The sequence below is a fragment of the Ambystoma mexicanum genome, chromosome 3q (genome assembly GCF_040938575.1).
Source record: "Ambystoma mexicanum isolate Mex_15411 chromosome 3q, UKY_AmexF1_1, whole genome shotgun sequence".
Classification (NCBI taxonomy): domain Eukaryota; kingdom Metazoa; phylum Chordata; class Amphibia; order Caudata; family Ambystomatidae; genus Ambystoma; species Ambystoma mexicanum.
In genome coordinates, this window is record NC_090926.1 from 1,300,656,785 (window position 1) to 1,300,800,963 (window position 144,179).

Genomic DNA, 144,179 nt, shown 5'->3' on the forward strand with positions numbered 1-144,179 from the left:
CACTAGGTTCCTATTCCTGGCTCTGATTGGGGAGTATAGACTGCAAGCAGACCACCTGCACTAGGTCCCTATTCCTGGTCTTTGATTGGGGAGTATCCACTGCAAGCAGACCACCTGCACTAGGTCCTTATTCCTGGTCTTTGATTGGGGAGCATCCACTGCGAGTAGACCCCCGGCACTGGGTCCTTATTCCTGGTCTTTGATTGGGGAGTATAGACTGCAAGCAGACCCCCTGCACTAGGTCCCTATTCCTGGTCTTTGATTGGGGAGTATCCACTGGGAGCAGACCCCCGGCCTATTCCTGGTCTTTGATTAGGGAGCATCCACTGCGAGCAGACCCCCTGCACTAGGTTCCTATTCCTGGTCTATGATTGGGGAGTATAGTCTGCGTGCAGACTCCCTGGCACTGGGTCCCTATTCCTGGTCTTTGATTGGGGAGTATAGACTGCAAGCAGACCCCCTCTACTAGGTCCCTATTCCTGGTCTCTTGTTGGGGAGTATCCACTGCAGGCAGACCCCCCTGGCAGTGGGTCCCTATTTCTGGTCTTTGAGTGGGGAGTATAGCCTGCGAGCAGACCCCCTGCACTAGGTCCCTATTCCTGGTCTCTCATTGGGGAGCATCCACTGTGAGCTGACCCCCTGCACTAGGTCCTTATTCCTGGTCTTTGATTCGGGAGTATCCACTGCAAGTAGACCCTCCTGCATTAGGTCCTTATTTCTGGTCTTTTTATTTGGGGAGTATCCACTGCAAGCATACTCAAGGCACTAGGTCCCTATTCCTGGTCGTTGATTGAGGAGTATCGACTGTGAGCAGACCCCCTGAGCACTAGGTCCCTAATCCTGGTCTTTGATTGGGGAGTATCCACTGCGAGAAGACCCCTTGCACTAGGTCCCTAGTCCTTGTCTTTCACTGGGGAGTATCCACTGCGAGCAGACCTCCTGCACTAGTTCCCTATTCCTCTTCTTTCATTGAGGAGTATCCACTGCGAGCAGACCCCCTGCACTAGGTCCCTAGTCCTGGTCTTTGATTGGGGAGTATAGACTGCAAGCAGACCTCCTGCACTAGTTCCCTATACCTGGTCTTTGATTGGGAAGTATCCACTGCGAGCAGACCCCCCGCACTAGGTCCATATTCCTGGTCTTTGATTGGGGAGTATCCACTGCGAGCAGACCCCCGGCACCAGGTCCCTAGTCCTGGTCTTTGATTGGGGAGTATCCACTGCGAGCAGATCCCCCGCACCAGGTCCATATTCATGGTCTTTGATTGGGAAGTATCCAGTCTGAGCATACCCCCAGCACCAGGTCCATATACCTGGTCTTTGATTGGGGAGTATCCACTGCGGGCAGACCCCCTGCACCAGGTCCCTATTCGTGGTCTTTGATTGGGGAGTATCCACTGTGAGCAGACCCCCTGAGCACTAGGTCCCTAATCCTGGTCTTTGATTGGGGAGTATCCACTGCGAGAAGACCCCTTGCACTAGGTCCCTAGTCCTTGTCTTTCACTGGGGAGTATCCACTGCGAGCAGACCTCCTGCACTAGTTCCCTATTCCTCTTCTTTCATTGAGGAGTATCCACTGTGAGCAGACCCCCTGCACTAGGTCCCTAGTCCTGGTCTTTGATTGGGGAGTATAGACTGCAAGCAGACCTCCTGCACTAGTTCCCTATACCTGGTCTTTGATTGGGAAGTATCCACTGCGAGCAGACCCCCCGCACCAGGTCCATATTCCTGGTCTTTGATTGGGGAGTATCCACTGCGAGCAGACCCCCGGCACCAGGTCCCTAGTCCTGGTCTTTGATTGGGGAGTATCCACTGCGAGCAGATCCCCCGCACCAGGTCCATATTCATGGTCTTTGATTGGGAAGTATCCAGTCTGAGCATACCCCCAGCACCAGGTCCATATACCTGGTCTTTGATTGGGGAGTATCCACTGCGGGCAGACCCCCTGCACCAGGTCCCTATTCGTGGTCTTTGATTGGGGAGTATCCACTGCAAGCAGACCACCTGCAGTAGGTCCCTATTCCTGGTCTTTGATTGGGGAGTATGCACTGCAAGCAGACCACCTGCACTAGGTCCTTATTCCTGGTCTTTGATTGGGGAGTATCCACTGCGAGTAGACCCACGGCACTGGGTCCTTATTCCTGGTCTTTGATTGGGGAGTATAGACTGCAAGCAGACCCCCTGCACTAGGTCCCTATTCCTGGTCTTTGATTGGGGAGTATCCACTGGGAGCAGACCCCCGGCCTATTCCTGGTCTTTGATTAGGGAGCATCCACTGCGAGCAGACCCCCTGCACTAGGTTCCTATTCCTGGCTCTGATTGGGGAGTATAGACTGCAAGCAGACCACCTGCACTAGGTCCCTATTCCTGGTCTTTGATTGGGGAGTATCCACTGCAACCAGACCACCTGCATTAGGTCCTTATTCCTGGTCTTTGATTGGGGAGTATCCACTGAGAGTAGACCCCCAGCACTGGGTACTTATTCCTGGTCTTTGATTGGGGAGTATAGACTGCAAGGAGACCCCCTGCACTAGGTCCCTATACCTGGTCTTTGATTGGGGAGTATCCACTGCGGGCAGACGCCCTCCATTAGGTCCCTATGCCTGGTCTTTGATTGGGGAGTATAGACTGCGAGCAGACACCCCTGGCACTGGGTCCTTATTCATGGTCTTTGATTGGGGAGTATAGACTGCAAGCAGACCCCCTGCACTAGCTCCCTATACCTGGTCTTTGATTGGGGAGTATCCACTGCGGGCAGACGCCCTCCATTAGGTCCCTATACCTGGTCTTTGATTGGGGAGTATAGACTGCGAGCAGACCCCCTGGCACTGGGTCCCTATTCCTGGTCTTTGAGTGGGGAGTATAGACTGCGAGCAGACCCCCTGCACTGGGTCCATATTCCTGGTCTCTCTTTGGGGAGCATCCACTGTGAGCTCACCCCCTGCACTAGGTCCTTATTCCTAGTCTTTGATTGGGGAGAATCCACTGCAAGCAGACCCCCTGCACTAGGTCCTTATTCCTGGTCTTTGATTGAGGAGTATCCACTGCAAGCAGACTCCCGGCACTAGGTCCCTATTCATGGTCTTTGATTGGGGAGCATCCACAGTGAGCAGACCCCTACACTAGGTCCCTATTCCTTGTTGTTGATTGAGGAGTATCGACTGTGAGCAGACCCCCTGAGCACTAGGTCCCTATTCCTGGTCTTTGATTGGGGAGCATCCACTGCGAGCAGAGCCCCTGCACTAGGTCCCTATTCCCGGTCGTTTATTGAGGAGTATCGACTGTGAGCAGACTCCCTGAGAACTAGGTCCATATTCCTGGTCTTTGATTGGGTAGTATCCACTGCGAGAAGACCCCCTGCACTAGGTCCCTAGTCCTGGTCTTTCACTGGGGAGTATCCACTGCGAGCAGACCTCCTGCACTAGTTTCCTATTCCTCTTCTTTCATTGAGGAGTATCCACTGCCAGCAGACCCCCTGCACTAGGTCTCTAGTCCTGGTCTTTGATTGGGGAGTATAGACTGCAAGCCGACCTCCTGCACTAGGTCCCTGTACCTGGTCTTTGATTGGGGAGTATCCACTGCGAGCAGACCCCCCGCACCAGGTCCATATTCCTGGTCTTTGATTGGGGAGTATAGACTGCAAGCAGACCTCCTGCACTAGGTCCATATTCCTGGTCTTTGATTGGGGAGTATCCACTTCGAGCAGACCCATAGTACCAGGTACCTAGTCCTGGTCTTTGATTGGGGAGTATCCACTGAGTGCAGACCCCCCGCACCAGGTCCATATTCCTGGTCTTTGATTGGGGAGTATCCACTGCGAGCAGACCCCCTGCACTAGGTCACTAGTCCTGGTCTTTGATTGGGGAGTATAGACTGCGAGCAGACCTCCTGCACTAGTTCCCTATTCCTCTTCTTTCATTGAGGAGTATCCACTGCGAGCAGACCCCCTGCACTAGGTCCCTAGTCCTGGTCTTTGATTGGGGAGTATAGACTGCAAGCAGAGCTCCTGCACTAGGTCCCTATACCTGGTCTTTGATTGGGGAGTATCCACTGTGAGCAGACCCCCTGCACTAGGTCCCTATTCCTGGTCTTTCATTGGGGAGTATCCACTGGGAGCAGACCCCCGGCACCAGGTCCCTATTCCTGGTCTTTGATTGGGGAGTATCCACTGTGAGCAGACCCCTTGCACCAGGTCCATGTACCTGGTCTTTGATTGGGGAGTATCCACTACGGGCAGACCCCCGGCACAAGATCCCTATTCCTGGTCATTGATTGGGGAGTATCCACTGTGAGCAGACCCCTTGCACCAGGTCCATATTCCTGGTCTTTTATTGGGCAGTATCCACTGCGAGCAGACCTCCGGCACCAGGTCCATGTACCTGGTCTTTGATTGGGGAGTATCCACTACGGGCAGACCCCCGGCACAAGATCCCTATTCCTGGTCATTGATTGGGGAGTATCCACTGTGAGCAGACTCCCTGCACTAGGGCCCTATTCCTTGTCTTTGATTGGGGAGTATCCATTGGGAGCAGACCCCCGGCACCAGGTCCCTATTCCTGGTCTCTCATTGGGGAGCCTCCACTGCGAGCAGACCCCTTGCAGTGGATGCCTATTCTTGGTCTTTGATTGAGGAGTAGAGACTGTAAGAAGACCCCCCGCAGTTGGTCCTTATTCCTGGTATTTTAATGGGGAGTATCCACTGCTAGTTGACCCCCTGCACTAGGACCCTATTCCTGGTCTTTGATTGGGGAGTATCCACAGCTAGCAGACCCCCTGCACTAGGTCCCTATTCCTGGTCTTTGATTGGGGAGTATAGACTGCAAACAGACCCCCAGGACTAGGTCCCTAGACCTGGTCTTTGATTGGGGAATATCCACTACGAGCAGACCCAAAGCACTAGGACCCTATTCCTGGTCTTTGATTGGGGAGTATCCACAGCTAGCAGACCCCCTGCACTAGGTCCCTATTCCTGGTCTTTGAGTGGGGAGTATAGACTGCGAGCAGACCCCCTGCGCTAGGTCCCTATTCCTGGTCTATCATTGGGGAGCATCCACTGTGAGAAGACCCCCTGCACCAGGTCCATATTCCTGGTCTTTGATTGGGGAGTATCCACTGCGAGCAGACCCCCGGCACCAGGTCCCTATTCCTGGTCCTTGATTGGGGAGTATCCACTGCAAACAGACCCCTTGCACTGGGTCCCTATTCCAGGTCTTTGATTGGGGAGTATCCACTGCGAGCAAACCCCCTGCACTAGGTCCCTATCCTGGTATTTTAATGGGGAGTTACCACTGCGAGCAGACCCCCTGCACTAGGTCCTTATTCCTGGGCTTTGATTGGAGAGTATCCTCTGCGAGCAGGACCCCTGCACTAGGTCCCTATTCCTGGTCTATCATTGGGGAGCATCCACTGTGAGCTGAACCCCTGCACTAGGTCCTTATTCCTGGTCTTTGATTCGGGAGTATCCACTGCAAGTAGACCCCCTGCACTAGGTCCTTATTTCTGGTCTTTTTATTTGGGGAGTATCCACTGCAAGCAGACTCAAGGCACTAGGTCCCTATTCCTGGTCGTTGATTGAGGAGTATCGACTGTGAGTAGACCCCCTGAGCACTAGGTCCCTAATCCTGGTCTTTGATTGGGGAGTATCCACTGCGCGAAGACCCCTTGCACTAGGTCCCTAGTCCTTGTCTTTCACTGGGGAGTATCCACTGCGAGCAGACCTCCTGCACTAGTTCCCTATTCCTCTTCTTTCATTGAGGAGTATCCACTGCAAGCAGACCCCCTGCACTAGGTCCCTAGTCCTGGTCTTTGATTGGGGAGTATAGACTGCAAGCAGACCTCCTGCACTAGTTCCCTATACCTGGTCTTTGATTGGGAAGTATCCACTGCGAGCAGACCCCCCGCACCAGGTCCATATTCCTGGTCTTTGATTGGGGAGTATCCACTGCGAGCAGACCCCCGGCACCAGGTCCCTAGTCCTGGTCTTTGATTGGGGAGTATCCACTGCGAGCAGATCCCCCGCACCAGGTCCATATTCATGGTCTTTGATTGGGAAGTATCCAGTCTGAGCATACCCCCAGCACCAGGTCCATATACCTGGTCTTTGATTGGGGAGTATCCACTGCGGGCAGACCCCCTGCACCAGGTCCCTATTCGTGGTCTTTGATTGGGGAGTATCCACTGTGAGCAGACCCCCTGAGCACTAGGTCCCTAATCCTGGTCTTTGATTGGGGAGTATCCACTGCGAGAAGACCCCTTGCACTAGGTCCCTAGTCCTTGTCTTTCACTGGGGAGTATCCACTGCGAGCAGACCTCGTGCACTAGTTCCCTATTCCTCTTCTTTCATTGAGGAGTATCCACTGCGAGCAGACCCCCTGCACTAGGTCCCTAGTCCTGGTCTTTGATTGGGGAGTATAGACTGCAAGCAGACCTCCTGCACTAGTTCCCTATACCTGGTCTTTGATTGGGAAGTATCCACTGCGAGCAGACCCCCCGCACCAGGTCCATATTCCTGGTCTTTGATTGGGGAGTATCCACTGCGAGCAGACCCCCGGCACCAGGTCCCTAGTCCTGGTCTTTGATTGGGGAGTATCCACTGCGAGCAGATCCCCCGCACCAGGTCCATATTCATGGTCTTTGATTGGGAAGTATCCAGTCTGAGCATACCCCCAGCACCAGGTCCATATACCTGGTCTTTGATTGGGGAGTATCCACTGCGGGCAGACCCCCTGCACCAGGTCCCTATTCGTGGTCTTTGATTGGGGAGTATCCACTGCAAGCAGACCACCTGCAGTAGGTCCCTATTCCTGGTCTTTGATTGGGGAGTATCCACTGCAAGCAGACCACCTGCACTAGGTCCTTATTCCTGGTCTTTGATTGGGGAGTATCCACTGCGAGTAGACCCACGGCACTGGGTCCTTATTCCTGGTCTTTGATTGGGTAGTATAGACTGCAAGCAGACCCCCTGCACTAGGTCCCTATTCCTGGTCTTTGATTGGGGAGTATCCACTGGGAGCAGACCCCCGGCCTATTCCTGGTCTTTGATTAGGGAGCATCCACTGCGAGCAGACCCCCTGCACTAGGTTCCTATTCCTGGCTCTGATTGGGGAGTATAGACTGCAAGCAGACCACCTGCACTAGGTCCCTATTCCTGGTCTTTGATTGGGGAGTATCCACTGCAACCAGACCACCTGCACTAGGTCCTTATTCCTGGTCTTTGATTGGGGAGTATCCACTGAGAGTAGACCCCCAGCACTGGGTACTTATTCCTGGTCTTTGATTGGGGAGTATAGACTGCAAGCAGACCCCCTGCACTAGGTCCCTATACCTGGTCTTTGATTGGGGAGTATCCACTGCGGGCAGACGCCCTCCATTAGGTCCCTATGCCTGGTCTTTGATTGGGGAGTATAGACTGCGAGCAGACACCCCTGGCACTGGGTCCTTATTCATGGTCTTTGATTGGGGAGTATAGACTGCAAGCAGACCCCCTGCACTAGCTCCCTATACCTGGTCTTTGATTGGGGAGTATCCACTGCGGGCAGACGCCCTCCATTAGGTCCCTATACCTGGTCTTTGATTGGGGAATATAGACTGCGAGCAGACCCCCTGGCACTGGGTCCCTATTCCTGGTCTTTGAGTGGGGAGTATAGACTGCGAGCAGACACCCTGCACTGGGTCCATATTCCTGGTCTCTCTTTGGGGAGCATCCACTGTGAGCTCACCCCCTGCACTAGGTCCTTATTCCTAGTCTTTGATTGGGGAGTATCCACTGCAAGCAGACCCCCTGCACTAGGTCCTTATTCCTGGTCTTTGATTGAGGAGTATCCACTGCAAGCAGACTCCCGGCACTAGGTCCCTATTCATGGTCTTTGATTGGGGAGCATCCACAGTGAGCAGACCCCTACACTAGGTCCCTATTCCTTGTTGTTGATTGAGGAGTATCGACTGTGAGCAGACCCCCTGAGCACTAGGTCCCTATTCCTGGTCTTTGATTGGGGAGCATCCACTGCGAGCAGAGCCCCTGCACTAGGTCCCTATTCCCGGTCGTTTATTGAGGAGTATCGACTGTGAGCAGACTCCCTGAGAACTAGGTCCATATTCCTGGTCTTTGATTGGGTAGTATCCACTGCGAGAAGACCCCCTGCACTAGGTCCCTAGTCCTGGTCTTTCACTGGGGAGTATCCACTGCGAGCAGACCTCCTGCACTAGTTTCCTATTCCTCTTCTTTCATTGAGGAGTATCCACTGCCAGCAGACCCCCTGCACTAGGTCTCTAGTCCTGGTCTTTGATTGGGGAGTATAGACTGCAAGCCGACCTCCTGCACTAGGTCCCTGTACCTGGTCTTTGATTGGGGAGTATCCACTGCGAGCAGACCCCCCGCACCAGGTCCATATTCCTGGTCTTTGATTGGGGAGTATAGACTGCAAGCAGACCTCCTGCACTAGGTCCATATTCCTGGTCTTTGATTGGGGAGTATCCACTTCGAGCAGACCCATAGTACCAGGTACCTAGTCCTGGTCTTTGATTGGGGAGTATCCACTGAGTGCAGACCCCCCGCACCAGGACAATATTCCTGGTCTTTGATTGGGGAGTATCCACTGCGAGCAGACCCCCTGCACTAGGTCACTAGTCCTGGTCTTTGATTGGGGAGTATAGACTGTGAGCAGACCTCCTGCACTAGTTCCCTATTCCTCTTCTTTCATTGAGGAGTATCCACTGCGAGCAGACCCCCTGCACTAGGTCCCTAGTCCTGGTCTTTGATTGGGGAGTATAGACTGCAAGCAGAGCTCCTGCACTAGGTCCCTATACCTGGTCTTTGATTGGGGAGTATCCACTGTGAGCAGACCCCCTGCACTAGGTCCCTATTCCTGGTCTTGCATTGGGGAGTATCCACTGGGAGCAGACCCCCGGCACCAGGTCCATATTCCTGGTCTTTGATTGGGGAGTATCCACTGTGAGCAGACCCCTTGCACCAGGTCCATGTACCTGGTCTTTGATTGGGGAGTATCCACTACGGGCAGACCCCCGGCACAAGATCCCTATTCCTGGTCATTGATTGGGGAGTATCCACTGTGAGCAGACCCCTTGCACCAGGTCCATATTCCTGGTCTTTTATTGGGCAGTATCCACTGCGAGCAGACCTCCGGCACCAGGTCCATGTACCTGGTCTTTGATTGGGGAGTATCCACTACGGGCAGACCCCCGGCACAAGATCCCTATTCCTGGTCATTGATTGGGGAGTATCCACTGTGAGCAGACTCCCTGCACTAGGGCCCTATTCCTTGTCTTTGATTGGGGAGTATCCATTGGGAGCAGACCCCCGGCACCAGGTCCCTATTCCTGGTCTCTCATTGGGGAGCCTCCACTGCGAGCAGACCCCTTGCAGTGGGTGCCTATTCTTGGTCTTTGATTGAGGAGTAGAGACTGTAAGAAGACCCCCCGCAGTTGGTCCTTATTCCTGGTATTTTAATGGGGAGTATCCACTGCTAGCTGACCCCCTGCACTAGGACCCTATTCCTGGTCTTTGATTGGGGAGTATCCACAGCTAGCAGACCCCCTGCACTAGGTCCCTATTCCTGGTCTTTGATTGGGGAGTATAGACTGCAAACAGACCCCCAGGACTAGGTCCCTAGGCCTGGTCTTTGATTGGGGAATATCCACTACGAGCAGACCCAAAGCACTAGGACCCTATTCCTGGTCTTTGATTGGGGAGTATCCACAGCTAGCAGACCCCCTGCACTAGGTCCCTATTCCTGGTCTTTGAGTGGGGAGTATAGACTGCGAGCAGACCCCCTGCACTAGGTCCCTATTCCTGGTCTATCATTGGGGAGCATCCACTGTGAGAAGACCCCCTGCACCAGGTCCATATTCCTGGTCTTTGATTGGGGAGTATCCACTGCGAGCAGACCCCCGGCACCAGGTCCCTATTCCTGGTCTTTGATTGGGGAGTATCCACTGCAAACAGACCCCTTGCACTGGGTCCCTATTCCAGGTCTTTGATTGGGGAGTATCCACTGCGAGCAAACCCCCTGCACTAGGTCCCTATCCTGGTATTTTAATGGGGAGTTTCCACTGCGAGCAGACCCCCTGCACTAGGTCCTTATTCCTGGGCTTCGATTGGGGAGTATCCTCTGCGAGCAGGACCCCTGCACTAGGTCCCTATTCATGGTCTATCATTGGGGAGCATCCACTGTGAGCTGACCCCCTGCACTAGGTCCTTATTCCTGGTCTTTGATTCGGGAGTATCCACTGCAAGTAGACCCCCTGCACTAGGTCCTTATTTCTGGTCTTTTTATTTGGGGAGTATCCACTGCAAGCAGACTCAAGGCACTAGGTCCCTATTCCTGGTCGTTGATTGAGGAGTATCGACTGTGAGCAGACCCCCTGAGCACTAGGTCCCTAATCCTGGTCTTTGATTGGGGAGTATCCACTGCGAGAAGACCCCTTGCACTAGGTCCCTAGTCCTGGTCTTTCACTGGGGAGTATCCACTGCGAGCAGACCTCCTGCACTAGTTCCCTATTCCTCTTCTTTCATTGAGGAGTATCCACTGCGAGCAGACCCCCTGCACTAGGTCCCTAGTCCTGGTCTTTGATTGGGCAGTATAGACTGCAAGCAGACCTCCTGCACTAGTTCCCTATACCTGGTCTTTGATTGGGAAGTATCCACTGCGAGCAGACCCCCTGCACGAGGTCCATATTCCTGGTCTGTGATTGGGGAGTATCCACTGCGAGCAGACCCCCGGCACCAGGTCCCTAGTCCTGGTCTTTGATTGGGGAGTATCCACTGCGAGCAGATCCCCTGCACCAGGTCCATATACCTGGTCTTTGATTGGGGAGTATCCACTGCGGGCAGACCCCCTGCACCAGGTCCCTATTCGTGGTCTTTGATTGGGGAGTATCCACTGTGAGAAGACCCCCTGCACTAGATCCCTATTCCTGGTCTTTGATTGGGGAGTATCCACTGGGAGCAGACCCCCGGCCTATTCCTGGTCTTTGATTAGGGAGCATCCACTGCGAGCAGACCCCCTGCACTAGGTTCCTATTCCTGGCTCTGATTGGGGAGTATAGACTGCAAGCAGACCACCTGCAGTAGGTCCCTATGCCTGGTCTTTGATTGGGGAGTATCCCCTGCAAGCAGACCACCTGCACTAGGTCCTTTTTCCTGGTCTTTGATTGGGGAGTATCCACTGCGAGTAGACCCCCGGCACTGGGTCCTTATTCCTGGTCTTTGATTGGGGAGTATCCACTGCGAGTAGACCCCCGGCACTGGGTCCTTATTCCTGGTCTTTGATTGGGGAGTATAGTCTGCGAGCAGACCCCCTGGCACTGGGTCCCTATTCCTGGTCTTTGATTGGGGAGTATAGACTGCAAGCAGACCCCCTGCACTAGGTCCCTATACCTGGTCTTTGATTGGGGAGTATCCACTGCGGGCAGACGCCCTCCATTAGGTCCCTATGCCTGGTCTTTGATTGGGGAGTATAGACTGCGAGCAGACACCCCTGGCACTGGGTCCTTATTCCTGGTCTTTGATTGGCGAGTATAGACTGCAAGCAGACCCCCTGCACTAGCTCCCTATACCTGGTCTTTGATTGGGGAGTATCCACTGTGGGCAGATGCCCTCCATTAGGTCCCTATACCTGGTCTTTGATTGGGGAGTATAGACTGCGAGCAGACCCCCTGGCACTGGGTCCCTATTCCTGGTCTTTGAGTGGGGAGTATAGACTGCGAGCAGACCCTCTGCACTAGGTCCCTATTCCTGGTCTCTCATTGGGGAGCATCCACTGTGAGCTCACCCCCTGCACTAGGTCCTTATTCCTAGTCTTTGATTGGGGAGTATCCACTGCAAGCAGACCCCCTGCACTAGGTCCTTATTCCTGGTCTTTGATTGAGGAGTATCCACTGCAAGCAGACTCCCGGCACTAGGTCCCTATTCATGGTCTTTGATTGGGGAGCATCCACAGTGAGCAGACCCCTGCACTAGGTCCCTATTCCTTGTCGTTGATTGAGGAGTATCTACTGTGAGCAGACCCCCTGAGCACTAGGTCCCTATTCCTGGTCTTTGATTGGGGAGCATCCACTGCGAGCAGAGCCCCTGCACTAGTTCCCTATTCCTGGTCGTTTATTGAGGAGTATCGACTGTGAGCAGACTCCCTGAGCACTAGGTCCATATTCCTGGTCTTTGATTGGGTAGTATCCACTGCGAGAAGACCCCCTGCACTAGGTCCCTAGTCCTGGTCTTTCACTGGGGAGTATCCACTGCGAGCAGACCTCCTGCACTAGTTTCCAATTCATCTTCTTTCATTGAGGAGTATCCACTGCGAGCAGACCCCCTGCACTAGGTCTCTAGTCCTGGTCTTTGATTGGGGAGTATAGACTGCAAGCAGACCTCCTGCACTAGGTCCCTACACCTGGTCTTTGATTGGGGAGTATCCACTGCGAGCAGACCCCCCGCACCAGGTCCATATTCCTGGTCTTTGATTGGGGAGTATAGACTGCAAGCAGACCTCCTGCACTAGGTCCATATTCCTGGTCTTTGATTGGGGAGTATCCACTTCGAGCAGACCCACAGTACCAGGTACCTAGTCCTGGTCTTTGATTGGGGAGTTTCCACTGAGTGCAGACCCCCCGCACCAGGTCCATATTCCTGGTCTTTGATTGGGGAGTATCCACTGCGAGCAGACCCCCTGCACTAGGTCACTAGTCCTGGTCTTTGATTGGGGAGTATAGACTGCGAGCAGACCTCCTGCACTAGTTCCCTATTCCTCTTCTTTCATTGAGGAGTATCCACTGCGAGCAGACCCCCTGCACTAGGTCCCTAGTCCTGGTCTTTGATTGGGGAGTATAGACTGCAAGCAGAGCTCCTGCACTAGGTCCCTATACCTGGTCTTTGATTGGGGAGTATCCACTGTGAGCAGACCCCCTGCACTAGGTCCCTAGTCCTGGTCTTTGATTGGGGAGTATAGACTGCAAGCAGAGCTCCTGCACTAGGTCCCTATACCTGGTCTTTGATTGGGGAGTATCCACTGTGAGCAGACCCCCTGCACTAGGTCCCTATTCCTGGTCTTTGATTGGGGAGTATCCACTGTGAGCAGACCCCTTGCACCAGGTCCATATTCCTGGTCTTTTATTGGGGAGTATCCACTGGGAGCAGACCCCCGGCACCAGGTCCCTATTCCTGGTCTTTGATTGGAGAGTATCCACTGCGAGCAGACCTCCGGCACCAGGTCCATGTACCTGGTCTTTGATTGTGGAGTATCCACTACGGGCAGACCCCCGGCACAAGATCCCTATTCCTGGTCAATGATTGGGGAGTATCCACTGTGAGCAGACTCCCTGCACTAGGGCCCTATTCCTTGTCTTTGATTGGGGAGTATCCATTGGGAGCAGACCCCCGGCACCAGGTCCCTATTCCTGGTCTCTCATTGGGGAGCCTCCACTGCGAGCAGACCCCTTGCAGTGGGTGCCTATTCTTGGTCTTTGATTGAGGAGTATAGACTGTAAGAAGACCCCCCGCACTTGGTCCTTATTCCTGGTATTTTAATGGGGAGTATCCACTGCTAGCTGACCCCCTGCACTAGGACCCTATTCCTGGTCTTTGATTGGGGAGTATCCACAGCTAGCAGACCCCCTGCACTAGGTCCCTATTCCTGATCTTTGATTGGGGAGTATAGACTGCAAACAGACCCCCAGGACTAGGTCCCTAGACCTGGTCTTTGATTGGGGAATATCCACTACGCGCAGACCCAAAGCACTAGGACCCTATTCCTGGTCTTTGATTGGGGAGTATCCACAGCTAGCAGACCCCCTGCACTAGGTCCCTATTCCTGGTCTTTGAGTGGGGAGTATAGACTGCGAGCAGGCCCCCTGCACTAGGTCCCTATTCCTGGTCTATCATTGGGGAGCATCCACTGTGAGAAGACCCCCTCTACCAGGTCCATATTCCTGGTCTTTGATTGGGGAATATCCACTGCGAGCAGACCCCCGGCACCAGGTCCCTATTCCTGGTCTTTGATTGGGGAGTATCCACTGCAAACAGACCCCTTGCACTGGGTCCCTATTCCAGGTCTTTGATTGGGGAGTATCCACTGCGAGCAGACCCCCTGCACTAGGTCCCTATCCTGGTATTTTAATGGGGAGTTTCCACTGAGAGCAGACCCCTTGCACTAGGTCCTTATTCCTGGGCTTTGATTGGGGAGTATCCTCTGCGAGCAGGACCCCTGCACTAGGTCCCTATTCCTTCCTGGTCCTTGATTGGGGAGTGTCTACTGCGAGCAGACCCCCTGCACTAAGTCCCTATTCCTGTTCTTTGATTGGGGAGTATCCACTGTGAGCAGACCCCCTGCACTAGATCCCTATACCTGGTCTTTGATTGGGGAGTATCCACTGCGGGCAGACGCCTTCCATTAGGTCCCTATACGTGGTGTTTGATTGGGGAGTATCCACGGCGAGCAGACACCCTTGGCACTGTGTCCCTATTCCTGGTCTTTGAGTGGGGAGTATAGACTGCGAGCAGACCCCCTGCACTATGTCCCTATTCCTGGTCGTTGATTGAGGAGTATCGACTGTGAGCAGACCCCCTGAGCACTAGGTCCCTATTCCTGGTCTTTGATTACGGAGCATCCACTGTGAGCTCACCCCCTGCACTAGGTCCTTATTCCTGGTCTTTGATTGGAGAGTATCCACTGCAAGCAGACTCCCGGCACTAGGTCCCTATTCCTGGTCTTTGATTGGGGAGCATCCACTGTGAGCAGACCCCCTGCACTAGGTCCCTATTCCTGGTCGTTGATTGAGGAGTATCGACTGTGAGCAGACCCCCTGAGCACTAGGTCCCTATTCCGGGTCTTTGATTGGGGAGTATAGACTGCAAACAGACCCCCAGGACTAGGTCCCTAGACCTGGTTTGGGAAATATCCACTACGAGAAGACCCCCAGCACTAGGTCCCTATTCCTGGTCTTTGATTAGAGAGCATCCACTGTGAAAAGACCCCTGCACCAGGTCCATATTCCTGGTCTTTGATTGGGGAGCATCCACTGTGAGCAGACCCCCGGCACCAGGTCTCTATTCCTGGTCTTTGATTGGGGAGTATCCACTGCAAACAGACCCCTTGCACTGGGTCCCTATTCCAGGTCTTTGATTGGTGAGTATCCACTGCGAGCAGACCCCCTGCACTAGGTCCCTATCCTGGTATTTTAATGGGGAGTTCCACTGGGAGCAGACCCCTTGCACTTTGTCCCTATTCCCGGGCTTTGATTGGGGAGTATCCTCTGCGAGCAGGACCCCTGCACTAGGTCCCTATTCCTTCCTGGTCGTTGATTGGGGAGTATCCACTGCGAGCAGACCCTATGCGATAGGTCACTATTCCTGGTCTTCAATTGGGTAGTATCCACAGAGAGCAGACCCCCTGCACTAGGTCCCTATTCCTGGTCGTTGATTGGGGAGTATCTACTGCGAGCAGACCCCCTCCACTAAGTCCCTATTCCTGTTCTTTGATTAGGGAGCATCCACTGCGAGCAGACCCCCTGCACTAGGTCCCTATTCCTGTTCTTTGATTGGGGAGTATCCACTGTGAGCAGACCCTCTGCACTAGGTCCCTCTTCCTGGTCTTTGGGGAGTATCCACTGCGAGCCGACCCCCTTGAATAGGACCCTATTTTTGGTCTTTGATTGGGGAGTATCCACTGCGAGCAGACTGCCTGCACTAGCTCCTTCTTCCTGGTCTTTGATTTGGGAGTATCTACTTCTACAAGACCCCCTGCACTGGGTCCCTATTCCTGGTGAACTGGATGCTTGTCAACCAGCACAAACAGCCCTTTAAGATGAGTAGCAGTACCCTTGAGATAGATGGGGATGCAGATTCACACTCATACATCAATAATGAAGACAACTCAATAGTTTGGCAAAGTGAGTCTGTTTTAATGACAAGTTTATAAAACGGGGAGTACAACGAACATCAGCAGTTGCTCGATCTTCTCACTCTCATGACTATTAGAAAAAACATAACTTTTATAGCAAAGAAATCATCATCGACGTATAATCTGTGCTTGCTCTATCGTCATTCTACGTAGCAAACTTAAAACCTAACATGCGATTTGATTTGATCTTGGAAGGTAACTTAATATAGGGACTATATCTGTATATGGTAACAGGGAGAGGGAATTGGACAATCAATGTCAGGTGGGGCAACTAAGACCTCCCTTAAAAATGGCCACTATGAACATCACTAAAAGTACAACGTCCCTTTGGCTCTGCAACTATAGGACCTTAGATTACACGGTCCACTATGATTGGGTTGGCATCAACCCCACTCATACTTTTCCATCTACGTCTAGCAGCATGCAGAAAGAACAACCAGGTGCAGATAAGCTCGTCTGTGCACCCGCTTCCCACCAATTATGGTACAAGCAATCATCACCTCAGTGGTCATGTGGCAATTACTTCTTTGAAGTTGGCCTTGAGTCTGTACTTTTGCTCAGAGATCTTTTAAGGAGTATGGGTATGGCAGGCTCCCATGCGTAGGTGTGAAGTTTTCCTCCTACTAGCCTGCTACCATCACGTGACTAGACACCATGAAATCGAGCTTTTCTCTGTGTCTTTTCGTATATTTAATTTAATTCTGCTAGTCCTCTGACGTCTGTTTCTGAACAGGATCATCTGTTCTGTTCTCCTTAATTGTATCCAATGTCAGCTCATACCAGTCTGATAAGACCTTGGCTTCTTGGCACGGCCATGCTTAGCTGAGCCTCATTCTGTCTTGATTCTCGAATTATTTACTGCGACACACTCCATTGTGGCCTTTTGGGTTTGTTCATTTTCTGCTTAAATGTGTAGTGGAAACATACATTCACACCTAAAGTGCTCTTTGAGGTATATATTTGGAAACATTGGCGCTTGCCCCAATCTTATTCACTAATAAGCATAAGCTTGCTTCACAATTACTTTGCTGCTTGCAGTTACTTGCATCTGTACACGTTTAAACTAACTAAATATCTTCATCATGTCTGTGGCATAAGCTTCTTCATCTTGATATCAAGATGTCAATTATCCTTGGTATCTCCTCAGTATTTCGTCTCTTGTCAGCATTCTCTGGTCATTATATTTTCTATCTGGGCGTCAGTTCCATTCTTTATGACGTCACCATTCACCTTCTTTCATTATCTTCTTTGTCTCTTCGGGTATTTCATTCAAACGAACATCGTATTGTCTTGAATGTAGATACGGTTTCCTTAATGGATATCTCACTGTCCAGATTTTCTTAGGTGTCGGTATATTGATAGGCGCTGTCATTCTGATTGGTACTGGACAGAGCCCATATGCTGCTCTTTGCTGATTCAATTGTTCATCATACGTCACATAATTTGGTACAAAATCAATAGGTACTGGTAGAGGGGTAACTGCAGTAACTGCAATGGGGGCGGTACTTGACTCCTCCTCTTCACTCCCCCCTCTGGGTGATTCATCAACCACTGTTACTTTATTCTTTGTATACAGACATCCCTGTCCTCAGGGGGTACCTCCTGCCTCTCTCTCTGACCGTTGTTCCTTCACCTTGCCCTTCAAGGGTCGGGGACTCCACCGGAACGGGCAGTCCCCCTCCTTCGTCCGGCGCTTCTTCCAGGTCCATGTCCCCCATAGTCTCTGTTCTTTGCTCACCTAGTCTCTTAAAGAAGCTGGCATTCCTGGTGACAGATGCTGTTCCATCAGACGAGGTCACCATGGATCCCTTGACCGCCACCATGTCCAATGGAGCCGGCTCATAGGTGAGAGACAACTTGCCCTGCGGGTGGCCATTCCTCAATAGCACTTCATCGCCCGTGGCGATCCTTGGTGGTCTTAGACCTCTCCTGTTGTTCTCCATTTCTGTCTGTGCCCTTATCTCATCCTCCACATGGGCATTGTTGATGATGGCCGGTTCTCGCTCCCCCACCTCTGGTATCACGTCCCTTGGGCATACATGCCAAAATTCTGAGGCACCTGAAGGGAGATTTTGTCTGCGAAATCGGGGGACATAAAGTTTCCCATTGGAATGAATTGGGGCTGGAATTATTTTAGGCAGGAAAATGTGAAAAATAGCAACATTTTTCACATAAAAATCGGGAGTCTCCCACCTAAATCGGGAGGGTTGGCATGTATGCTTGGGCACTGCTGAAAGAGTGCCTCTGCTGGCGCCACTCCTGTGGATGAGTGTGGAGTGGCTCTGTACCCTCGCAGGAACACATATAGTGCCCTTTGTAGGCACTCGCCCCTTCCTTGTGTGATCCAGAACACCTTATTCAGCGGGCGCATCATCCGCTCCGCTTCACCGTTTGTGTCATGCATGCTGGACGCTACGCTCGTAGAACAGCTAGACCGTTCTACTCCAAATGGAGGCTATTCGATACGTTACCGGGAAAACGACGTTTACACTTTTCACGTCGCTAACTTCACGTGACTTTTGCTTCGTCACGTGAACTACGGTATCACGTATTTAAGCAGCGTAGAAACTCCACTCGCTGCTTCTGATCGTCTCTATTGGCGTCGTGTAGCTGAACCTCTGATCTACATCCTGGTATATTCCTTCAGCTACTTTTGGGTCTTCGATAGCGTGTGTTCCGCCACACGCTGATTCCTGGAGCTATCCCTTCGCGTGCTTTTCCACACGCGCTCTTCGTCTGCATACGCGGCTGGCCAAGGCTGCGTAAAACTTGCCCGCGTGTAACATCCACACGCGCTCTTCGTCTTCAAGTGCGGCCGGCCCAGGCTGCGTGAATCCTGCCCGCGTGTAAAGTCCACACGCGCTCTTTGTCTTCATACGCGGCTGGCCAAGGCTGCGTAAAACCTGCCCGCGTGTAACAGCCACACGCGCTCTTCGTCTTCAAGTGCGGCCGGCCCAGGCTGCGTGAATCCTGCCCGCGTGTAAAGTCCACACGCGCTCTTTGTCTTCATACGCGGCTGGCCAAGGCTGCGTAAATCCTGCCCGCGTGTAACATCCACACGCGCTCTTCGTCTTCAAGTGCGGCCGGCCCAGGCTGCGTGAATCCTGCCCGCGTGTAAAATCCACACGCGCTCTTCATCTTCAAGTGCGGCTGGCCAAGGCTGCGCGAACCCTGCCCGCGTGTAAATCCACACGCGCACGTTGTCTTCACACGCGGCTGGCCCAGGCTGCACGATTCCTGCCCGCGTGTAAATCCACACGCTCACGTTGTCTTCAAACACTATTTTTCTTCTAACTCCTGCATCTGTGGAATTAACAGAAGGATTGATCCCTAAGTGGGAAGGAAGCCTTTCAAGGATTATTGGAAGTGACTTTGAACTGAACTTTGGACGCTATCCTGTGGTGAATTCAACCCGTATCTAGCGTGAGCCTCGTTCCGTCCGGGATAAGTCTCCCTTACTAATTTTCCCTTCCCTGTCGTTTTGTTCTTCATTTCAAATCCATCAAGAGACTTCTGGATTGTTCTACCCAGAGATACAGGTCAGTGTGATCATTCCTGTCATTATCTAACTCATCATACTCAGGTTGGAGCAGTTATTCATGATACTTTAATTTGTCCTAGGCTGGATTACTATACCTTACCCACGCCCTTTCCAGTGATCCATCGCTCTGCCTGTTTTATCAGTCAGAGGGTTGTATCATTTGGAAGGTCTTTGTTGACTTCACGACTATCAAGTCGGGTGAACAGGGATCCGGAAGACCCTACCTCCTGTATCCTTTTGAATATTGTATCCTTTTCGGTTGATACTTTGGTGCATTCTGACAGAATCAGAAGCCATGGAGGGTACGGATCCTTTAACTGTTTTGACACAGTTGATCCACGATTTGAGAAACGAAATGGTTACTGCACAGGACATGTTACGGCACCGTATGGACGTTATGCAAGACGCCCTACATGGTAGTCCTCAGGGAACACAAGCGCCGATGGCTACCGCATCCGGATCTGGGACTACGGCACCCCCACAGGAGACTATTAACGTGGTTATGCCCACTCAGTTTCCCTTGGCCCCTCCAGAAAGGTTCACGGGTGATCCCAAAACCTACAGAACCTTTGTAAACCAGTGCCGACTCCATTTCCTTTGCCGTCCTACGTCTTTTCCTGACCTAACCACAAAAGCAGCCTTCGTGCTTTCCCATTTAGGGGGCACGGCTGCTGCTTGGGCTAACCCTTTGTTGGAAACTAATAGCCCTTTGTTGTACGATTGTGACGATCTCTTGACTGCTATGAGTAAAGTCTTTGACATGCGTTACTCTACTCAAGCCACAGATTTGGAGTTGCTTAACCTACAACAAGGCAGCCAACCCCTTATGTCTTACGTCGCCCGGTTTAATCAACTGACGGCGGAAACCCAATGGCCTGACAGCAAGAAAACGGCTGTTTTTTACAAGGGTCTTTCTGAAGAACTGAAAGACGCCTTATCTACTGTTCCTGTGGTTCCTACGGGTTTCCCAGAGCTGCTTGATTTGGTTCTACAAATCGACGCCCGAAGGAATGCTCGAAAGGGAGAGAAAAAGCCCTTCATGCCAGTCTCGGGGCGGTCAGAGACACCAGCAGTCATCTCTAACGACCCTGAACCCATGCAAATAGGCGCCGTGAGAGGCCGATTGTCCAATACAGAACGGGAGAACCGAAGAAAAAACCACTTATGTATGTATTGTGGTTCTTCCGAGCATTTATTGGCAACATGTCCTAAAAAACCCGTCAAGCGTGCGGGAAACGCCAAAACTCGACATTAGCAGGAGTCCCTATGTCGAGTGTTTCATCGGACTCCAGTACCATTCCTAAACATGCACCTGTAATAGTACAGGTGACGTTACATTGTGATGAGCGAGAAGTGGTTTCCAAGGCCATGGTTGATTCTGGCGCCACCAGCAATTATATAGACATCACCTATGCCAAGAACCGTTCCTTACCCCTAGTAAACAAAAAAAAACCTGAAACGGTGAATACCGTGGACGGATCTGTGTTAACTTCTGGTATGGTAACCCAGGAGACGGTACCTGTTCGGATGACGTTATCAAATAACCATTCAGAAGAAATCGTCTTCGATGTTATTGCTGCTCCGCAGTACGAGATCATACTTGGTCTTGCATGGTTAACCCTTCACAATCCTACTGTTGACTGGGTTTCGGGATCGCTCCAATATCCTTCGACTCATTGCAACGAACATTGCTTTACCAGTCAGGAGGTGTCAAATAAACAACACATATTGGCCTCTGTGGTGGAGGATTCTGCTATCAGCGTTGTACATCAATGCGACAATATCATACCATGCGAATACGCTGATTATGCTGATGTCTTTGATAAAGGCCAGGCAGAACAATTACCTCCTCATCGACAGTACGACTGTCCTATCGAACTGATTCCGGGTGCCAAAATTCCTACAGGCCGTGTTTATTCTTTAACACCTAAAGAAGATGTCGTGTTAAAGGAATACATTGACAAGGCGCTAGCCATGGGCTTTATACGACCCTCGCAATCTCCTGCTGCATCTCCTCTATTCTTTGTTCCTAAGAAAGAGGGAGACCTCAGACCCTGCATTGATTACAGGGCACTTAATGATATCACCATCAAAAACCAATACCCCTTACCGCTAATAAACGTGCTGTTGGATCAGTTAGGCACTTCCAGCTACTTCACCAAACTGGACTTGCGAGGTGCATACAATTTGGTTCGCATTCGTGAAGGCGACGAATGGAAGACCGCTTTTAAGACACGGTATGGTCTTTACGAATATTTGGTGATGCCTTTTGGTCTGTGCAATGCTCCCGCCACATTTCAATTCTTCATGAATGATATATTCAGAGACATCATGGACCGATTTGTGGTTGTCTATCTGGACGACATTTTGATTTACTCCTCATCTCTATCGGAACACGTCAGACATGTTTCTACAGTCCTACAAAGACTTAGGGAGAACCACCTCTATGTGAAAGCCGAAAAATGTGTCTTTCATTCGCAGGAAGTGGAATTCCTTGGTTACGACATTACCAATCTAGGTGCTCGAATGAGTCGTTCCAAGGTAAAGGCCGTCTTGAATTGGCCAGTTCCACATAACGTCAAATCGCTACAGTCTTTCTTGGGCTTTGCGAATTTCTATCGCAGATTCATCCATTCCTTTTCCAAAACAGTAGCTCCTTTGACGGCTTTAACTAGTTCCAAAGTACCTTTCTGTTGGAACCAACATGCCCAAGCAGCATTCGAAAAACTGAAGGAAGCATTTACCACTGCACCCGTGCTTCAACATCCGGATCCTGATCGCCAGTTTGTCGTTGAAGCGGATGCATCCAGTGTCGCTATTGGCGCAGTGCTCTCACAAGTCTGCACAGAAACCAAGGAGGAACACCCAGTGGCTTTCTTCTCTCGTAAACTCACCTCATATGAACGGAACTACACCGTTACTGAACGGGAACTACTGGCTATCAAAGATGCCTTCCGAGAATGGCGTCATCATCTTCTTGGGGCCAAACAACAGGTGTTGGTGTACTCTGACCATAGAAATCTCCAAGCATTCAAATCCATGAAATGCCTTACGGCCCGTTAGGCCAGATGGCATGTCTTTTTTGCCCAATACGATTTCCAGGTCACCTATCGTCCTGCCCGAGAACATGTTAAGTCGGACGCTTTGTCCCGTATGAGTAAAGAGGCGCAGGAAGAAAAACAAGTACAGATCCAGCTGTTGGCAGATCATGTGATTTGTGGTTGTTTGGTTCAACCATCCTTAAAAACCGAAATACAAGAGTGGGTAAAAAATAATCCACAAGTAGTCCAGGATATGAATCTAGACGTGCATAACGGTTTACCATTCACACAGGGGGTGCTTTATCTATCAACTCCTTCAATGCGGGATAAAGCCCTCAAATGGAATCATGATTCCTTGATTGCAGCCCATCCTGGACAGAAGAAAACACTGGACCTGCTCAAAAGGTGGTGCTGGTGGCCATCCATGGCAAAAGACGTTATAAACTACGTATCTTCTTGTTCTGTATGTATCCAATGTAAAAATACTCCTGGTAAACCAGTGGGCTTACTCCAATCCCTGCCTGTCCCTACCAAACCATGGGACATGATATCTATGGACTTTGTGGTGGAACTCCCCCCAAATCAAGGATATGATACCCTATGGGTCATAGTGGATTATTTCACTAAATTGGCCCTATTTATTCCTTGTATTGGTTTACCAACTGCTACTGTTCTGGCTGATCTATTCATCCAACATATATTCCGTTTCTTTGGTCTACCATCAGTAATCATTACTGACAGGGGCTCGCAGTTTGCGTCACGCTTTTGGAGAGCCTTAACATCTGCATTACTAATTGATGATAGAATGTCCAGCGCTTATCATCCTCAAACCGACGGACAGACCGAAAGGGTCAATTGTACTATGGAACAATATCTGCGGTGTCTGTGTTTGCAATACCAATCGGATTGGCTCACGGTACTGCCGGCGGCTGAATTCGCCTATAACAACTCTTATCATAGTGCCATAGGCACTTCACCGTTCTATGCTCTCTATGGACAACACCCCCGATCAATACCTCTAGACTCCGGTCTATCCCTGGACACGCCTGCCGCAGGCCGTACGCTTCGTGATCTGAAGAGATTACAAAGAAAGGTGAAGCAGCATTTGGAACAGGCCAAACGACGTGACAAGTTCTATGCCGATGCTCATAGGGTGTCCGCACCTGTCTATAAGGCTGGGATGAAAGTCTGGCTATCCACTAAGAACTTAAGAATTCCGGGCAAAAAGAAATTGTTGCCTAGATTCATCGGTCCGTATGTTGTGCTCCATGTTCTTAATCCTGCTGCTGTACGTCTGGCTTTGCCACAACGATGGCGGGTGCATCCTGTATTCCACGTCTCGCTCATCAAGCCTTTCTCTGACACTACTAGACTGCCGGTACGGCCTGTTGCTATTTCTGTGCGGGGGTCTGATGAATACGAGGTACAAGACATACTGGATATGAAACTCCGTTCTGGTAGACCATTTTATCTGGTGGACTGGAAGGGCTATGGACCCGAAGATAGGTCCTGGGAACCTCTTTCCAACATTCATGCTCCTGCTTTATTGAAGCGCTTCCACACAAGAAGGGGAGAGGTTGTCCCTTTGGGGGATGGCACTGTCATGCATGCTGGACGCTACGCTCGTAGAACAGCTAGACCGTTCTACTCCAAATGGAGGCTATTCGATACGTTACCGGGAAAACGACGTTTACACTTTTCACGTCGCTAACTTCACGTGACTTTTGCTTCGTCACGTGAACTACGGTATCACGTATTTAAGCAGCGTAGAAACTCCACTCGCTGCTTCTGATCGTCTCTATTGGCGTCGTGTAGCTGAACCTCTGATCTACATCCTGGTATATTCCTTCAGCTACTTTTGGGTCTTCGATAGCGTGTGTTCCGCCACACGCTGATTCCTGGAGCTATCCCTTCGCGTGCTTTTCCACACGCGCTCTTCGTCTGCATACGCGGCTGGCCAAGGCTGCGTAAAACTTGCCCGCGTGTAACATCCACACGCGCTCTTCGTCTTCAAGTGCGGCCGGCCCAGGCTGCGTGAATCCTGCCCGCGTGTAAAGTCCACACGCGCTCTTTGTCTTCATACGCGGCTGGCCAAGGCTGCGTAAAACCTGCCCGCGTGTAAAGTCCACACGCGCTCTTTGTCTTCATACGCGGCTGGCCAAGGCTGCGTAAATCCTGCCCGCGTGTAACATCCACACGCGCTCTTCGTCTTCAAGTGCGGCCGGCCCAGGCTGCGTGAATCCTGCCCGCGTGTAAAATCCACACGCGCTCTTCATCTTCAAGTGCGGCTGGCCAAGGCTGCGCGAACCCTGCCCGCGTGTAAATCCACACGCGCACGTTGTCTTCACACGCGGCTGGCCCAGGCTGCACGATTCCTGCCCGCGTGTAAATCCACACGCTCACGTTGTCTTCAAACACTATTTTTCTTCTAACTCCTGCATCTGTGGAATTAACAGAAGGATTGATCCCTAAGTGGGAAGGAAGCCTTTCAAGGATTATTGGAAGTGACTTTGAACTGAACTTTGGACGCTATCCTGTGGTGAATTCAACCCGTATCTAGCGTGAGCCTCGTTCCGTCCGGGATAAGTCTCCCTTACTAATTTTCCCTTCCCTGTCGTTTTGTTCTTCATTTCAAATCCATCAAGAGACTTCTGGATTGTTCTACCCAGAGATACAGGTCAGTGTGATCATTCCTGTCATTATCTAACTCATCATACTCAGGTTGGAGCAGTTATTCATGATACTTTAATTTGTCCTAGGCTGGATTACTATACCTTACCCACGCCCTTTCCAGTGATCCATCGCTCTGCCTGTTTTATCAGTCAGAGGGTTGTATCATTTGGAAGGTCTTTGTTGACTTCACGACTATCAAGTCGGGTGAACAGGGATCCGGAAGACCCTACCTCCTGTATCCTTTTGAATATTGTATCCTTTTCGGTTGATACTTTGGTGCATTCTGACAGTTTGCACGAGGCCACAGCAGAGTGACCTTCCTGTGGTGGATGCCATATTCCTTCATGAGGTCGGCGAAACTTTTGCCCTGGCACGGGGCCCTGTTTGTTTGTTTGTTTGTTTATTTTATTTCTATAGCGCTCCGGACCCAGGAGTATAGGGGCGCTTAATACAAGGTTGCAAGGCACAGAACAAGGTAATAAACAGTGATGCTAGAACAATTTAAAATAGCAGTTATATACAGGCAGTGGGGGTGATAGCACCCAATAGTGACATAGGTGAGGCATGGACAGATAGTGCAGTATATAGCTAGGTCTGGCTTCAAAGTTGACTATTTGTCAGAAGCCACCCAATGACAAGTTTCCTGAATGACTGAAAGGAATTGGATGATTTGATGCTCAGAGGCAGGGTGTTCCAGAGTTAGGGGGCGAGGACAGTAAAGCTCGAACCTCCGGCTCTTTTGGAATTAAATCTGGGTACTGTTAGGCATAAGGTGTTGGAGGATCTCGTGGTTCTCACAGAGGGTTTCATAGTGAGTTTGTTAGTCAGGTATGGGGGTGCTAAATTGTTGAGAGCTTTGTACGTCAGGCAGTGTTTTTAGGTCGATTTTATGTTGGATGGTGAGCCATCTGCATGTGGTTCTGGTGGCCGAGATGTGCTCACGTCTGGGGATATTTAGCGCTGCCCGTAGCGCATTATTTTGAAGGACTTGGAGCTTATTGATTATCGCTTGGTTGGCCCCTAAGTAGAGACTATTGCAATAATCTAGTTTGGATTGTATAAGGGCTCTGGCTAGTATGAGGCAACTGTTAGGGGAGAGAAATGGTCGACAGGCTCTAATAAGTTTTCCGGTTTATGCAGTGGCAGACGCGGTTGCGTTAATTTGTTTAGTGAAGTTAACATTGGCATCAAGATAGAAGCCGAGAGTTTTCACATTTTTGGCGACCGGGATGGTGTTGCCATCGATTATGATGTTAGAGTAATTTAGACTTAGTTTTTGTAGACTATTTGGTGAACCAACAATAAGCAGTTCGGTCTTCTCGTCATTGAGGGAGAGGCCATGTGTGGCCATCCATGCCTGAATGACGGAGAAGATTTCATTGATCCTGGCTACATCAATAACGTAATTGCCCGAGATAGTGAGGAGTATCTGGGTGTCATCCGCATAGTTTGTATAGGTGACACCCAGACGGTCCAATTTATCAAAGAGGGGCTTTGTAAAGATATTGTAAAGGGTGGGTGAAACACATGAACCTTGTGGGACCCCACAGGAAATAGGGATAGGGTCTGCTGCTGCCTCCAGAGAGAAGACCCTAATGGTTCTGTTGGCTAGGAAGGACTGTATCCACGTGACAGCAGAGGGGGAAAAGTGGGCGGCAGAGGAGAGGTGGTTACAGAGTAATTTATGGTCCACCAAGTCGAAGGCAGCTGAGAGATCTAAAAGTAGTAGGATGGCGGCCTTGCCCTTATCTTTAATTTCGTCAATCTGACTTTTGAGGTCAACAAGGGCAGTTTCTGTTCCATGCTGAGGCCGGAAGCCAGACTGACGTAATACGAGTAATTGGTTAGACTCTAGGTAATGCTGAATTTGCAGGTAAGCAACTCTATCAAGAATTTTTATCAGGAAGGGAACAGTAGTGATGGGCCTGTAATTTGTGGGGATGGAGGGGTCCAGATTCTGTTTTTTTAGTAGCGGGAGGACCCATGATTGTTTCAGGTTATTGGGTACCGAATTGGTGGAGAAGGAAGCGTTTATGAGCTTGGATAAGAAGGGGGCGAGGTCTCTTGCTGCATCTTTTATGATATGTGCAGGGCAGCTGTCCCCTTTACAGTTCGATGGTTTGAGGGATGTTATAATTTTTTGCACTTCTAGTGCGGTTACGTTTTTGAAGGTGAAACCCTGGTTGGTGTTAGGGGTGGTAGGTGGGCTGGGCATGAGGGGGCTAAGGGTGGGGCTACTATTGGAGAGTTGAAGTCTTTTGTTTTCAATTTTTGTTTGTAGGCCAGTAATTTTGTTTGCCAGAGCATCTTGGATACTTGTGCACCAAGATTGGTCCTTCACAGATGAGTCCATAGGTGGATTGGGGTTTTCTAATTCCTTCAGGATAGTGAATAGTTCTTTTGTATTGAAACTGGCATTACTTATTCTTGTGTTGTAGGCTTCCTTTTTTGTGCGAATAATTTCTTGTTTGTAGAGGGAGGATGCATTTATAAGATTGACTTTATGTTCCGCTGATGGATTCTTTTTCCAAAGGGTTTCCATTTTGGACTTATTTTTTCTTAATATTTTGAGTTCTGGAGTATACCAGGAATTGAGGTGTGCTTTGGATTTACTTTTACGTAATTTTAGTGGGGCAACACGGTCAATGGCATTGGTCATGGTGTTATTGTAGGTGTCTACTAGTAGGTTAGGGTCTGATGTGTTAGGGATCATGTTAAGGGTGGGTAGAACCAGTGGGATGAGGGCTTCAGCTGTGATGTTCCGTTTGTTTCTCGTCAGGCATGCTGGTGCAGGCGGGTGTTGTCTGTGGAGGGGGTTATTGGTACTGATGTCAAATGCAAGTAGAAAGTGGTCGGTCCATATCAGTGGTTGTGGGTCCCTACAGATGATGTTGCAGTTGTGTGCAGCGAGCCAGTCTAGGGTTCTGCCTTTTTGATGTGTGGGTAAGGTGTTAAGTTGAGTGTAGTTGTGTTCATCAAGTACATTGGCAAGGGAAAATGCTGGAGTGTCATGGGGGTCATTTTACCCCAAGTTAATGTCACCGAGAATGATATTCTGTGATAGAGGTTTAGATTTTTCGGCTATGAGGGAGGTTATGTCTTCCTCGAATGAATCTATGGGCCCAGGGGGTCTGTATAATAGATCCAGGGTGATGGAGTTCTTGGGGGAAGTTTGAATTTTAATGGATAGATGTTCGCAGGATTTTAAAGGAGGAGAGGTCACAGATCTAATGTCAAGCGAGGATTTGAAAATGAGAGCTACACCTCCTCCACGGGCAACTGGTCTGTCGGCCCTGAGGATGGAGTAGTTGTCTGGAACTGCAAGAGATAAAGAGGGGCCTGCTGCAGTATGGAGCCAGGTTTCAGTGGTGGCGAGGAAATTCAGGTCTGCTGAGCAAATGATGTCTGCGATTTCTGTAGGGTGGGCCACAAGGGATCTAACATTGAGTAAGGCTCCTTTAAGGCTCCTGTTGTCGGAGCATAGAACTCTGGCCAGTCCATGGGTGGCAAAGAACTTCTCCAGTGCTACCACCACTCTTTCAAACGCTACAGACTCCGCAAATTCTACCTCTGGGTATCGGGACCACTTGTCCACAACCACTAGGAAGTGGGTGCCTCTGGTCGTGGACCCAAAGTCTGCATGGACCACTTCCAACGGCCTTGTTCCTCTGGGCATGTTCTCGATGGGTGGTTCACGTTGTACCGGCGAGGCTGCCTGGCACTACACACAGGAGGCCACAAATTCCTCCACTCTTCTCTCTAGTTCAGGGAACCACACTTTTTGCCGGAGGCGATCCTTTGTTTTGGGTGCATCTTCACGACCCTCGCCCAAAACCCCCTCTGGCAAACCCATTGGCCAGGTGGAGTCAGGACTCGGGCCTCTAGAGCCTGGCATCCTCTTCAAAAGACCTCATGGGGCCAGTCCTGGCGCCTATGGCGCCAGGCTCATACACCATGAACAACAATGTGCTTGGGAACTACTTTATTGTATTGTCAGCCAACATGGAACCAAGCTATGCGGTCTAGTGTTTTGGGTGTGGCAGGCCTGGACTACTTTCCCTGGCACTATTTTCCCTGGGCTATATATAAACCACACCCTGACTGCAGAACATGCTTCGTGTTATTTTGCAGCTTGCAACGTGACGCTCACCGTGTCCAGCTATTCACTCGAACCTCGGAGAAGCAGAACCTGCAAGGAGACAAAAGGAACATCATTAGCAGCAGCATGTTACCTGCAGTCTTCATCTTTAAACACTTGCAGCTACTGAGAACAGCTTCTAGATTGTCTGAAAATTGAGGCTGGATGACTCACCGCTGCTTCGTGAGAAGCTGTGACCTCCCAGGGACTACTAATCAAAATGGCTGACACTCGCGTGGATCAGTCTCCTCTCTGCGGCATGCTCTGTGAAAATGCGCCTCATAATCAATCATTCACGCACTTCAGAAGGTTATCGCCTTGCCCGGATGATGATTCGCAGTTCGTTGACACTGTTACATACATGCCAACACATAGCTCCCAACTCACACGCTTTTGGCGTGTGTCACCCGCCTTGTAAACAGCGACTCACCCGCCAAACCTCATGCACGCCCATTCATTTCAATGGGCCTCTCACCCGCCAAAAGTAAAATCGGGTGTTTTCACCCGCTTTTGCGACATAAATGGTTGAGAGCTATGGCCAACATTCTGACACTCCTGGGAGGGAGATTTCTACAGAGAAATTGGGAGACAACAATTTCCCCATAGAAATATATTGGGGAAATAATTATTTTAGGCAGGAGAACGTGAAAAATTGCAGTATTTTTCACAAAAAAAATCGGGAGTCTCCCGCCTAAATCGGGAGGGTTGGCATGTATGCTGTTAGGAGTCTTGGAGAACCGCCGCCCCGTGAGCCCCCCACTCCCCAAACAGAGACACAGTACGCTGTGTTGGTAGTGCGGGCTCCCCGTTGGCAGTGATGGCGCTGGGAATGTTGTTTATTTATAGATGCACGTGATGGAAACGTCACTACGTCGTGTGCGCGCCCTTAAAGGGCCAGTGCCACACAGATCACACCGCGGCCTCAAGTCACACAGACACGCGATACTCTTGATTGGGTAAAAGGACATTAAACAAGGCACTATTGTGTTACATCCTCACAGTACAACAGAAATGTACATTTAATGCACCAGCAATTGTATGGCAAGGCCTTTCATGTTGTCATGCTAACCATGAACACTGCTTCTTTGAACCCTCCTTTACTGTAGCAATGGCATTGCTGACATTTTTGTTTACGCCTTCCAAACAAATCAGCTTTCCAGGGAAAACAGCCAACTTTTCCTCTTCTTGACTTGTGCTTTAATGTTTGCTAGCTTAACCGACTATAAAAGAAAGCTTTTATTTCCATTTAAAATGCTGCTAACTGGGGCAGTGTCTGCTTTGCGTGTAAAGTAAATGTAAGTGAAAGTGGTGACACGGGGGGGGCACTAACATGTGCACTTCCGCCCGCCTTTCATGGACAGCTTGAACTTCCCGCCGGAAAAGCTGTCACTTAGGGCGCTTTGCACCCGCCCCGTCTGCCGTCACTTCCGTGAGCGAGAGCCAATGGGAAGGCTCAGCCGCTGGACCAATGGGAGGCGGCGGGGAATCGAGGCTTCCCGGAAATGGCGCCCGGGCTCTCTCCTCTCTGGGCACGGCGCGCGGTTGGGCGCTATTTGGGCGTGATAGCAGGCGGCGCTGGGCTATGTGCACACTTCCGGTTCCAGTCCAGCGGCTCTGGGGAAGCTGCCAGGCATTGCGCCCCGTGGGATCCAGTGGCTCCCACACCGGTAAGAGGAGAGCCGGGATCTACTGGGGGCTGTCAGTCTCCGGGCGACGGGACTAGCGGCCTGCTTCTGAACGCAGAGGCGGAGGGCGCGACGCAGAGCAAACCCCCCCCTTCCCCACCGCACCCAAGGCCATGGAAGCGCCGGACCCCAGTCCCCCCCCCATGACACCCAGAACCCCGGGGAGAACGCCCTGCCCCCCAGCCACTGCACCACCGCCCTGCCCCCCCCAGCCACTGCACCACCGCCCTGCCCCCCCAGCCGTGCCCCCCCAGCCACTGCACCAACGCCCTGCCCCCCCCAGCCCTGCCCCCCCAGCCACTGCACCAACGCCCTGCCCCCCCCAGCCCTGCCCCCCAGCCACTGCACCACCGCCCTGCCCCCCAGCCCTGCAGCCCTGCCCCCCAACCACTGCACCACCGCCCTGCCCCCCCAGCCACTGCACCACCGCCCTGCCCCCCAGCCACTGCACCACCGCCCTGCCCCCCAGCCACTGCACCACCGCCCTGCCCCCCAGCCACTGCACCACCGCCCTGCCCCCCAGCCCTGCCCCCCCAGCCACTGCACCGCTGCCCTGCCCCCCCAGCCACTGCACCGCCGCCCTGCCCCCCCAGCCACTGCACCGCCGCCCTGCCCCCCCAGCCACAGGGCCGCCTGCTCCTCCTGCAATAAAGTGCCACCAGCCGCAGGCTTCCCGACTGAATCACCGCCCTGCCCCCCCAGCCACAGGGCCGCCTGCTCCTCCTGCAACAAAGTGCCACCAGCCGCAGGCTTCCCGACTGCACCACCGCCCTGCCCCCCCAGCCACTGCACCACCGCCCTGCCCCCCCAGCCACAGGGCCGCCTGCTCCTCTTGCAATAAAGTGCCACCAGCCGCAGGCTTCCCGACTGCACCACCGCCCTGCCCCCCAGCCACAGGGCCGCCTGCTCCTCCTGCAACAAAGTGCCACCAGCCGCAGGCTTCCCGACTGCACCACCGCCCTGCCCCCCCAGCCACTGCACCACCGCCCTGCCCCCCAGCCACAGGGCCGCCTGCTCCTCTTGCAATAAAGTGCCACCAGCCGCAGGCTTCCCAACTGCACCACCGCCCTGCCCCCCAGCCACAGGGCCGCCTGCTCCTCCTGCAACAAAGTGCCACCAGCCACAGGCTTCCCGACTGCACCACCGCCCTGCCCCCCCAGCCACTGCACCACCGCCCTGCCCCCCCAGCCACAGGGCCGCCTGCTCCTCCTGCAACAAAGTGCCACCAGCCGCAGGCTTCCCGACTGCACCACCGCCCTGCCCCCAGCCCTGCCCCCCCAGCCACAGGGCCGCCTGCTCCTGCAACAAAGTGCCACCAGCCGTAGGCTTCCCGACTGCACCACAGCCCTGCCCCCCCTGCCACAGGGCCGCCTGCTCCTCCTGCAATAAAGTGCCACCAGCCGCAGGCTTCCCGACTGCACCACCGCCCTGCCCCCCAGCCACAGGGTCGCCTGCTCCTCCTGCAACAAATTGCCACCAGCCGCAGCCTTCCCGACTGCACCACCGCCCTGCCCCCCAGCCCTGCCCACCCAGCCACAGGGCCGCCTGCTCCTGCAACAAAGTGCCACCAGCCGCAGGCTTCCCGACTGCACCACAGCCCTGCCCCCCCAGCCACAGGGCCGCCTGCTCCTCCTGCAATAAAGTGCCACCAGCCGCAAGCTTCCCAACTGCCCCACAGCCCTGCCCCCCCAGCCACAGGGCCGCCTGCTCCTCCTACAACAAAGTGCCACCAGCCGCAGGCTTCCCCACTGCACCACCGCCCTGCCCCCCCAGCCACTGCACCACCGCCCTACCCCCCAGCCACTGCACCACCGCCCTGCCCCCCCGCCACTGCTAAACCACCCTGCCCCCCAGCCCTCGACCCCCAGCCACTGCACCCCAGCCCTGCCCCCCCAGCCACTGCACCACCGCCCTGCCCCCCCCAGCCACAGGCTTCCCGACTGCACCGCCGCCCTGCCCCCCCAGCCACTGCACCGCCGCCCTGCCCCCCCAGCCACTGCACCGCATGCTCCTGCAACAAAGTGCCACCAGCCGCAGGCTTCCCGACTGCACCACCGCCCTGCCCCCCCCAGCCACAGGGCCGCCTGCTCCTGCAACAAAGTGCCACCAGCCGCAGGGTTCCCGACTGCACCACCGCCCTGCCCCCCAGCCACAGGGCCGCCTGCTCCTCCTGCAATAAAGTGCCACCAGCCGCAGGCTTCCCGACTGCACCACCGCCCTGCCCCCCCAGCCACAGGGCCGCCTGCAACAAAGTGCCACCAACCGCAGGCTTCCCGACTGCACCACCGCCCTGCCTCCCAGCCACAGGGCCGCCTGCTCCTGCAACAAAGTGCCACCAGCCGCAGGCTTCCTGACTGCACCACCACCCTGCCCCCCAGCCCTGCTCCCCCAGCCACAGGGCCCCCTACTCCTGCAATAAAGTGCCACCAGCCGCAGGCTTCCCGACTGCACCACAGCCCTGCCCCCCAGCCACAGGGCCGCCTGCTCCTCCTGCAACAAAGTGCCACCAGCCGCAGGCTTCCCGACTGCACCACCGCCCTGCCCCCCAGCCCTGCCCCCCCCCAGCCACAGGGCCACCTGCTCCTGCAATAAAGTGCCACCAGCCGCAGGCTGCCCCCTAGCCCTGCCCCCCCAGCCCTGCCCCCCCCCCAGCCACAGGGCCACCTGCTCCTGCAATAAAGTGCCGCCAGCCGCAGGCTGCCCCCCAGCCCTGCCCCCCCAGCCACAGGGCCGCCTGCTCCTGCAACAAAGTGCCACCAGCCGCAGGCTTCCCGACTGCACCACCGCCCTGCCCCCCCCAGCCACAGGGCCGCCTGCTCCTGCAACAAAGTGCCACCAGCCGCAGGCTTCCCGACTGCACCACCGCCCTGCCCCCAGCCCTGCCCCCCCAGCCACAGGGCCGCCTGCTCCTGCAACAAAGTGCCACCAGCCGTAGGCTTCCCGACTGCACCACAGCCCTGCCCCCCCTGCCACAGGGCCGCCTGCTCCTCCTGCAATAAAGTGCCACCAGCCGCAGGCTTCCCGACTGCACCACCGCCCTGCCCCCCAGCCACAGGGTCGCCTGCTCCTCCTGCAACAAATTGCCACCAGCCGCAGGCTTCCCGACTGCACCACCGCCCTGCCCACCCAGCCCTGCCCACCCAGCCACAGGGCCGCCTGCTCCTGCAACAAAGTGCCACCAGCCGCAGGCTTCCCGACTGCACCACAGCCCTGCCCCCCCAGCCACAGGGCCGCCTGCTCCTCCTGCAATAAAGTGCCACCAGCCGCAAGCTTCCCAACTGCCCCACAGCCCTGCCCCCCCAGCCACAGGGCCGCCTGCTCCTCCTACAACAAAGTGCCACCAGCCGCAGGCTTCCCCACTGCACCACCGCCCTGCCCCCCCAGCCACTGCACCACCGCCCTACCCCCCAGCCACTGCACCACCGCCCTGCCCCCCCGCCACTGCACCACCACCCTGCCCCCCAGCCCTCGACCCCCAGCCACTGCACCCCAGCCCTGCCCCCCCAGCCACTGCACCACCGCCCTGCCCCCCCAGCCACAGGCTTCCCGACTGCACCGCCGCCCTGCCCCCCAGCCACTGCACCGCCGCCCTGCCCCCCCAGCCACTGCACCACCGCCCTGCCCCCCCAGCCACTGCACCGCATGCTCCTGCAACAAAGTGCCACCAGCCGCAGGCTTCCCGACTGCACCACCGCCCTGCCCCCCCCAGCCACAGGGCCGCCTGCTCCTGCAACAAAGTGCCACCAGCCGCAGGGTTCCCGACTGCACCACCGCCCTGCCCCCCAGCCACAGGGCCGCCTGCTCCTCCTGCAATAAAGTGCCACCAGCCGCAGGCTTCCCGACTGCACCACCGCCCTGCCCCCCCAGCCACAGGGCCGCCTGCAACAAAGTGCCACCAGCCGCAGGCTTCCCGACTGCACCACCGCCCTGCCTCCCAGCCACAGGGCCGCCTGCTCCTGCAACAAAGTGCCACCAGCCGCAGGCTTCCTGACTGCACCACCACCCTGCCCCCCAGCCCTGCTCCCCCAGCCACAGGGCCCCCTACTCCTGCAATAAAGTGCCACCAGCCGCAGGCTTCCCGACTGCACCACCGCCCTGCCCCCCAGCCCTGCCCCCCCCCAGCCACAGGGCCACCTGCTCCTGCAATAAAGTGCCACCAGCCGCAGGCTGCCCCCTAGCCCTGCCCCCCAGCCCTGCCCCCCCCCAGCCACAGGGCCACCTGCTCCTGCAATAAAGTGCCGCCAGCCGCAGGCTGCCCCCCAGCCCTGCCCCCCCAGCCACAGGGCCGCCTGCTCCTGCAACAAAGTGCCACCAGCCGCAGGCTTCCCGACTGCACCACCGCCCTGCCCCCCCCAGCCACAGGGCCGCCTGCTCCTGCAACAAAGTGCCACCAGCCGCAGGCTTCCCGACTGCCCCCCCAGCCACAGGGCCGCCTGCTCCTGAAATAAAGTGCCACCAGCCGCAGGCTTCCCGACTGCACCACCGCCCTGCCCCCCAGCCACAGGGCTGCCTGCTCCTCCAACAAAGTGCCACCAGCCGCAGGCTTCCCGACTGCACCACAGACCTGCCCCCCCAGCCACAGGACCGCCTGCTCCTGCAATAAAGTGCCACCAGCCGCAGGCTTCCCGACTGCACCACCGACTTGCCCCCCAGCCCTGCCCTCCCAGCCACAGGGCCGCCTGCTCCTGCAATAAAGTGCCACCAGCCGCAGGCTTCCCGACTGCACCACCGCCCTGCCCCCCCAGCCACTGCACCACCGCCCTGCCCCCCAGCCACAGGGCCGCCTGCTCCTCTTGCAATAAAGTGCCACCAGCCGCAGGCTTCCCGACTGCACCACCGCCCTGCCCCCCCAGCCACAGGGCCGCCTGCTCCTCCTGCAACAAAGTGCCACCAGCCGCAGGCTTCCCGACTGCACCACCGCCCTGCCCCCAGCCCTGCCCCCCAGCCACAGGGCCGCCTGCTCCTGCAACAAAGTGCCACCAGCCGTAGGCTTCCCGACTGCACCACAGCCCTGCCCCCCCTGCCACAGGGCCGCCTGCTCCTCCTGCAATAAAGTGCCACCAGCCGCAGGCTTCCCGACTGCACCACCGCCCTGCCCCCCAGCCACAGGGTCGCCTGCTCCTCCTGCAACAAATTGCCACCAGCCGCAGGCTTCCCGACTGCACCACCGCCCTGCCCCCCAGCCCTGCCCACCCAGCCACAGGGCCGCCTGCTCCTGCAACAAAGTGCCACCAGCCGCAGGCTTCCCGACTGCACCACAGCCCTGCCCCCCAGCCACAGGGCCGCCTGCTCCTCCTGCAATAAAGTGCCACCAGCCGCAAGCTTCCCAACTGCCCCACAGCCCTGCCCCCCCAGCCACAGGGCCGCCTGCTCCTCCTACAACAAAGTGCCACCAGCCGCAGGCTTCCCCACTGCACCACCGCCCTGCACCACCGCCCTACCCCCCAGCCACTGCACCACCGCCCTGCCCCCCCGCCACTGCACCACCACCCTGCCCCCCAGCCCTCGACCCCCAGCCACTGCACCCCAGCCCTGCCCCCCCAGCCACTGCACCACCGCCCTGCCCCCCCAGCCACAGGCTTCCCGACTGCACCGCCGCCCTGCCCCCCCAGCCACTGCACCGCCGCCCTGCCCCCCCCAGCCACTGCACCACCGCCCTGCCCCCCCAGCCACTGCACCGCATGCTCCTGCAACAAAGTGCCACCAGCCGCAGGCTTCCCGACTGCACCACCGCCCTGCCCCCCCCAGCCACAGGGCCGCCTGCTCCTGCAACAAAGTGCCACCAGCCGCAGGGTTCCCGACTGCACCACCGCCCTGCCCCCCAGCCACAGGGCCGCCTGCTCCTCCTGCAATAAAGTGCCACCAGCCGCAGGCTTCCCGACTGCACCACCGCCCTGCCCCCCCAGCCACAGGGCCGCCTGCAACAAAGTGCCACCAGCCGCAGGCTTCCCGACTGCACCACCGCCCTGCCTCCCAGCCACAGGGCCGCCTGCTCCTGCAACAAAGTGCCACCAGCCGCAGGCTTCCTGACTGCACCACCACCCTGCCCCCCAGCCCTGCTCCCCCAGCCACAGGGCCCCCTACTCCTGCAATAAAGTGCCACCAGCCGCAGGCTTCCCGACTGCACCACAGCCCTGCCCCCCAGCCACAGGGCCGCCTGCTCCTCCTGCAACAAAGTGCCACCAGCCGCAGGCTTCCCGACTGCACCACCGCCCTGCCCCCCAGCCCTGCCCCCCCCAGCCACAGGGCCACCTGCTCCTGCAATAAAGTGCCACCAGCCGCAGGCTGCCCCCTAGCCCTGCCCCCCCAGCCCTGCCCCCCCCCCCAGCCACAGGGCCACCTGCTCCTGCAATAAAGTGCCGCCAGCCGCAGGCTGCCCCCCAGCCCTGCCCCCCAGCCACAGGGCCGCCTGCTCCTGCAACAAAGTGCCACCAGCCGCAGGCTTCCCGACTGCACCACCGCCCTGCCCCCCCCAGCCACAGGGCCGCCTGCTCCTGCAACAAAGTGCCACCAGCCGCAGGCTTCCCGACTGCCCCCCAGCCCTGCCCCCCCAGCCACAGGGCCGCCTGCTCCTGAAATAAAGTGCCACCAGCCGCAGGCTTCCCGACTGCACCACCGCCCTGCCCCCCAGCCACAGGGCTGCCTGCTCCTCCAACAAAGTGCCACCAGCCGCAGGCTTCCCGACTGCACCACAGACCTGCCCCCCCAGCCACAGGACCGCCTGCTCCTGCAATAAAGTGCCACCAGCCGCAGGCTTCCCGACTGCACCACCGACTTGCCCCCCAGCCCTGCCCTCCCAGCCACAGGGCCGCCTGCTCCTGCAATAAAGTGCCACCAGCCGCAGGCTTCCAGACTGCACCACAGCCCTGCCCCCTTCTCACGCTCTACATAGCGGGGCTCTTTAATCCACGGCTCTATGTTCTCATTCAGAAGCTACAGGTCAGGAATATGTTTCCCGTTAAACATTATCATTCCATGAGGTGAGCAACCTATGTCCTGCTGTGACCACTGGTGCCGGGGGGTGGTGGGGCAGCAGGGCCTGGGGCAAGCCAAGCAAAGGACCTCAACTTCAAGATAAACTTGTAGTGTGCTTACAACAAAGCTTCTATGCTTCCCACCTCCTTGTTACAGGCTCCCCCATGACCCCTCAGACTCCAGGGCGCCAATAATACACAGGAGAGCAGAAGAAGAGGGAGGTGGCATGTACTGCAGACAGACCAGCACGCAGGAGGGTTGCCCACTGCTGCTTCCTCCACCAGATGTGGCTCATCCTTATATACAAATAACAGAGTAGCTAAAACCATTCCCCGCCGTGAAACAGCACATATAATAACAAAAAAAGATTATTTTCTAAAAAAAAGGGGGGGGGGGGACAGTATAGCCACAGTTACGAAATGATTTCTCTGTCATATCTGCGAGACATCTGGCCTTAGGGATCTGATCCAGCAGTGTACTTCTCAGGCGGGGCTGCTTGAGGTTTAACACGCATTACACAGCGCTGTGACATGGCACGGGTGTTCAGCAGTAGTCCACTCGAAAAAGCAAAGGAAAATGCACTATCACAGTTGGTAACTTGCCCACTTTTAATCCTCTTTAAGGCCTTGCAGTATGTCTCCATAAAGCACATTGTAATAACACAGTTCTGCAATATACATACTCAATAAGAAAGAAAAATGAAAAAAAACAGCAACTTATGTGTCCTAACTCATCTAAAACCATGAATTCCTGCATTATACTACATAAACACTCCCCACAATCATCATCCATAATCTGGCTGTTTTTGTTGTTTTAGATACACCTTAATTATCACATGCCCCCTTTCTATCTCTGAGTGTCCGTGTCACTCTAAAAACCAGCACCACCTCCTTCACGTGTCTGTTATGTTCTAGTGCACTGTCAATCACAAGTTGTTTCAGTTTCCAGTATATAGTCAGCCTCTAGTACCTCCCAGTACTTAGGCACACCCGCGGTCGGTGTCAGCAACAACTTGTCCGTGCTTGGCATATTTCTCCCAACTTGGTCCTTGTATGGTGAATACCTGATTTCTGACCATTCCCTCACTCGTAGGCTTTTCAGCATCAGCACACATGGCAGGCAGTCGTACCACTCTGTGCCTTTCACGTCTATCTGCTTGCACAGCACCTTCTTTAGCTTCTTTTTCATTTCCCAACGAGTCACACACTTGTCCACATGCTTCTTTCTGTCTGTCCTTTGTCCATGGGCCACCAGGCCTTCTCTATCACGCGCTGATACATATGTCCTACTCTTTCTCAGCATTCATGTGCAGCATTATTTCTTCATCCTTCCTTAGCTGGTCCTCCAGGAGCTACTCACATTTCCGTTCATCCTCTGTCTTGCCATTCTGTAGGATCATCTTCGTCAGTACAAGCTGTGGGCCACATGCCACTCATCTTCTGTGGATGCCATTTGCTGTGGCTGTACGTCCGTGTCGGTTCTCTTGGGCCACTCTCAGATGGTATTATCTTTTGTTATTTACAGAGCCAACACCACCAATTGTAATTCACCATACTGTGCTCTTTCCCTCTACCCTCCCACCACCGTTGAGTCATGTAGCCACTGACCACCTCCTCTATATGTGGGCCTGTTAATGTCCTACTCTGGTGCACATGCCCTGAACACTTCCTGTTTTGTTTTAAAAATCTCTGACATGCATTCATGTAGTTTGCCTGACACGACCCCTTCCACTTGCATTTTGTTCACTTCCCCATATAAGGTGTACTGTCACTCGTCCTACCGAAATCCAATGTTTTTCTTTCCCTTCTTTACAGGTATGTCTTCCCATGTGGTCAGGACCCACTTGGTGTGAGTCAGAATGTGGGTGGTACTCTTAGTATTGGCCGTCGCCACAGCCATTGGGACGATCTGTACCCTGCCTCGCTCCCTGCAAGCATCACTTTGCCAAATCTGTCATTGTACCTCTTTTTTCCAGAATGTCCTCTAAGCCCTCTGTTGCACACAGTTGCCTCCCCTGGGACCCAGCCAGCCTGTGTCTCCTCCTCCTGCTCCTAGAGCCACACCCACATAGTTACCCACCCCGATCCGCGTTGCTGCTAGGCCTAACAATATTGCCTCGCTGGCACTGCTTCTCTCACCGTCAGCCACGCATCATAGGCTGCATTCAGAATGTACACCCACCCTTGGGCGGACCTTAACTTTTCATCCACCGCCCTTTCCACCACCCTCGTCATTGGCAACATCCACCATATTGTGGCCTTCTGTCCTTCATGAACGTTTCTGTGAGCATCTCTCAAAAATCCAAGGGGCTCTGAGCCCTCCCCATCTTCTTCATCAACATCGTCATATCTTGGTGCTTCGCTTTTGACTCACCGTGATGTCCCCCATCCCTTCCCTGCAATTCCCTTTTTGTTTCTGCGCGATTTTATTGTTTCTCCCCCCCTCCCTATTCTTTTGCACATCCCAATTGTCCAACATGCTCCTTAACCTCTCCAGCACTCCCCCCTCCCCCACACCTTCCCCAACCCTGATTTATATGACAGCTCTGACCGATCCCGCCCAGTGGACCGGCGACTGCCTTATTGTGACTGGTATTGGCCCTGCTGCAGGTTAACTCAGGCTTCCGAGCTCACACTCCTACCATGTGCCCTCTACAGCACTGACACTACACCGATGGCCTTCTCCCAAGTGAAGAACCATTGTGTTTTGCATTCCAAGAGTGCAGTTAGGTGAGGAGTTAGAGTCGGGTGCAGAGTCTTGTGGATAACGTCTTACCTGGTACCTGCGTGCTTTGCTGTGGATGTGATAGTCTGCTTTCTACTGCTGCTTCTACCTTCTGCATCACCCTCCATAACCCGACCCCCGAGTCGGGTGCAGACTCTTGTGGTCTTTGGGCGCAAGGGTGTTCTGCTTTTGAAGAATAAGTACCGCTTTGAAACTACAAACTTTGGGTGAGTGCACTTTTGCCCTGAGGTGGGCTTGATATTTCTAGTTTTGCTTTGCAAGTCCATGTATGTAGTGTGGCATAAACCATGGCACCTGCCTGTTCGGCCCCCTGACACGACAACGGACCAAAACATTTGTGACCTCAGACATCACACCACGGCCACCCCCTGTAAAGCTGTTTATGGAGATGACTATGCCCGGTTTCGCTTTACCGCAGACACTGAGGGAGGTCGTCTTGGATACCTCCCTTGCCGATGGATGAGAATGTTTGGGAGTAGTGGGTGGATGGGTTTGCGCAGGAGGGGAAGGTGAGAGAGACCCCCCCCCCAAGTGGCCCGGAGTCGACAAACCGGGCACCGCATGAAGTCTATCTTGAACGAAGAAACCTACATGTTCCAGAATCTGGCGTGCCCATAACAGAAAAAAATGCAAGAACTGCAAAACTCAAAGAACTCGCTATCTTTGGAAGAAGGTGAAGTTGGTGTCTCTAAGGACGACCTAGAAACTGCGCAACTGGCTGTCGCCACCTGCCCCTGGGTGGAGTTAAAAAGCTGACATTGGAATCTCATAAGGGCCAACAAAGATCTGCCACGAGTAGCAACACACTGCCACAGCAGCCCTTGAAACACCAACAGGCTGAACATTCTAATACAATCTTGCAAACGAACGAGATTCCGATCTCACTATCCTCCACGATGGCAGAACATGAATACAGCAATTTACTCGCGGCCATGAAATGTGACATGTCTCAAAAAAATAAAGCATTACAGGCAATATAATTATGGCAGAAAAAATAGGCACAGAGAATTAAATCTGAGGAAATATTGACATCAGTTAACCATGAGACCAACAGGATTATCGTTGGATATCACTGAAATTGAAATGCTAATGAGCAATAATAAGTCTTTGGTGAAGTACACGGCATAAAGAAGTTAGGGAAACAAACCACTTCAACACTGCTTCCAAGAAGGTCTGCAATTCAGACACAAACAAATGTATACAACACTAGAGCCTCAAGCGGATAATGGTGATCTCCCGGAATTAAGGAGCTTGCAGAATGTTAACTACCCTAAGCTACTACAAAGACACATTGAGAAGCAAAACAACAATTGTTGTCTATCATTGTCCAGGTGCCTCCAGCAATGTAACCTCTGCTGGACACATCTTTTGCTGCTATGTAACTAAGCTTCACAATCCTATTGTTACCTTTGCCCTTGCTACCCTTTGGGTTAGGTGCGCACTATAAATCTACAATACAAATAAAAATAAACCATACAATAAATGTCATTGCAACTCATCAGAAGGTTGTCAAAAAGATCCTGTTCCGACAAAGATTGATTTGCAAAATATTTTGTTTGCTACAACATCACAAGGAATTATTCTCTTCTTGAAACTCCAAGAAGCTAATATTGAGACCATGAAAGATCAGTCTACTCTACTTGCTCTTATTCACTCTAAGCAAATATATGCGGAAGCCATCATGGCCGCAATTCAAGATCGGATCAATATGGAGGATGAAGCAAGTGTGATGTGGCAGACTCGTTTATTTGACATTGCTAGTAACGATCGGGCAGATAAAGCCCAGATGACCAGTTCTTGCATCGTTGGGTGCCAATAATGCGAAAAAAGATCCAACAGCCAGGACGAACAAATCCAACTTGAAGCATTCATTAACTCTCAACTTATACAGATGTGGTACAAGAGTCCCTGAACAATATATCGGTGAATGCAAGTGATGCCTCCCTCATAATTATCAATCAATATGACGCACAAGGATTGTTGCAGTCTATCTATGCTGACCTTACGTGTGACGATATATCAGACAATAGTCTTGATTCTTCACACAATGACCAATCTAGAGTGATTGACTTCACCTCTGATAAGGATGCTTCAACAAAAGACCATGTAATCTCTAACCGTTCACAAATAAATGAGGCGAGCAAGTCCAATCGACACCAAAATGAAACTGAAAATTACACATTTTTTTTATCGATCCGCGAAGACAAACAACCATCACCAAACTGCAATTAGAAAGAATTGAAAATCTCAATGATGGGCTTGTATTAAATAGAACCAATTTACTACGTTTGTTACACGTAATTCCCCAACTTCAATGTATACGATCTGATGATGTGAAGTTGGTCCAGTTTGTAGACAACGAATTTCGTAATATAGTATGGATCGAACTATATTCTAAGTCAACAATGGACTTAATCATGGGGTATGAAAAGCAGCTATATCAATTGGGATTTGCATGCAGGGAATTTACTGAAAAAAAGCCCAAGGAATTATGGGCCAACCAAACTGTTAAACGGGAACAAATAAATATAGTGGGCCAAGCAAAATGGGACATGGAATGTTTTACACCAAGAAATACAACAAGTGCAGAAAGGCAAAAGCTGTCCTCAAGAACCTATAGAGAGGACAGAACATTTAACGATCTAAGAACGGATATTACGAAGCACATTATATGGAGAGACATTGAATACTCAATGAACCATCGGAATGAGTCTCTCGGAATGAGTCTCAATTGTAACAATCAACGGTCTGAGAAAAAAGTTGGTGTCAATATGCTCATGGAACTCAGAGGCCACTCATATTTATTTTAACAGAGCGGGCCAGATTTTGTGAAATTCCAGATGGTATGTTTAGAAGAAACATGGCTTATTTATTTATTCACATTTGTTGAGCATGCAACAGCCCAATGGGCATCGTGGCGCTTGTTACAGAGAGTGATCAGAGCTTAGTTACACATAAAAAACTCATACAGGAATCATAATTTTTTACAGTTTGCAATTGAAAGTTTGTATGCATGAAAAAGCAAGCTTTTCAGTTAAAGAGAGCAGTTTTAAGGCTTTTTCTAAAGGCAGAGAGAGACGTTTCTGCTCTGAGGGCATTAGGGTGCGCATTCCAAAGCTTAGGGGCTAGGTATGAGAAACCTAAACCTCCTACTCCAACCAACAGTGAGTTGGTTGGAGTAGCATGTTCTGGTAGGCCTGGTTGATGTGGATCTAAAGAGATTGTCTGAGAGATAGGACGGAGCTGTGCGGTTGATGCATTTGTGCGTGGTTGTGATCATTTTAAATGTGATGCGTTCTTTGACTGGGAGCCAGTGAGCAGACTGTCTAGCTTGTGAGATGTGGTCTCTTTTTGGAATGCTTAATGCTGTTCTTAGTGAGTTATTTTGGGTGTCTTGGAGTACGTTTTTTAAGGAGGTGCCTGCTAAGAGCGCATTGCAATAGTCAAGCTTAGCACCTATGGTTGCTCTAGCTACAGAGAGATAATTTTCCTTAGTTAAGAAGGGTTTAATGGCGTTGAGGAGTTTAGTACTAAGTGCGAAGGCAGAGACAATAGCACTGACTTGCTTATTCATAGATAAAGTAGCATCAATGTGGAACCCTAGAGTTTTAACGGAGGATAGAACTGGGATGATTTGTCAATATAGAAGTTGGAGTATAGACAGTCTAGCTTAGCTAGTGTGGTCATTTGTCCAAGAATAAGAATCTCATCCCCGTTGAGGCATAAGCCGTTAGTGGCCATCCACGCTTGGATGGTGGCGTAGATTTGCCTTAGCGCTGTGGCATCTTGGTGATATGCACCTGTTTAAGGAAGGGGCGCCTGGGTATCGTCAGCATAATTAGTCTATGCGATCCCAAGTACATCCAGTTTATTAAAAAGAGGCTTAGTGAAAAGATTGTAAAGCGTAGGAGCAGTACAAGATCCCTGTGGGACACCGCAGTGAATGATGGTGGGGGCTGCGTTAGCTATGTTTGAAAAGACTTTCATTGCTCTTTCTTCTAGGAACGAAGTGATCCAGGAAGCTGCTTGGCCGGAGAAGTGTGCTGAATGCAAGAACCGACCTGTGACGGATACATCTCCTTTACGAATCCAGCAATTCATCGCAGCAAAGGAAGACCATCGACGGGACTCTTAACTCTCATTAAAGTGGATGCAAATATAGAAATATTGATTGGATTCTCCAGAATGACTGGATAGTCACGTTGCACCTTAAAGCACAGTATCAAATGGATTTGCGTTGTGAATGCGAGATTAGAGCGATAATCTCGTACATTTCCCAGATCAACAGATCAGAGATACCTTTTTGAGGTTCCGTCTGAACTTGCTACCAACACAGAATTACTAACGAAAACAAAACAACTTCTGATGACCTTCGCATTCTGTCGATTTTGTAAATAACCTGAAAATATAGTCTATTTTTCATATCATGATGCAATGTAGTGCATTGAATAAGATCCGAAACCTTTCTATGGATCTATTTCTGTCAACTAATACACAAATGGAACTAAAAGAGCAATGGGCACAGATCTTCTGGGCAATAACAACAAACTGGTTTATACGATCATCCATTTTTGGAACAGTTTAGAAGAAAATGTTTGAGAAGTATAAACATGAAGTTAAGTGAAATCCACCTTGTTAACACATGCTGTATATAAATGAAAAGTTTAGAAATAAACTATATCATTTTAAAATAAAAAAATAAAAACTGTGATCTTTAGTAGTGTCTAACATGGCCAGACACAGAGCACACTGTTAATGCTATTTGTCCAATGTCCCGGATCTTTCAATGTTACCATACTAGTTTTAACACTCGATTCCATTATGTTAACAACATTTATCTTTACACACCGTCTATGCTGGTGTCCGCCACTCTTGGCTCAGGATTGTTTTAATTAGTGTGGGGGGGGGGAATACATAAAGATGCCGGGGCAAATAAGCAACTAAACAACTAAGCACTCGCCTGAGCCCCTCATGCACAGCTTTTCATTGTCTTCTAGCTTGACATTCTCCAAATGTACCTTGGACATACAGATCAATAATAAAGTGGCTGTGGCTGCCCCCTCCTCTTTGCAGAATTATGTTCCCGCTACAGGACGGGCATGCACCCTTGTAATTGCATGGCGATTCCTCTGCTGCATCGATTTCTTGCTTTCCCATCCTCTTATCGCTGCTCATCTTCTTTCCTTTGGTAGACTAGCAGCTGTGCACCCCTGGCAGGGACCCAGGAAGCCACTCAGTGCTCTATGCAACTACTATGTGGATTTGAAATTGAATGTAATGGCCTTCCTCCCTCCCCTCTCCGTCTTGAGCGCCATCTTCTAAAGTTCTGGCTACTCCTCGTGACCTTCCTTTTCTCCTCATCCCTACTCTCTCTGCCTCCCGTGTTAACTCTCACTCTGCAGCTACGACTGGGGACCGGTCCTTCAGAGTCCTGCAGAAGCCAGACCATCCCCCACCAGTCCCTTCTGCATCGTTTGCCAACACTTGCCCTCTGGCTCCCTTTCCCTGACTAACCCAACTCAGTCCACCCTGCCCACAGCATTCATCCTCCCTTTCCCCTTTTTCCCCCCACGGGCACTTACCTTCTTGGCCTCCCTGGCACTTCCCTGCCCTCTCCCTTGGGGCACCCCAGTCTTGCACTTCACACCCTGCACTTACACCTTCGCAAGCACTTGCATGGTAGCATTGTCACAAGGCCGATATAAGAGTTTTTTGTTTTGTTGTTATTCCACCGTACTCCCCACCTCCACCCCCATCTTGTTTTGTGGCGCCTGGAAACACTTGTGTATAGGTGTCATACAACTATCCAGTAAATAAAGATACAATATAGTATCAAAGTCATTGTAGCATCCACTCAGGCTCCGGGGGAACTTTGATACCACGCATTTAATTTCCATTTCGCCATCATAGCGCTTCATCGTTAAGATCTCACGTTCTTGGAGCACCATTTTAGTCTAGACTTTGGAAGGCCTGCAGTGGCCATGCTTGATCCAAGTCCTATGACCTATGGCTTGAGACATCACCCATTCCCCAAATGCCATGATCGCAGTAATAGTATTGCCCTTTGTGTGTAAAGTGATATGATATGATAGGTTATTTATAACGTGCTTAATACCCAGAGGTTTCTAAGCGGGGATCGAGTGTGGGCAATGTATAGAAAGTCCTCCTGCTTCTCGGGTGATGCTTTGCAGATGTTGTAAGCCGGTGGCAGTGCCTTGCTTTCGCTTTTAATGAAAGCATGACCACTTCTCTGCCCTCCCATGGACCATGTGTGATTTCCACATGACTTTCTGGGCTTACTCTTTTTTACCATGTTGGGTAGTTCTGTTTGCAATAGGCTGAAATGTACATTGCATAGGGGTTGCATTATGGTGGCTCAGCGGGTGTGCAACCAAGGAGGTTAATTCATACACGTGTTGCTGCTCTAAGGGGTTCTATGTGATTTTACCCAAGATTTATATTTTTTTTACCGGGAAAAATACTGATATATATTATTTCTTTTATTTGGGGGGCACACCCCCCAACTCCCTTGTTTCCCAAAGTTTTTAACCTCCCAGTTTTAACCCCACCCCATATATATTTTTTTTTTTACAAAATTGAATTGGTATTTTTTCGGTAGTTTTGGTTTGCTGAATAATGCCTTGAAGAAAACCTATTTGGTAAAATTACTGAAGACCTTCTAAGGGGCTTCAAGGCACATGCCTCATTGGTCTAAGGAGGCGCTACAGTGACTACTGTTGTCTTTATCCTTCTGAGGTTGATACATTGAGTACCGTTCTATTGGGTCGTACTAAGCAGCTTCTAATAGCGCTTAGACGGGGTGGACTGCGCCATAAAAGGGATGAGCTATGTGAAAAGTGCCACCCTCGTACACCAAAAAGTCATAGAATTTGAGTTTCTTTCGAATTGGGCTGCAGAAGATACAACTTCTAAAGTCTGTACAATTTTGTATATTAAAGAAGTTTTAGGTGAACCGCCCTGCCCACCGCTCTCCCTCCCACCCTCAGGCCACTTAACTCGAAATATGATTTGGTGTTGTTTCCTGCTATTCTGCCTAATATGGGCGTGTCAGAGCAGCAACAGTGTGCAATATTAGTGCTTGTATTGCCAGTGTGACAATTGAGGCACCAAGCGAAGGTGGGAAGAGCTGGGATAAGAGTCATTTCCCCCAATAGCAGGGTTCGGAATTGAGGGGAGCTGGAGCCATTCAGCTCTTGCTTGCAGTATAGAAGAGCCTGGATGTCACCAACAGCTACCAGGAGCTACCCTTGGCTCTCCAAGGCAACCTATACTGAACCAACAAGCCTATGCGAATTTAACTGTTGTGTGTTTAGGAAATCTATAAACGTTAGGACACATTTATACACCATTTAAGGCATAAGGAGTCCTGGGCACAATGATATGTCTTCATCTTATGTGAGCGTTAGTTTTGTGGAACGCTATGTACTAGCTCCTGGTTCCCCAGTGGTAGCTCCTGGTCACTGGTTAATACTGGATACCCAGGAGCTGCTTTTGGCGCCTGCTTATCCAACCTTAATTTCCAGCCCTGCTATACTACTTTCCAGGGCCGAGTGGAACAGTGAGTAACCAGCCTCTCGGCACAAGATGCACCTTACTAGGCTAGGGCGGCTGCAGGCCCTTACCTAGGGTGATTGCATGCTTTTAGGGAGGATTTCGGGGCTGGACTGAAAACAAAGAGTATAATGTTTCACTACAAGCGAGCACAGTGTGGCCAACCCTTGTAGAGAATTGGGGGTTCCAACGTAGAACATGTTGAAAAAGAAAGATGGGTGTGAAGCATGCATTTAAAGCCTATTTTTCAATATATCTGGATTAAGAGCTCATAAATGCGTTCATATCTGAAGGTATAAAACTGCTATGGTAGTTTTCTTGTTGCCTGCTCCTGAACAGTAGATCCCATGCTCGCATTCTCACATAGCCGGACGCGAGTTCCACTTTAGGCAATTTCAAGAGAGAGTAAATCCAAAGATTATTAAAAATTCTTTTTTAATACCAAAAGATCTCTCTTCAGTTTGTTTCCTTGACATTTCTAGGAGCTCTGCTTAAGGAAAAGTCATAGACAGTCCAAATGTGAAATTTAGCTTTATCCATTGGTCAATAGAAAGACTGCCATGTGAAGAAAGCCTAGCAGCACTGGGTGAGTGATTGATCCCGGTATCCCAGGCAGTCAGTCCAGCACTGGGTGAGTGATTGATCCCGGTATCCCGGCAGTCAGACCAGCACCGGTTGAGTGATTGATCCCGGTATCCCAGGCAGTCAGTCCAGCACTGGGTGAGTGATTGATCCCGCGCAGTCAGTCCAGCACTGGGTGAGTGATTGATCCCGGTATCCCAGGCAGTCTGTCCAGCACTGGGTGAGTGATTTATCCCGGGCAGTCAGTCCAGCAGTGGGTGAGTGATTTGATCCCGGTATCCCGGCAGTCAGTCCAGCAGTGGCTGAGTGATTGATCCTGGTATCCCGGCAGTCAGTCCAGCACTGGGTGAGTGATTTATCCCGGGCAGTCAGTCCAGCAGTGGGTGAGTGATTTGATCCCGGCAGTCAGTCCAGCACTGGGTGAGCGATGAAGGGCACTATCAGAATAAAGTGACCAATCATTCTCCTCTACAAGGGGCGAGCCGTCAGTCAAGAACTCTCATAAGTAGGATCATAAAGACTTCTGCGCTGCAAAGAGCCGGCAGCACTCCTTCAATGTTCGGCGGAGGAGGGTCCTCAAGGCATCGGCTTGCAGCCTGTACACGCAACTAACCTATTATGTTTGCTTCTTTGTGCAGGTGGCTTGTGTTACACCCATTTGTAGCTGCTTCTGAGAGCTCTGAGATGGTAGAAGCAAGCAGACATGCAGGTATGTATCACTTTACTGTGACCTGGATAATGTTAAATATCCCCTGGGTGGGCTTGGTTCATGTGCGAATTTACCTCTACGGCAGAGTCCTTTTAGGAAGTGCTGCAAAACTGTCAAACTATTATTTTTATAGGAGAAATTACTTTTCGGCATGTACTTTAAAATACACATGTAAATTGCAGACTGTTTACAGAGAAGGATTATGCTAATCTCTGGTGTAGTGTGGACTCCTCTCCTTTGTGTGCATGTGATCCCTTCCTGGGTGCCTGACTGGCAGATCCCTATCTCAGGTTGAGTGGACTCCTCCCCTTTCTATGCATGGGAGCCATCCATGATTGCATGGCTGGAAGATGCAGATCCCTAACTGGGGTAGTTTTGATTTTTTTTATTTAAAACTATGTTTGATGCCAAGCACCTTTACAATATAATTTATGAATAGACATGTTTCTTAGATCATTTTACAGTTAAAAGACAAATTAGCTTCAGTAACTTGTCCAGTCAATCATAAAATCCTTAAGTAAATAACATTTAATTTGCTAACAGACAACGAATATATCTAATGCATAATAATAGCTTGATAGTTTAGATGAATTTAGCTAAACGTTGAACATTCAATACTACATTCTCAAATCAAGTAACATCACTTTAAACAACAAAAAACAGAAACCCAAAACACACCAAACATCAAGAAAAAAAGAATATCGAAGAATTAGGTCTTAAGCATGGAAACACTTAGGGGGTAATTCATAGAATTCAGCGCACAAGTGGCGCACGCGGCTGGCGCACAGTGTGCGCGTGCGGCAGTCTGCGCCAGCCGCGTGCGCCAAAACCCATTTCGGCGAACAGCGTATTCATGGATTTTAACATCCCTAAGCAGCTGTGGCGCAGCGACTCTGCAGCAGCGCCAGTTACGCCCCCAACCCTGCCCCGTGCGCCATGAACAGCGCACAAATCCAGTACATGGCGCACAGGCCAGTGGACCAGCATACAGCCCCCCAACCACGAAAACGCGTGTAAAACTCCCCACGCACCCCTCGAAATACACGTACCCTGCTCGTTCGCGGGAAGTTTCAAACGCAGTAGGCCCTGTGCGAGCGGGGCACGTGTATTTCTGGGGTTCGCAGGGATTTTCACACGCTGTAGGCCCTGTGCGAGCGGGGCACGTGTATTTCTGGGGTTCGTAGGGAATTTCACATGCTGTAGGCCCTGTGCGAGCGGGGCACGTGTATTTTTGGGGTTCGCGGGGAGTTTCACACGCTGTAGGCCCTGTGCGAGCAGGGCTCGTGTATTTCTGGGGGTCGCGGGGAGTTTCACACGCGATTGGCCCTGTGCGAGTGGGGTACGTGTATTTCTGGGGTTCGCAGGAAGTTTCACACGCGGTAGGCCCTGTGCGAGCGGGGTACGTGTATTACTGGGGTTAGCGGGAAGTTTCACACACGATAGGCCCTGTGCGAGTGGGGTACGTGTATTACTGGGGTTTGCGGGAATTTTCACACGTGGTAGGCCCTGTGCGAGTGGGGTAAGTGTATTACTGGGGTTAGCGGGAAGTTTCACACGCGATAGGCCCTGTGCGAGCAGGGCTCGTGTATTTCTGGGGGTCGCGGGGAGTTTCACACGCGATTGGCCCTGTGCGAATGGGGTACGTGTATTTCTGTGGTTCGCAGGATGTTTCAAACGCGGTAGGCCCTGTGCGAGCGGGGTACGTGTATAACTGGGGTTCGTGGGAATTTTCACACACGGTAGGCCCTGTGTGAGCGGGGTGCGTGTATAACTGGGGATCACGGGAATTTTCACACGCGGTAGGCCCTGTGTGAGCGGGGTACGTGTATTACTGGGGTTAGCGGGAAGTTTCACACACGATAGGCCCTGTGCGAGTGGGGTACGTGTATAACTGGGTTTTGCGGGAATTTTCACACGCGGTAGGCCCTGTGCGAGTGGGGTACGTGTATAACTGGGGTTCGCGCTAAGTTTCACACGCTATTGGAGCGGGGTACTTGTATTTCAGGGGTGCGTGGGGAGTCCTACATGTGAATTGGCAGTGTAGGTCCCCCCAGGTGTGCCCTCTACCCCCTCCACGGCCCCTGCAGGCAGCCCACACCACAGGGGACTACCCTGCACCCCTGGTCATGTCCCGCAGGCAGCCCATCCACCATGGGCATGCCCCCCCAGCCAAGCCACATGTCACCTTGCACTAGTGATCACCAACTCATGTCCCCCAGCACCCCCACCCCCCAGCAGTGAGGGGTACCTGCCAGCAGGCCCCCACTCATGTCCCACACATGTCCCCCAGCACCCCCACCCCCAGCAGTGAGGGGCACCTGCCAGCAGGCCCCCACTCATGTCCCCCAGCACCCCCACCTCCCAGCCATGAGGGGCACCTGCTAGCAGGCCCCCACTCATGTTCCCCCAGCACCCCCACCCCCCAGCAGTGAGGGGCACCTGCTAGCAGGTCCCCACTCATGTCCACCAGCACCCCCACCCCCCAGCAGTCAGGGGCACCTGCAAGCAGGCCCCCACTCATGTTCCCCCCTACATGAAGTAAAGATGCACAATCATGGCCCACATATCACCAAAATACCACAGCACGCCACCCCATACTTGAGACGCAATGATTTCCCAATCCACCCCACACTGACATGCCTATCTCAAGACACAAACCAAAAGTCAACTGTGTACATCAACACATGTCCGTCACACACACACACTGGTTGGCATTGATAGTGTAAACCCACATTTTCACATGCATTAACCCAATGAGCGAATCCCACACATGGAACTAAAATATGAAAATGTATTATGTACAAAAATAAAGCAATGAAATGAAAGCATAACAAAATAGCAAACATGAAATGAAAAGCATGTGCAAAAGATGAGTAAATGAAAAGTACAACCAATCCAAAGTAATCCCAAAGAAAAATAGTCAAAACTCTCCCTCCACCAATGCAAATGCAAAGGAAACGTAAAAAGAAAAATCCATTGATCCAGGGTGAAATAAAAAGAAAAAGTTCAAAATAATCCTTTGTCCAACTATGTACAATCCATTGTCAAGGGTCCATGAGCCCAACGAAAGAAATTAAACCTACCTAAGAAACTACCTAATAAAAAAAAATATATACAAATGTGTGTGGCATAGTCCATTCACCACAAATCAAAGGAAAAGGAAACCTAATTCTAAAAACTATTTATAATGGCAGCGGGCTAGTCCGACGGCTCACTTTTCGATGTCCCGGGCCAGGTCATCATCGAACTCCCGCTCAATGTCCTGGAGGCGGTCCTCTTCCATGGCCCCGAGGGTTTGCAGGGACGATGATATGTTCACCTCCAACTCCCCGCAAATTGCCTCGAGGCACTCGGCCCGCCTCGGTGCCCTCTGCATGGCGTTCTCCGCCCTGACCATCGTGAGCCGTGCCTCTTCCGCCCGCTGCCGCTCCGCATCTATGGCGTGGCCCAACCGCTGCCACACGGAAGACACTTCCAATCCTGGGTCCTCCTGCCCTCTGGCCGATGCCTGCCCCTCCGATGTTGAAGGCCCCGAGACATCATGGCTCCCACCTTGTTGCTGCTTCTGTGCCTGTGCCCTGGCTCTTGCTGCCTGCACGTCCTCCTCCGGCTGGGGTGCAGTTGTTGAGGTGGCCACCCCTGCTGGACGTCCGACTCCCGACTGTGGCAGGGATGTGTCCTCCACCAGCCTGGCCATAGGGTCAGAGGCAGCTCCACAGGGTACCCAGGTGATACATGAGTGGGTAGATGGCATGGAGGACGACTGGCGTATAGGGGGTTCAGGTGAGGAGGGGGTCAGAACAAGCTCCAGCAAAAGGAGGAATCCGGCCCTGGTGACCCGTCCCAGTAGGTCAACGCAGTCAACGAGGCATTCGAGATGACGTGCAGTGTCCTCACGAAAACACTGCAGGTCACCTCGCATGCCCCGTTGACGCAACGCCATCCCACTCAGGACAGGCTCAAACCGGTCCCGGATAGCCACGTCCGCAGGGAGAGGAAGGCCAGTTGTTGTAAACGGATCCCCTCCCTGAAAACGGGTCTGGACGTAGGCATCCCTGCTGGTGCAGGATGATGCAGTCACAGGATCGGGGACAGGATTACACACAGGCACCTCTGCGGCGGCCTGTGCTGCCTCCTGTCCCTGCCCCTGCACTGCACCACTAGCACCAGTGGAATCCCCTCCTCCAGACCCTGTGTCTATCCCTTCCACGGCCTCCTCCTCCACCAAACCCCCCGCCAACCTGGATGACTCCATGCCATCTTCCTCCGTCGGACCCTGTGGGGTCTCAGCTGCCCCTTCTGCTGCCGAGGAGTGCAACTCCGACCTCCGCCTCTTGGACCTACTCTCGGCAGCTGCGGCCTGGGACGCGGCACAGGACTCCTCACTCCCTGACGAGATGACAACCTGGGAGGGGAGCCGGGCTGTGCGTCTCCAGCTTGCGGTGCGATCCCTGCCGCCTTGCTCCACAGCACCCTCTCCGCCCTTTTCATCAGTTGACGCTGCAGACAGGGAGAGATAGGACACAGGCATCAAGGCACTGTACAATGGACTGATACACACATGACAGTTGCACATGAGTGGCAGTGTCACACTTCAGATATGACATCACAACCCCCAACACACATGTCATTTCAACTCTCGCACATGAGCAGTTCCACAGCAATATTGCACCAGGCAGCACCATCCATACACATACAACAGCATGAGCAGCCGAAGGTGAGCCTTACATCACATGAAACACGGGGAGTGCACAAGACATGCACACACGCCACCACACTTAAATATATGTGTACATCTCCATCCATGTCACATCTGGCATTCAGCCTTCTACATATCAGTGTCACATGCATCCATATTGCATCACAGTTGCACACTTGTCAAATACACACACATGCAAATGTACACAGTGCAGATACATGCAGCTGGAACCACCATCCATGTGTGACACCACAACCATGCCAACGTACATAAACAGAAATTCAAACATGTGCTCCCACATCTGCATTTGGCCTGCATGCTTACCAACACATACACCATCGATGTGCCTCACACCTGAGAGGACTCACATGTGGCAGCCACACGCCCCTGTTCATACACATCCCTACATGGCCCTACAAAAACACATGTGCAACCTGCACACTACTGGCACACATGCACAGCGTCCAATCAGTATGCATGTACACTTACTGCTCGACTCCAGACGGGTCTGCCTCTCAAGAACCTGGACATGGAGCGCTGGGCGTATGCGTGCCAGGACCCTCATTTGGTGGTCAGACAGGTGGCCCCGGCGCCCCTTGGCATCCGCTCCCTTCAAGAGGCGCCGGGCCTTGTTGAGGGTCCTGGACCTGAAGTCCTTCCAGCGCTTCTTGACATGTTGTAAGTTGCGGACTGCCACCCCCTCCGCGTTGATGGCAGTCACGATGTCCATCCAGATCCTGGTCTGTCCTTCATAGTCGGCACGCAAACTTCCAAAGAGGGCATCATACTGCCCCAGGACTTGCCCCACTAGGACACCAACTTCCCTGGCAGTGAAGCTGGTGGCCCTCTGCCTCTCTGGCTGGGGGTTGCCAGTGGTGCCAGATGGTGTTGTGTCCGACATGGCAACCCCAGAGGCAGGAGTGGGTGGGCAACTGGGTCCTGGGGCTGGGCTGTGGAGCGATGGTATCCCAGTCGGGAGTCTTTGGTTCCAGCAGGGGTGGTCACAGCAACTGCACCCCTGGCTGACGTGCAGGCAGCAAATAGCAGGGCACGTGGGCAGCAGGCAGTCAGGCAGCAGCAGATGGCACGTGGGAGCGTGCTTGGGGCTCTGGGGGCAGTAATTTGGCCTTCTGGGCAGGAGCGTGGTCTTCCGTGTATTGTTGCGTGGCCAGCTTGATACGGAGTGATTTGGCATGTGAAAAAATTGCACGTCAGCGTGTAATTGGAGGAAAGGCCCTTAGCGCGTAGCGCGTCAGCACACGTACGCGATTTAATTGGACCAAAGGCCCTTAGCGCCTAAGTGCTTCTGTGACGTTAAGCACGTGGTCGTTTCCCTCGTGACGTGGGCATAGTGGTTCAGCGCATGTGAAAAAACTGCACGTCCACGTGTGAATGCGTGTAATCAGAGGAAAGGGCCTACGTGCGTAAGTGACATGATGCGCGCGGGCGTTTCCCTCAGCACGGGTTAAAGGTGAGCGGGGCCAGCAGTTCGCTGTACGTGCCTTTTGTGGAGACCGACGTGTGTTGCTGCTTCGTGTTATTTCGCGCGCCATTACAACTTCACAGCTATCAAGGACGTATCTCTTCTTTTGGTGGGGGTATTGGCTATGCGTGTTTTTCTGCATCGCGCTAGTCAGACGGTGAGTCACGCACGCTATTTTTCCCAATGCGGGTGCCCCTGTGTATCGCACCCATTTTCGAGGTTATAGTAGCCTGCGTGTCCCACGCGTACACATTTTTCGTGTTACTGGGTGCCACCGCGTACTGCGGGAGGTTGATTCCACGCACGTAGGCTGCAGGGTTGCGTGCACGGTTTTACTGCAGTTTTGGGGTGCCTGAGCGTTGCGTGACCTGTCACTACATCACCGGGGTCACATACAGCCTTGAAGGTGCAGGGGGGCTGTTAACATCTTGCATCCCACCCCCTTCACCCCAATTGCCCATGTCAATTGTGGTGTACACCTCCCATTGGCACTACTCCATCTGTGCCGGCACTACTACATCTGTGCCATGGTTGGGAGGCCACCAAAGGTGAGGGGTGCCTCAGCTGGGCGTCCTCCTCGTGGTGGGCGTGGTCAGGGACGTGGCCGGGGTGACCAGGGAGTAGGGGGACTCCAGGGTGGCCGCAGAGGGGGAAGAGGAAGGGGTGCGCCACTTGAGCACGATGGTGTGCCATGTGTCGGTGCAGTCATGCCACCACCCCCTGTGGTTCCGGGAGATGCAGCTTCTGCATCTGGCACTGGCGCCCGTGTGACCCGGCAGTCTGTTTCATCGACTGCCGCGGGCCCAAGGGTAGTGGTAGCTGCAGGTGCAGCTGTGGACACTACCACCCAGGCTCAGGGTCTGCCAGCACAGGCTGAATTGGCACTTGAAGAGCCCTTGGAAGATTTCCAACAGGCCAGGAGGGAAACCGTAGGGGCACGCAGGGCTGCCCTGCCCAAGACACGTGTCCCTGGGGCAGTTATGTCATCTGCTGCCCCGAACAGCCGGGTGTTGGCAAGTGGAGGGGCAGATGCACCCAACAACACCCCGGTTGTGAGTCCACTAACCAGGACATTTGCTTTCAATGACCCTGCCACAGGAGATGTTGCTGGGCAGGGTCCATTAGAGGGCACCCAGCTGCCACTGATACAAGTCAGGCCTTTGGTCGACCCTCCACCTGCCACTCCCTTGGCTCAATCCACCGAACCCACTGGCCATACTGATCAGGGTGGCATTAGCCAGCCAGGGTCTGCGCCACAATCCAAGAGGAGGAAGGTTGCACCTGCAGCACAGGCTGGGACCCCACACACAGCCACGACCTTCTGCACGTCGAGGAAGAAGCCTTTCTGCAACCAGGAACTGGACTTCCTCGTGGACTACGTGCAGGACCACAGCCGTGACATGCTAGTGGGTGCTAATTGTCAGACTACGGCTGCCCACCGTGATACCCACTGGAAGCAAGTTGCGGAACATGTGAGTGCATTCGGCCATGAGGTGCGCATGGCGCAAGAGTGCAAAAAGCATTGGAATTACCTCAAACGCAGCACTAAGGCTAAGCGTGCCTCACATTACAACTTGACTCTGGTGACTGGCAATGGGCCTGCACCATAGGAGGAAGACCTCACTCCGCATGAGTCACTCGTTGCGGAGTTCATACCATCTGAATCGGTCGAAGGAGTGGGAGAGATGCCGGACTTTGATACCCAGTCCAGTGAGTGTTGATGCGTGTTTGTTGAGGACGTGTGTGTTTTACTTGTGTAATGTGTTGTGCATGACTGCAACTACATGTCACGTGTACATGGTTCTGATGTGCAAGTAATGCAATGCTTCCCTGATGCATGTCTGCTCTGCTGGATGGTGGCCATGTGGAGCAGACGGGGACTGTCCGCATCACCACTATTGCACCCTACTCACATGCTGATTACCAGTATGCACCTCCGGTCCATGTTCCAGCTCACTGCCCCTTCTGCATGTAGCCTGGGGTGACCTTCCTCTCAGCCCAGGGACAATGTCATAGCATGACTGACATGCATGTGTCCTCTGCCTGCATGCGGGTACTCCATGCAGGCATGCTCCCTTGCCCCTCCACCCCCCGCTCTGCACCCCAATTCCACCTTTGCACTGGTCTGCTTCAATATTACCGTTGGGTACTTCCCTGTTCATGCCTCCTGTGTACATGCTAACATCCAGCGGCCAATCTGCCAGACATATCCATTGTGGTACATTCTTAGTACTTGATGAAGGGTATCTCACTTGTACTGTGCAGAGGTCAGATGCCCCACAGGGACATGAGTGCCCATTCATGCTCCATGTGCATTCCACGCATGCCCCTATGTGTCTTTGACTGGATGATCACTGTAATACAAGTCCTTGGTGACATACATTGCATGGCATTTCATCAGCCTTCCCATGTCCACTGTGGCTCAGTACTGCTTTGCAAAGATGTTTAGGGCCTGACAGTCTGTGTGGGTCACAGGCCTCAGCCTGTTTAATGGCCAATGACTCTGTCCAACTGGTGTAGTGTCTTCTTCACACGTGGGTGTACTCCAGAGGTTTCATCATGTGTCCTGCTTACTGTCCCATCATTATTTGCTGTGTTGTCACTTGATTCACATAATGCTGTTGATGCTAGGCAATGCTGTCTGTCAATACACAGTTCTATGTTCGGCCTTTTCATACCATGCTAGGCATCCCTGCATTTGCACTTGGGGGGAGGGGTGGTTTGCTTGTAGACATGCTACCCATTGAATGCACATTGCACGTGATGCCTGAAGTTGACCTTGCACTGCCTTCACATTTTATGACACATCATGAAGTTCTTGTACATGTAGATAGTAACGTACATATTTGCTGCACTGCATTGACTCACTTCAGTGCAAACTGACACCTTTTGACATGCCTAATCACAGAAGCAATTTCAAGTTGACCCAGCATGCATGGCAGGTTCTATTTTGTGTGTGACATGTCTGCTTGATGTGTTTGGTGTCTGTGTGTGTGTGTTGTGTGGTTCTAACATGTGTAGTGACCTTATTCCTCTCTACTTTTCAGATGTTGACGCAATGGAGCCAGAGGATGGTGTTGTCATGCCAGGCACAGGGTTGTCATCACTACAGCAACCTGGCACAAGTGGGGGTCGTGGGGCGGTAGGCCACGAAAACCCACATGTGCTACAGTCCATCTTGTCTCTGGCTGGCAATGAGTCCAGCCCTGAAGACCACTCTGACGCCCATGTCGAGTTGGACGAGCATCAGGTCCATATGTCAGGGGTGAGTGATTCTGATGTGGGCACTCCTCTGTCTGCGACACCTGCACTGAGGGGTCAGACAGTCTTGGAACCTCCGCCTGCGGTGGATCGGGACGCAGGGTCACCCTCCACACCAGTCACTGATGTGCCTGGGCCATCATGTTGACGGGGGCATGTAGTCGTGCAGTCGCGGGCGGTGCCAACCCAACAAGGACACCCAGTCCTTGGGTCCCGCAGGGGTCAAGCCCAGCAACGCGGTCGCCGCGCGCAACCGCAGTATACTGAGTGGGAGCAAGACATGACTGCCAATTCTGAACGGCAGGGGGCAGCAATGGAGAACCTCGCTGAGAGCATGGAGCGTGTGGCCCAATCCGTGCCCCCCCCTGCTAGGCAGGTGCTTCTCCAGCAGCAGGCGGCACGGTCCACGGCCCGCTCGCTTAGGCTGGGCATGGTGGCCTCAGACAAGGCATGCCAGGCTGAAATGTTGTCTTTACGTAAAGCAATTGCTGCTCATGCAGAGGCACACATGGAGGCCCTGAGGCAAGAGTATGCTTCCCTCAGATCCACTCTGGGTGTCCTTATGATGTCCCAGAGGGAGTGGGCAGGGGAGAGGTTTGCGCAGCTTGAGCGTACCATCTCGGCTGAGCTACATGTTTGCGGGGAGGTGCAGCAGTTGTCCAGCCAGGGCTTGCAGGAGGAACTCCGTGTTACACGTGGTACCTTGCAAGAGGAAGCACGTGTATCACGGGAGGGTCTGCATGCAGACCTACGCGTGATCGCCGCACAGAACCATGCTCACCCGTCCGGCAGATTTGCTGCCGACAAGGGGCAAGCTGCGGCTAGGCGTGTAATTTGTTACTATGTGCATGATGATCAGGTTTGGTATACTTGTGTATGTGTAAATGTGAGAAGTACAGTTTTGTGCATTTCCTACTTTCCTGTGTGAATCCTACTCTCCTCTCCTGCCCCTCTTTCCGGTTATCCAGTATAGCAATGCCTGTCCCGACTGCATATCCCTGACGCTCCTTCCCCAACTGGGTCTCAGAGGCCTGAGTTTGATCTTGCAGGTACCCCGACCACGGTGGGGGTGGTTGGTTCGTGCCACTCCTGCACCTGTACGCAGGAGCTGTGACAGTACACATCAGTTTGTGGTGCATTATTCTGTGTTATGTACCACACATGGTACACATCCTGTTGTGACATTGTTTTACTGTGCTACCTTGGTTGTTTCGTCATTGTGGTAGTACTTGTGCTTTGTGACATACTGCTACTTCAAGTCATCTACTTGAGGCTCTTCTGGTTTGTTTTGCTGCCTGCAGGCTTTTTGCTTGGCTTCTGTGTTGGCCTGCTTTCAGTGCTCTTTGATTTGGCGTTTTTGCAAGTCAAGGTGTCCTCTGAGGGTGCTGGACACTTTGCACACATGGTGGGAGATGTTGACAAAGGGGAAGGGTGATCCCGTGGCCAGGTGAACTTCAAGGATGAAGGCTACATAACCCTGATGCTGTTGTTCAGTGGGTCATGGTGATTTGTGAGGGAGGGGTGTGGGGGGTGTTTTGTTGTTGACAGTTGCCTTGCCCTACAGTGTGATGCGCACCCTGACATTGTAATTGCGGTATCCTATGTACATGATGTATTCTGCTGATCAATGCCTGTTCATGTGTTGTGTTTAGCTTTCAGGTGTGAGGGAATAGTTGTGGCTAGACATGCTGGGGAGTACACATGGTGAATGTTCACATGTGATGTGTAGAGGACACTGATGGTCACTTGATTGCACATGCATATATTGAGTGCATGTCCCTACTGACCCACACACTCGCACTATGATCCACCACATGTACAACCACCCTTCCATGTCCACATGTACACTCTGTTTGCCTTCTGGTGCCCACTGTGTCCCTGCAGCACATGATCTATGACCAATTGTGGATCCTGTACATGCGTATTCTGCTTTTTGATGTAGTTTGTCGCTTAGATGTGATGCTTAGGGTGTGCGTCATACACAATGGCTGTTCACTATGCTGTGCGCTGAGCAGTGTGTTGCATGAGGTGGACACGGCACACAGAAGGTGTAGTGTTGATTTTGCTATGCACAATGTGCATGTAGGCAGTCATTCATTGTTATGTTACAACTACAACTGTTGGAATGCATTTGGGTATGAGTTCTTTTGTGTGGGAGGTTGTTGGTCCGTCATTTCATCTGATTCCTTGTCAGGCATCATTGTCTGATGCCACTTTACATTTTTCACATGTCAATGTGTACCTTATTGGGACGGTGTTGGGTTATAGCTATTGCTTGCCATGTCCTGTTGTGGTTTGGGAGGGTTTAGGTGACATAACAGTGATAGTCATGGCCTGTTTTGCAGGTCTGTGTGATTCACAACTTGCATGTGTGCCTTGTGGTCACACAGGATTGCTTATGTTTAAGTAGCTAGGGATGCACACAATGTGGCACTTCCATGGCAACATTCTCAGGGTGGTAAGGTTGTGACAGTTGACTGTCTTTGTCATCATCGATTGTCACCTGGTATGTGCCAGTTCTGTGTGCACTCCGCAGGAGTGGGAGTTTAGGTTGAAAATGTGGCCACAAGCTGGTCCGGGCTTCCTTGCCACGTGCCCTATCCCCTCCCATGGGCAGCACCTGTGTTTGGGGATGTGGGGGCACCACCATGTCCACCGGTACGCCCTACCGTGTTGCAACATTGTGCAGGACACATGCTGCCACAATGATCCTGCACACTACTGGGGGTGCATAGAGTAGCTGCCCGCCAGAGCGGTCAAGGGAGCGGAAGCGTGACTTGAGCACTCCGAATGTGCGCTTCACTGTGGCCCTGGTTGCAATATGGGCCGCATTGTATCTTACCTGGGGTGGTGTGGGGTTCCGGATTGGTGTCGTCATGTGGTTGCTCAAAGGGTAGGCACTGTCCCCTGGAGAGGTGATGATGGTTGTGATTATTGGGGTTTGTGTATTTGTGTGTGTGTGACATGCATGCATGTGCACGGGCATTTGTACTCACCTAGGTGCCATGTGTCGCCATTCTGCCCAGCTTCCAGGGACCGGCTCAGGGCGGACATTCTGTATATGAAACTGTCATGGGTGGAACCAGGGTAGTTTGCATAGACAGAGGTGATGATTCCCTTTGCATCGCATACCACCTGCACGTTGATGGAATGCCAGTGCTTGCGGTTTCGGTAGATGTGCTCAGTGGCCCGAGGTGGACGTAGGGCCATATGGGTGCAATCTATGGCACCAAGCACTTTGGGGAAGTGTGCCACCCTGTAAAAGTCCTGGACAACGGCCTACCTTTCTGCGGGTGTTCTGGGCATGTATATGTGTCTGCAGAATGAGGGGCGTGCAGTGATGATTGCCAACACCTGGTGTAGGCAGCGTGACTGCGTGGCCTGTGAGACCCCCCCCCCCACTATGGCAGTAGTCCGCTGAAATTACCCAGTGGCCAAAAAATGCAGGACATTGAGCACCTTCTCCAAGGGGCTCAATGCTTGGGAGCAGAGGGTGGGGGATGTAAGGTCATCATCCCACTCCCTGACCAGGTCTACGAGGTGGAAACCTATACCTGCCATAGAGCTGGTTGTCAGACATCCCAAAAAGGCTTGTCTGGGGTAAAAAATGCGGGCCCTGGCTATCCTCCTCCTCCTGTGGTGTCCCACGATCAGTGCTGCGATGAATGGGGCATTCATCGTAGCTGTATATACGTGTTTGTTGTTTGTGTGTACTTTTATACTGTGCGCGGTACGCTTTCGTCCGCCGTCGTGTATCGGACGCGTTGACGCCTGTGCGAGTCTTTTGACGTGCGCCACGTTTCCCGTATTCAAATCCATGAATACGGGTTATTCGCATGCATGTGGGCGTTCTGTGTAGTTCCCTGCAGTACTTCCCCAGTTACGCCTTCTTTTTCACGCGTTATTCCTCATTCCACGTGTTACGCCCACTGTTCTGCCCACTTTTGTTGTGTGGGGGCCGCGCTATGTGTGCTTTCCCTCTGCGCGTAGCGCACGCCGTTTGATGACGCGTGTGCCCGCGAGCGCCATGCATTGATTTGGTGCACAACCAGTGGAAAACATGCGCAGATCCTTCCTTGAATCGCGCTAGGATTTTCGGCGCACATTTGTTCCATGAATCGGCCCCTTAACCTTGTCACTCTAGATGCGGGGATTATGATAGAAGTACAAAAAAGTAAACAAAACAATACACTGTGGATAAAAATTATACAAAATAAGTATACATAGCGTAAAAGAAACGCCAACATTCCTTGTTTCAAAGATAAAAATTATACGAAATAAGTATAGATAGCGTAATAGAAACACCAACATTCCTTGTTTCAGACGTAAACTGTTTTTAAATAACATTTTCCCTTATTTGAGACAATTTGCTGGGAAATACAAAGTTCAAGACACGTATTAGTTGAGAAATTTCATAGCATCTCGCATTAGAACGTGCATATGGAATTCAACTACTCTTGATTGCATGTAAATTAAATGCCTATTATTGCAATACATGACTCACTTGTTGGTTACGGAGCATAGCTTTACGTTGAGCAATTCGTTTGCCAACGGTGATAATCATTTTCAGCTAAACTTGTTTGAATAAACAATAAAAAAACGTGTTAATGCGAGAAGCAATGATTTGTTCTCCTCCCACCTACAAAAAATTCAAAATGATTCCATAACTAGACATGAGTTATTCCCAATGAACTGTCCAAGTACTCTAAAACGTGTACTTTCAAAGAACTGACAGTAGAGTGTTAAATGTTTTAGAGTTTCTATTTCTTTCGGGCTATGACAAAATCGGCACAATTGGTCAACAGTTGGATGAATATTTTTCCAATTTTTAGTTCTTTGGTATAAAAGAGATTTAACCTAAATCTCATGTACAATTGTCTAGCCTGCTCACTCAGACAGATCTTTAGATAGGATAATCTAGGAGTTTGTTTATGCCTAAATTTAGCATATTCCACTAGTTGTCAATAGTTTGCTAACTGATCCGATATGTTTGCCCAGTCTAGCTGAAAACGTTTTTTCTTCACAATCTCTGGACGATTTATCAGATCATATTCTGCCATACCCAGCCTTGCGAGTTCAGAAAACGTTAGTGTTTTAAATTGTGCCATAGAAATGGGAGTGTCCTTGGTCATCATATCGGCCAAATCCTCAGAGAGAATTAAATGGTGCTTGTAGCATTTTGCAAAAGTCATTTTGCTGAGTCTACGCCATTGAAATCTCATTGCTAATGAAGATATTCCCAATTCAGGAGTTATGCAGACATTGGGTAAGCTTTTTGGAAGATGTAATACTATTTTCCAGATTAGACCTTGAGTCTTATTTAAACACTTGCCTATATCCAAATGACAAAGGTCTAGTCCATACAATGGAATAGACTCTACTTTAAGTAGGTAGAAGTCTAACAAAGGAATCAAAGAAAACGTATAAAGCTTAATGTAGATGATTCTCATTTGAGCTATTAGAGGGGCTACTTTGATGGAAAAGAAGTTGTACCATTTTGCCAGTGAGTTAGTAGTGGTTAGATTGTAACCTGAATAGATTACATCCTTCCTATGTTGTATTGGTCTACCCCCTAAGGTCCAGTTATAAACCACAAATCTTTTTTGTTTGAAAATATAAAAATATTTGATTTTTCAGGATTAGTAATGAGGTTATGTTGCATGCAAAACCCATCAAAATGTCAATTTTTTTTTTTTTTTTTGTAGACCGTACAATCAAATCGGATCCGCGAAAGCGAGCCAGTTTATATGTAAGCCACCTAGTTTCGCCGGATAAGTGTCCTGATTGATCCATAATTTGTCAACATCCGCTAGGTAGAGGTTAAACAAGATAGATGCCAAGTGACATCCCTGATTTCTTAAAACCGGTCTGAAAACGAGAAAGAATTGAGTGCGAAGAAATATGATGGTTTAGGTCTTGAAGTATTAGAGAGGCAAACATTTTTGCAGCAACATCTATTATAGCAATTGGTCGATAATTGGAAGGCATGTCCATCAACCGTTTTTTGTCCAAAGGAATGATAGTGGAAGTTAGCCATGACCTTGGAATGACCCTTGATTGAAAAATGTTGTATCGCCTTTTTAGAACTGTCGCCCAAAAGTGGGGATCGTCCTTCAGGACACAATCCAAACCTGCCGCCTTTGAAAATTTAAGCCTGGATAGAGCATCCAGAAAATCTTTTATTTCCCATGGACAGATAGGTAACATACATCTGGCATATTCCTGTGCATTGAATACACAAAAACTTGGAGGTATGGTGTATTTTGCTTTGTGAAATTGTGACCGCGTGGCACCTGAGATTGTTGCTTGGAAAACCGATTTGGACTTGACAGCGGGATTTTTAATCAATTCTCAAATTTGTCTTGTGTTTTATTTTAAATATCATACTGATCATTTTTTGATTTGCTTTCAGATGGGTTTCGAATTTATTTATATCATCAGTTCCTTTGTACCTTTTTTAATAGGATTCATTTTTTAAAAGCAAAGTAAGTGGTGCTCATACCTCTGGTACTATTCAGAAGTCTTATCGCCTGGTTTTTGAGTTTTTTTTCAAAGCACTTATGGAATTGTTATGGGAATTTGTGTGTGTATCTACGAAATTAGACGCTTCCCCAAGCGCTAATCCACAGAGAGGTTTGCAAATCATATTTAAGTTCCAGGTATCAATTTCACTTTCAAACGCACCCCCCTTAAGGAAGTCTTTAGGTATCCATAGATCATGACTAATCAGGCTATTTAGCTCCCTCCATGTTTTGCATGTGTCTATCAATGACTGGTAATGTAAGAGTAGGAGATGCCATGTGTGTAAGCACGAAATGCTCACTGTGCAAGATAGCGAACGATGATCACTAGTCCCAGAATGTACTAGAATAAGTATACCTGCTTTCCTAGCTAGACCAGATGATAATGCAAGATAGTCAATGCATGAGTTCTAAGGGCCTCTGATGCTTGTTGATCTGGGCGAATTAACTGAATGTCCCAGTTATGAAGAAAGTGGGCACATGGAAGACCCCTAGTGTAGGATTGGGTAATTTGTGATAGGTTGGAAAATGTGTTGAGACTAATTGAAATCACCACCAATGATGATTTCTAAGTTGGAATTAGCAATATAAGCATCTGTGAGTACTGTATTAAGATTAAAGATAATACTCCCAACCGGAGAGGAAGCTGGATTCCAATACAACAAAATGATCAAAATGGTCAAGGGTGATATAGAGGACAGGGACAATTCGATGACTAAAAGTTGAGTCGATGAACAGATCATTTTGGACGTGACTCTAATTTTGTTTAAAATTAGAATGGCAAGCCCACCAAATGGCCTTTCAAAGACCCTCTTTCAGCAGGATGTGAGTAAGCTGTATAGCCATTTTATTCTAAGTTTTTGATGGCCCTAGTTTCTTGTGATATAATAATTAAGGGGTAGTCGACCGAATTTAAGGAATTGAACCAAGCAAGGTAGTTTTTGAACACACAACATAAAATACATTGTACCTGGCATATAAAAATAGAATATGATCCTTTTTTATATTACTTTTGTTAAACTAATTTCAAATGGTAATGTCTGCGTTTTATGAAGTGGAAACCTGTGCATTGGTGATTGTTAGCGTTTTGATCAATGGTTCTAGCCATGCCAGGCCCTTTATGATGTTGGAGAGGAGTCAAGGTGTTCCTTTAAGGCGTTATTAATTACTTGGACTTGATGGTCAGGCTGAGTTGCCTGCGTAGATGGTGAGGCAATGGGAGGTTGATACTCTATGAAGGTCACAGATTCTTCTGTGGATTTAAAGGCGAACTATTGTTGACCAAGTGCCACCAAATCTGCCTCGTTTTCCCATATTAGTTTTGCTATTATGTGTGTTTGCAATTTACATAGCATACGATTATTTTTTGATAGAGGTAGTTTAATCCATTCCACATCGTCTGAAATCGGGCTACGGAGCGATGGAATTTGATGGAAAAGTTTCATTAAGGCAGAGCGATTAAGACTGGAAGGCCAGTTAGTGACGGGATTCGAATACCAACCCACTAGTAGTTTCATATCAGGGGGGGAAACATCATCGATCCTCGTAAATGGAACCTGTGTTTCAGCCAGGACAGTTACCTGAAAATAATTGAGCAGCTGCGTTTGCGTTAAAGGAGTATTGACACTAGTTGAATTACACAATAAGTCCTTCAAAGGAAGCAAAACGAAAATCCCGTCATTGTCTGAATTTGGGTCAGCCGATGTGAGGACGGTAGTTTTATTTGGCTTCACCTTAGGTGGTAGAGGGGTGTCATGATTATTTAGGTCAAGATGCAGTTTGATTTCAGGGTCAAGTTGATTCAGGTCAATGATGGCGTCTTCATGAACCAAGTTGGCATGTTTTTTGACAGCTGAGTTGTCCCTTTACTTTTTTTGTTGGCTGTTTTTTTGATTTACAATACCATATCTTGTAAATCTGCTTCTGTGTTGGCTCGCGCCAAGGCTGTTCTTCTCCTTTTTGATCAATCTTGGGTATGATTTTTTAACTTTGCGCGACATAAATTGGACCTTTTGATGGTTTTCTTTCTGATTGTTTGTGTCATCATTTTGCTTGCTGAGATCAGCAGAATTCAGTTCCTCAGCTTCTAGAATTCCTGTTAACGCTGAGCGACTATCTGGTGAGGAGGGAACTGCCACAACGGGAAGTTTAGTATCATGTTATTATGTGGTGAAAATACTACATGTTGTGGATCACTGGGAACAAGCTTAGCGTGTAGGAGTATGTTTTCAATGACTACAATTCTATCATGCTGCAGCTTTGCCACCGTCATGTAATCAATAGGCGGCAACGCATCGTCATTAGAGGATCTCACCACCACTTCTGTAAACAGTTTTGGCTTTAGAACCAGTTGTTGAAATTCCATACATGTTTGAGATTCTTGTACCCTAAAATTTTTTGCCGGAGGAACCTGGTTGTGAGAACTGCCAAGTACATATTTGCAGCTTTGATGAGACGATGATGCTTGAAGATTTTCACGTGCCAGCATGAAGCCCTCAATTCTGCTTAATTTAATAAGTATGTCCGATGTGGATACATTGAGTGCATTGATGGACTGATGCGTATCTTCATGTCCTCTATCTAGCAGGTTTAGTGTACGAGTGAGGACTGGGAAATTTTGCAATTCATGCTCATGGAAGATTGGAATGTGGAGGAAAAAAAGATGCTCCCATGACATTTTGTGAGGTAGAGTTTAAGTGAACTGGGGAATGCAAAGGAAGCGGCTCTTAGATCAAAGATGCGGCCACTAAGGTTGGAGAACTTGCATTAACTTGTTTGGGAGTTTTTCCTTTAGAATCCTGTGCCTCCCCATTTGGCTGGTGGGTGGGTCTGTCATTAATGGTGTTTGGTGAAAGTGGACCTGTTCGCGCAGGCCTTGAAATTTTGAGGCCGGGGTTGAGGGCCCATTTGACCGTCTGACACGCTTGTGTAATACCGCCATAATGGCGGGTGCAACTATCGAAGTGTCTGCAGCTGAAGTTCCATTAGGTATGCATGCAGCACCAAGCAAAGAGTTGTCAATAATGGCAATGTTATGTAGACACTGCGCATGCATATTTCCAATAATCTTCTGTTTAGATGTGTATAGTGCCTCAGAAGCCAAACCAGATTTACTATCTGAGCTCACGGGATGCAGATCAGCGGCAGCCTTGAAATCAAGCGACTCTTGTGGTGCATGGAAAGTTTTGTCTACTGGTAATGTGTTAGGTTCAGAATGCGGCACTGGATGAAACATAACGGCTGTGCTTGCTCGTGATTTTACAGTTTGCGAGTTCAAACATTTGCCGTTTCTTAAAACGCTCGTAGTCATGAAGTACTGTGCGTTTTGTGAAATGTTATACAAATATGCAAATAGTAGAAACAGAGTCACAATGTTAAAGTAGGTAGTTTACCCACAAATCAGAGGCTTTCGCTTACTGTGTGTTGACTGGAAACTAAAAGTGGAAAATCGCTACCTGGTAACCAGCACCACACAGTATCTAAGTTGTCAATAATTATATATAGTAGTTTAACAGCTTTCCTTGTTAGGCTTTACCTGTAGGGTGTCCCACAGGCAACACGCCGCACACCCGAACAGCCCAACAGCCAGGACACTTCCGGGGGCGCGGTGCGCGTGAGTCCGGTAAATGTAGGAAGGCTGGGAGAGGGTGGGTGGAGCAAAGTGGGCGGGACTGTGAATGAAATGGAGAAAAAGGTATATTAAATTATCTTGCCCACAACTAACGTAACACAAGTCAGCAAGTAGAATCCCACGAGGAGAATCCTAAGTCTGCCGACAAAAAAAATGATTTACTTTGTACGTTGAAGAGGGAAGTCCATGTAATGCTGCAGTCAGCAGGGTTTCCACTCACGAAGGGCTTCCTCTCACGGACGCAGCTTCTGGCGGGTATATGAATAGCTGATGTAGCAGCAGAAAAAGTCCAGGTCAGCCCAACAGCCAAGACAATTACGTGGCACTTCTGGGAAGTGTGGATCCCTCTCGTTTGTGTGCCTATGAGCCCTTTCTGGGTGACTGACTGGCAGATGCAGATTCTATCTGGTGTAGTGTGGACTCCTCGCCTTTGTATGCATGTGAGCCCTTCCTGAGTTATGTTATTGGGCATTTGTTTAGCGCCTTTTACCATTGGTATGATTCCAAACCGCAGACCAGGTCAGTGGAGAGAGTAATGTAGTAAAACGTGCTTGGGTGCTGTCAGGGGTTAGTAATGGGAGGCAGACGGCTGCTTGTAGTTTTCTCAGTATTTGACATTTTATTAATAAAAGAAAATGCTAAGAAAACCTAACTAAGCTTAATCTACCAAGAAGTTCCATACCTAGTCTACGTTCTAAGTGAGAATCTCCTAGCATACACAAAACTGTCCCTCACACTAAACAGAACAATCCAAACAAAGCATAAACAACATAAACAGGTGATATATCAAATAACCAGTGACTTGGATAACTTTGTTTGACCTGGATAGATCTTTTTCCCAGGAATATCCAAATTCAATCTCCCAAAGAAAATCTTGAGCCAGTTTGTGAACGTTCCAAAAGTAAACAAAAGTTCACCCAAAAAAATATCCACTGGTAACAATTCTTTCTCTGTTTGTTGAAAAGTTCCCTTTCAAATTTCCACAAAGAAAACAGCACCAATGGTGATCCTGGATAACCTCGTTCCATGATTAGCTTGACAAAGTTCAAATAAGCGTACCACTTCTGCTTCAACAACTGTTCTCTGCAGCGTTTTTGCTGCAACTTGTCAGGATTTCATGCCAACTCTCTACTATGAATGGTACTGTGAAAGCGGACTCCTTTGCTTCACAGTGTAACATTGCTTTGACCATCTTCAATGTATTTTTCTCTGACAACTAACCACAGTTCTATCAGTTCTGCTGCAACCTGGTACTTTAAGAATGTATTAGGCAACTTACAGACAACTCTTCAACTTCCACCGGTAGGGAAGGCACTCTTGCTAGCCCATAAGAAAGGGGCAATCTCTTCGCCTTTAATGTCTGTCCACTAGAATCTGCATTGGCTTCTTGGCGACTTCTTTCTTTCTCTCAGCTTTAACAGTCTCTGCTCTTCAGATTGTTCATAGCACACAGCTCCCTTACCCAGCTTTAAATACACCTTCATGACTCCAGCAGTGACCTTTTTAAAGCTGTGTTGCCACTTTTTCAGCCTTGGATAACTTTGTCATACTTATATCAGGGGACAAATTTAGAATAGTGGTGGTTTGATCTTAAGACAGCTGGTTTTACGTTGGAAAGGATCTTGCCTAGTGACTTGAAGCAGCGAGGGAATCAAGCATTGCTCAACAACTTTTACTTCTCCAGTTAAAATGTACTTTGTTCTATATATTCAGACTTCTTAAGGGAAACAAAGTTTGTTGCACGAATCACTCTTAGATAGAAAAAAGGATTGTAAGGTTTAAAACCCACTTCAAAAGGACTGTAAGGTTTGTGTTCCCTTTCATTCGCGTAGAATGAGGCTTTAATGATTATGGGACCCACATGCATCCATACGCAATCTTCTTTTGATGTTATGTTCTTGTAACAAACAAGTGACTTCTATCCACGTTCTCCCCCTTAATTGGAGACACGTGACCACTTTGTTACACTAATAACAGTGGAAAATAATAGGTTTGTTTCACACGCGAGCAGCTTGACTTAAATGTATGCCTGCTACATCTCTTTTGTCCCACAGTAACAAGCAAGGTTTACTTGCTCCTGCTTCTACTTGAGTTCAATTAGAGCTGGTTGCAGTTTACCGGCAAGGGGATATTTTTTTTTTTTTTAGAGAATTGAAGTATGGAACTTTACTTATCGGCTCCAAAACAGAGCAGTTTCCAGTGGGTTCCACTTCCTGACTTTTCCTTCTGCTACTACGACTTCAGGCACTCTTGGGACCTGACCCCTTCTGCAGCATGGGTGTCCTTGATTCGGCCTCGAACACAGAGAGTCTCCTCCTCTCCTACTTCCCTTGGCTTGCTTCTGCACACAGGCCTCAGGTATGTGCACAACTTGAGCTCGCAGTCATGACTATTGGGCGCACCTGGGGAAACTGCTAACTTCATCCCATGCAGCCACAGCCATACAGAGTCTGTGAACACAGGACCAACACAGAATATGCAAGTGAAATCTGCCCTTTTCTCGTCCCGGCGTCCTTCAAGTGGTCACACTTCCTTGTGAACTGCCAGCCTCGTGCCCTGCTGCTGCTGCTTCTGTTACTGTCTACCTTCCAGCTCCAATCTTTTATGCCTCTCAGGTGGTGAAATTGGCTTCAGGTGCAGGCCCTTAATGTTAATTGCCTGACCCTGGCAAAGGCTGTTAGGTCTGCTTGCCTGACTTCTATTTCTTTATGCCTCCTCAGCCGCCTTCTTTGTCACAGTCCCTGAGGGATTGTGGGACATGTAGTTTGTTTTATGGAAATCGGTTTTCCCACTTCACTTGGCAAAAGACCACCAGAAGGGAGGGGTAACGGGGAAAGGTAGAAAGCGGTTCCTCCCAGTTTTTCTGCTCTGAATTGCACCCCCCCCCCATGTGATCCTTCTGCAGTACACCACCACAGGGTCTGCATCTGAGAGCGCCTGCCTTTCCCTGGCCACATGAGAAGGGTCCTAGACCAGGTTCCTGGGGTGGGGGAGATCCCATCAGACTGTCCACAGTGCACTCAGTATGTGTGCAGCCAGTGCAGAGGAAATAGTATAATGTTGTTTGAATGTCAGTGTGCTTTCCATGGGGTCCTGTTCCCTGTTGAGCTTCTGTTGAGGGAGTAGTAACTCCCTCCGTGTTTCAGGCTGTTAGGTCCTCCCTGTGTCTTGTAGGGTCAAATTGCTTTGGCGACGACTTGACTGGTAGGGACAGGTTGATCTCTCCCAACTCATGTTATAATATAGGTGCTAGAGACGTCCTTGGTTGGTAGTTCTGCTAGATACATTCCCAGATAACTGTGAGTAGGAGTGCTAGATGGCCCACGGTATCTAGTTCTGCTCTGGGATTTCCTGATGTGTAGGTTTAGCAAGCATGGGCATTTCTTGGACTGATGGCGTGGTGCATAATTGTATGGCATTGATATGTAATAGACATGCAATCCTGCTTGTAAGAACTTTTAATTTGGACACATTGAGAGACCTTATCGGTTCAGTGGGGAGCGATCTTCACATGCTTGGAGGAAGCATCAGCTAGGTGGAATGACTCAGGACTGAGGGAAGTTGACTGACCGAGGGGACAGATAAAATTCCTAAGAAAACGAACAAGGCGGTTTGCTTGTTCCACCAGATAGTTCCTGAAGGGGCAGCCGAGCAGGAGGAAGACTAGTGGGACGATCAAGGTAGTTTAACACCAGAGGATATGCTTGATCATTCACTAGTATGAGACCACTGCATGGCATGAATTTGTTTTCAAAAAATTATTAGCAGAGTTTGCAAATGAAAATCTTTTTGATTAGCAAACAAACCTATTTGATTAGCATTTCTGTACTGATATGTTTAATGTCACCAGAAGTTATTTATATCCAAGATGAGCAACAAGGCAGTATTTTTGCGTACCTCTGAAGTAAGACATTAGTGAGATGAGGGTCTGTAAAATGTAAAGGTTAGCTGCAAGAGATATCATAAAAAGGTGTCTGAAAACAGTCTTCAGTAAATGGATCTGTTCAACTGTGTGCAGTCGGTGTTGCGCAGGGCAGTGTCCTGTATATTTTATGGTTGACCCATAATTTGTTGTGTAAGGAGAAGTTCAGAAGTTTTGTAAATCAAAAATGTCACAATGTTAAAGGAAAGTCATAGCCTGAGACGAAGTATGCTGTATGGTGAAGTGGCAGGAAGGGTAAATGTCAACTTCAGGTGGACAATATGGCCGTTGGCGGTCATTGATATCAACTGTTGGGGGAGGGGAGGGCCTGAAGTTCATCCAGCCTGAACCAGGTAGGCCCAAGTGCAGCTTTCCAACCCTGTGCACCCATAAGCGGTATTTATTGCTATAAACACTCAAAGCCCCATCAGTTCATGCTTCTCTTGCAATGACATTACACATGTGTCTGATTGGAAATAACTATTTCCAGGTCCTGGATGTGAGCCAGGAGGTGCAGAGGGGAGTGAGCAGGGGAAAGGGAAGGCCCTCAAGCGGAGGCTTGTTCTGGGGCACCGCCTCCAAGGACCGGGTGGGAAGAGGCGCATCAGCGCGGCATGAAATGTGGGCAGCTACTTGCAGATTCCTCTTCACTCCCGACTGCTCCAAGCACGTGCTAATATATAATTCTATCGTAATCCTAGACCACAATATGACCATGTGCGTTTTCAAAAGTGCTCACTCGTCACTATGATGCACCTTTCCCAACAAAATGAAGTATAGTTCATAGTATGAGATTTAGCTACACTAACCTAAACTGTTCTAAAAAAACAGACAGTACATTGTTTTACAGTAGCAATACTGTAATTTTGCATTATGTATCAACTTACATTTTTAGGAATGTTTTCTAAAAAATATAAAGTTAACAGATACTCGTCTTTGCCAAACAGGATATAAAAGTATCATCCCGATTCATTCTGGTTTGCAATAATTTGAAAAAGAAAGAACATTTGTTGCCCAGCATTCTTGCAAAGGTCTTCTACACTTTTAAAAGTGCAGAAGATGATTTGAGCTGCACTTTCTCTCTGTTAGGCCCTTTGAACTTGCAGTGAGCCGAGAAAAGTGCATGGAGAGAGACCGGAGGGTAAGGGTGGAATACAGGGTGGCTGTGATTTCATTGAACATTGTCACTTAAATAGCTAATTGTGCTACCGAAGGTAATGTTAAAGGATATTTGTACTGCGCACTATCACCACCGGAGTGGTCTTGTGGCGCTCTGGCGGCTCTGAAAAAGAGGGGGGGGGGGTGACTTAGTGGAAATAAGATGGAAAAGAGCAAGAGAGCAGTGATGTGCTGTTGGGAGCCTCAGCCCGGTGGGTCCGTTGACTGGGTTTGGGGTGTTTTACGGTCGGTAGGCATCGTGTGCTGTTGTGCGAGTATGTGTAGTTTGTTTTGTTGTTGCAGTGTAGTGAAGTTTGTACAGATTGTTGTGCTGTCGGCTTGTGGTTGTGTTTAGTTAGTTTGAGAGGTGTATGCAGAGGGGTGAAATTTAGTGGATTGGTTAATTGGCATTGCTGTCCTTGCAATTATGTCTAGGTGTGATGCTTGCTATGGTTCACTATTCCATCCGAGTGTGGCACTTGCTATTCTCAATATCCTATCTAGATGTGAGGCAGGCTAGTGATCACAATTCCAACTAAGTGTGGCACTTAGTAACATTCACAGTTTCATTTAAGTGTGGCACTTGATAACATTCACACTCCTATCTAGGTGTGACGCAGGCTAAAGTTAAGCATTGCATCTAAGTGTGGCGCATGCTAACATTCATATTTCTATCTAGATGCGACGCAGGCTAAATTTAGGAATTCCATCCAATTCCAGAAGTGTCAATTTAATTAGCAAACCTAAAGAATTGCATAGCAAATTGCTTTGCGACACTGCTTATTTGATGCCTTGCCACTGATTAGAGTGAGGCAGGAGGGAGGCCAAGGAGAAGACACCAAGTCTGAGTTGGCAAGGCCCCACGATGGGGCAGGTGCCTTAAGGGGTGCCTCCCTCATATCCTTCATCCATGACAATGAGGACGGTGCACGGAAGGGATGGGCAACACTTTCAGAGTTCCCTCTGACAGGTACCCTCTGGCTAGCTGTTAGGACAGTGTTTCTGAAGTCCAACTAAGGGCTTAGTAAAACCATCAACTGAGACAGTACAAGACTCCACTCTTAGTGTAAGGCTGTACCACCCAAGTATATGGTAGCGTAGACGGAGCAGCCAGGCTTATTTTATGAGGGTTGAGAGGGCTTAGGAAAGTACATTGAACCTGTATTACACCATGGATTCAATAGAAACACTGACAACCAGAAGTATTATAAAAAATAAAAGTTTATTTTAAATACAAGTAGGCCAAGTTAAGTCTTGGGGTAAGTACTGGTCATAGAGTAATACACCTATTTATAAAAACACCCCACTGTGCTTGATGGTAAACAGACCAAAGCTTAAAACCATATTCAGAAAACTAAACGTAGTTTTAGGGAAATTAAACCTTATCATACACATTCAGTATAGGTCACACCCATTCTTGGGAGTAAAACCAATGGTTCATTTTTTTATTATTTTACAGTAAAACAAGCGTAATAGACCCGGTCAGTTATGCTGTGACACTAGAAATCGCATCATAAACCAACTTGCAAATATACTTTTGTGAATAGTGGAACACTCATTCAAGGAGCAGTAAAACACATATAAATATTATTCAGAATAGCACACAGTTATATACTAGTTGAGTAAAGCCTAAATACTTTTCAAAGGAGCTACCAGCAACTTATAGTTAAGTGTAACCCTAAAACTGTTTTAGAATCTGTATAAAACAGACCAGGGAAAGCAAAACCCAGTTGGTGAACTTGCACACTAATATTCTGAAAGAAATAGCTAAGTGAAGCCAACAGCATTACTTTTGGGAAGAGGCACAACCCATTCACAGGTGAGTAAATTAACCTTGCATCTACTTTCTGTTAGAACGGCGAAACAGTTTCTAAGGAAAGTAAGACCTTACATATACTTTTCAGAATGGCAGAACATTTCCACGGTAAGTAAAATAACCTTACATACGCTTTTACGAGTGGCAGAACACTTTCGAGTAAAGTAAGAACTTTTGTAACTGTTCACTCTGAGTTACAGTTACCAAGTAAGTAACTTTCTATCACTTGTTATAACTTTCAAGGCAAACACCTGTAATTATCCAGCCCTTCCCTATTCTATTGCATGAGTTCTTTCAGAGGCAGAAGAGGGACCCTAGTGGTCTAGGAGCCAGCTGTGCCCAGGGTGAGATGGGGCTCAGTTGCAGGAAAAGTTCAGAGTTCCTGAGGAAGAATGTTCAAACAAGCACGTAGTTAACTTTAAAGTTAGTTGAGGGTCCAGGGACTTCAGGGAAGGCACCCTAGGAGGATTCCTGCAGTGGGCCTGGGTGAACTGGATGAGAAGACTCCCAATCACAAGAAACACCCCAAAGCTACCCAAGCCAGCATAGTACCTCAGCACAGAAGAAGTTTGCAGCAGTTTGCAGCAGGAAGATTTCGCGATCTGTAGCCAAAAATCTGGTCCATGGATTCCTTTGTCAATAAGTCTGGACTTTGGAATGGCTTCTGCAGTAGGGATCACAGGAGTAGGCTCCAGGCAAGAGATTCCTCACAGCTGGATGAGGCTCTGGTTTTGGCACCTTTTTCAGGAGCACAGAAGAAGACTGAATATCGCTGGTCAGATTCTTGTCATTTGTAAGGTCCAGCACTCTGCTGAGGGACATTTTCAGACTCAATTCATGTCCCTGGAGGTCCAACAGGATTCCTACAAAGCTTCAACAAGATTGGAAATTCAGGAGACCATGCACTGCACAATGGCTCAAAGTCCCAGGGTATTGGTGTATTGCAGCCCCGCAAGGTCGCAGCATGACGTGGGATGGCTCAAAATGCAGGTGGTCTTGAGTCTCGTAGGCTGCACCGGGCTCTGGGCCGGGGTCGTCTGTTTCAGGATCCCCAGGTCGATTGGAAGGAAGGGTAACAGCAGGCTCCAGTTATACAGCAGGATCTCGGGTAGCTGTAAATCGCCTCAGCCGCGTTTTCTTTATCATCCTCTTCAGTTTCCACTCCAGTGTACATTGTGAACTGCTTGCTGGCCAAGTACACTGTACAGGGATGCCTTAAAATTATCTGAGCTGATTTTTATTTAGAAAGTCCTTTTTTTAGTTTGGACTGTAAGCTGTCGCTTACGACGCCTATAAGCCTAAGCTAGTGCATTGTAGTACAGATGGGGAGAAATGGGGCATATGAGGAGGGAGTATACAAAGGGGTCGATTCATGGAATTAATGTGCGCCGAAAATTCCCGTGCAGAGGTGCCAAAACGTGCGAATCGCAGTAAAAGTGCGAAAATCGCAGGAAAACCAGCGCACATCGATTCATGGAAGTCCGTGTGCGAGAAAAACATTGGATGTGCGCTAAAAATGTGCGCCGTGCACGCCGGCGCACAGGTCATCCAACAGCGTGCGCCACGGCCACTGCGAAATCGCACATAGCGCGGCGCACATCACAAAAGTAGGCGTAACACGGGGCGTAACACTTGGAATGAGGAACAACGCATGAAAGTATGGGCGTCACAGGGGAAGTACAGGAGGCAAGTGCGCGGAACGCCCACACGCTCGCCTACAACCCGTATTCATGTAATTGAATAGGGCAAACCAGCGCACGGTCAAAGACGCGCACAGGGCCAAACAAGTACGCCACAAGAAAGCAGGCGGTAGCGCCCCTGCGCCTGAAAAAAATGTGCGCTAAAATGTGCGCTAACCAAAAGCACCCATATAAAGCCATGATGAATGGTCCATACAGTGGCCCTCTAGGACGAATGAGGTGCAAAGGGATACCGACAAACACGGACACCCGCTGTGTGAAAAATAGCGTGTGCCTGTGTTCCTGGGTGCGCGGGAAGTTCCACACGCGATTGGCCTGGGTACGTGTACTTCGGGGTGCGCGGGAAGTTCCACACGCGATTAGCCTGGGTACGTGTACTACGGGGTGCGCGGGAAGTTCCACACGCGATTAGCCTGGGTACGTGTGTTTCGGGGTGCGCGGGAAGTTCCACACGCGATTAGCCTGGGTACGTGTACTACAGGGTGCGCGGGAAGTTCCACACGCGATTGGCCTGGGTATGTGTATTCCGAGGTGCGCGGGAAGATTCACACGCGATTTCAGCAGGGTACGTGTATTTTGGTGGTGCCGGGGAATGCTACACATGATTTGGCAGTGTGGGTCCTCCCAGGTGTTCCCTCTACACCCTCCACGGCCCCTGCAGGCAGCCCACACCACAGGGGACTACCCTGCACCCCTGCTCATGTCCCACAGGCAACCCATCCACCATGGCCATGCCCACCAGCCAACTCACATGTCACCTTGCACCACTGATCACCAACACATGTCTCCCAGCACCCCCACCCCCCAGCAGTGCAGGGGCAGCCTCCACCAGGCCCCCAACCATGTCTCCCACCACCCCCACCCCCCAGCAGTGCAGGGGCACCCTCCACCAGGCCCCCAACCATGTCTCCCACCACCCCCCAGCCACCAGGGGCCCCCTCCACCAGGCCCCCACTCATGTCTCCCATCACCCCCACCCCCCAGCAGTGCAGGGGCAGCCTCCACCAGGCCCCCACTCATGTCTCCCACCACCCCCACCCGCCAGGGGCACCCTCCACCAGGCCCCCACTCATGTCTCCCCCCACCCCCAGCAGTGCAGGGGCACCCTCCACCAGGCCCCCACTCATGTCTCCCACCACCCCCACCCGCCAGCCACCAGGGGCACCCTCCACCAGGCCCCTACTCACGTCTACCATCACCCCCACCCCTCAGCAGTGCAGGGGCAGCCTCCACCAGGCCCCCACTCATGTCTACCATCACCCCCACCCTTCAGCAGTGCAGGGGCAGCCTCCACCAGGCCCCCAACCATGTCTCCCACCACCCCCACCCACCAGGGGCACCCTCCACCAGGCCCCCACTCATGTCTCCCATCACCACCACCCGTGCAGGGGCAGCCTCCACCAGGCCCCCACTCATGTCTCCCTCCACCCCCACCCACCAGGGGCACCCTCCACCAGGCCCCCACTCATGTCTCCCATCACCCCCACCAGTGCAGGGGCAGCCTCCACCAGGCCCTCACTCATGTCTCCCTGCACCCCTACCCCCCAGCCACCAGGGGCACCCTCCACCAGGCCCCCACTCATGTCTCCCACCACCCCCACCCCCCAGGGGCACCCTCCACCAGGTCCCCACTCATGTCTCCCATCACCCCCAGCCACCAGGGGCACCCTCCACCAGGCCCCCACTCATGTCCAACTCATGTCTCCCACCACCCCCACCCCCCAGCTGTGCGATTTGCCTGGGTACGTGTATTCCTGGGGTGCGCGGGTAGTATCCCGTGCGATACCATTAGGGTACGTGTATTATGGGTCCGCGTGAACTTCCACACGCGATACCAGCGGGCTACGTGTTATATGGGGTTCACAGGAAGTTCCACACGCGATTGCCCTGGGTACGTGTATTTCGGGGTGCGCATGAACTTCCACACGCGACTGTGCCTGTGTGAGTGGGGTACGTGTATTCCAGGGGTGGGCGTGAATATTCACTTGCGACTGGGCCTGGGAGAGCGTGCTACTTGTATTCCTGGGGTGGGTGGGAAGATTCACACGTTCGCCTACGATGAGCCGAAAAATAAATGGTCCAATCCTGAAACATGTACGCCAGCATGAAGCAGGCGTACGTTGCCCCGCGCAGCATAAAAGTGCACGCAAACAACAAACAAGCTCAGACGCCAGGATGAATATACCGTTCCTAGCAGCAGTGGCGAGGAGGAGGAGGAGGAGGAGGAGGAGCCTTTTTGGGATGCCTGATGACCAGGTGTATGGGAGGTACAGGTTTCCACCACACATAATACTGGACCTGGTCAGTGAGTGGGAGGATGACCGCACATCACCCACCCTGTGCTCCCAAGCACTCAGCCCCCTGGAGAAGGCCCTCAATGTACTGCACTTCTTGGCCATAGGATCATTTCAGCGGACAAGTGCCATAGTGGGTGGGGTGTCACAGGCCACGCAGTCACGCTTCGGAGTGCTCAAGTCACGCTTTCGCTCCCTTGACCGTTTCTGGTGGGCAGCTGTTATATGCGCCCCCAGTAGTGTGCAGGATCATAGTAGCAGCATGTGTCCTGCACAATGTTGCAACATGCCGGGGCCTGGCTGTGGACATGGTGGTGCCCCCACATCCCCAACTACATGCACGCCCGCTGCGCATGGGAGGGGAGAGGGCACGGGGTGAGGCAGCCTGTACGCAGCTGGTGGCTAATTACTTCACATAGAAATCACACCCCTGTGGAGTGCACACAGCCCTGGCACATACCATCTGATAAGCAATTATGACTCGACCTGACAATTATGACGAACAAAGGGACAGTCAACTGTCAGAACCATAGCAGCCTGAGATGTGGAAGTGTCACAATGTGTGCATCCCTACCTACACAAACACCACCAATGCAGTGTCATCAAAAGACACACTTCCATGCTGCAGAAATGAATACTCACTTGCAAAATACTACATGAAAACAGTGCCATGTCACCCAACCCCTCCCCGGCCACACAACACACCATGGCATGTCATGCAATGTGAGAGCAAACAAATTAATCCCCACACCATGCCCCAATTGTCACCAGCTACAGTGTCCCTAATGGAAACATGGCCACACATGAAATGCTCACAGTAATGCATGACCTACAACACACATTACCAAATACTTACCAAGAATACCAATCACCTACACAACCTCCAACCTACCTTAATCATGACATTACAGACTTAAAAATTTGCTAGCCTCACTACCTGATGATGCCAGCACTCCGAACACTTCCAAGTATACAGTGTTAGCGCCACGCAAGAGTGTAGGTGCACTGCTTACAACATGGACTCCAGTTCCAAGGTGGACCGCCTTGTGAAGACATGAGAAATGGACCTGCAAATTAGGAGGATGAGATGGATGCAGAGGCACATATCAATACACCATGCAGTGTACAATACAACAACAATATGCACTATGAATGTATACACAGTATTTACTACAGACTGCCCACACATCGAATGGGAGTCCAATGTCACCATGTACGTCAATGTCACTTCGGCACACCCTTTGCAAGCCCATGGAAACGGGAAGCTGGAGCGGTGTGTGTCACAAAAACCCAAGCATCTGAACCCAATTCATGACAAGTCTGCATGTGCCCAGCCACAATGCAACGTATGCCCACGGGAGCCACACAAGGCAACACACTGTCCCAAAAAAAAAACAAACAAAAAAAAAACAAAAATGGCCATTAATGGGCCCGGGGTGGGAGGTGGTGGAGGCCACCCAGGAGGTCCGAGTACAGGGTGCACACCAAAACCCACCTGTGTGGATTTTGCGGAAAAAAAACACCTCAATGGGCTCATGGCCTACACGGCTACCCTATTGTGGGAGAATCACTGCTGTCGCTCTCCTCACCCTCTGCAGCTGCATCAGGAGGTGGTGGCACTATGGGAGGCAGCCCACACAAAGCCCTAGTCTGTTCCTCCATGGCTGCAAGCATGCGGGTGTGGTAGGTCTCGTTCTGGAGGATAATTGTGCGGAGGTCCCCATGCAACAATTCAAGGGATGCCCAGACCTCCGCCTTAGTTGCCTGCATCTCAGCTGAGAGCGTACTTGAGACGCTCCAGCTGCTGTTCTGTCCTTCTGTTTGTTGAAGCCTCAAGCTCAACAAGAGTCATCCTGAGGTGAAGGAGTTCCACCCTAAGGGCTTCCCTGTGGCCCTGGGACTCTATGGAAATGGCTTCGGCAGAGTCGCCAGTGCCGCCCGCCTGTTCCTGTCGGACACCAACATGTCCTCCCTGTGTGACTGGCAGATGGAGTCTGTTGCCTGCTGTAGTCGCTCCATCAGCCTTTCGGGGGGGGGAGGGGGGGGGAGACAATGGAAGTGGCCACCCTATCCATGGCCTGAGCCATCATCTCTGATGATGCTGCCTGTTGGGTTGCCATACCGTATATGGATTGCTCCTATGCGGTATTGCCAGGTGGCTGACGGCCACCACGTCGGCGGGCACCAAACCTGTCTAGGGCAAGGCGAACTGCGCCTTGCTGTGCCGGCACTGCCTGAGGCTGCAGGACTGCATTCCCCTTCTGATCTGCTGGCCCAGGAACAGGACCAGATGTCGCAGAGTGTGACCCTGCATCCATAACCACCAAAGGCGTACCTGCCAACACTGACATCCCATTGAGGGTTCTAACCCTGGTGCAGGTGGGTCGGACAGAACAGAATCCCTCCCAGGGACACTCGCCTGCGACGGCACATAGGTCTCATCATCCAAATCGACACCTGAATACAGCTCGGGGGAGGTGCAGCCAGAGACACCCCTTGAGAGCACGACCTGCAGCAGTTGTGGGTTCTCACCCACCACCACACCACGTCCCTCACTGGTGGTCGGTCAGCCCTCAGACCCCTCCTGGGTCTGCACCATCTCCACAACCCCAGCAGTATCAAGTGCGTCATCCCCTGCAAAGACATAAAAGAAAACAAATGGAAACAGGCATTAGCACTATGGCACACAATTAGGGCTGAGAGGCTACAGAAACCGTACTTGATTGACACATGTCCCACATGACTAAAACCCTCCCATGCATGCACCGTCACTGCGTGTGAAGGGTAGGCAGATGGCACACATTGATGACACCAAGATGGAAGATGAACACATTTGCTGCATGCTGCCTAGCAGTGGCATCACACATTGGCCAGTGATTGGCAGGTCAAATACACATGCCATCACACAGATGGCATGTACCCTAGCAATGAAGTGAAGAGGGAGAGGAGGGCACCAATTGTTCATTCAGTCCAGTTTGCTCATGAAATTGATTTTTTCATTGAAATGGTTCAAATGTTTAACCTGGAGCTGCCAGTCCAAAATGGTCCTATAGCACAGCACGTAACAACAGCATGTAAGACATCGAGACAGCCATAGCCATAGCAAGACGGCATTCAAAGACACACAAACAGAAGACGCACACGTGTAAGTCCTCTTTAGCTCTCCGTTTTCCAATAATTTTTCTTCAATAAAAAGTTTGTGTAAATTAAATCAATAAGAATACAACATTCAGAATTTAATGTTTCTTATTCAATATAGAAACTTGAGACTAGGGTAGCCTAACTTTGTTGCTACACCCGGAAGTCTGTCATTTCTCAATAGTCTAAATTATAGTTTATGGACCAGGTGTTTTCAGAGTGTATGTCTAGAAAAAAACTAGCTATCGTACTCAAATCAGTGTAGTTGAGATATACAATTTCTCTTTCCTTTAGGCAAACATGTTTAAAATAACTAATATATGTACACTTATGTATTTTTTGTAGATGTGTTAGTGTGCTAATGGGGAAGAAGATTGATCCACTATTAAGTAATAACTGTCCTGAAGATGGCCCGATACTTACTGTTGTGACCACTGTTGACATAAGTGGTATACTATAATGGGCCGAAACATAGGTCGACTGCCCAAGGAAAATCTAATGTCTTTTTCCAATGTCTAAATTGCATACATTGAACAACTGTTATGCACAAGTCTTCTCCTCAGTTGTAGAACTCCACTGTTAGAATGTATGTATGACGAATGAATGGAATGATTGATAATCATGTCTGAAATGTTTAAGATATTTTTATGACTATTAAAAAGATACATATTTTGTAATAAAATTGTAGTTGTTGCGCAATTTCTCTCAACTAAGCGATAACCTAGTCAATGTAATACACAGGTTGCTCTGATTCCTGACCTGGGATCCATACAAGACTAAAAGAGAGGGGTAGTCAATCTGTATTTCACAATTTCCCTTCACAGATTGTCCCTTCCATCAGATTAGACCCCCCCGTCAACAAAAAATAGGGATTACCCTTAATTCAAACCTATAGCACAGGGACATGTCTAAACAAATCATGTCCAGGAAACAAAGCCAGTCCACTGTACCATAGCCATGTCAGACATGTGACAATAGGACTGAGAAATCCCGAGTAAAAGTGGTGGTATGCAAACAATCTGCCTGAATAAACAGAGGTAAATAAGCAACAATGTTGTGGCAAGATGACACCCCACAGGCAACTGGCGTGGTGTTGGGCTGGATGTCTAATGTTGGCAGAAGGGATGCTGCTATACCCAAATGCTGGTGCGCAGAATGTATAGGATGAGGCACATGGGTGACCCAAACCACTCAGGCACACACACCCTTACCTGGCACCCAAACAGAAGCTCTCCCAAACACACCCCATGTACATGGATGACACACACATGCATGTGCGCTCACCGGACAATGCCTCGTAATCTGCCAGCTCTCCCACGCCTTGGATCTGTTCCTCCGTGACGTAGGTCCCAGCAACCTGCTCATGTGGAGTGAGTTCTATGTCCTCTGCTGGAGACCCACCTCCAGTCACTAGAGTTGCGGCATGACTTGAGGCCAGCTTATTCTTTGCCCTGCGCTTCAGGTCATTCCAGCGCTTGTAGCATTCAGTAGCTGTGCGCCTCACGATTCCAAGGGCACTTATGATGTCCGCAATGGTCTGCCAGTGTGCCTGACGTTGTGCAGGTGTGGTCTTGGATCCTGCAACAATCACCATTTCGCGGTCATGTGCGGACACATACTCTACAAGTGCATTCAGTTCGGCCTCATTGAAGCTGGGCTTCCTTGACGGTCTGGACTGTGTAGCTGTGTCTGGGGCATCAGCCTCTACTGGACGAGCACTCTTCCTCTTCCGCTTGAAAGGTGGTGGGGATCCTGAGTGTCCTACGCCGCTCTGGACACTAGGGGCAGGAGCCCCGGTGGACTCTGTACTAGGAGTGTGGGATTGCACACTCAGCATGGGAGTTGGTGCAGGCATTAGCTCAAGTGTGATGGTGTCAGGGGGAATGTCAGCATGATGGACTTGGACTGACACTGTCCTGGCTGGGTGTGTGAGAGGTGGGGTGGATGGAGCCGCAGCTGCCCCTGCAGCCTCCCCAGCCTGCCTACGCGGGGCAGCAGATGACCTAGCTGCCCCTGACCCATGTGGCCTGATGACACCAACGTTCACCGGCGCACGTGGCCTAGACCTGCTGACCTGGAAGTCAGCCATGGAGTCACCCTGTGCCAGGTCTGGTTCCACAGTGGGCTGGTCCAACAAGGGCTGAGCATGGATGGCGTCAGCCACGTTAACCTCAACCAGGGGGGGGGAGCATGGGTGTCCCTGACTGCTCCTCCACACGTGGGGTGCTAGGGGCACCCTGCAAGTCACGGCCACGTCCCCTACCGGATCCACCACGGCCACCACTTGGGGCTCGGCCACCTTTGCCACTCTTACGGCTTGTTCGCCTCCCAGCCATGGCACTGATGTTATTGTGCGTATGGGAGTCGATGTGAACTATTGTCCTGGGAAATTGGGGGTCAAAGGGGTTGGGTACCAGATGGTAATCGTACCCTAGTGCTCTAACAAGGCTGTATGTCACCCCTGGGGAAAGATGACGGGTCATGCAACGCACAGGCACCCCAAAAAAGGGAAGTAAGGTGCACGCAACCCCTCCTAGACCACGTGCGTGGAAAAATAAACCTGCACTACGCTGTGGCACCCAGAAACACAAGAATGAACGTATGCATGTGACACGCAGCCTAGAATGACCTCTGAAGGGGTACGCGACACACTGGGCAAGCACAGATGTTAAATACGTGCGTGACTCACTGTCTGCCAGGAACAAAAGCGTGAAAAATATGCGCGTGTGTGCGTTGGCACGTGCAGTTTTTTCACATGCGCTGAACCACTATGCCCACGTCACGAGGGAAACGACCACATGCTTAACGTCACAGAAGCACTTAAGCGCTAAGGGCCTTTGGTCCAATGAAATCGCGTACGTGTGCTGACGCGCTTACGCGCTAAGGGCCTTTCCTCCAATTACACGCTGACGTGCAATTTTTTCACATGCCAAATCACTCCGTATCAAGCTGGCCACGCGTAAGCACACAGAAGACCACGCTCCTGCCCAGAAAGCCGATTTACTGCCCCCTAGAGACCCGAGCACGCTCCCACCTGCCATCTGCTGCTGCCTGACTGCCTGCTGCCCACGTGCCCTGCCATTTGCTGCCTGCACATCAGCCAGGGGTGCTGTTGCTGTGACCACCCCTGCTGGAACCGAAGACTCCCGACTGGGATTCCATCGCTCCACAGCCCAGCCCCAGGACCCAGTTGCCCACCCACTCCTGCCTCTGGGGTTGTCATGTCGGGCACTGCAACATCTGGCACCACTGACAACCCCCGGCCAGAGAGGCAGAGGGGCACCAGCTTCAGTGCCAGGGAAGTTGGTGTCCTGATGGAGCAAGTCCTGGGGCAGTATGAAGCCCTCTACGGAAGGGTGCGCGCTGACAAGGAAGGACGGACTCGGATCTGGACGGACATCGTGACTGCCATCAACGCGGAGGGGGTGGCAGTCCGCGACTTCCAACATGTCAAGAAGCGCTGGGAGGACTTCAGGTCCAGGACCCTCAGCAAGGCCCGGCACCTCTTGAAGGCAGAGGATGCTAAGAGGTACCGGGGCCACTTGTCGGAAGATCAGATGAGGGTCCTGGAACGCATATCCCCAGCGATCCACGTCCAGGTCCTTGAGAGGCAGACCAGTCTGGAGTCGAGCGGTAAGTGTACATGCATCATGATTGTAAGATGTGCGTGTGGTGATGTGCCGGTTGCACATCTGTTTGTATGGGGCCGAGTATGGGTGGGGGTGTACAGGGCCGTGAAGCTAACACATGCGAGGGCTGTCGTGTGAGACATGGATGGTGCTTGTGTGTGTAGGCTTGCATGCCAAATGCAGTTGTGTGGGCACACATGTTTGGATGAATGTGTATGTAAGTAGGCATGTTCATGATGTCACGCATGTATGTTGTTTTCAGCTGCATGTATCAGCACTGTGTACATGTGTGTGTATTTGACAAGGGTGCAACAGTGATGCAACATGGGTGCATGTGACAGCGGGATGTGGAAGCCTGATTGGCAGATGTGACATGGATGCCCATCGGAACACTGCGACAGTTGGCTGAGGTGTACACATGCATGCAAGTGTGGTGGTGTGCGTGCATGTGTAGTGCACTCCCTGTGTTGCATGTGATGTCTGGCTCACCTTTGCCTGCTCATGCTGTTGTATGTGTATGGATGGTGCTGGCAGTTGCGATGTGGCTGTGGTATGGCTCGTGTGCATGTAGAAATGACATGTGTGTTGCCAATTGTGATGCCATGTCTGAGGTTTGCCAATGCCACTCATGTGCAACTGTCATGTGTGTATGTGTCCATTGTACAGTGCCCTGATGCCTGTGTTTTATTTCTCCCTGTCTGCAGCGTCAACTGATGAAGAGGGTGGAGAAGGTGCTGTGGAGCACAGCGGCGGGGATCGCACCGCCAGCCGGAGACGCAAGGCCCGGCTCCCCTCCCAGGTTGTGATCTCGTCGGGGAGTGAGGAGTCCGGTGCCGCGTCCCAGGCCGCAGCTGCCGGGGAGAGGTCCAAGAGGCGGAGGTAGGAGTTGGACTCCTCGGCAGCAGAAGGGGCAGCTGGGACCCCACAGGGCCCAACGGGGTAAGATGGCACAGAGTCATCCAGGTTGGTGGGGGGTTTGGTGGAGGAGGAGGCCGTGCAAGCAACAGAGACGGGGTCTGGAGGTGGGGATTCCACTGGTGCTAGTGGTGCAGTGCAGGACCAGGGACAGGAGGCAGCACAGGTCGCCGCGAAGGTGCCTGTGTGCAATCCTGTCCCTGATCCCGTCACTGAATCATCTTGCACCAGCAGGGATGCCTACGTCCAGACCCGTTTTCAGGCAGGGGATGAGCTCATGTCAACTGGCCTTCCTCTGCCTGCGGACGTGGCTATCCGGGTCCGGGTTGAGCCTGTCCTGACTGGTGTGGCGTTGCGTCAACGGGCCATGCGAGGTGACCTGCAGTCTTTTCATGAGGAGACTGCACGTCATCTCGAATGGCTCGTTGACCGCGTCGGCCTACTGGGACAGGTCACCCAGGCCGGATTCCTCCGTTTGATGGGGCTTGCTCAGACCCCCTCCTCAACTGAACCCCCTATGCGCCAGTCGTCCTCCGTACCATCTTCCCACCCATCAGTCACCTGGGTGCCCTGTGGAGCTGCCTCTGATGGTGCGGCCCGGCTGGTGGAGGAGGCATCCCTGCCACAGTCGGGAGTTGGACGTCCAGCAGCGGTGGCCACATCAACGGCAGCACCCCAGCCAGCGGAGGATGTGCAGGCAGCAGGAGGCAGTGCACTGGCAGAGGCGCAGCAGCAACGTGGTGGGAGCCATGATGGCTCGGGGCCTTCGACATTGGAGGGGGAGGCATCGGCCGGAGGACCCAGGACGGGAAGTGTCTTCCGTGTGGCAGCGGTTGGGCCACGCCATAGATGCGGAGCGGCAGCGGCCGGAAGAGGCACGGCTCACGATGGTCAGGGCGGAGAACTCCATGCGGAGGGCCCTGAGGCGGGCCGAGTGCCTCGAGGCAATCCGCAGGGAGTTTGGGGTTAACATGTGGGACATTAAGCAGGAGTTCGATGATGCCCTGGCCCGGAACATCCCAAGTGAGCCGTCGGACTAGCCCGCTGCCCTTGTAAATAGTTCTATAGTTAGTGTTAGGTTTCCTTTGGTTTTGCATTTTTTTTCGACCTTTTGGACAATGGGCCACATTTTTGTATATAGTTTTTTTTTTTTTTTTTTAGGTAGTGTTATTAGATAGGTTTCATTTCTTCGGTTGGGATCATGGACCCTGGATTGTTTATCTGTATATAGTTGACTTTTGGATTTTCAATTTTTTTTTATGATTTCCCCATGGAGCAATGGCTTTCGATTTTAATTTTCCATTGGATTTACTTTTGTGGACTGTGACTTTGGACACCTTTCCTTTGCATTATGATTTGTGGTTTTGCATTATTTCACGGACCTGCTGGTTATTTCTTTTTCAAATTTCCATTATTGTTTGTTTATTTCAATTTATGTTGCGTTTAATACATATTTTTCTACAAACTTCAATGTGTAGTATCATCTCATTGGTTTCATGCATATCATGATATGGGTTTTGAGATTCACTGACACCCATTGGGTGTATGTGAGGGACATGTGTTCATTTCCAAACTTGCAATTGGGGTTCTATCATGTTTTTGCCATTTCTGAGTTGGTGGATGCAATACTCAGGTGGGTGTTTGGCATTTGGAGGCTGACCATAAGGGCCAGGGATCTACATTGTGGTGACATGTTGGCTGGGGGACATGAGTGGGGGCCTGGTGGAGGGTGCCCCTGGATGCTGGGGGGGTGGGGTGGTGGGAGACGTGTGGGGGCCTGGTGGAGGGTGCCCCTGACTGCTGGGGGGTGGGGGTGATGGTAGACATGAGTGGGGGCCTGGTGGAGGCTGCCCCTGCACTGCTGGGGGGTGGGGGTGATGGTAGACATGAATGGGGTCCTGGTGGAGGCTGCCCCTGGGGGGTGGGGGTGATGGTAGACATGAATGGGGGCCTGGTGGAGGGTGCCCCTGCACTGCTGGGGGTTGGGGGTGGTGGGAGACATGAGTGGGGGCCTGGTGGAGGGTGCCCCTGGGTGGTTGGAGACATGAGTGGGGGCCTGGTGGAGGCTGCCCCTGCACTGCTGGGGGGGGTGGGGGTGCAGGGAGACATGAGTGGGGGCCTGGTGGAGGCTGCCCCTGGATGCTGGGGGTGATGGGAGACATGAGTGGGGGCCTGGTGGAGGCTGCCCCTGCACTGCTGGAGGGTGGGGGTGATGGGGGACATGAGTGGGGGCCTGGTGGAGGCTGCCCCTGGTGGCTGGGGGTGCAGGGAGACATGAGTGGGGGCCTGGTGGAGGCTGCCCCTGGATGCTGGGGGTGGTGGGAGACATGAGTGGGGGCCTGGCGGAGGCTGCCCCTGCACTGCTGGGGGGTGGGGGTGGTGGGAGACATGAGTGGGGGCCTGGTGGAGGCTGCCCCTGCACTGCTGGGGGATGGGGGCGATAGGGGACATGAGTGGGGGCCTGGTGGAGGCTGCCCCTGCTGGCTGGGGGGTGAGGGTGCAGGGAGACATGAGTGGGGGCCTGGTGGAGGCTGCCCCTGGTGGCTGAGGGGTGTGGGTGCAGGGAGACATGAGTGGGGGCCTGGTGGAGGCTGCCCCTGGATGCTGGGGGGTGGGGGTGATGGGAGACATGAGTGGGGCCTGGTGGAGGCTGCCTCTGGTGGCTGGGGGGTGGGGGTGATAGGAGACATGAGTGGGGGCCTGGTGGAGGCTGCCCTTGCACTACTGGGGGGTGGGGGTGATAGGGGACATGAGTTGGGGCCTGGTGGAGGCTGCCCCTGCACTGCTGGGGGGTGGGGGTGATGGGAGACATGAGTGGGGGCCTGGTGTAGGCTGCCCCTGCACTGCTGGGGGGTGGGGGTGATGGTAGACCTGAGTGGGGGCCTGGTGGAGGCTGCCCCTGGTGGCTGGGGGTGCAGGGGGACATGCGTTGGTGGGCAGTAGTGCAAGGTGACATGTGGGTTGGCTGGGGGGCATGGCCATGGTGGATGGGGTGCCTGCGGGACATGTGCAGGGTAGGCCCCTGTGGTGTGGGCCACCTGCAGGGGCTGTGGAGGGTGTAGAGGGAACACCTGGGAGGACCCACACGTGCAATTCACGTGTGATACTTCCTGCGCACCCCTGGAATACACGTACCCTGATGGAATCGCGTGTGATACTTCCTGCGCACCCCTGGAATACACGTACCCTGATGGAATCGGGTGTGATACTTCCTGCGCACCCCTGGAATACACGTACCCTGCTGTTTTTGCGTGTGATACTTCACGCGCACCCCTGGAATACATGTGCCCTGATGGAATCGCGTGTGCTACTTCCCACGCACCCCTGATGTACACGTACCCAGGACAATCGCGTGTGGCACTTCCCGCGAACCAATGAAATACACGTTCTCCGCTTGGCGTTTGCTGTTTGCCAGCCCTGTGAACTGGTCCAGGGTTAGCGCAGCCCTTTGCGATGATTTGGGGATTTTGAAGGCTTTTCCTTGCGCGAGGGCGTTCTTGGGGGCGTAACTGGCGCTGCTGCAGGGTCGCTGCGCCACGGCTGGTTTCGGAGGCTAAAATCCATGAATACGCTGTGTGATGAAAAGTATTTTTTCGCACGCGGCTGGCGCAGTGTATCGCACAGGGACACTGTGCGCCAGCCGCGTGTGCCACTTTTTGTGCGAATTTCTATGAATTACCCTGAAAAGCTCAAACTGGTGTTATTGCCAATGTTTGGCAATATCATGTCTGCTTGTCCATAGTTTGATTAAGGGTGCAATTGTTCAGTGCTGTGTTCAACTGACCACTTATTCAGAAATCTGTTGTTTAGACCAAATTCCCCCTAGTTCCTTATCCCTATGCCGTCCCTCCACGAGCCCATGCACCCCTCTGTCCTGTGACCGCACTGCTAACCTCGCCTCATGGTGGGTGGCTCCTTTCTGGTGTGACTTTGCAAGTAACTCTTCAATATCCTCCCCTGTGAACTTGTCAAGTGGACCCCAGCCTCACAAGCGGAAATCTGTGCCCAAAGACGATTGAGGAACCCTACATCGCTGACTACTGCCGACTGCGGCATCTCCACCTGTCTGCTCCTCTGGCTCAGATCATTGACCCTCAAGACAATGAATCTTCAATAGATAGCCTTCCCATGTGTATTGAGCTCCTTTTGAGGCTGGGCTGTCATTGCTGGAGCCGTGTGGTGGTTGCCAAACAATGGGCACAGTGACTGCCTGTGGAAACCAGGAAACCCATTGCTGCTGAAACGATTTTTGTACTTGGGCTATTGCTCTCGCCACTCTGTGGATGTGTTCCTTTTTTTTTTTTACTTCATATCTGGGTGCCTTTTTATCAACAAGCGGCTTCTGTATCTTTAACTGCACCAGAACTCCAGAAACTGCTGATTTTCACAGAAGCTAATTCTTCACTACAAAACTGTTCCCATTGGATTCTTCCCAAACATTCTGGCCTAGTGAGGAAAAGTGTGCTTACCTGTGATTGTATTTTCTTTTTTCGGTAAGGCTCTGTTGCATTTATTTTGTAAAGGTTGCTAACGTGATGTGAAGCGTTTTCTCTCTTGCCTTTATCATGTATAAAGACTCAATTTTTATGAACATTTAGTATTTGTACCTCACACCGCTGCCATTTGCATGGACCCCAGGAGCTCCGGTAGATGTGGAAATGGTAACTTTAGTTAGTTAGGTGGAAAGGGAAAGGCAAGATTGCAATTCTTTGTGTTGCGGTGGTCGGTCCAATGTACCCTGAGCTCTGCCTACTTATGGGTTTTCTAGGTAAAAGTGTAGGAATCATCGCTCACAACGGGTTGGTGTCCAGAGGAATGGCCTCATGCTTAGTGTGGCCATGTGTCGGACAGGGGCTGAGTAGATTAGTTGTAATAAGAGGTGTAAGAGTCCGATGTTCTGATGTTTGAAGATTGAGTATAGGGTCTATTTAAAAAAGAAATGTAGTGGTGTGCTAGTTGCTGTTTTGCGGTTGTGTGTGGTGAGTGAAGTTGAAGAAATTGAGGTTTAGCTAAAAGGTGTACCTTGGGGATTCCATAGTAAGTGCTTTCACATTGGGTCTTGCTGTGGGTTGTGTTCTGGTGAAAGGTGTTTGGCTCTAACGGTTGATGCATGAAGGTGCCTTGTGTTGAGGTTTAGATATTGCAGGAGACCCAGACTGCATTTTTATGGTTTTCGTGGTTCCTTGACGTGATGTCTTTTAGTCGTTATAGGTTTCTTGGTGTCTTGTGCAGTGTTCTAGGCGATGGTTGTACGTGCACGTGAGAATCTGACTTTATTATTGGAGAAACCAAGCTCACACATTAGTTTACGGTGATGACCAATCAGAAGCCACTTATCTTACCAGCCAATGAACAGCTTCCTACATGTATCGGGAACTGACCCCTCTAACCTAATACACTGTTCAGACTCCTCACCTTTTTAGGTCACTGGCCCCCTTGCAGTTTTGAAACCTAAGCATGTTCTGGTTTACTATACCTCTGGCACACCAACCCCTCCCCCACCAAACAATACATCCTTTATTCAACCTCTGCTCTGTTTTTAGTGGTCACTTCCAGTTGCCACGTTAAATTACTTCCTCTCCAGGGGGTCCTGCTGAGGGGCATAGCCGCCCCTTCTCTATGATGACTTCCGTTCTTCTATTACATAAGAAGTCCTTCTAACCAGAATGTTCTAGTGTGACGGATTGCATGGGCTCCAGCAACCGTGGCACCAAGTTCTGTGATATCTAACTGTTGGCGAGGAAGAAATGATGGGCTGTCTGCTTATGGAGAATTGAAGGGGCAAGTACATTTTTTTGCTTTACTAGTAGCTTACACTTCAGCTGGCACAGTACACACTCTTCAGCAGCGGTAAATATTGTACTGTACCACCTCACACCTTGCACGTTCGCCCTGGGGTGCTATGCCACACTACCACTTAGAGCCGGGGAGCCTGTTGCTTTGAGGGCATAAATGTTGACTTATACCACACACCGTTACCGCCACTGGGACATTCATATAAGGAAGCCATCGTAAAAGCAATGAAACCTATTGTTTATCTTTGACATTCCCAACATGGCTTAGAAAATATTCAAAGTACTCCTTCAAATTTGATTATTATGCCCTATAATCACAAACACTTATAAATTATGCTCACACGTTGGCCGTTACAGATCTCTGCTATATCACCAATGCCTCCTTTGAGACTGGTTCAGTGTCAATGCTTCTTAACACTGCAGCGGTTACTGCTCTGCTTTGCTGAAGAAGCCTACACTAGATTATTTCTCCCCTGCATTTGCCTCCAGCAACATGTCCCCATTTTCGTGGCCCTCCAATCCCCGATCCCCCACCCCTGAAATAACACACACTCTCATTGTGGGTGGACAGGCCCCAGTTGCTTATAGGTGTTCCGTTTTGGCAATACAGCATCAGAATTCTGCTCTGAGCTGAAAGCCCTTACACTTTCTAAATACTTGGCGGAGCAGCATCCGGTTTTGTGTGGGGTGACGCCCTTCCACTTTACTAACTTTCAAAACTCTCCCCAGTCCGGTCAACTGCTTTTCAGGTAGCCACTCCCACTTTATTACTTTTCCCAGGTGCAGGATTGTTAAGCAGCTCTTTACCCCTGCTGCCTGCCCCCATCTCATGCTCCCCTGTCAGCCAGGTGTTCTGCGCGCTTCATCTTTTCATTCACCCAGTTTCCAAGTCCCTATCTGATTCCTTTCCCTGGAGTTCTGGAACTCTCTCGCCTCCTAACCCACTCCCCTGGTGCCTTAACCTCTGCCTCTTTTACCCAATTTCTTGGCCTTCTACGCCGTTCCCCTTTGCTTGTGTGACGTACCCTCTTAGATGCCCCATTTTGGTTTCCTTTCCGCCTTCCTTCCCCGTTGCACTTGCCCCCTTCCCTCTGTGTTTCCAAATGGCATCTTGATGTTTGGACCCGACCAACAAACGCACAATCAGAAGCTAGACAAGGTGATGAAAATGCTGATCAAAGGAGGCCTAACACTTAGTAAGGAAAAAATGCTAAATTCATCAAACAAAGATTGAGTATTTAGGACACACTGGGCCTCATTACGAGTCCAGCGGTAACCACGGCGGTAACACCGCCTGGTTACCGCCGGACTCGTATTACCATTCCACCTCCGTGATTCCTGGAATTACCGGGGCATTGCAACCCCGGTTTTCCGGGAATCACGGAGGTGGAATGGTGTTATTCCCCATTCCCATTGAGTCCTATGGGACTCGATGGGAATGGGGATCATGGAAACACCGGCAGCATCTCGTAATGCTGCCGGTGTTTCCTCGGCCGCCTGCAGGTGGGCGGTGTTAAACCAGCCAGGTCAGACCTGGCGGGAACATCACCTCCCGCCTGTAGGAGTCGGGATCAGGCGGTCCGGAAACAATGGTGGTGGCGGGTTTACCGCCACCGTTATTTCCAGACCGGCTGAGTTATAATGAGGCCCACTGTGTCGGCCGATGGAGTTCATGTAATGAAGAAACTTGCCAACAACATAAAGAATGCCTTTGAACCGAAGAATAAAGATTGAGTGCATACATTTTTAAGCATGGCAGAGTATTATTCGAGATTTATTCCCAACTTTGCTAGCAGGACAGTAAATATGAAGATGCTTCTTAAAAATAACTCTCAATTCATATGGAGCTTGGGATGTGCCCAAGAATGTGTTGCTATCAAAGCTACATTCGAATGCTCGCCTTCTCTTAAAGACTTCCAACTAACTAGAAAATCGATGATTACAACAGATGCCAGCAACACAGGACTAGGTTCTGTGTCCACGAAGATGGAAGACAACAAGGAGTTTGTCATTGCTTTTGCATCACGTTTGTTAAGAAGAGCTGAAGTAAATAACTCTAGTGGGCAATTGAGAAATTTAGGAGATTTCTATGGAGAACTGAATTTGTCATACATACTGATCACAAGCGTTTCAGAGAGACATGACGGAAGAAGGGTCTGGATAGTGTATCCTCGCGTATAACGAGATTGGTTATTGCACTGCAAGAATATCGATCTGCTGTAGAATATGTACCAGGAAAGAAGAATATACCAGCAGACTGTCTCTCTTTGGAGTGGATGGAGAAGATGACAATTGGTGCATGGAAGAGGATGAATGTGTGTTGTATGTTGAGCCCAAGATGATAACGAGTGACAAGTGGGAAAGGAGTTTGGAAGGTGATTGCATTCCTAAGGAAATTAAAGACATTTTGGAAAGAGGTGAAGAAAGAGATAAGTTAGTGGAACCAACCTAGATTGACTTTGTAAAGTGAGTGAGGAACTGCATGTGGAAAGAAGTTATGTCATGAGGGGAGATGAGTAATTCCAACCACTGGCATGAGGAAAAGGAGAATTGAAACAGTTCATGAGGGACACCAGGGTATCAAAAAAACCATGAGCATTGAGAGATGAATTAGAAAGGAAAATAAGGGTCTGTGTTCCGTGCTGTGTAAGTGAAATAAATCTCTTGCCAAGACAGTCGCATGTCACTTGTGATAGTTCCTCATGCCGTGGGAAAGAGTAGGCATGGATGTTGTTGGACCCATTCATGGCAAAGGTATGGACAAATATGGCATTGTGTTGATTGACATATTATCCAAATGGGTAGAGGTGAAGATCACAAAGTCTATTACGACTAGAGATGTTATCACTTTAATGGAAGATGTTTTTAGGTGAGAAGGGTACCCGATGGAGCTGTTGACTGACAGTGGCATTGAATTTAAATCTAAAGAAATCATTTTTTAATGAGATGGTATGCAACATAAGGTGACTGCAATTTATCATCCTCAAACTAATGGGGTAACGGAACGCTTCAATAAAGTGATCAAAGACTGTATTAGGTGGTCATTGGTGAATGGTGAAGATTGGGAGGCAGTTGTGATGAGCAGGATGGTGGCACACAGATTCTATCCCCACACCACAACTGGAGTACCGCTATTTGAATTGTGTAGAGGTAGAAACACCAACTACAAATTGAGTCCACCTTGGATAGGGCAATCAAGATGGATGTGGGAGAGTATGCAGCAGGTGAGGGAGAGAATGAGAGAAAAGCAAACGAAGAACATGGGGAGGTGCGATGAGAGGAAGTCGGTAAAAGAAAATTAGAAGAAAGGAGGAGACTGTCAGGCTTAAACTGCCATGTGAGGTAGTGGAAGTTTTGCATAATTCAGTGAGAACAGATGATGGTAGATTTTGGAACATGTAAAACTGACTGTGAATGAGCAAGTGGACGAGAAAAAGGATTTCACAATTGACAATAGTCTAGAGATGTGGCGCCAATAGGTCGCACAGGTTGATCAGCAGGCCTCAGAGATCCAAACAATTTGTGTTGTGTTAATAGGAGGGAGGTGTGTAGTATGTTCATCGCAGCCAGCACAGTCCCTATGATGTAATGTAGGGAACTTTGTGTAGGGAGGGGATCTAGACTGGAAGGATGACTGATAGATATAGACAGCCTCCTGAAAGGAGGGACGCTGTGCTGCTGATGTGACAGGAGGGCCTACTGAAAGGAGGGATGCTGAGAGCCTACTGCAGGGAGGGACGGTGTGCTGCTGGTGGGACAGATGGAGAGCCTACTACAAGGAGGGACGCTGTGCTGCTGGTGGGACAGATAGAGATCCTACTGCAATGAGGGACGCTGTGCTGCTGGTGGGACAGATAGAGAGCCTACTGCAAGGAGGGCCGCTGTGCTGCTGGTGGGACAGGAGGGCCTACTGAAAGGAGGGATGCTGAGAGCCTACTGCAGGGAGGGACGGTGTGCTGGTGGTGGGACAGATAGAGAGCCTACTGCAAGGAGGGACGCTGTTCTGCTGGTGGGACAGATAGAGAGCCTACTGCAAGGAGGGACGCTGTTCTGCTGGTGGGACAGATAGCCTACTGCAAGGAGGGACGCTGTGCTGCTGGTGGGACAGGAGGGCCTACTGAAAGGAGGGATGCTGAGAGCCTACTGCAATGAGGGACGCTGTGCTGCTGGTGGGACAGATAGAGAGCCTACTGCAAGGAGGGACGCTGTGCTGCTGGTGGGACAGATAGAGAGCCTACTGCAAGGAGGGACGCTGTTCTGCTGGTGGGACAGATAGCCTACTGCAAGGAGGGACGCTGTGCTGCTGGTGGGACAGATAGCCTACTGCAAGGAGGGACGCTGTGCTGCTGGTGGGACAGATAGAGAGCCTACTGCAAGGAGGGACGCTGAGAGCCTACTGCAGGGAGGGATGCTGTGCTGCTGGTGTGATATATAGAGACCCTACTGAAAGAAGTGTTGCTGTGCTGCTGATGTAATAGAGAGCCCCCTGAAAGGAGGGACACTGTGCTGCTGGTGGGACAGATAGAGAGCCTACTGCAAGGAGGGACGCTGTGCTGCTGGTGGGACAGATAGCCTACTGCAAGGAGGGACGCTGAGCTGCTGGTGGGACAGTTAGAGAGCTTCCTGAAAGGAGGGTCGCTGTGCTGCTGGTGGGACAGATAGCCTACTGCAAAGAGGGACGCTGTGCTGCTGGTGGGACATATAGAGAGCCTATTGCAAGGAGGGACGCTCTGATGCTGGTGGGACAGATAGAGAGCCTACTTCAAGGAGGGACGCTCTGATGTTGGTGGGACTTCAGATGCTTCTTAAAGAATAAATATAAAGTTTGTGAAACCTACATGGATTCTGTATACATCAATATTGTTCCAGTGCCCCACAGCTTCGGCTGTGGGCACAAGGCAGAGGAGACTTCAACGGCTTTGTCCCTCTCAGTTTCACCTCTGCAATCGCTAGCGTCCTGGCCTGTAGGCAGTATTCTCCTTGGCAGCCCTCTTCTTGGCAGGAATTCTCTCAGGCCTGTCTCTCCCGGCCCTGGGTTCCTCTTCCTTGTTACCGCCTCCACCTTTCATGCACCTTTTAACCTGTTAACAGGTTGCATTACCTGATCGCAATTATTGGTGTTTTATGGACATGCCTGACCATCACAATATTCTCCAGGCCTCTTCCTCGTCTCAGTAGCAGAGTGGTGAAACTGCATGTTAGTGTGTACAACTCCTAGTCGCCTCTTCCTTGTCCCAATACTAGAGTGGTATGACTGAAGGGAAACCAGAGGCAATGATTGGCAACACCCTATGAAGGTAGGGGGAGGTTTACTATCACAAGGGAAAGGGGGATACCATGGCTCGCCTAAAGAAACCTTCTTCCCAAGGAACCTCCCCCTGATCCTCCCTTGCATCGCCACCCCCAGGGTCAGGATTCAAGAGTGATGGCCTTTCCCTGGGCACCTGAGAAGAGGATCTAAGAGGAGTAGGTGTGAAGATGCCTTCAGGTCCTTCACATAACACAACTCGAGTTTTCTCACAAGTTGCAATTCTGCTTGCAAAGATTTGGGTGGTGGTTGTTCAGGAGACTCAACTTTAAGTCGGGTTGTCTTCTAGCGATTATCCCACTAAGTTCTTTGCCACCCAGCACTTTTTGGGTAAGCACTGGTTATATTGTTGTACAGAAATGTTCCTTGTACTCCTGATATTGTTAGCTGACCATGAGAGCAGGTGTGTCCTGGATAGAGGGTGACTGTTAGCTGACCATGAGAGCAGGTGACCATGAGAGCAGGTGTGTCCTGGATAGAGGGTGACTGTTAGCTGACCATGAGAGCAGGTGTGTCCTGGATAGAGGGTGACTGTTAGCTGACCATGAGAGCAGGTGACCATGAGAGCAGGTGTGTCCTGGATAGAGGGTGACTGTTAGCTGACAATGAGAGCAGGTGTGTCCTGGATAGAGGGTGAGAGCAGGTGTGTCCTGGAAAGAGGGTGACTGTTAGCTGACCATGAGAGCAGGTGTGTCCTGGATAGAGGGTGACTGTTAGCTGACAGTGAGAGCAGGTGTGTCCTGGATAGAGGGTGAGAGCAGGTGTGTCCTGGATAGAGGGTGACTGTTAGCTGACCATGAGAGCAGGTGTGTCCTGGATAGAGGGTGAAGTGGAAGTCCATCCTCTGAATTAGTGTACATAGGCTCTGAGCCTTTTTTGTTAACATGTTTGGGAGGCAAAGAGAAATTGAGTTTAGTGAGTGACCTCAGAACTCTAAAAATGCTCACTTATTCTGTGCCAAAGGTTGCTTCCAACAAAAGTTCAGTAGCCTATTTCTGAATGATAGTTGAAGGATCACTCCTGCTAGGTGGCTGAGTGCACATACCATTCGCACATGCATACATTGGATTCTTGGATCACACGGGCATAAAATCGTATTCTAGAATGAATGTAGTGGTGTACAAAAAACTTGCTTAAATTTGCATCAGGTGCTGAAGTGGTTCTCATCTCACTTTTGAATCCTGGACGAGTGGGCAGGCTCTACCGTGAGTAGGGGGCATGAGATCTGTTTTATGTTATATGCAAGCACTAAGCATGTGCTGTCACACTACAGAATGTGAATGTTTAGAATTGAGTAATGCTCAAGTGAAGGAGAATGCGAGAATATGGCGGTTGACGAGAGAAGCACAGAAGGGTGGGCCTGTGACTGGCTATAACGAACACCAGGCACGAGGGCGCCAGTCAATCAGGTGGCTATAAGTGTCTGTTGAAGCCTACAATCTCAGCCTGCCGCATGGCTGGTTCCCCCACCCTACGTCCCCTTATTTATTTTATTTTTTTTCCCATTTCCAAACCCACTTACATGTTCGTTGCAGCGGCGGAGGGTGCCTCAGCTGCCCAGGTTCTCTGTCCGCTATGGAAAGGGAAGAGGGGCTCCATATGGCGGCCATTTTAGCACAGCATTTTGTCATTGAACTGGACGCGCAAGGCCTGTTCATTGACAAATCCATTTTATTTTTTTAGCACCCCAGCTTACTGCTTCAGTAACCCAGGGTGCTAATGGCGTTAAGCCCCTGTTCCAAGGGCTGGAACGGGGTATGGGGGGGGTGGGATGGGTAATGGCCCAGAGCCCTTCGCTTGGGCCATTAACTTGGGCTCTGGGCAAATTACCCCTCATTCCAGTCCTTGGATGGGGGCCTATAGCGCCACATGAGATAAAAAAGGAAAGTGTGACACAACTCACTTTCCTTGAAGATTTATTGCTCCTTTCATCTGAATATACTGCCAGAGAGCTGAAGTGAGCTACAGTCTGGGAGGAGAGTGTACTCCCACCAAGGAACATCATGACAGTACAGGCCACCGCGGCACACTGGGGGGGTATTGAGGGCGTTGTGTGGCGGCGTTGAGCACTGGTAGTGGGCACCTAGCAGCTTGGGCACCTTGAGGAACATAGTCACTTCAGGGAGCATTGTGCTGAGTTGCTTGGCACCAGATGCTGCGGTCGAGAGGGAATACTCCCAGCAGCGACACCAGGTGGCCGATGTGGAGCTGTGCGGCTGGATTGCGTCAACATGTTACAAAAAAAATAAAGGTTGCAACTTCCACCCGAAAGGAAGAGGGGTGTAAGAGTACAGAGTGGCTTAAGCGAATCCAGCACAACATAGAAGGGCGGGTCTGGGGGGGGGGGCAAAGAAGAATAAAAGACATGCCCAATGTCCCAGGCCCATTGTTGTGCTTTATAAATCTCAGCCAGTGGGGTGGAAGGAAGGATTTCAGAAATATGTGTTGGTTGTTTATGGTCCCGACTTCGTGGTGGACAGGAAGGATGCTTTTTTGTTTCACTGGTGGCCACACGTTCAGGAGATCTACAAGAGTCTTCCTGAGCCGCTGGCTCGGATGGAGAGGATTTGAATACATTTGTTGTTTGCACAACACGACAGATGTTTTGAAGTCAAGGAGAATATGATTCTGGCCCCGATCACTTTACACTATAGAGAATTAAAGAGGGGACGCCATTGAAGAATTTGTGATTCCTTTGTGGGAGCTGGCTTTGAAATGTCTGTTTGGTCACTGACATGAAGACCACCTTTAAGATCAATTCATGATTAAATGCATGCACAACAGAGTAAGGGAGGAATTATGGAAGGAAAGGGACATCCACGTTGGACAGAGCTATTGAAAGAGTGAAGCATGTTTAACATAAGAAATGTGCATTAATTAACTTGTCTGGGGGAGGCCCTTAAGGTTTGTGGTGTGGCCAATGCCATAGGGGTCCCTGGCATGACATAGGTGCACAGAGAGTGCTGTTACCTAACCCAGAGGAACCAGCAGAGTGGCGAAGTAAACTTGGCAGTGTCACAGAAGAGTGATCAATGAAGTTCTTACACTTTTATATTTATTTTATTTCTTATTTTTGTGCCTCATGCCCATGGCCTCAGTGTGCACAGACAAGCCAAACAAATAATGCTGGACTCAAAAGTACAGGAGAGCCTAAGGAGCACGCTTGACCTGATTTCTGCTTAAATGTTTTTACTGCCCCCTTGAAGGATGACAAGAGTTGATCGTCTCATTGTTAATGGGAGCGTGTTCCATTCTTTAGGGGCCTGAACTGAGGAGCTGCTACCTCCAAACTTAGCCAGCCTGAACTGGGGTTGTTTCAATTTGTGGTTATCGCTAGAGCGTAGAGGTCATGAGGGATGATCGACAATGTGTCTCTCTGAGATCCGAAGGAGGAATAGAGGCACAGCTAGTGCTAAGATCTTATGAGAATTGCTTTGCTTGACAAGTAACCAGTGCAGTGCCCTTCTGGAATCAGTAATGTGGTCTTGTGTATGCAGCTCAAAGACTGCACTATTCTGGGTAGTCTACAGGGACTGAAGATTAGCCTGTGTTGTCCCAGTCGAGAGGCTATTGCAGTGGTCTATTCTTGAGTTCACTAAAGCCGAGGCAAGAATGGATCTATTTCTGAGCAATATATGCGGCCTGATTTGATTAAGAAGCCTATCCACATAGCCACAGGATAAGCGGGAATTGTGTCTAGATGGACGCCCAGGGTTTTAACACCATAGGAAACCACAATCTGACTGTTGGCGATGTGAAAGCTTTTGTAGGACAAGACAAGTTTAAGTCGCTGCCCAGTAGCCACAATAAGAAGCATTGTCTTGTTGTCATTGAGTGCCAGAGAATTGGAAATCAACCATGTCTGTTCGAGCCTCAGAATCTTGAACATGATTTCCTGACAACTCAAAAAGCACCTGAGTGTCATCCGCATAGTTGGTATACCGAACACCCAGATGGTCCAGCGAGTCATATACCGAACACCCAGATGGTCCAGCGAGTCATATACCGAACACCCAGATGGTCCAGCGAGTCATATACCGAACACCCAGATGGTCCAGCGAGTCATATACCGAACACCCAGATGGTCCAGCGAGTCATATACCGAACACCCAGATGGTCCAGCGAGTCATATACCGAACACCCAGATGGTCCAACGAGTCATATACCGAACACCCAGATGGTGCAGCGAGTCATATACCGAACACCCAGATGGTCCAGCGAGTCAAGCAATGGTCTTAATGTAAATGTTGAAGAGAGACGGCGAAATGCAAGATCCTTGTGGAACTCCAACATTGATCCAATTGGGGGAGGATTGAACATCATCCACTGCCACTCAACACCTCAGAGCCAAGAAAGGAGTCTATCCAATCGGATGCCTTGTTTGAGCAGCCCATCAATCTGTCAACCAGGTTGAAGGCCATGGACACATCCATAAGCATCAACAGTGCTGGGTGCCTTTTATCTACTATACTCATCGGGGTGGTTTCAAGGTCCAGGAGGGCTATTTCTGTCCCATGCCGTGCTCTAAATCCGGATTGGTATGTTCCTAAGATGTTATTTCTTTCCAGAAATCCCGGAATTGAAGGTAGGCCACTTTGTTCAAGATCTTTAGCAGGAGTGGAACATTAGTTATTGGACGGTGGTTCTTAACAGAGTATCGGTCAAGGGAGCCCTTTTTCATTAGGGGGGTTATTCATATTTCCTTGAGAGAAGATTTAACCGCACTTTCTCTGAAAGGTAAGTTTACCATCCTAATAATCCATACAGTAGGAAAGGCAAGGGATATGATGTTTGCAGGGAAGATATCACCCTTGCATGATGTAGGTTTTAAGTTGGTGACTATCTTGAGCATCTCTGCTTCAGAGCATTGTTTAAAATTAAATTAGGGTGTTGGAGAATTGATAGTCGGGTCATCTGGTATGGATCTGTCTTGCGTTAAGATGCTATAGCTAAGTTGTTTGTAGTTTTTTGATGGCCTAGTATTTTGTTGGAGAATTCCTCCTGAATCATTTGGCACCAGGCAGATTCTCGCTTGATGTTATGATTGTCTGTGCTCCTGCCCGCGACTTCCTTTCGGTCTTAGTTCACTAGATCTAGTTTTGGCTGATTCATGTGTTCTAGTGTTTTGATTTTTCCTCAATGATGGCATTCTTGCTGTTCTTCTTTATAGTTGGATAGAACCGTGGATGATGGATTTCTTTCACCATTCCCTTCTCTCTAGTGTTCTTTTTGCCAATCTTGATTCGAGAACATTTTCATTGAACCAAGTGTTTTTTAGGGTCTCGGGTGTGATTACTTTGATTACAGAGGTAATATGAGATGGGTAACCACAGCTGTAACGTTTTCCAGAGTGTCAGGAGGGTGCCATTTGGATTGAAGGAGTGAGGAGAATTTGGATGAGGAAAAATTCCTAAAGTTGGTGTAATTTTTTTTAGGATTTAGGATTCTTGGCAGTTTATCCAGGCGGTTAGGTGCATCAGGAAGGCACACTGTCAATGTCCCATAAAGTGGTCTGACCATGGACAACTAGAACAAACTGGGTTCAGAACATTCAGCCGATGCAAAAGCATATCCTTGGGATGTCTATATATGGTAAGAAAAATGGTAATGATACATTTATTTATTTATGATTTCGATGAACAGGTTCTCGCATCCCTCTATGATCTTGCCGATCCATCCGTAAAATTTTGCAGTCCTTTGGAACTGCTAAGGAGGCAGCCATATTGGCTGTATCATTCAGCCAGAGCGCAGTGATACTCAATATTTCAAGGTTGGAGGTTGTAAGGAACATATATTAAGAAGTGCCATATAAAAAAATTATTATGGAAAGCATGTCAAGGACATTTGCAAATTGGAGTCATTAATAGTAAGTAGGGAAACTTCAGTTTCAGTGCAGATATTCATGCGACATACTTCATGTGCGGCATAGGCGTGGCCATTGCCGTGTGATTCCTTTAAATTTGGACTCCTTAGTGGGGAGGGGAACGCTGTCTTTACGGCTGTCTTTACGGCCTCAATATCATTGGCCACGAAGTGTGGAATTTTAGTTCATGCTGCTTTCCGCTCTTCAGTGATCAGCTGAGTATCAGAAGCTTGCAAAGTATCAAGGCTATAATAGCGTGCTAGAATGCTTTGTTGTTTAGCGTGGTAGCGCTCCCCATTATATTGTGCAGGTATCTTAGGACTGCAGAGTGTAGCAAATAGGTAATTCAGGTGGGCCATAGTGAAGATTAGAGAATCAAACTTGGCTTACTGCGTGGGGGTTCCGGTGGCCTAGCTAGGTTTCTCAAGGTGCACAGGGAGAATCCCTCTCCGGACACAAACCGGCACCGCCTCTGACGCGCCGCTGAGGGCCTTAAGACTCCTAGGGAGTGCTGGGGGATGTAGTTTATAAGAACCATTGAAAAGAGATTTTTATAGAGGGGATATACCTCCAAATGCATTACAGAGGCAAGAGGGAGGCCATATAGTCGAGACAGAACCACACTACTCCGTCCTAAAGCAAAACCCTTTCCTGAAGAAACAAGACATGCATGATTATAACATACTGTAGAAGTAATCGAGATTTTCAAAAAACACTGGCACATTTTATTAGATGACGATCTAGAGAATTACGTTTCGGATCAACCAGAGTTTGTTTTCACCAAAGCTCTCACCTTAAAAATCAAACTCTGTCCGAGCTTCATGTGCATTCAGAATCTAATGGTTCAAACTGATGTATTAGCGGGCCGTACATTGAGGGATTTCTTCAAGTGCATAACCTATTCCATGTGTAAACCTACTGTAAATAATGTTAAAACCTTCGTAACTAATGACAAACATGAATTACCTATTTTAGATTTTATCAATTGGAAAACTAAATTTGTAATTTACATTGTGATATGCGTAAGAAAAACGTGTATGTAGGTTCAGCAATAAGGAAGCTAAGATACACGATCATGGCTATGTAACCTGCAACAGACAAGACACTCCCACTACAGGATAATTGGGCCATCAATCATCAGATGGACAACAAAGATAACATAAAATTCATTGGAATAAAACACCTTCTGCAGTATGAGACTGGGGGACTGGGAACTGACTTTGTTGAGAGGAAGAAGCCAAGCTTATCTGTAAACTCAGAAGTACATTATTGGGTCTCAGCAATGATGATGAGCTGCAGGTCCTCTTATGATGTAATGACTCGTTGCTTCATGTAACTTGCTGAGGTGGAGTGAGCCTTTCCAGTCGCCCATCGAGGTGAAGGATCCCAATGATGGGGTTCAGAGTCACTAGCAAACGCTCTTAATGCCGGATATGATGTGCATTCAATCACCACGTGCTCTGGCACACAAATGAAAATTTATGCAAACCGGTACCAATGTGTGGTGAGCAGGTTTTATACAAATATGTGGGGGAGCTTCAGAATGCACTTGATTATTTTTATATTTACTAATATGGAAATTTAGAATGGAGAATCATTGTGGGGACTCTTTGTCCATTGCCAGTAGTGTCTGGCATGGACTCGCTCTGTACGTACGGGGAATTAGTATTCTAGAAAATAAAGGTTTGAACTGGGAAAATTAGGTATCATCTTTCTGAGATAGATCTGAACACAGTGTATAGGCAATATCTCTGAAGCCGCAGTTTCCATATGTGTGGATATAATCAATTAACATAATACCATTCAAAATCATGATTCTGATTAACACAGCCACTGAGTGCATTACAGTGTGGTGGAGGTCTCCTTTTGTCTTAAAACCTAATTGGACTGTTAAGTGGTACAGTCCATTCCCCCAGTAATTGCAGACAATAGGCAACCTTAAATGTTCTGTTCTTTTCACAAGGAAGCACCTGTTTAATTACATTGGTGATTGGTGCAGTGACCCAAAACCACTGCTACACACCAATCTATAACCATATTAGTTTGGTTATATTCTTTGCATGCACAACAGTAGAAGTGTTGGACACAGTGGAAACCAAAATGCAATATATCCAAACAAATGGAGTGAAGACCAATATCGGATACTTTAATTTACTGAATCTACCGCCCTCTTGCAGTTGGAAACACGGACCCTTTTCGGATGTCCCCTCAGGTTTACAGTGGAGTTTGCTTTCATGAGCACCAGATTGGATCCCTTCCACCTGGGATCCAAGGCAGACCTTTGATGGTAGACCTTTGAGGTTGTGGGTACGGGGCTGCAGAGACAAGCGGTTCTCTTAGCAAGGCAGCTTTCACCTGAGTGTGGAGCAAGACTGACCAAAGAGATTAAGGACTTCACATACTCTAATAATTTATCATCGTCTGATGTAGATCATTAGACCCAGTTGGCAGTCCATATATGGCTTAATAAGGACTGAGCACTGTCTTTCTGTTTGGAGTACTTCTCATACTGAAGACCACCAGTGGCAATTCTTGAGGCCATCTCAAGCTAGATTCCTGACACAGCTTAGCTAACTTATTCTTTAGCACCCCATTCCTACTCTTTACTGCTCCTGCCGATTAGGGGTGGTGAGGACAGTGCAAGTTATGCTGAAGTTTTGCAAGTGTGATTTTTATGATAATATTGACGAAGCGGGTGACCAGTTCACTGTTAATACTAATGGGCACTCCTTCACCAAAACCTTCACAACTGTGATTCCAATGGCTTCTGCTACAAACCATTAGCTGGAAACAAACGATAAATACAGAATGAAAGACAATAAAATAGCTAGAAATACCCTGGATTCACCCAGAATCCACTAACCATTTCTTTCTTCCACAGAACCCACACTTGCCATCTAGAAAACACACCCAGAGGGCTAGTGAACCAACCCACCAAAACATGCAAACCGAAATATCTCTTTAGCTAAACTACAAACCCAGTAACCTGGACAACAAACACTGGACACTGCCCTTACGGACACCACAAGCCCAGTGCACAAAACACACCCAGAAACCTCACACGCCAGTTCCTCCTGGTTCTATGTGCATCAACAGATAAGCACAACATCTAGCCCTCACTAACCAACCTAAACCACTTTTTCCTACAGAGCCATGTGAGCCCTGCAGACCATGAAAATGGAAGCAGTGCGCAACATAGCATTGCACCTGGTTTCTACATGGTGTGACAAAAGGAGAGGCTAGGGAGTTGAGCCCGCTTTCCAAGGCCCTCCCTAGGGATCGGTGCAAGTGGGACCTCCCTGGGAGTGACGCCCCTCTAGACGACAAGGACGTTCATTCCCACAAGCAACTCCCTATGCAACCTACCCTATCTGCATATATGGGACTACCTACAAGGAATAAAATACCCTTTGTTCCTTTGGGTTCAGGCACTGCTGGTTTCTTTACAAATCCTGAAGCAAAGAGGACTGTGCCTTTAACAGAAAACCTGTATGTAAGGAAGATGAGTAGATCCGGAAGAGGAAGAGAGATCCATTATGAGCTTGCAATGTCTTGGAGGGTCTGAGCAGCATCAAGCTGCATAGCTGACGGCAATCACAGAAGCGAGGAACGCGAAGATGAGAAGCCAGTCTTAACAAGCAATGGGTAAACCGTTGCTTGTATGGAGGGCGAACAACTGTCCAAGCTGGTGGCGTGACCACAGAAGCACTGCAGTGGGCCGGTTGCCCGGTGAACTATGCACAAGCTGGAGCGGTGGAACCACCTGTCAGGGAGCGGTTTCCGAACCATACCCTGCACGGAGATGCGAAGAACAGGACGGAGCTGAAGACTGATGCGGAGGGAAAAGAAACCAAAGAAGGAAAACCAAGCGTGTTCTTAACCTCCAAAGGGTCAATCACTCCTAAAGGAAGGTACCGTGGAGAGTTTTAGAAGGGGGAGCTGCCGTGGGAAGTCAATAAAAGTGACGAAAGTTGTGAACACTGTTATATTAAGTTTGGAACAACTGAAAATGCCTTGAGAATGACGGAAAGTCCCCCTTAGGAAGACGAGAAGAAGCCATCTATAGGATACAAGAGCAAGAGTAAAAAACCTTTAAAGTGAGAAATATAATGTAATCATGCGGCATAAGGCGCTGAAACCACTAAGCGCTTATCAATGGTGTATCTTAGATATGTAACTAATAAACCTCGAAGTAAAGGTTGACACTTGGTAGTGACTCTAATGGAGATGCTGCGGGTGGTGGTGAAGGTTTGGACCCTGTGCCCAGGGAAACCAACAAGTAATTAAGGACAGAAGTTTTGCTCAACAACCACTCTGTGCATACACATGAAAGTAAATTGAATAGAATATTTAATGTGATTGAAGGCAGCCGACACGTCTTCCGACAACTAGGTCTTCTTCTAGGCTGTACTGTATTCTATACAACCCCTTTGTTTAAGGGTGATGGGGTAAACTGAAATTGACAGAATTGAGTCTCGTTACCCGCAAGTGCACCGTTCAACTGACTCTGTCATCTCTAGCTGCTCGCCGTGTGTACTGTCTAGACCAGGGGTGCACAACTGAATTTTGCAGAGGGCCGAAAGTACCTTACATACTGCCTATAGTGGGCTGAAAAGTAAATGTGGGAGGGGCGGGAGGCGGGACGGGGGGGTCTTTTCAACCCCCAATTTTTATTAGACACATGGAAAAAGAATACCTTTTTTGGAGGTGTACCAGTCTTTATTTGTAATTTAAACTTACATTTTGTAGTACACATTTTCCATTCCACTTTTATAATTTCTTTCTTGGTCAAAGGAGAAATTGGCACTAGAATAAATATGCAAATCATACAGGATGAAAAACTGCGCTCAAACATTTCACAAGTTATGTTGGTTTAGATTTGGAAGGCACAAGCTCTGCCATTTTGCACAGCAACTGGCCCTGCTCTAAAGAACATTCTCAGCAGTCCCTGTATGATGGACCCTGCTCTAAAGAACATTCTCCAGTAGTCCCTGTATGATGGGCCCTGCTCCAAAGAACATTCTCCAGCAGTCCATGTATGATGGACCCTGCTCTAAAGAACATTCTCCAGCAGTCCATGTATGATGGACCCTGCTCTTAAGAACATTCTCCAGCAGTCCCTGTATGATGGGCCCTGCTCCAAAGAACATTCTCCAGCAGTCCATGTATGATGGACCCTGCTCCAAAGAACATTCTCCAGCAGTCCATGTATGATGGACCCTGCTCTAAAGAACATTCTCCAGCAGTCCATGTATGATGGACCCTGCTCCAAAGAACATTCTCCAGCAGTCCCTTTATGATGGGCCCTGCTCCAAAGAACATTCTCCAGCAGTCCATGTATGATGGACCCTGCTCTAAAGAACATTCTCCAGCAGTCCCTGTATGATGGGCCCTACTACAAAGAACATTCTCCAGCAGTCCATGTATGATGGACCCTGCTCTAAAGAACATTCTCCAGCAGTCCATGTATGATGGACCCTGTTCCAAAGAACATTCTCTGCAGGTACCTGTATGCTAGGCCCTGCTCATTCGCTAGGGTGCCTGTATGCTAAGCCTCTGCTCTAAAGAACATTATCCAGCGGTGCCTGTATGCTAGGCCCTGCTTTTAGTTATTCTTTGACACAGGTGTGCGGTGCACTGTCACACAGGATGAGATTACATCTGCAGTGCAACATGTTTTACATGTCAAGCAGTGGTCCTGGAAATAGAATAGACTGCTTTATACAATGTGTTATTGTTCTGAGCTCTGTTTTCTTGAATGCAGGTCAATATTGGGTTGTCACTGTGGGCTGTGTGAGGTTTTGACTTTGCATTGTACATGTGCCCAAATCATATCACATGTGCCCCCTGTCGGTTACTTGACCTGACTGGTGGGAAGACCTTGGACGCTTTCACTGAGTGTCTGAGAGATCAGGGTAATTGATGTTTACATGACACTACACAGCATATAAGTGCCCAAAAGGACCTTAGTGACCTGGCCAAGCCAGACTGGGTGCCACTGGATGCCCACACAGACCGCGCTAGCCTCATATGACTGAGGCTCCTACACAGGCAACCCGGGCCTTATATGACCGAGGTACCCACACAGGCAGCCCTGGCCTCATTTGAAAGAGGGCCCCACAGAGGCATCCATGGCCTCGTATGAACGAGGCTCCCTCACCCGTGTGCCAGAGGCTTCTGGGGGCTCTACTGTGCACACATAAAGACATACAGACCCACCCACCCCCATCTCAGCATCCAAACTAACAAGCATACACCATGCACCCATACAGACACAAACCCCCCAGCCCAACTCAGCATACAAACTAACAAGCATATACCATGTATACATACACCCATACAGACCCGAACCCCCACCCCATATCAGCATACACTTCCCATACACACAAAAACAAACCTGCAGACAGACCCTACACCCCCCACCCCTGCATCTCAACATACACTGCCCATAGATACAAAACCAAACATACAGACCCGACACCCCCCACACCCGCATCTCAACATACACACAAAAATAAACATACATGCAGATCCCACACATCCCCCCCACCCCTGCATCTCAACATACACAAACTAACATACATGCAGGCAGACCCGACACATCCACCCCCCACCCCGCATCTCAACATACACATTATAAAAGAACAAACATACAGGCAGACCCGACACATCCCCCCACCCCCGCATCTCGACATACATATATACATATACACACACACAGAAACCGGTAGGACAGATCCGACCTGAACTTCCCCGAAATAGGTATTTAACGCGGACATGCTGCAACGCTGGCCAGGTCTCTGGTACTACGGCTGGCGTGGCAAGGCTGAAATGCCTTCCAGCATCAAGCCTTATTGACCACGCCAGCCGTAGTGCTGGCCCTCCATTAGTGCAGCACACATGCACTACATGACACATAGGCGCTACTTGGTGCGTGTGCACTGAGCCAATGAGGGTCAGATTTTTTTGTCCGGCCTGGAAGAGTTACAAAGACTTTTCCTAATGGAGGACAGGCGATGTGGGTTGCGGGCCGCCCTCCATTAGGAAAGTCTTTGTTCCTTGCGGACCTGACAAAACAGCGTGGCGGGCCGTAAGTTGTGCCCCCGTGGTCTAGACCCTTAAGCAAAGGGGTTGTATAGAATACAGTATAGCCTAGAAGAAGACCTAGTGGTTGAAACGTGTGTCGGCTACCTTCAATCACATAAAATATTCTATTTAATTTCATGTGAATAATGCAGTATGGTTGTGAAAAACCTCTGAACAGAAATAGAATGTATCATGAAAATATCTAGAGACCAGCACAGTAGGGATAACACAAGGGTGGAGGTGTTATGTCCCTGGCCAAAATATAATCAAATTCAGAGGGCTCAAATGGAGAAAGAGTAAAACACTCGGAGGAAGGACTATAAGGGAATATTGCCAAAAACCTTTTTAAGAAATATCTGAGGCACACTATCCAGTACGGAACAGTAAAGCAATGATGCTCTTAGCGGAGAAATGTATCATAAAGACAAGGAGAATTAAAAGGAGATCACCTTTGTGAACTGGTATCTGGAAAATGATTTCATACAGTTGATTAAAAAACGTAAATCATGCACACCCTGAAGAGAAGCCAAAGAGAGAGAGACTGCCGAAGAGAAGCAACAAAGAGAGTTAAATGGGCCAGAAGAATGTCTCTCTTTTTTCTTAGCTGTTCTACTTAGTTGTAGGATGAGGTAGATTTAGGTTTTGGACTATAGACATTTTTTATTTCGGCAAATCTGATTGACTAGCACCTTAGTTATGATAAGCAAGGAATGCCCCCATCACGATAGTGCAAGACAGGCATTCTCTTTGTTATTTAAGTTTGGAGAAATGTCTCAAGTGTGTCCCAATCCTTCCCTCCCACCAGAGAACACAACCAAGATTACAAGTAGGTACTGCCATTGTTGCAGCTGCAGGAAATTCATTTGATGGTCCGTAAGGGGGGTGGATGTGCTCTTTGGGTGGAAGGTATTGTCTTGCCGAAATTGTTCTGCAAGCAAATAATGCATTGCTGAGAATAGTCTTGAGCTATTTAACCAAATCTGCAGTGAACCAGGGACATGATCATTCAATTTTGTCCTACGTGTGCCTCGCCATGATCCAGTCTTGCGAGTTGAGACCCTAAAATCTTGTGAACAACTAGTCTTATTCGGCACCTTCTTCACAACATATCCTTGTGCAAACAACACTCATGTTGTTAATATCCAATTATCCTTTTCACTAGAGGATTTTCTCCTGTATCAAGGCCAACTCTTCCAAGTCGTATGGGTGTAGGGTCAGGACTGCCTTTAACACGCAGGACATATGCATCTGCAGTATCTGTGCCAGCTAATTTGGTGTACTGTCGGCAAAGTCATTGCCCCTACTGTTTGGGTCATCTAACGAATAATGGGCAGGCCGTTTGATGGCTATTTTCTTCAGCCAACAGAATGGTGTCTAGCAAAGCCTTTACAGGTTGACCATTTCTTTTTATCAGAATTCCTGTCGATGTCAAGAAGCCACAATGCTTCTAGAGTTGGCCTACGTCTTGGGCTACAGCAGATGCATACTGCAATGCAGTGTGTATGTATGTATGTATAGATATATATCGAAGAAGAATAGGAGCTGATTGCACTCAGCATGGCGGCACTCCACAAGTCACTTAGCACATGAAAAGGTTCTCGGTCAACAAGGTAAACGGAGAACACTATATATATATATATATATATATATATATATCAACTGCTGTGTGGCTAAACAAGTTCTGATCAAGGCTACCAATTCTGCCACTTGGAGCTGACTTGAGGCAACCTTCTGCCCACCACCACCACCACCACCACCTCCCTAGGGGCACACACTGCGTGCCCTGCAACACATTTCCATATTTGGATCCCTTTATCCTGACTCGTCAACAAAGTACATGAAATGTGGCTCTGATAAAGGAATATCAGTGAGGACTGTGTGAGGCATTAACAAGCAGTCAGTAATGGCTACACTATCATGCCAGGCTACTATGTGTCCCCTTATTCATGGGGGTGGCGGGATAAGGACCAGGAACATTGGATTTAACTCGAAAGCGTCTTATCGGGGCAATACTGAAATAATCCTAAAGACGCTCATTTGCTTGCTTTGGAAACTAACACTAAGACATGCTGTGTGTTTGTTTTCAATAGCATAGTAACAGCATGAGGTACTAATTATTTACTTTAGTATGCAATAGACCGCATAGGGTAAGTCCCTTTCTGTAATCTGGCAACCCTAAAGCAGGCCTTTCAGTTAAGCATGATTTTATCCTCATGAAGGTTTTCTCAGCTTCAGGAGTCAATTGCAAGACCTCCACCATATTAAGTGGGGTGAACACTTGAAAGGGCTTGGCTATCTCACTATAACCTAAAATGTGGAGCTTTCATGTGTGAGCTGGGTCCTTGCTGAATAAATGATATTGGAACATACATGTGCAGTCCTAATAAGTAAAGCATCCACTTAAAATGTTTTTCTTCCAGCTTCTTTTTGTCATTATGTTGAACTCCTGTATCACAATCTTGGATACTAAAAGTGAGGTCTAACTTAACAAAACACAATGTTCAATTTTTCTGTCACAACTGTTCTATCAGTGTTGTATTATTATGTAATCATTGGAGCAGTATTTCTCTACCATCCATTGAGATACTTGGCCCCAATAGATGGGACTCCCAAATCCTATCTGTTACCCATGAAGGTAATTAACTAACAAACTAACACATGTCACTAATGCTGAGAACCAGTGTACCTGGTACATTTTATGCCAGTGATCTTGAACCTGTATTGATTTTTAATGTGAATCTCTCTTTAATTCTGTAGGTGATTGATGCCCAGCGAAATGCAACAGCGTTTCTGTTAATTTCTCTGATGGAGTAATGCAGGACAAAGCTTCATTGAGAGACTATGCGCTATCTACACATCTAGAAGGATACACGTATAGGAATTAGTTGACTTTTCAAAGTAACTAGACATTGGCATTAGAGGAGCCTACTGAATACCTGAGGGGTTTCAGCCAAACACTCTCATGGTAACATCCATCATTCTGCAGTATTGATATAATACATATGTAGAATAGTAGACTCCTCATGAGACCCCTGTGTTATTTTCTGTTAGGAAAGCCTATGTTTTAGCTATTTATTATAGAATACATGTGCCATTTTACATATAGTAGGAAGCTAGTTTATTTAAAAGATTGTGTAAATAGTCTATGAATTAAAATGGACAAATGCCATCCATGCACCCAACCTGCATAAACATTCAATAGGAACGAGCCTTGTTCGTCACCAGAGAAGATCTACAGATGAGAAACTTCATTTGTGCCCAGATTGCAGGAAAAGGTACAGTATGGAGAGAGTGCTTATTCACCAACAGAAAACACATACATGTGGAAAATACCGGTGCATTGAATGCGGGAAAAAGTACATTCATAGGCAATCTCTTGTTCTCCACAGGAGTACACATACCGGTGAAAAACCTCATAAGTGCCCTGAATGCGGAAAAAGGTTCAGACTAAAGGGATATTTTACTAAACACATGAGAACACATATAGGTGAAAAACCTCATCAGTGCACTGAATGCGGGAAAAGGTTCAGTGAGAAGCGAGTTCTTATTAATCACCTTAGCACACATACAGGTGAAAAACCTCATCAATGCACTGAATGCGGCCAAAGGTTCAGATTAAAGCAAGCTTATACTAAACACCTGAGAATACATACAGGTGAAAAACCTTATCAGTGCACTGAATGTGGAGTAAGGTTCAGACTAAAGGAATTTCTTACTTCCCACCTGAGAACACATACAGGTGAAAAACCTCATAGGTGCACTGAATGCGGGAAAAAGTTCAGTACTGAGGGATCTCTTACTTATCACCAGAGAATACATACATGTGAGAAACCTCATGAGTGTTGTGAATGTGGGAAAAAGTTCATTCGGAAGGCAAATCTTATTCTTCATGAGAGAACACATACAGGTGAAAAACCTTATCAGTGCACTGAATGCGGAGAAAGGTTCATTCAGAAGAGCTGTCTTGTTTCCCACTGCAGAATACATACAGGTGAAAAGCCACATCAGTGCACTGAATGCGGAAAAAAGTTCAGATTGAAGGATTATCTTAATTACCACCTGAGAAACCATACAGGTGAAAAACCTTACCAGTGCACTGAATGTGGGAAAAGGTTCATTCAGAAGAGCTTTCTTGTTTGCCACTGGAGAATACATACAGGTGAAAAACCATATTGGTGCACTGAATGCGGGAAAAAGTTTAGACTGAAGCAGTCCCTTACCTACCACCTGAGAAAACATACGGGTGAAAAACCACATCAGTGCTCTGAATGTGGGAAAAGGTTCATTCAGGAGGGAGCTCTTAATAACCACCTGAGAACACATACAGGTGAAAAACCTCACCCGTGCGCTGAATGTGGGAAACGGTTCAGTCGGAAGGCCGATCTTATTCTTCACGAGAGAACACATACAGGTGAAAAGCCTTTTCCGTGCACTGAATGTGGGAAAAGGTTTCGTGTGAAGGGACAACTAGTTCGCCACCGGAAAATACATGCGTGATGATCCTCTTCTGCCCTCACTTATTTATTTTTTTTAAAGCCAGTGAGCGAGATTTTTAAAAAAAATTATTAATTGAGATGCATGGCTATTTGCAAACTGAAGGCCTTATCTCCTCAGCTCATCTGTTTTAATTTGCGACTAAATCCATGTACAAACAATTAAAGAGATGACCTGCAAATTGCGCTACCTCCTGAAACTAACTAATAATGTTCAATATTCAACAAGTCTTGATTAGCAGTTCATAAATCCAGATATAGGTGAGGTTTATTAGCACTCTTGATCAGCCGACACATGTTTCGACATATGCGTCGATTTGCAGGTCCTCATCTCTTTAAATGTTTATCTATACTGTGTATTAGTAGGCATACACAGCCGTGTGACCATAGCAACGCAGCTCGACTCCCCAATTCAACACAGACGTGCAAAGCGCACACATTGGGCTCTTGCCTACGATCATACCATGTACAAACAAATTGCTGGTTATAATTGCCAAAGCACTGGTGTTTTATCGATCTAGGAATATTAGAATGGGAGAGCCTGTGTTCTATGGTAAGGTATCCATCCTATGAACCGCTGCTTGAGGGCCTTCAGCAAATTGACCACTGAAAATTTTGAAAATGCCTAAAGGATGTGCTATTAAATCAGTAGCCATAGACTCTGGTTATCTGCTGCGAGGACCCGTTATACTAATTTGAATACCAAACTGCAGTTTTTCACTAAATTAGTGGTCACTTACTGCGAGAGAAAATACAGATGGTTGAAATCTAGATCTCTCTGCCGCCTGTGACCATATAGAATATGAGGCAAGCATCTGGACCCACCTCCGTAATCCCTCCCAACTCCTGTTTTAAACTCTTGCGGACTGATGGAACATATACCATTATGCCTTCTTTAGTCCCACAGCCACTGCCTACAGGATGTGGCATGCGGCAGGGCTGCTCCTTGTCGCCTATTCTACCATTGGCAGAGCTCATCGCTTGTATGACCTCAGGTTCTACTCGCATGCCTCATAGATCCTGATCCACTTCTTTGATGGCGTTGCATTGGTGTGACTATGTTCAGAGCTGTAAGCCATGATGATGGGGTCCTACTGGCTAAAGTTGAACATTCTGGGCTTAACCCTTGTTTGTGTGTGTGCCTGGAGCTCGTGTCCACACTGCCTGGGTGTAAACATTGATCATATGCTCCCACTTACCCGCCCAAAGTAAATTTTGTTTTTGCTATAAGGCATTGTGATAAATCCTCCTTTTCTTATGCCCTCTATTCTGCCATCAGTGGTTGCAAACCTGACCTGTTCTGCTGCATTTTATCTTGGCAGTCTTTCTAGTCCTTCTTGTGTTACTGAACAACTTCAAGCAGCGCCTAATGTTGAGGCCCTCCTCTCAGGTGTAGGGACTTTCTAGCATGGTGCCAGCTCCTTGTTGTTGGCACCGGCAACCTCATGTGTTTTTTGTTTTCTTTTTGGATAAAGTGCTTTTTATGGCCAGGGACCCCTTTCTGTAATCCAAACTTAACCCTGATTGCCCTCTCTGTGCCCTTATACCTCTGGCACCCATATTGGAGTTCCCCAATTCAGAAGGCTCATTTATATCTAGTAATGCAGCTCATTGTATCTGAAATGGCAATTTTCTAAAACTGCACATTACCTCAGACCATCTGGCCTGCATGCGCTTGCTGGAAATCCATCTGTTCCTATTTGCCTTGCTTTGGTTTTGCTTTTGTTTTCATGCCCATCTACTGCTGGAATTAAACCTTGGGTTGCAAAAGCAATCTAGAAATAAATAACTTAAAAGGGAGCAGAGTGCTGGCCCTGTAACTCCCTAAAATCAGGCAGCTCGTCCATCCAAAAGATAGTACCTGGCACATTGCCTGCTCCCTTCTTTCACCCCAGAGGTCAATGGAAATGTTCATAACAGTGGTACCATCAGTGTCATGCCAGAGGTATACAATTGAGACTGCCTGATCTGAATAGGAATTTTAATGTAAAACTCATTGTTTCATTTTCATGAATTACTAGATGCAAATTTATTTGAACAATTCACAAAATTGGAGTAAAATACTATATCTTCAAAATCTTGTCTGGGCCCCTGCTTAATACAACAGCTTTTGTTTACAGCAAGGATAAGCCATGCTCTGGGAATTTTATAAACCTCCAGTTAGGCTGCTGATGTAAAACACTGTTCTCAATGTCCCAGGAAAGCGTCGGAAATCCCTTGTAGCCGACCACTGCAGCATTTCCCCTTTACGGAACAATCTTGCACTGTAGTCCCCCCCCCCATCAGGTTTCTGGAAACTGCCTAACACCTTTGCCACTTGCTATTTGACCACTTCAGATATGCTTAATGCGGTGCGCATTACAGAAGAATGGGTGCAATGTCCACTTTTTAAAGACCATTTTACAGGAGCATTGTTGATGGGATGAGCAAGCTGAAGATGTCAACGGTTTTTTATTGCATGATGTTTAAAAATGTACATTGTTGAGACTATAGTAGGAGCAATACACTTCCTGCAAAAGTGGTAATAAAGTAGTGTCTTTTATGGATAAAATGAACAATAATTGGCTTAAAGTCAAAGGAGTTCAATATTAAAGATACCAAATTGAATCTCATCACAGTTTAGTGGATCAGTTTCTAATTTAAACAGTTTCTGCTAGAGTTGCAAAAAGAAATGGAATGAAATGCTGCTGGAAATGATATTGAAATTCATCCACTATCTGTCCGAATGTAATAACATTAAAAAATGATATCTTCCGAGTGCCTCCATTTGCATGTTTTTATCAGTTTCTTTTTTCTGTCCTTGCTCCAACGACAAACCACGTCCTGGAACAGGAACATACAATTTATTTAATTAGTAGGTCTGATATCTTGGATTTCTGTTGGAATGGGTGCCATTGTGAAATGTTATCTTTATAAAGTTTTGCTGCTTTTATTTTCTTCCATTGATTACTGATTTAGGCACTCTAGTTGAGAGCCGCAGGCCTGTATTTCAAATCGAGCTGCTTGTTTACTGTGATACAGCCATGGTGTCAAGTGATACAGTAATATAGAAAAGGGACCTTGATAGTGAGGTTGAATTAAAAGGTCAGGACCCGACCCATAGACTCCAGGAAGAAATTACGAGGTTGATGAGACATGCACCAAGCGAAGAGTGGGTGAGCCAAGCGGAATGTGTCTTCCTATGCAAAAAGCACCCCAAGAAAAGGGCGTTCTACGTGCTACCTAAAGTACATTAAAACAAAGAGAATCCCCCAGGGAGACCGATAGTATCGGCTATAGACTCTCTGTTAGAACCTTTATCGATTTACACCGAATTCTTTCTAAAACCGTTTGTGCAACAAATGCCTGTATATATGAAAGACACCACTGATATGAGCAACATCATTAGCAACATCAGTATAAACCAGAGTAACTTCCTTGTAACAATGGATGTGGAATCTTTGTACACATCGATTCCTCAAATGGAACGCATAGATGCTTTGGTTACATGCCTTGACCAATGCCCCATGCCACAGATTCCACCAACAGGCCTTATTTTGGAATTTGCGTGCCTAGTGATGACAGAAAACCTCTTCTGTTTGAAAAGCAGTTATTCAAACAACTGAGAGGAGTGAGTATGGGGGCCACATTTGCACTGCATGTGACCAACTTGTATATGGCGAATTTAGAAAATCTGCACATTCTGGGTGAAGAAAATACATTGAAAAAACGGAATTATGGGGAAAACCTGGTCATTTGGAAACGATTTATTGATGATGTCTTCCTGATCTGGAGAGGGTCTAGTATCCCCCTCCTTGTTTTTTTTTTTAATGGATCAACACTTATGATCCCAATATTACAATCACTGTTGAATGGAACATGACACAAGTGAGTTTTTTGGATCTGTTGATCCAAAATCCAAAGGGACATTAGTAACCACGCTTTACAGAAAATCCATATACACGAATTCAGTTTTACATTCCTCAAGCTTTCATCCGGAAGGTTTAAAACTTCATATGGACAATTTTTTAGAATCCGAAGAAATTGCACGAAAAAAGATGAATGAATTGATCACGCAACCAAACTGAAGGGAAGACCTACTGATAGGGGATACCCCAAGAAACTTGTGAGAGAGAATTACAAGAGGGCATTCAACACACACTGAGAGGTATGCCTGACCCCAAGCGAAAGACCGGTCAATGACCGACTCATCTGTGTCTCCACTAATTCTCCAATAAGTAATGCAGTGAAGAAAAGCATGAATACAAATTGGCACCGTATTAAACAAGCAGATAGCCTGCCAAAAAAATACATGTTTGCTTTTAAGTGAAATGCCAATTTAAGGCAGAAACTGGTTCAAACATATGTGGAGAGTGAAACCAACCAAACTGAGGAATCAATGGGGGATACCTCTGATCATTGGTCATTACAAATGCAGCAATTGTGCTGCACGCCCTTTCATGGAGACAAGGCATGTTTTTGAACATGGTAAAATTAAATGGCAAATGAAGGGGCATACCAACCGTTTAACTAAAAAAGCCATTTATATAATATTGTGCCCATGTAACATGATCTATGTGGGTAAAACCACAAGACAGGTCCGGCAAAGGATCTCAGAACACAGATCCTGCGCACAAGTAATAAAGTGCAAGACAAACCATTGGTTGAACACTTTGGCTGGGCTGGCCATACTGATTGTACTGCAAACCATAAGAGCCCCTATGGGAGGAGGTGACATATCCACCATGTTACACAAAGTGGAACAAAGATGGATATACTCCTTAGATACGGTCCGATGTGGTCTCAATGTCTCTTTTGAGTGGAACAAATTGATTTAGTGTTCCCCCAGTCACTGATCTGGAGTATGGAGAAGATATACTTGCATGTACACATACTACATGCTTGCAAGTATAGACCTCCACGACCTTTGGTGTTGTAGACATATGCTGGACCATGGAATCGAGTATATGCATATATATTCATGAAATAGGGATATACAACCATCCAAACGGGTATCCTATAACACATTTTCTCAACGAAAAATAAAAAATCTCTGAAGAAAAAGAAATGCCAAACAATTTTTTCAAAAAGTCTTCTTTTCAAAATATTTTTCTAATAATTTTACGAGATAATTTAAATGTTCTTAACGATGCTTGTGTGACCATGTGAAGTGCCTCCTTAAGAGATATACCATCTAAAAGAAACACTACATGCCCAGTGATGGAAGCCTAGTCCCCTTTTTACTTCTAACAGGAGCCACAACATTGCTTTACGTCCATATTGACATGGGTGGTCTGTGAGCAGCCCCACACAGCACTGGTCCTTTGCCTGAGAGTGCGATAATGAGCAACACTGCAGGTAAGGACCTTGCGCGCTGTGCGTAGTAAATAATTCAGTGCCCGAACTCCATCGAAGGAGGCTGGCCGAATATGAGATAGCCTGACAAAACGTACGCAACATATCGGATTGAGGTGAGGTGCGGGTTCCGGCAATCGCGCAGAAATATCTCACCAAAATATATCCTCAAATACGAAGCGTGTAACTGCAACATGAGATGAAAACATTTAACAAACGATTGTGTTCTGCATTATATGTATGCACCAATATAGTGTGGTTGCAGCACGTGCCAAGTGTGACTCAATTTAAGAAGTTGACAAGACCTGACTGTACACGAGTGTGAAACCATTTCTAGGAACAATGACCCAGTAAGTGATTTCTCTGTTTCAATTTCAGCAGAGCAGAACAGACTTGGTTGAGTTTCCAACAGATGCGGGACATAGGAACACTTAACATCAGGTGCCACTAGGTAGTTGAAAGAACAAGACGTTTGGGCAGCCTGGTCAAATGTTGCCACCTCATCAGTAATAATCTAAAGGTGATGTTACTGGATGGATTTGGAAATTGATCGAGTCCACTGTATACATGCTAGGAAGTGTGTGCTGTTTGTGGGATTTTTAAGGTTTTAAGATTGCCTCTCATTTGATTGAGTTGTAGGTTAATGGAGTAACTGTCTGACTCCTGGACCAGTGTATGACGGATGAGAATTAATGGATTGGTGAACTGTGATTTCGATGAATAAAGAGAAATGTCAGCAATATACTGCGCACTACGAGAGGTAAGTGTAGGGAGTCTAAGCAATGAAACGGACCCCAATTATGAGATGTGAAGAAATGTCTTTATAGAGAGAGAGCATTGGGCCTCGGTCTCTTCTCCTTTTTTTTTTTCAAGGCTTCTTTTGACTTGTACCTTTTTGGAGCACTGAGGATTAGTTCCCACGTTCACACTGCCCCTATAAATTGAGATTGGAGGCGAGTATGAATAAATATAATCACGAGAGATTCATATACACAACTAAAATGTGTCCTCTAAATTGCTAGGAGGTTGGTTAGTAACTAGTTGTCTTATTGTTTGTTTTTAGATTAATTGAAGACATCTTCCACTGAACTATGCTATTAGGGTCAGGTGACATCCACGCCCTGCCAATATCCTGAAGAAGGTCGAAAAACACAAGGATGAGATTGAAAAGCCCATTTTGTAACGAAACGTGTAGATGATGTCAATAAGCTTTGGTTGATATTGAACAAGACATACACACCGGTAGCCTACATGGGTGTGAAGAAATGATATATTGATGCATTTTCTAAGAAGGGTACCATATTAAACGTTAACCCATGTTTTGTTAAGTTGACATTGGATGTGTGTCAGTAAATATGAGTATGTATATTGGAATGAATCTGACGATGTCAAATGTATGTAAATTAATGTGTTCTATGAAAAACTGTGTTGATAAATTTGTGAATCTTGATAATACATTTATATTTTTTGATAATATTTAGTTAGTAGTATCTATCCAACCTCACTACCAATATTCATTTTTTATATCACTGTATTCCTCACCTGGAGGACCTGTGGTTTAACAGGTACCCTTAAATTGTATACATGGTGTCAAGTGACACACAAGACTCTAAAGCATTGAGCATTAAAACCTGTATTTACTAAGGCCCCTGGGTTGGTGGAATGACTGACTGGCCCTAACTCTAAAGGGATGGTTCCCTTAACCGATGTTTGTAATGGCCGTCGTCTAATAGTTAAAAATTAAAGTCTGTCTGTGTCTAAACCTATGCTTGACCTCACTGTCATGGCCATGGACCCAGAACCCCAGGCCCCGCTCCATCAGGGCACGAGATCAAAGGGCAACACAACCTTTTATTGCCCCTTGGGGACAATACGACATGGAGAGCCCAGCTGGACTCAGTCCTGGCGCCTTTGGTGCCAGGCTCATAAATAAATGTGCACTACCACATTTTGTTTGGTGCAGGTACTTGGTTTCCCCTACAGGGGCCCCCATATGCATTGGGTCAGGCGTGGCTGCTGGAAGAGGCAGACTGCATGTTTAAGCATAATTTTAGGAGTGGCAGGGTGGGGCCGATGAGTCAAGACTATGGGCGTGGCCAGAGCTAGGCTATATAAGCCTGCTCTGCCTTCCAGCACGCGCTTCACATTATTCTGCTATTGCAGCATAACGCTCACCGCCGCCTAAGCACATCTCACCTGTCTTCAGCTACCAGCCAGAGCGCATCTTACCTATCTAACGTTACTCGCCAGAACGCACCTTACCTGTTTCCAGCGCCCAGCCAGAGTGCATCTTGCCTGCTTCAGCAACTTGCCAGAGCGCATCTTACCTTGTTTTCAGCTACTGCTGCGGCACTCACCTTGCAATCCGCTGCCTTCGGCACGCATCATCGTGGACTTTGGCATTCATCTTCCACTTCCAGACCTCGGATAGCAGCGCTCCAGCCCAACGTCCAAGCAGACCGTGCCTGCAAGGAAAAAGACAAAGACAAGGTTAGAAACTGCAAAGACATTACCTTTAGGTCGCGCTTAGATAAATCCTTGTGCTTGACCTAAAACTAACACTTACCATCTGTTGAAGCATCTTGGACTCCATTCTCTTTCATTGGGCCTCGCTGCTTACACTGCAACCGCCGCTGGGCCGCATATCATATCCCCTATTGGGAGAAAGAAGAGGAAAGACAAGTATTTAAAAGGATTCAGACAATAAGCAAAAGACACTACAATATATAAAAGGGCAAAGACACTTACCTTCAGGAGTGGTTCATCCACAGCCGGTCTGGGCTGCCACGCAAATGGGCCAGTGAAGGAACTCGATCCATTCAACGCGCCCCTGCAGTGAGAAGCAGGACGGAGAGCTCGCCATCATCAATCAACAGGTGAGATTATATGGGTCGGCACATGCTCACCACATTCTGGGAAGAAGGGTTCGAGAGAGACAGCAGTCATATAGCAGCCTTCTCACAATCTCTCATATCCTCACTGGGGCATTGCCAACAACCAGCGCAGTCCGCAACACATGAGCAGGGGAAGGAGCATGACCAGGTGAATTCACCTCCAGGGAGGGCTGCAACCGTGCCCCAACGTTCCCGCAGAGACCACGTGAGCGTAACACTCACGCTGTACACACATGTGATGGGAACTCTTTTAAAAAGGAAAAATGGTGTTTCAACAAAAATGGCAAAACCAGAGCCGGTTTCAAGTGGTCTTCTCAACAGGTTCAATGTAGTTAATGTCACGAAAGTTGGTATCACTCAACAGGGCTGTTCGAAAGACCTCCACATGGCCAGGTGATTTCAAATGCCTTCAATGTTCTTGAGTTCCTTGGGATTTCCTTCCCCAATTTTCAGCTTGTTCATTTTACTTTTCTCAGTAGGCCTCCTCTCAGGGATCCCTTCCCCAAGCTCAGGCCTCTTCCAGTTTTCAAAACACCATATATTGCAGTTCTCTTTGGTTTCACAGGGGCACCTCTCCTCCAGCTTAAGCCCCTCTGAACGCCAATTCAGCTGGTCGGGATATGCCTTTACATATAGTCTCTCTTACATATCATTCTCTCATGGGGTAGACTCAGAGGCTTTCAAAAATGCCAGGCTCTCAGTTTTTCCTCAGCGCGACCACTTTGACCCTTTGCCCCTCTCTTGGTATCTTACTCGGTGTCCAGACATTTGGTCGACTGAAAACTGGTCGAAAGACATTTGGTCGACGCAATTTGGTCGAAAACCAAATGGTCGAATTTTTTTATTTATTTATATATATATTTTTCGGGTTTTCGTTTTTAAAAAAAGGGGTTTTTAGAAAAAAAAAGGGGGTTGGGGGGGACCCCCCCCAAAAAAAAGGTGAAAATAAAAAAAATTCGACCATTTGGTTTTCAACCAAATTGGTTCGACCATTTGTCTGGTCAACCAATTTTTTTCGACCAAATGTCTGGTAACCAGCTTACTCTGCACTTTTTATCTTCAAGTGCTTCTTGCATCATTTCCTTTTTGCCGTGCACACTTGCACTGTCCTTTAAACCTCCTCTTTGTCATGCCTTTTGCACACTGCTTCACAGATGTCTGGCCCCTTTTCCACTTTTTTTTACTTTCGTGCCTCTTGCACCTTTTCCATGGGCTTCTGGCCCCTTTTTACACTTTCGTGCCTCTTGCACCTTTTCCATGGGCCTCTGGCCCCTTTTTACACTTTCGTGCCTCTTGCACCTTTTCCATGGGCCCCTGGCCCCTTTTACACTTAATACTTCAATGTCCGACTATATTCCACGTATTATTTCTCACACACACGCATCTGCCTCGTTTTGCCCTTACACTGTTACTTTCACATCGTTAAATTCTTCAATTCAACTTCACTCAAATGCTTTAACAAATGCAGTGCTTTTTCTTACATGTTTCAAAAGTCATTTTGTACCGCGCGCTTCACAACCCAGCTCTGTAATACTTTCAGACTCACCGGGATGACTTCTGCTCTTCAGTTTCCCCCAATGGTTCTTCGTTCCGAGGTCAGGATCTCACTGCCCGCCCCTTGGACACTACTGGGCTGTCTCACCTGCCCAGGGGAACAAGCACTTGCATCCGCAGTTGCTGCAGGAGACCAGCATGCCCCTCGGCTCCCATACACAGACTCTCGTAGGCTCCCTGGAGACATGGCTCCATAGCCACGCTTCTGCTCTTGTGAACTGCAGCATCTCGGTGTCCTGGTCTCCTGCCTCTGGCCCTTCTTGCGTCTTGGCTCTCCTCCCAACTCTCTCTGCTTGCTCTCCTACTCGCTCCTCCATTTCTGAAAGACCACACCTTTTTATAGCAAAAAGACCAGTCAAGTGGAGTCAGGTGTGAATAGTTACTAGTGAAGGCCTGACCCTATTAATGGGACAACTTGGGTTCTTTCTAGGGTAGGTTGCCCTTACCTTCCCCATGTTATTCCTATGGGTAATCCTTACAGATCTTGGTTGCCTCTTCCTCGTCTCAGTATTTGTTGGGAAGGGGGAGTTGTGGTGAGATCGAATACCCCATTAAGGCTGATGGAGAGTAGGTTGGGGTTGTTTTGGGATTGGGGAAATACCATGCATTTCCCTTGGGTATCCTCCCAATCCTTTGCGACCCTCCACTTGGGTGATCCTCGCTTGGTCGAATTTTGTACGCTTGTCCACCCGCAGGGTTGGGGTCCAAAAGCGATGGCTTTTCCCTGGCCACCTGAATGGGAGATCCCGAGGGAGTGGATGGGAGAATACGATCAGGTTTTTCACATACCATTCCCCTATGTGGTTTGGATTGAATTTCTTCACAGGGAAACCTTGAAAGGAAATATACATTTCCTTGGTCTTTACCCTTTCGATGTTCCACTGAGAATGAAAAAGGTTGTAAGTCCAAGAACCACAGCATAACTCTTGGGTTGAACTCTTTCATTTGACTGATCCATATTAGGGGGGAGTGATCAGTGATCAATCTGAACTTTCTGCCCAATAAGTAATATGGGTGATGATCCACTTAATTGCCAAGACTTCAAGTTCAAACATTGATAGTTCTTTTCCCTGGTGAACAGTTCATGGCAAGTGTATAGGATGAGATGTTCTAGCCCAGCACCTAAACCAGTCAATAAAGGCTCAGTGTGTAATATAAAGTCCTTAGAAAAGTCTTCTACCTTGAGAATAGGGCTTTGACTTAAGGCTTGTTTGAGGACCCGAGGACATATTTCACCCTCTTTATCCCATGTGAGCTTTTAGGGTTCTGTGTTTCGGAGTTTAGCGGTCAATCTGGCTGGTTTATCAGAAAAGTGAGGTATGAACTGTCAGTAGTACCCAATTAAGCCTCAGAAGGACCTTAAATCATTTTTAGTCTTGGGCGTTGGGGATTCTAAAACAGCTTTAAATTTTTCCTCTTGAGGTTGAATGCTGCCATTTCCAACAAAGAACCCTAGATATTTTACAGCAGGTAGGGCCAGTTTGAATTTTCTTGGGTTGGGTGTTAACACGGCTTTTCTTAAGGATCTTATTACAGTATAATTGGTGGTATAATGGTCTTCCCCATGTTGAACTGTGGATTACAATGTCATCGAGTTATGCCCCGCAAAATTTCAAATATGGTTGGAGAATCTTATCCATCATCCTTTGGAAAGTTGCCGGGGCACCATGCAACCCAAAGGGTAATACCTTGAACTGATATAGCCCTAGCAGGGTGGCAAAAGTGGTCTTTTATTTATCTGGTCCATGTAAAGGAACTTGCCAGTACCCTTTGGTTAAGTCTAGGTTGGACAAATAGATGGCACTACCCAATTTTTCAATAAGAACGTCAATACAAGGCATTGGGTAGGCATTAAAGGTTAAGATGTTATTCACATTTCGGAAGTCTATACAGAACCTCCAACTTTTGTCTGGCTTCTCTACTAATACAATAGGGAAGAACATGGACTGGTAGATGGCTGAATTATGTTGGTCTGGAGCATTTGCTCTACTTATTTGATAACAATATTTCTGCGGGCCTCAGGTAGTCGATATGGCTTAAGCTGTACAATCTTGCCTGCATGGGTACGGATGTGAAGGTATATTCATTTCACCCTGCCAGGCTCTTCACGGAACACATCCGGGAATTGCTCTAGCAACTCAAGAAGATCTGTGTCCGGTCCTGTTTTCTCCGTCTGCGGAAGATGCTGAGCCCCACAGATCCCTCAAGAATGTCGAGCCGACAACTGATCAGATATTCAGCTTAAGACTCAACTCTCCCGGGGGAAAGGGGAATTTGGAGAAAAAAATAAAAGACAGACGCCTGCTTCTGATCGACCGCAATCTATAGAAGAAAACAATTTGGTTAGACAGGAATGACATTTGTTAGTTCAATTTTCTAATTTGAGTAATTTCTATTAACCATACCTGTCAACCTCCGTTTTATAACTTGGAGGTTAAAGGTTAGGAACTTCCAGTAACATCATTGAATCAATGTAGATGTCTAGAAATTCTTTGTTCTCAACTTAAGTTCATAACACTCTAGAAATGTTCCTATACTCTTTTACGCTAGGACACATTTACCCAACTGACTGTTGTTAAGACGGATTTCTGAACTCTGTCCTGGTGGCGCAGAAGTTCAGAAGGCCAACCTAATTACTTGGAACAGGGTAACCTCTGGACGAGCCAGACCAATCAAGGTAGCGATCGCGGCGGTCAAGACTAGGTCTCAAGAGGGGTGAGGGTGACTGAAAGCCCGCAATGAGCACACAAAGCAAGATCACTTACAAACTACTCCAAACAGTTGTTATATTAAAAATATATGCACATTTATTTCAAGGCCTTTAAAACAATGACCGTAGCGAGAAAATCACAATATAACGATAGTAAACCAACACATACCATATCAACACAATATATATACAAATACAACAAGTCTCAAGCGTTATATGCACGAAATGTGTAGTCCACCTAAAAGGGAGGGAAAACAGGCAGTGCACAATAATGCTTAGACCCAGTTCGCCTTCAGAGGCACCTAACTAGATGGAAGTCCGAGCCCTGCGAAGAGTGAAGCCTTGTGCTCAAAAGTACCTGCACGCGCTGGTGCCAACGGGCAAAAGGAGAAGCTCTTCGAGGGAAATCAGGCAGTTCAGTTTAGTGCACAAAAGAAGAAGAACAAGTTCCGCGACTGAAGCGCAGCCTCCACAGTGGGCAGAAGCAAAGCGCGAGTAGGGAAAAGGGTGCTGTTTGATACAGCGGGGAAGAGCAATGGGCTCTTGCAGGAGGGTGACCAGATCCTAGCTATGCTACTCACCGGTCCCCGATGCAAGCAGACCCAGGCTTCTCCGCGTCAGTTTCAGCAGCTGGCAGGTTCAGAAGAGCAGGGAACGCCTCGTCGTCGTGTTGAGTAAAAAGACGTCCCAATCGAAGAAACCCGCACAGTTTGTTACCACAGCAGGGCAACGGAGCGGCCGTGTGTATCTGAGCCAAATGTACACTACTCACTTCAGACCTGGGAACGCCAAGTGCACGAAGCGTGTGAGAGTGACAAGGACTCGAAATACTACACAACCTGGCGGCGGTTACAAAGCAAGACTCCCGTGTAAGCTGGTCAGTCAGCTGGATGGCCCAGAGACGCTTCCAAAGGCTTACTGGCAGGAGATGGTGAAGATGCCGAGAATAGCTGTTCCCGCTATTCCAAGGGTCGAAGTACCAGTACAGGCCTTCTGGTTCGATCAAAGGTGAAAAGGGTTTCACAAGGCGACAGCAGTGCAGAGGAGAAGTCCTTCAGCGGGTCACCAGCGATTCCTCGGTCCAGCCTCTTGGTTGCAGGATACTTGGCTCCTGTATTCCTTCGTTCGTGAGAACTCAGGAGATCGACATGGTAGTGGTGTTTCCAGCCCCCTCTTATCCACGGTTCCCTTCGCGCCAAAACGGAGGGGACCCAATGGGAGATCCGCTCATCAACACTCACACCATTCGTGGACCAATCACGGACCACGGTGGTCCCAGGCATTCACACCACCCTAGACTCTCTGGCACCCAGGATGTGTATTGGGACCAGACATCCCAGCCCACATCCTGGAGGCACACACAAGACATGTAGAAGCCCGCGAAAGCATCCGTGTTTCGCGGGAAAGTACATGCCCAAATAAGGAAGGCCCCGGGTCGGCTCGACCTGGGGAAGGTGAAGGGAGTAAGACGGTCAGCGGACAGGACAAAGGAGCCTCGTGGTCTGGCCATTTTGGGAGCCAGGCCACCATTTTGGGTCAAGCGCGAGAAACACGCTTAGAACGCCAAAAGGAGCTCAAAACACAAGAAACGATCGCTGCCACCATTCCCGTCCCTGAATCACTTGCACCGATCAGATACAATCCTAAAAGAGTATCTAGGGCCTGTAGAAGGCTAGAGACCCAAGAGAGCTCTAACTTAGCTTACAGTGCCCTCTTGTGTCATGTTGCATGAAAGCCGCAACATGATAAAAGAAACTACGGGAAACAGCATTCCCCGGTACTGACTGTCTTAAGGGCATGTCAGTTTCCCCGTAAGAAAGGAGCGAAAGCCCAGAGGAGTGCGGCGGAAGGCTGCACTTCTCTGGCAAAGTCGAGAACAAGGTGAAAAACAACAGCAAAAAGTTTAGGGTTTGCCACATGGAAGGAAATTTACCTACAATTACGAAATATTTCCTAACAACTGTGTTCATGGATTCTTAGTTTTGTTGCGCAGCATAAATTCGATCAGTCAGGATCAGCATTTAAGATCGTTTTCCAGTTCATACATTTAAACAGTTCAGAATTTCTACCCACTCGCCACGCTTCAAAACCGATCAATAAACTTTTCAATCTAATACGTGGCAGCGGCTAGAAAGAATGTTCGTTGGACTTTCACTGCAATACGCATGCTCACAATATGAACGGGACTCTCTTCCCACATGCGCGTTGAAAAAATAACTGCGCCACTAATCATAAAAGCCTGCGCCACTGTAAAAAGTCTTTTCAAGTGTCAACACAACTCCCTGACACATGCGCAACAGTCTTGAAATATCCACGATAGAATAACTGAAACACTACCACTTGACAAGTTTACTGAAACTCCTAATAACTCCTTTTGAGGTTAACTTTTGAACTAATGCGCTGCCGCTTGCTGAACATTAGCTGTTCATTAAGAACGTCACTTGATATTTTTCTCATTCCCAATTGCGCAATGAAATCAAATATTAATTTAGCGTTTCTTAGTAATTTGCTGCACAGTTAACCTCGGCTTCTTAAACATGGAAGTAAAGCAGCCTCAATCTTAAATGTATTCGCAAGAACATAAACAATCTCTTCCCAGCAGATGTAACGATTTGATAATAATAGTTAAAGGGCCTCATTACGACCCAGGCGGTAAGTTACCGCCTGGGCCGTGACTTTACCACCATGGTGTAAACTACGTTTACGCCATGGTGGTTGGCGGACTTACCGCCCCATTCCGACCTAGGCGGGGCGGTAAGTCCCCAATCCCCATTTACCCTTCCCCATTCCCATTTTTGCCCCATAGGGCATAATGGGAGTGGGGAAGGCGTTAATTACGCCACCGTAAATTACGGTGGCGTAATTAACTCCATGGTCCCTTAGCGCCATGGATTTTAACACCTGCTAAAAGCAGGTGTTAAAAGCACCATGGCGCTAGGGGACCTCGTAATCAGGCGGTAAGGGTCGGCGCTGTTAACGCTGCCGTAAACCCCTTACCGCCTGAGTTGTAATGAGGCCCAAAGTCTTAGTAAGCCAGAAAGTCTTTATATCCGGAGGTCTCAATGTTTTATCCTAAATACCTAGCTAACTAAATACCTACAATAAGAATTTTCAAAATGAGTAATGAAGTTTCTCAGCTCAAAAACGCTGCGCTCCCACCAAATCATCAGCTGAGCTTGTCCCACGAAGATGAGCACTCTTAAACAGGGAATATTCAAAGTTTTCATAACCAAAAACTCTCTCTCAGAAGGTCTTTACTGGAGCCGAGCAAAACAGGACCTTCCCACATGAGGAGAACAATGAAAGGCAGTTTAGAATCCTGGTGGAGGTCTGAAGCTCTCAAATCCACCAATCAGGATTAAGCACAACCTCCACCATTTTGACTTGAGAACCTCTCATTCTGAAGAATAGTAGTTAAGAATAATAAATATTAGAATAGACCTTGAACCCTATCACAACAACCAGATACTCTCCACTCTTTAATCAAAACCTGAACTCCTAATTGAAGTCAAACACACAAACTTCTCATTCAACCTAATCTCCTATTACTAAACCCACCAGACATGACAATCTGTTTGTTGGATTTTGGTGATATCCGAGGGGATCAGAGTGTTGTTCACCTCTTCTGGTATTGGGCAAGACAACTTGATGGGCTTAGATTCAGAGGTGTTCTCTTTCCACTCTAAGAAGTGGATGTGGTAAATTTGCATCAGTCGGCAACAGTCTGGCTGGCCTATCTTATAATTACACGGTCCTGACTTTTCCAATACCTCACATGGCCCATGCCATTTAGAAATAAGCTTGCTATCTGAGGCAGGGAGAAGCACAAGGACTTTTTGCCTGATGGAAAAAGACCTAAGTGACGCATTCTTATCATGGGATGCTTTCTCTTGGCTTTGGGCCTTACCAAGTTGATCTAGAACCAGAGACGGTACTGTTGCCATTTGTTCTTTTAACCGTGAGGCTATCTGGGACCATGGAATTGGAGCTTTGTCCCTTTCCTCCCATGCTTCTCGAAGCATATCTAAAACATCCCTGGCTTCTCGTCCATACAAGAGTTTGAGGGGCGAGAAACCACTCTAAGAAGTGGAGGCTTGTGGTGTCTTCCTTCTGGCAAACAGAGCCCACAGAATCACCTGATCTCATTTCTTTCTGTCCTTGTCAACTAGCTTTTTAAAAATGGTCTTATGGGTCTTATTGAATGGTTCAACTAACCTGTCCGTTCGGTGGTGGTAAACGGATGTCCTTAAGGTGGTTATATGAAGTAGCTCTTTCACTTCCTCCATGAGCTTACTCCTAAAAGTGGTACCTTGTTCTGTTAAAACTTCCTTAGGGAAGCCCACTCGAGAAAAGAAGGGAAGTAAGTGCTTGAGTATCTGTTGGGTGCTGTTATTATGCAAGGGAAATGCTTCAGGGTATTGGGTGGCTTAGTCAAGTATCATCAGCACAAATGTATTCCCTAACTTAGATTTTTCGTGGGGGCAAATTATGTCATTCCCAATCCTCGAACATGGCACTTCGATGATGGTTAATGGATTCAGAGAGGCTCGTGGTGGTTAAGTGTGTGTTGGTCCGTTGACATATTTCACAGGTTTGAACAAAGTGTTTTGTGTCGACATGTATCCCCGGTCAATGAAACCTATTGACCAAGTGAGCCTGAGTCTTGGCTTGACCTGAATCTCCTCCTGTGAGATGTGAATGTGTGATCTCAAGTACCAGTTGTTTGTGATTTTGGGGAGCCACTAGTTGTACTCTGGGCAACCACTAGTTGTACTCCGGGCATCCCTTCAGAAGTAACATCCCATCTATACAGGAGTCCTTTCTTTAAAAAGAAAAAATGGTCATCCTCCTATCTGACCCTCAGACTCGGGTATAACCTGTAGGAAGGCTTCAGCAAGTAAAGGATCATTCTGGTGAGCAAATGCCAAATCAGGGAGCATGTCAGAGCTTTCGTCATGGATGGCTAGGGTTTGTGTAGAACAAGGCTGAGTATCAACTTCTCAAAAACCTAAAGCCACTCTTACAGTAATGTCTTTCTCTTCTCTAGGGATAGGCAACAATACTCTTTCAAGTATTAGCTGTGATATTTGGTCTCCTGCCTGGATCTGGAAGGCTTTCTCCCCTTGGCTCTGGAGTAGTACCTTCACATCCCCTCTAAAATCAGGGTTGATCACCCCGGCCGGGACATCAATGCCAAACTTCCATGCAAGTCCTCAGTTTGGTGCCTGATGTATGTTTCGGCAGGTGGAATAAGAACAAGATGAGTAGGGATAAGACATTTTTCTTTTGGAGCGATGGTTTCTGTTCGGCTACTACAAATATCAATCCCAACAGACCCTTCAGTGGCTACTGTAGGGTTGGAAGCCCTATCACTTAACGTCCCATTCTTCAGGGTCCCCTAACTTGTTTCAGTTGAGTTGCATCCCACTTCAGACACCATATGTGAGACAGGCATAGTATCAAGAGAGACACACTAAAAAGCACTAGTTTTAAAACCTTTATTTACTAAGGTTCCTGGGTTGGTGGAATGCCAGACTGCTGGTCCTCACTCCAAACGGATGGTTCCCTTAACTGATGATTCTAATGGCCGTTGTCGACTAATAGTCCAAAATAAAAGTCTGTCTGTGTCAAAACCTATGCTTGCCATCACACTATACAAACATGTGATAAGTCTTTTAAAAAGGAAAAATGGTGGTTCAACAAAAATGCCAAAACCAGAGTTTGTTTCAGGTGGTCTTCACAACAGGTTCAATTTAGTCAATGCCACAAAAGATGGTATCCCTCAGCAGGGATGTTTGAAAGACCTTCTCCACAAGGCCCTTAAGAGGCTTTAAAATACCTTCCATGTTCTTGGGTTCTCTGTCTCTTTCATTCTACAGCAAGGGGTATTGAATGGATTCACATGCTATGAATGTTCCCGTGCGTCAGGCTGGGAATCCTTTGTGATATAAAGTAGTATAGCTTTATAGCCTATTGCTGTCACTTTGGGTCATAGTACCCCAGCCAATGACATTGGTCCTCCTTAGCTCCACCCCTGGTGGCCATCTTCATATTTTTACCGCTCGTTTTCGTAATGGGTGTCCTCGAGTTTTAGTCTTCTACTTTCTCAAGTTCTTGCCTATTTTTGATTATGAAATGGTTTTCTTTTTCTTCATCCAACACCATAGTGAATTGTCAGCAGCGTGGACCTGTTGCCGGTAGAGAGCCAGCCTTAAATCGGATCTCCAGTTCGTGTACGGCCACAAGCTGCATTTTGGTCTTACTGCATGTGCCATGTCGGAGGCTGAGAAGAGGTGCCTCTTCAAGGCTTGCTGAAGATGCAGTCAGAAGAGCATCTACAAGGAAGACTGCCATCAGAAGTGCATCTGTTGTCTGCACCCGGACCATGTCATAGAAGGATGCCCCATCTGCCAGTCCTCCTCAAAAACCAGGAAGGATCGCCATTGGAGGTTGGTGGCCTGGGTTGAGGAAGTTAAGCCCTCTCACTTGGTGTTTAAATGCAGTCATGCCTCTTTCAGGGCTTGCAGACCCCAAAGAGTGTGCTCCCTCTGGCAGGAGGTCGAGGTCCTTTGAGGACGCTTCCAAGGGGAAGGTACATAAAAAGGTGGAGACATTGCATTCTCTGGCTTCCTCAGGGACTTGCGCCGCAGCTGCGGCATCTCCAATGTTTGTCTGGCTCTCCAGTCTTTGGAGAGCCAGAGTTTGTACACTCCTTCACTGTCGACCACTCGGGCCCCGTTGAAAAAGCATCACTGTTCGTCATCAAGATCCTCTTTGACGACCCCAAGAACGTTGATGTGCAAGACATAGTCGATGAAAACCTGGTCAACGATATCGACCGCCAGCCCGGCGTTGCCGGTTTTTTTCCCATCAACGAACTCGTCAATGACTACTGCTTCCAGGATAGCATTGCCTAAGCTGGGTCTGCCACATGTTGCTACCTTCTCCAGGTGCGCCTCTGTTGATTACCACACCCCTGTGAGGCCTCTCAGGGCATTAACCCCTACTTGTGGCGTCCACCTTCCACCCTTTCGGAGGAGGAGTAGGAAACATTTGCAGAGGCCATCTGCCCAGACTCTTAAGGATGGTCATGGTGGCCTTGTCCCGCAGCCAGCTCGCACTAAAAGTCCCTGGCCTCGTGCTCCAATTATGACACCTACAGCTCCAAGGGATGCCTCCTTGTACATTTTGACGACTCTCCACACGTTGATCATAGAAATTCAGCGACCTCTACCAGTGGTGCCTGGCCTGGCTCCTGTCAACAGTCCACCAAGGCCTTCTCGACCTGCGTCCGGTGCCACCTCTCCCAGTGCCTATGGGCCCGCAGCAGCCATCTGTCCTATGGCTCCCTTTTGTGGTGGAGCCGGACCTGACTGGGACTGACACAACTACAGATACCAACCCAGATACGTATAGTACCCTCAGAACAGATGAGTTTGAAGACTAGATCCCAGCAGACGGTGAACCTCCAGCTACCAGTGCAGCATTTATGTTTGTTTGTTTGTTTGTTTAATTTATTTGTAGAGCGCTCCGGACCCGTGGGTAGAAGGGCGCTTAAGGAAGCGGTCACAGGCATGAGATATGCATTTACATTTACAAAGTACAGCAATTTACAAAAAACTTTACATAGTACAACAATCTACATATAATACAGGTATGGTTGCGGCTGTTAGATATTAGAGTGAGGGTAAATGCTACTCTTTGTTCAATAACCAGCCAATAACAAGTTTCCTAAAGATCGGGAAGGACTCAGTGGTTTTAATTTTGTGTGGTAGGATGTTCCAAAGTTGGGAGGCTAGCACCGTGAAGCTAGCGCCTCCTGCTCTTTTTAAGGCAAATCTGGGCACTAGCAGGCATAAGGAGTTGGATGATCTAGTGGTTCTGGATGTGGATTTTAAAGTGAATTTATTGGAGAGGTACGGTGGGGCTAGGTTGTTTAAGGCCTTATAAGTGAGGCAGATAGTTTTGAGGTCAAATTTCTGCTGTATGGAAAGCCATTTACATGCTTTCCTGGTTGTGGAGATGTGCTCACACCTTGGGATGTTGAGCGCTGCGCGCAGAGCATTGTTCTGGAGAACCTGGAGTTTGTTAGTTACGGACTGGTTGGCTCCTAGGTACAGGCTGTTAGAATAGTCTAGTTTGGATTGAATGAGTGCTCTGGCCAGAGTGAGGCAGCTGTCGGGGGATAGGAAGGGTCTGCTAGCCCTGATTAGCTTACCTGTATAAGCAGTGGCCGAGGCGGTTGAGTTGATTTGTTTGGAGAGGTTGGTGTGGGCATCAAGGTGGAAGCCTAAGGTTTTCACACTTTTAGCGATGGGGATAGTATTCCCGTCTATGATAATGTTCTTGTAGCTGGGACTAAGTTTAGACAGGTTATTAGGAGAGCCGAGCAGCAGAAGCTCCGTCTTCTCATCATTCAGGCAGAGGCCGTGGGTGGCCATCCATGCCTGAATGATGGAGAAGATTTCATTGATCTGGGTAACGTCTGCATTGTAGTTGCCTGAGATGGTGAGGAGAATCTGGGTGTCATCTGCATAGTTGGTGTAGGTGACACCCAGACGGTCCAGTTTGTCGAATAGTGGCTTCCTAAATATATTGTACAAGGTGGGGGAGACACAGGAGCCTTGTGGGACTCCGCAGGTGATGGGGATCGGGCCAGCAGCAGCTGTTGTGGAGAAGACTTGCATGGTTATATTCGCCAGGAAGGATTGTATCCAAGAAGTGGCAGAGGAGGAGAAATGGCTGCGATAGATAGGTGGTTGCATAGGATCTCGTGATCGACTAAATCGAAGGCTGCTGAAAGGTCTAAGAAAAGTAGGATTGCTGCATTGCCTTTGTCTTTGATTTCGTCAATCTGGCTTTTGAGGTCAACCAGAGCGGTATCTGTTCCATGTTGAGGTCTGAAGCCAGATTGACGTATGCCCAGCAGTTGGTCAGATTCTAGGTACTCCTGAATCTGGATGTAGGCGACTCTGTCCAGGATTTTTAACAGAAAAGGGACAGTGGTGATGGGTCTATAATTAGTTGGTATGGCTGGGTCTAGGGATTGTTTTTTAGGAGAGGGAGCACCCAAGATTGTTTTAGGTTGTTGGGGACAGAATTGTGAGCAAATGAAAGGTTGATTAGCTTAGTGATAAAAGGGGAGAGGTCTCTGGCAGCGTCTTTTATTATTTGGGCAGGGCAGCTGTCCCCTTTGCAATTAGAAGGTTTTAGGGAAGTGGTGATTTTTTGGACTTCTAAGATAGTTACTTTCTTAAAGGTGAAGCCTATATTGGCTTTGTTGGGTGTTGGTGGGCTTAAGCTAGGGTTGGCGGTTTTGTTGCTGGGGAGTTGTTGACGTTTGTCCTCAATTTTGGGTTGGAGCCCTGTGATTTTATTGTTGAGGGCATTCTGGATGCTGGTGCACCAGGGGTTATCTTTTGAGCAGTTGTCTGGGGGGGGGGGGGGGATTGGGGTTTTCTAGCTCCTTTAGAATTTTAAATAATTCTTTGGTGGAAGAGCCTGCCTGGTCAATCCTGACGTTATAGGCATCTTTTTTGGTACGAATTATCTCACTTTTGTATAGCGCAGAGATGTTTTTGAGATTGGATTTGTTTTCAGGTGATGGGTTGGTTTTCCATAGTAGTTCTAGTTTGGCTTTCTTTTTCCTGAGTAGTTTGAGTTCGGGAGTGTACCACGAATTCAAGTGGTTTATTGGTTTACTTTTACTTAGTTTCAAAGGGGCAATGGTATCAAAGGCGGTAGCCATGGAATTGTTGAAGGTGTCAACTAGTAGGTTAAGGTCAGCATTGTCCGGTAGAGCGTTAAGGGTGGGTAGGACCAGAGGTAATAAGGCTTCGGCAGTGATGTTGCGCTTGTTTCTGGTTGGGCAGGCTGGTGCCAAGGGGCGTTTATTAAGAGTGGCCAGGTTGATATGAATTTTAAGTGGGATAAGGTAATGATCCGTCCATGTAAGTGTTTGGGGATCTTAGAAGTGGTGTTGCAGTTAAGAGTTGCTACCCAGTCGAGAATTCTGCCTTTCTGGTGAGTCAGTTAGGGCGTTTGCTAAGGATGTGGCTGGTGTGTCCTTGGGTTCGTTGTAACCAAGATTGAAGTCGCCGAGGATAATAGTTTGTGCTAGTGGCTTGGAGTTTTCAGTGATGAGCGCTGTAATGTCTTCCTCGAAGGCTCCAGGAGGGTCTGGGGGTCTATATATAAGGTGTATTGTGATCGTACTTGTGGGGGAAGTTTGTAACTTGATTGTGAGTAGCTCACAGGATTTAAGTGATAGGGTGGAAGCTAGTCTGCAGCCTAGTAGTGATTTGGAAATGATTGCTATGCCTCCTCCCTTACCATTAGGTCTGTCGGCTCTGAGGATGGAGTAGTTGGCAGGAATGGCTAACGATAAATGTGGTCCTGAGGCCTCGTGTAGCCATGTTTCCGTTAGGGCAAGGAAGTCAAGATCATAGGTTAGAATGGTGTCCGCAATTTCTGTGGGGTTTGCGGCCAGGGATCTGGCATTGAGTAAGGCTCATTTTAGGTTTTAGGGGGAGTGGGTCGGGCTCACTGGGGGTCTTTAATTTCTTCTTAGTTTTGGTGTTGAGTTTGGCCGGGTGGATGCTATTTGTAAGGGGCAGCCTAGTGCCTAGTCTGTTGTTGCGGGCAGTGGTGTCTGGGTTGGTTGAACGTAGGGGTTCTGGTGATTTCAGGGTGGGGGGCACAGTGTGACATGAAGCACTAAATGTACTGTGATTGGGAGTTTTGTTAGAGGTTGCATTGGCTAGGGAGCTGTTGTCTGCGGAGGAAGTAAGGTGAGAGTGGTGGTTAGGTCGAAAAGGCGGCTGGGAGGGTAGGAAGGGCGTGGGCCAAGGGATCGGGTAGTGCCTTCAGCAAACAAGATTGGCTAAACTGTTGTTGACGGTTATGAAGATGTTGCCGCTACAGTGCACATTGTCCGGCATGATGCAGAAAGGGAACATGGTGAGCGTGAGAGTGAGCCAGGAGATCATGGTCTGGGTGCACGGTTACACAATGCAGGTCTGGTACACACTAGGGCTAGGTTGCAATGGGCCAGTGCCTAGATTTGAAAATACACTCTGCTGATAAATGCCGTGCGGTAACAGCTAGGGGTACATGCTAGGCAGGTGTAGGCAGGCGCATGGAGACACGTAGAAACGGAGCAGTAAGTACAATGACAAAAATGGGGAGAGCAAAAGCGGGGCTGGTAAGGGCTTTCCTATCAGTGGGGCATGAGTCACATGTACAGCAGTGTAGGTGCTGTATACAACATATAAGATGCGGAAAAGGCTCTAGGTGCAAAATCACTAATGCAAGATAGTAGGCTGATACATGCTAGAATAACACTTCTAAAACAACATATTATTATTTGCATGTAAGACTAGTCAGACACAGTATCATGTGCCAAGCGTGGCATGTAATATGCATGGGAGAAGTGCAGTTAGCTGCACAAACATTGACCTCAGTTTGGTTTTGCTGGGCTGCTGGGTGTCAGTTCAAAGGTGGTCGTATAGATGGAATGGAGCATTAGACCGGGATATGTGGCATACACACCAGTCGTAGAGGGGATTTCTACTAGCTGGTGACAATGTGCAATCAGAGGAGGTACGACAGAGGATCAGAACAACAGGTCATACAGCAAGCGCATGGGACACAACATTATGGGCATTAAGTCTATTTTGGAAGGCGAGGCAGCAGGAACGTGCGTTGCGAGTCTTCACGAGGGCTGGGAGTAAAGTTACCTTGTCTGTGTTGAGGAGGCGGGCAGACGGTGATGAGGGGCTGACTTGCAGCGTTCCGCGCCGATGCGCCTGGCTGTGCTCGGTCAGCTCATTCAGGGGGTAGGCCTTCTCTAAGGCCTTCCCTCGCATGGTCAAGGCCACCAGTGCCATAGCTATCCTTGCATGTTATGACGAGGAGCTCTGGTACAACTAGGCCCCATTCTCGATTTCCTGCCAGACGAAAGCAGAGGCCATTGCCATTTTTCATGAGGGTGAAGTGGCACCAGACCGTGCGACAACTGTCACCATGGACGTTGCTGACTCCGGCTTCAGACAAATGGGAAATGGTGTCTCCCTACGCTACCAAGGTTGATTCAAGGCCACAAACATCAGGCAAAATGTTCAAGCCAGGGTGGTCGATATGCCTTTTAACTGTGATGATCTATTCGGCAAGGCAGTGGACAAATCTCTCCTAGCCATTAAAACAGACACATAGACTGCACGCTCTAAGAGCTCACTTCAACAGAAGAAGCAGGCCTCTTGCTCCCCAAGGGACATGGTGTCTCGAACATCTAAGGTGCTCAGTCCATCCTACCACCAGCCCTCTCGCTTCATTACGCATGAAGCATATAGAAGCATTCCCAGGCCGACAGAGGGGGTACTCAGCATCGTCGTCCTCAAGCTGCCAGGACACAGACACCAAAGGAAGTCTGACCAGGCCAAAGTTCCGAGCAACCACTTGAGCACCCCGGTGAGAGGCTGTCTATCCCAGTTTGTCGACAAGTGGCACAACATCTCCACAGACAAATGGGTGCTGAACATCATCGAGCAGGGTCATACCCTAGAATTCCAGGGCAAATGCTCTTGCATTCCCTCATGACAAGACAAGAGCAGCACAGAGCCCAACTCCTCAAGGAAGTTCAGGCTATGCTGTGAAAAGGGTCCATAGAACCTGTGACTCCAGAGTGTTCTCCAAATACCTTCTGGGTCGCAAGAAGTCAGGCCGGTGGAGACCCATCCTAGACGTACGCCTCAACAACTTCCTGAAATCCAGAAAATGCAAGATGGTCACATTACAGCACGTGCTCAGCCAGCTGGAAGAGGGAGATTGCCTATCGACACTAGATCTAGAAGATGAATATTTCCACATTCCCATTCATCCAAGACATCCGAAGTTCAGTGTCCAAGGAAGACTCTACCAATTCAAGGTGATGCCCTTTAGCCTCAAATCTGCCCTGAGGGTTTTCACCAAGTGCTTTCCCCAGTGGCAGTGTGCCTTCGCCGCAAGGGAGTGTATGTCACCCCTACCTAGATGATTGACTGGCAGCACGCAACATACAGCAGAGATTTTCCACATTCTAACCTCTCTGGGTCTCTCTATAAACAATCCCAAATACTGCATGGTGCCGTCCCAAGACTCACTGTTCTTAGGGGCACGGCTCAACACAGTATCGTGTCAGGCGACCGCATTAGAGGAAAGAATAAAGACCATCCTAGGGAAAGTCCAATGGCTATCGTCGACCAGTGTTGCTACAGTCTGGTTCATCAAATCCCTGTTGGTGGTGATGTCCTCATGCCTCCATCTGGACCCTCATTGCAGACTGCAAATGGGTCCGCTTCAGGAATTCATGTACGCCAGGTGGTAGCAGATCTCTGGCTCATGGAACAATAGGATGGCCCTCGATCAGGCTTTTCACCAAGCCCTGCACTGTTGGTCCATTCGCCCCCTCACAGGGAGTTCCCTACAGGACCCCTGCGCACCAGGAGATTGTCACGACCGATGCCTCACTGGAAGGTTGGGGCACCCATATGGCCCAACGATATGCCATAAACTTATGCCTCCTGGAGGAGAAGGCTTTGCATATCAACGTCCTGGAACTAGGGCAGTTTTATGGCCTCTCCAGTCTTTCAAGCCTTGGCTCTTGTGGTAGGTGGTCAGGGTATTCACGGACAACACAACCACCATGTATTATATCAAGAAGCAGGGCAGGACGAGGTTGCCCGTCCTCTCTGGGGGCATAGAGCCTGGGGTGCTGGGCCATTGCTCACCGGATGTTTATAGTCCTGTTCCACCTGGCAGGTGTCCAATCCACCCTCGCAGACTCTCAGCAGGGAGCTGCGGTTCTGCCACGAGTGGGAGCCCCAGCAATCCCAAGCATCATTTTTAGTGAGTGGTGGCTAGCCTCCAATCGACCTTGTTGCGACAGCAGCCAATACCAAGTGCCAGCGGTTTGCCAACGGGTATCCTCAGACAAGGATTCTGGGGAACGCCTTCTCGTTCCTGTGGGAAGGCATATTCATTTACGCATTTCCGCCAATTTTCTGCTGCTCCTACATGTGATGAACATACTCAAACTATCCTGCTGCAAATGATCCTCATTGCACTAGTGTGGCCAGACAGATCTGGTACCTGGACCTTCTTTACCTGTCAGTGATTTCGGCCATCAAGCTGCCTCCGCTCCTGGACTTGCGATCCAACCCTTCATCCCTGCCTTAGAATTTGTGCATTTCTCGCTGCTGTCGGAATGCAAGAAGATTCTAGCCAAGGCCAGCTCTCCGTCTAAACATAGAGGGTGGCCAGAATGCAGGAGGAAAACAGGCAACAGGTGTCCCGATAGGAAGAACCTCAGTAATACTTGCCTTAAGAACAAGATCGTTGGAGGTGCACCAGGACTGTTTGTTTGTTTGTTTATTCACTTATATTGCGCGCCGGACCCAAGGGTAAGAAGGCACAGGAGCAGACAAGGATATTCTCAGCTTGGTTACAGTGCTGTGCAGTATTTACAGTGAGTACATAGGTAAAAACAGTTACAATACAGGCAGTTATATACAGTTTAAGAGTATACATATTTATATAGGTTACAGTAGCATAGTAAGGTTGGGCAGTCAGTTAGCAGTCATTGAGTTTTAACCACTGGATGTAGTTATGTCTGAATTGGGAATAGGATTGAGGAATCCTTAAGGAAGGCAGTAGGGAGTTCCAATGTTGGGCTGCTTTCACCTGAAAGCTATTGCCACCCATTTTAGTTCGTTTGAATCTGGGCACTGTGAGCAGGTTTGCGTTCAATGATCTAGTATGTCTGTTAGGTGTGTATCTGTGAATTCTGTCGATTAGGTAGCGGGGGGCAGCATTGTTAAAGCATTAATGGGTTAAGGAGGCTACTTTTAGCAGGATTTTGTCTGTAGTGGTGAGCCAGTAATGAGTTCTCCTGATATTGGAAATATGTTCTCTCTTAGAGATACTAAGTGCTGCTCTGAGAGCGTTGTTTTGCAACGTCTGGATTTTGTTGGTGACCTGTTTGTTGGCTCCTACGTAGAGGGCGTTACAATAGTCCAATTTTGAGAGTACAAGGGCTCTAGCAAGAGTGGTGCAGCTCTGTGAGGGTAGGAAGGGTTGAGCTGCTCTTATTAACTTACAGGTGTGTGCCGTGGAAGATGCCATGGAACTGGCCTGTTGTGGAAGGAGAGGGAGGAGTCAATGTATATTCCTAGAGTTTTCACTTCTTTGGCTACCATGATTAGGTTCCCGTCAATGATGAAGCTAGTGTATTTGCGGTCCAGTTTGGTGATGTTGGGAGTGGAGCCGAAGATGATGAGTTCAGTCTTGTCATCATTCAGGCATAGACTGAGATGCCATCCATGCCTGGATGATGAGGTACACCCTGTTCACCAAGGCCAAATCATGGTTGT

General features: G+C 49.2%; 1 protein-coding gene across 3 annotated transcripts; it reads left to right on the forward strand.

The window, feature by feature from the left end:
- The first annotated feature begins 30,782 nt into the window (after positions 1-30,782).
- LOC138447909 (zinc finger protein 567-like) lies at positions 30,783-119,034 on the forward strand. Of its 3 annotated transcripts, XM_069604425.1 has the most exons (4): positions 30,783-30,967; positions 49,498-49,568; positions 64,717-64,760; positions 114,545-119,034. In XM_069604425.1, exon 4 carries the CDS (start codon positions 115,070-115,072, stop codon positions 116,282-116,284), a length of 1,215 nt encoding a protein of 404 aa, XP_069460526.1. In that variant the 5' UTR covers positions 30,783-30,967; positions 49,498-49,568; positions 64,717-64,760; positions 114,545-115,069; the 3' UTR covers positions 116,285-119,034. The 3 variants fall into 3 exon arrangements, 2 of the variants coding, with proteins under 2 accessions (XP_069460526.1, XP_069460525.1); XM_069604424.1 differs by lacking the exon at positions 64,717-64,760; XR_011259970.1 differs by lacking the exons at positions 49,498-49,568; positions 64,717-64,760; positions 114,545-119,034 and adding an exon at positions 44,708-45,422.
- Positions 119,035-144,179: the final 25,145 nt, after the last annotated feature.

What these genes read in the sequence shown, in the direction of transcription:
- LOC138447909 (XM_069604425.1), top strand. Translation starts at nt 115,070, where the DNA reads ATGGAGAGAGTGCTTATTCACCAACAGAAAACACATACATGTGGAAAA.